Source organism: Tenrec ecaudatus, chromosome 6, assembly GCF_050624435.1.
Source record: "Tenrec ecaudatus isolate mTenEca1 chromosome 6, mTenEca1.hap1, whole genome shotgun sequence".
In the NCBI taxonomy this organism is placed as follows: domain Eukaryota; kingdom Metazoa; phylum Chordata; class Mammalia; order Afrosoricida; family Tenrecidae; genus Tenrec; species Tenrec ecaudatus.
Window position 1 is genome coordinate 102,254,345 of NC_134535.1, and position 144,179 is coordinate 102,398,523.

At 40.5% G+C, this 144,179-nt stretch overlaps 1 long non-coding RNA gene and 3 pseudogenes across 1 annotated transcript; 2 read left to right on the plus strand and 2 right to left on the minus strand.

The window, feature by feature from the left end:
- The first annotated feature begins 6,619 nt into the window (after positions 1-6,619).
- Positions 6,620-45,772, plus strand: LOC142451121 (uncharacterized). The gene is made up of 3 exons (XR_012784972.1): positions 6,620-6,737; positions 43,969-44,073; positions 44,460-45,772. It is a non-coding gene; the product is annotated as an uncharacterized LOC142451121 (long non-coding RNA).
- Positions 45,773-59,689: 13,917 nt separating this feature from the next.
- On the minus strand, positions 59,690-60,487 carry LOC142451120 (glyceraldehyde-3-phosphate dehydrogenase-like; annotated as a pseudogene).
- Positions 60,488-68,500: 8,013 nt separating this feature from the next.
- LOC142451570 (programmed cell death protein 5 pseudogene) lies at positions 68,501-71,686 on the minus strand (annotated as a pseudogene).
- A 57,349-nt stretch (positions 71,687-129,035) lies between these two features.
- Positions 129,036-129,455, plus strand: LOC142451571 (c-Myc-binding protein-like; annotated as a pseudogene).
- Positions 129,456-144,179: the final 14,724 nt, after the last annotated feature.

Here is a 144,179-nt window from a genome sequence, read left to right on the forward strand (position 1 = left end):
CAGAGGAGCGTCTTTCTCCTGTGGAGCAGCTGGTAGTTTCAAACTGCAGATCTCCCGCTTAGCAGCCCAATGCACAAGCCCCTCTGCCACAGGCTCTTAGGATCCTATTGACATCCTAAACCTTCAGACAGGCCAAACGCCATCTCGATTGCTTTACACACACACACACACACACACACACACACACACACACACACACACACACACACACACACACACACTTAACTGCCACGGTGACCAAGACAGATTCTGGGGAATCAGGTAGAGGCAGTGACTATGATCAGTCCAGCCACTCCAGGTGAAGGACAGCTCTTTCCCAAGGGCAAAGTTCAGAAGGAAGAATGGAAATAAGAAACCCCGGGAGGAAGTGGGATCAGGTACATTGAGGGGATTGCAAGGAATGAGATGAAACATATAAAACCTGTGATCTCTCCTGAAAAACTTTACCAATTCTCAATAAAAAGTCTTAGAAGTGTTATTCTTCCAAAAGAAAAGGAATAAAATTAACAACACTCCAAATTAAAATGGAGTCATTTGGAAACTATTTATTACTTCACTGGCCAGCTTCAGGAGGCACACCCCTGTGGTGATTAAAAAATAAAAGCCACAGGTTACATAATTCTGGCCCTGATAAAAGATACCATTTGCGCCTTCCCCTCCCTGGCTATGTCTCATTCCGGGCGGGCGGTAATAGAAGAGAGAAGTGTTCCCTGGTGATAAGCTAGTGAGCTAACCCTGCAACTCTGGGGCTGCAAACTGGAAACACAGCAGCGCCATGCTCACAGCCCCTCCATTCTCAGCCCGATCAGCACAGGGATTACTTCACGCGCCCCACCCACTGCGATCCTGTGGCCACACCCGTGCCATACCAGATGGCCCATTTCTATAAACTGTGAAAGAAAACAATAGCCTTCTGGAAGCCCAGACCTCTTCTTGTTCTCACAAAGTAAACACACATTTTATTGTTTTTCTTCATCTAACTGATCTCCGCATATTCTCTTTATCTTAGATCATTCCCTCTTGACAAATATTGCTTCAGAGGAAAATGGATTTCCTCATATAGAAAAATTTTAAAACCCCAGAATGTTTCTAACTCTGTAAATATTGCTGTTAGCTGTCCCAGGTAACTTGGTATTTTCAATTGCTTCATATGCTTGTGAAAATTTCACATTGAATAAGGAAAACTGAAGAAGAATCAATGCATTTGAATTATGCTGTCAAAGAATATTGAAAACACAAAGTACCAACAAATCTGTCTTGAAAGAAATACAGTTAGAATGCTCCTTAGAAGTAAAATGGCAAGACTTGGTCTCCCATATTTTGGACAAGTTTCCAGGAGAGATCAATCCATGGAGAAGGATGTCCTGCTTGGTAGAGGGACAGTGAAAATGAGAAACCACCCCCACCCCCCTGTCAAAATGGATTGATGTACTGGCTGCATCGATGAACTCAAACATCAAAACAATTGTGAGGCTGACACAGACCTAGCAGAGTTTTGCTTTGTTGTGCATCGGGTCACTATGAGTTTATTTGATGGCACCTAACAATGACAATATCTAGAGTAAACCAACTCAAAAGGCAGGGGCAGAAGGGAGAGCAGGAGGGTTAGCATCTGAGGCAGGAGTGCTGCGGAAGAAAGATGAGACTTTCTATTCATGTAAAGGGTTAGTCTTTGAAAACCACAAAAGCATTTCCACCCTGTCCGATAGAATCACTATGAGTTGGAATGGACTCTAAGGCAGTAAGTGATCCTTCAGGGAGACATTGTGGGACTTGTCCAGCAAAATCATCCTCCAGGAGCATCAGATTAAGGAGGATTTTATGGGTGATCGGATGGGGTTCTTAAATTGTTCTCTTTGGTTAGAAGGACTTATCCACATTCTCGCTGAAGGTATTCTTAGGGATTTCTGCCCTTCAAATGGAGGTGGGTTAATTTCTAACTTATAAAGGGAAACACTTAAAACACTTGCTGATGAGGGATCAAGGATTGCAGCCTTCCGTGTGGATCACTATTCAATGTAAATAAGACCCAGATCCTCCCCACTGGACAAACAGGTAGCAGCATGATAATTGGAGGAAAGGCCTGGGAAACAGAACTGGGAAGAAAGCATATGCGGACAAATTCTCTACGCTCCTACGCTTGTGTTTTAAGGAGTCTGGGAGGCCGAGACTCGTGGAGGGCCTTCATGGTTGTAGGTTGGAGATGCAACCCAGTCCTTTTCTCCTAAGTAAAAGTTGTTCCCCACAGTTCCCACCCATAATAATGCCAGTTTTTAGGGAGCTGCTCACAAGCACATGGTTGCTACTAGCTATGCTTGCGGACTAGCTGCCTGAAGGTTGTCTGCCATCAAGAGCAATCAGATCCCATTGTCAGTCCCACCCTAAGTAGGGCCACACCTTCTGATAAGAATCATAGACTGTTTTCTTGGAAAAGAGTTCAGGGACACCTAAGGTCAAACCAGCTCAGACAACCAAGGTTAGGCCATCATCTTAACTCTAGAACCCACCCATCTTGCACCTTCCCATCACATGTATGCCTCGAATACCTCCCCCTTCCTATTGTGCGTACACCCCTAGCTAGTCTCCCTTCCATTACGTGTATGCCTCTAATACAACCCTTTCCTGTTATATATGTGTATGACGTGGCTCCCAGGCCATTGATTATATAAACGTGTGAGAGAATACATTCAGCCCTCACTCTGGTTCTTGTTGCCATGGCAGAGACTAGCACTTGGATGCCTTGTCTGATATTGGTTGAACCCTTCAGTTACACAACTGCCCCCTTGGACCTATCTGGTTGCGGAGGCTGGTCCCCCCATAAGGTTGAAGTTGTCAAAGATTTTATTTTTCTTGGATAAACAATCAATGCTCATGGAAGTAGCAGTGAAAAGACCAAAGGACACATTGCATTGGGCAAAACTGCTGCATAAGACCTCTTTAAAGCATTGAAAAGCAAGGATGTTACTTTGAGGACTACGGATACACCTGATCCAATTCATGGTATTCTCAATTATCTCATATGCTTGTGAAAGTTGACCACTGAATAAAGACCAAAGAAAAATCGAGACATTTAACCTATGGTATTTACCAATAATATTGAAAGTACCATCAACTGCGAAAAGAATAAGCAAATCTTTCTTGGAGGAAGTACAGCCAGAAGGATTATTAAAGGCAAGGGCTGTGAGACTTATTTCAAGTACTTTTCATATGATATAAGGAGAGACAAGTCCCTGGAGAAGAATGCCGTACTTCTTACAGTAGAGAGTCAGTGGTAAAGAGGCAGGCCTTCCACACATGGATTGACACAGAGGCTTCAACAATGGGCTCAAACATAAGAACAATTGTGAGAATGGCGGAAGACTGGACAGCGTTTCCTTCACTTGCTATGAGTCAGAATCGACTTGACGGTGCCTAACAACACAACAGCCAAAGGAAACAGTAACTGTTGGTCGATTTATCATGAATTCTAACAGAATTATAAGGAAACAAAGGAGATCAAATTATGTGAAGCCTCAGGGGAGTATTTGGGTCTGGTGAAATTTTGCATGGATTTTTAATACCTTCAGATTTCAATGGAGCTTTCAAACCAAGACCACAAGCATAAAAGGTGCGCGGGTCTATTTATAGAAAGCACCCAGTGAGTGGTCACTCGGAAGGATGGCACAGATCGGGCAAGGTTTTAGTCACTTGGGAATGAGGTCATCATGACTTGATCTTTTCTATTCATCACAACCCATTGGCTCTCTTTTCATCAGATTTGGGTGGGTGGGAATGGCACTGATTTAGTATGTCTTGTATCCCTCTCTGCAGGTGAAAGATGAGACTTTCTACTCCAGCACAGAGTTAGTCTTGGAAACCCCCAGGGCAGTTCTACTCTGTCCTAGAAGGTCACCATGAGTCAGACTTGACTCAATGGCAGTGAGTTAGTTATACCCCTTTCAGGAAAATTTAAATTTATTTGATCTTTGTCAAGATTCTCTTTCATTTCTTAATTATGTCTTTTAATCTCTTTCCCATCTAAATTAAAAAATGCTTTCAAGTGATTCCAATTCACAGTGATCCCATGAGTTGTGAAAGAGTACTGTACATCATAAGGTTTTCAAATCTGGATCCACAGCTTCTTTGAATCACAAAACAATACTTCAACTTCCTTAGCAGTGATATGAATATATCGGCACTCTAATACTTGCTTCTATTTCCCCTCCTTGTTAAGCATAACCATTTATCATCTGCTAAATAATTATGTGATTTCTTTATAAGTTGATTCTTGACATTTAAAACTAATTAACATCCTTTGCATTATTGTGCTAATATGAAAATGATTCCTCTCTCAACATGAGGGATGATGTTTATATTTCTATTTTATACACCCTAAACATGTGCATACAAATATATATATTTATATATTTATCATAATACAATAGCATAAGCATAGGCCAGTCAAAGAAAGATGTTCCTGAAATCAAATTATAATGACTTATATTTATTTTTCTAACCTTTTGCCTCTAACAGAACCCCAAGATTTTCAACCCATAGCTAGAGAACTCTGTTATTCTGCTTCACACTGGAGTTTCTAGAGCAATGATTCTCAACCTGTGGGCTGAGACCCCTTTGGGGGTCAAATGACCCTTTCACAGGAGTCACCCGATTCATAACAGTAGCAACATTATAGTTATAAAGTAGTAACAAACATAATTTTGGGGTTGGGGTCACCACCACATGAGAGTCGCGGTATTAAAGGGTCGCAGTATTAGGCAGGTTGAGAACCACTGTTCTAGAGCTTTGTGAAGCGATGAGTCTGGGACAAGATGCTAGTGCTTTTCCTGTTTCTAATGCTGTGGTTTTGATAACTAACACCTTGCTTCTCTTGTTTAAGTCCCTCGTTGTTGTTTTTCTTCAAGCAGCTCCATATGCATGTTCAACAACTTCCTGAGGATCCCTAGAAAACAAGCACTGGGGGCCTGTGCTTATCTAAAGAAGAATTTAATGACTATTTCTCATTTGATCGACCATTTGGCTACATACAGAATTCTAAATTGTAAACAGTATCATATATAAGTATAAGGATTCTCTGTTGTTGCTGGTGAAATGGCTGATGCTCACTGAAGCGCAATCTCTTCCCCCCAGGGGCTGTTGACTCTTGTCCCACAGGATCATGATGAGTTGGAATTGATTTGATGGCAGTGAGTTTCGATTTTTACTGTTTCTGAAGGAGTGAATTATACAGTTGATACAGACAGCGAGGGGAGAGTGAAAAATATGAAAGACCCAAGCACTAGCATTGTCCAATAAAGCCAAACAGAGATATTATCCTGGTGTAGATAATATCTTTGTCAACTACAGTAGAAGAGTAGTTTTAAAAGGAAAGATTTGGTGGACTTAAAGTTGAAAATGAATTTGACTACCAATTTTGCTAAGAGCTAACTCTGAATTTCTGCATCAGAATGAACTCTGGGGAGATAAAAAATAATTCCCTCAGAAATATTTCTGACTTTAAAAAGTCAGAAAGCAAAATCCCTTTGCTCTCCAAAACACGGAATATGTGATAGTCCTAAGAGTTTTATTTCTTCTGCATAAATGAGTTAGCATGTCTAAACATAGTGTGAATGAAAACCTTGAGCCTTTAAAGCATGGTGAATTTACTAATTTATCAGCCATTTTATTGTAATTGGAACACCCCCACCTCTCTCTCTCTCTCTCTCTCTCTCTCTCTCTCTATATATATATATATATATATATATATATATATATATATATACACACACACACACACACACACTCATATAGCCTTTTTAGTCTACTCTATACCTTAGCTCATTCAAAATTTATCTTACTTTATGAGCCATGTAGAAGGAACAAACACCATACTGTAACGTGGCACGCTGTGACATGATAACGCCTACTACCATTACAATTTCAACAAACTTGAACTGGGATTCAAATGAGTAGTGGTGCCTCCAAGGGAAATGGTTCCATAATGGTGTCCAGTGTTCTCAATTAACACAGGAAAGATTAATGGCTTTCCTCCGCTTTGGTGGTCTCTGTTGCGGAGGAAAAACGTGAGCTCCCGTTTGATTTTCCAATCAATTGCTTCTACCCATTGGCAGACAGACCAACAAGGAAAGCTCCTCATTCCAGCAGCTAGGTTCACTCTGGGTGTGTCCCGCCGGGCCTGTTACCCCAGTCGATTCTCCAAGATCTGGATTGGCCACAGACAGTAACATTCACTAAGGAGAGACTAGACTGGGAGGAAATACCAGATGAAGATAATTATTAGTGATTCCTCTCCTTTCTTTTATTCATCTATCTCTCTAATTAACCATCTCTTCCTTCTCTGAAGATGAGCTCAACTCTTATGCCTTGGTACCCCATTTCCCAGCAAAGGAACAAAATTCAGATCAAGATGAATTTGAAACTTCTCAATAAGCATACAAATCAGCTGAGAGGTGGTTGAAATGAAAAGTTTAGGACTATCGCCCTGAAGAAGAGGGGAAAAAAGGCGATGACTGCTATAGGCTGGAAGAATTATGATCTGTCAGAATCCTCTGTTGCAAGGAACAGCTTAGCCATACAGCAGTGCCCTGTGGCTGCTACAGGCAGAGATCTGAATGCGGCCTGGAATTCTCTGAGGATGTTATTCATAAAGGCACAGTGAATCACACGCAGCCCTCTCTTTAAAATCGCACTGTAGAAGCCAAACTTACTGCCAGAAAGTGGAAGGTGCCAGACCAGAGAAGGTAAGCTAAAATCTGTGTGCCTGGCTTCAGAACTGTAAGGGTAAGGTCTCAACCCACTTTAATAAGTAAAAAAGAGTTTTGTGCTTTCTTTTTATTTTTTTTACATTTATCAAATAACTTTCTTTCTATCCATACAAACAGAGCTTTGTACTTACTCAAGCATTTCCACCAATAAAGCAGATATTTTTATTTTTATTCAATTTACCATAAAGGGAAAAAAATGTATTTTTCCCTTCACACCTTCCCTGACTTTTTAAAGAAATCTAGAAAGGATGGGCATGGGCCAAAAGCACTTTTGGCTAGTGTCCATGGTTACCAAGCTGAAAACCGAAGGCAGTTTTCTGGGTAAATGATCTTGTCTGAAATCCCAGATGCCTGCTAAAAGTATGGTAGCTTCTTAGAACCTTTCTGGGTTTCTCTTGCCACCACAAACAGAAATGGTGGGTCTTTCAACAGAGATGCTGATGTCTGCTCCACTCATTATGTCTTGGTGTCTGGGAAGAATGTGTTTCTTTATTCTTTGCACAAAGGAGTCTCTACCTTGAGGCTATCAGGTTCTTAACTAGGGAAAGTGAAAGAACTGGCCTGAGGAGATTCTTCTGCTCAGTAGCTACACTTTATCTGTAGTTCCACATGTTGACTTCACTGTGTATGTCTCCTTCATTCTCAAGGATAAACTTCCCTGAAGTCCTTGAAGGTGAGTGTGAGACAAAAACAAAAAATCACAAATGGGTTTGTTTGGGATTCTCTTCCCACAGTGAGAGTCTAAAGCCACACAGGTGGAGTTCCTGAGTTCGGACAGTGTGCCATGAACCTGGGTTTGAAGGTAGCTCTGTTCTTAGTCTCTGGGTCTTCATTTGTGCAAAGGAGATGAATGTTTCACCAGGTTGTGAAATGTTAGATTGCACATCACTTAAAAAGCACAATATTGTATGTGTTAAAAAGGACTTGAATCTTACTTTATGAGCCATGTAGAAGGAACAAACACCATACTGTAACGTGGCACGCTGTGACATGAAAACGCCTACTACCATTACAATTTCAACAAACTTGAACTGGGATTCAAGTGAGTAGCGGTGACTCCAAGGGAGTCACATCCATTAGTATGTCAAACTTTCATTTCCTCGATGGGATTGTAGGGGTCATTTTTTATCAAAAAGTCTCCCCTGAATCTTAACCTGACTACCAATTTATGAAATATGACCTTCAAAAACATGATCCTTTCAATTCGTCATTTGTTTCTCTCAGGAAATTTCACTGACAGGTAAATACCCTTAAACAAATAAACTAACATTATCATCAATAATTTCATGGTCAGCTAACAATGACGTAAACTTCAACCAGACTCTGTGGGATGATGATACTATCAGTTGTTTTATGAAAATGACAGAGATAAAGGTCCAAAGGGTTTTAGTATGACCCTGCTCAAGGACAGGAGGGCTGATAGTCATACTTGATTGAATGTCCTCAGAAAAGGTAATTATGGGACAGGAAAGAAGAAAGATAAACCAGTTCCAAAATTAGTAGAGTAGTGACTCTGAGATTTTCTTCATGGCAAATAGAATCAACCTCTGAGAAAGGACAAGGGACATCCAACTCTGCTCCTGTGAAATGTAGACAGTCAGATGTTCTTATGCCCTTGACACTAGGCACAGGTCAACAGGTCCAGATGGAGCTGCTCCAAAGTAGTGCCTACAGCATGGTTAAAAGAAAAGTAAGGGTTGAGAGAATGAACTCATCGTTACATAGGAGTGACAGAGAACAACAAGAAGAAGAAGAAAGATCAGTTCCATTTTGCATATGGTTGTGAACAATACAAAGTGATTCCGTTTTCTGACTAGTTGTATCTGGGGATAAAAGTTAAGGCAGCTGTGTGCCGTCTCCAGACTTCAAAGGTATGTAGGAGACCCTCAAATGATTCTCCTCTATGACAGAACATTAAAATCACGGTGGAAGTCTTATAAATACAACTGTGTTAGCTCCACACCTAGGAGACGTTGATGTTAGAGAGGCAGGTAAGTAGGCTGAAACCCCTTCCTTGTGACTTAACTCACCATCCTCAATAGGACAGGGGCTGTTCAGTCAACGACTACAGAACACAGACATGCAGGGAAACCTTGTGGGAAAGCCCTTTGGATATGCTCCACACTAAATGCTGGCAGTAATCTAGTAATTCTGGGCATCTATAGCTAGATAATAATGAGAAGTGAGGGGCAAGTTTTACATTCAGAGATGTTCATTGCAGCTTGACTAAGATTAACAAAACAACTAAAAGTGGCCTAAAATCCTTAACATATTGCACAGCATTTCAAAATCATTCTCCAAATAGCTGTATGACATAGAAAGAAACACATAATGTATAAATAATTTTAAAAACACCATGAAAACAAATCTGAACATATAGGATGACCTTTATCTAACATTCTTATTACTGTGATCTACATACATACTAGATACAGTACCCTAAGAAACAACTAATGTCGGCCATGTTGTTACCACTGAGTCTGTGAGCTTATTAAAAGTAAAGGATTATTTCAGCACCGACTATTATGTTAATGATTTACAATCTATTGGCCAGGATAAATTCATTTTTAATACTCAAGAAGACAAATATTTTCATTGACATTGCCCAAAATAATGGGGCCCTTATATTTAAATTTGATTATTTGTATTAGAGTGCAATCTCAGTACTGAATCTGCCTGAAAATACATTTAAGAAGAAACAACCGAGAAATAATTTACATATTTTAAGTCTCAAAAGGCTTATATGGTAGCATTTATCTCTAAAGTCTACATTATTTTATATGCACATAAAATCATGTGCACTTTCTCCAGCTCACAATCACAAAAGTGTTTTAATTCCTCTCAAAGTGGAAGTGTCCTTCTTGATAGGCCTCCCTTATAGGTGTTCATTCTAGTTGTGTTGTGGTGATTGAAGGGCAATGGTTAGCGAAGCTAGCACAGATGGGCACTCACAGAGAGGAGACAAACATCAACTTCCCCAATTGACTTTTATCTAAGAATATGTATTTTAAGTAGAAAAGCAATTCCTCCCTCTTAAACCAAAAAGAAAACCTATAAAACGTGGGTAACATAGTTGCTTGGTAAAGTAATAAAAAACAACAAAAAGAACACTGATTGGTGCTCCTAGACGATTTTCTTTCCAAGTGTATTTACTTCACTCTCATTGTTGCAGAGCCGAGAGAGAGCGCCTTTCCTTCGTAAATGTTTGGCCCCAAATTAGAGGAGGCACTGTGGGCTCCCTCATTTTAATCCTCCACTCAGATCCTGCAGCCAAAAGGCCAGATTATACATTTGCCTCAAGCCCACTTTGATAGTCCCAATCATAATTTATTCCTCTGTAATTATGCAATTAAATTCAAAGGTGGGTGGGGGGAGAAAACGCTTTGTACTTAGATCAGGACTTTATAGCAATCTCCGAACGTTAGAGAAAACTGGTCTTCTGATTCTTAGATGTGAGATCCATTTCCAGGTCTGAGCCTTTACGAAAACTAGAGGACAGATTGCTTTTGTAAAGGTCGAATTTCTCTTCCAGCTGGTCATATGAAACTAGGAACGCGTCCTGAAGCTGGGTCCAGAAGGCTTACACCCAAATCCAGGGCTTCAGACTTATTCCTGAGTGTGCCAGTTTCTGAACTGGTCTCCAAGAGAGACTGTCTCAGGAGTTAGGAAAGTCTACCCTGACACTGCACCCCGGCACTTCTTACCCAGCCCAGCAAGAGTTCCAGTCAAGAGTTCCCCTATTACTGCCCTCAAACTGTTTCTGTTTTCTCTCATGAAGCCCAGGCTTACACAAAAACTATAGGAGAGGATTGGGCACGTGGTCCCAGCACCCACAAGTGGGAATATAGGATCCCTCAGGCAGATGAAATGCTTCTTACTTCGATTTATGTCTTCAGCTCTTTGATGTCATCATTTCTTCCATTTGCTTTAGCCACGCTAGGAGTAAGAGCAAGCTTCAATGTCTCTCGGACATCCACTTTGATCTTTTTTTTCTTTCCTGTCTTATTAATGACCATTTTGCTTTCTTCATAAATAATGTTCCTGCTATCATTCTACAGCTCATCATGTCGTCTGTCATTAATGTTCAATGTGTCCAATGTGCTTTTTGAGATGTTCTCAAAATTCAGGTGGGATATATATGGAAGGCCATACTTTGACTCTTGTGGACTTGTTTTAAAATTGTTCAGCTTTAACCTGGATGTATAGATGAGTCATGGATCTCTCATCTACAGTTGGCCCCATTTTGGTTTTAGTTGCTGATATTGAGCTTTTCCATTGTCTTAGGCTTTAGGGTGTAACAAAAAGTTCCTCCATAGATTCATTCCATTGATAACCCCAATAACATAAACACCGTACCAACTGAGTAAACTGAGAGCTACAAAGGTTGTTTTTGTTGCACATGTGCTAATTTTCCAGACTTATTCAAATGCTTCATTGATAAGGCATTTTTATATCCAATGTCCTTTATAGTAAAAAACATAGTTTGTATACTTTAATTTCCCTTATGGCTGGTGTGAAATACCACTTGTGATTCCTATATATTCCTCCTGGAAATCTTTATTATATTCATGGAAACTGCTCCAGTAACTGTCATATACCCATATATGCCACATTCCCTTCTATCACCCAAATAATATATGACTTCTTTTATTGCTGTGTGACTCATAAGTAAGTGTGGTAGATATGCTGTCTTAATTTCCTAGCATTCAAAAAAAAAAACACAACAACACCTCACTGCCATCGAGTTGATGCCAACATAGATCAGGTACCTCAATTTAGCCTAATGTAGGCCCTCTGGCAGCCCATACTTCACTGACCCAACCACATAACTAATTAGATCCTCTCTTAACCTCTCTTGCTGAGACACTGAAGGAAGGATCTGTGCTTAGAGGCCCCATATCAGGAAACTCAGACTGCTCTAATGTCACATTCCTTGCACCAGTATCCCACGCCCTTAGTAATCATTGCCAGGGATATTCCTCAGGCTTCTGCTTGTACACAGTAGAAAACTTGAGCAGATCTTTATGAGGATAGCACACTTCTTCCTGAGTCATCATCTGAACCTCACCTTTAGGAACGTTCTGACAGTGCCAAGATCAAATGATGTATATACCAGAAGCATGGTGAAGCAGGTCTCAAAGGAACCTTAAGCTCTAGCGACACAATCTATAGGTTGGCAGTCCCACAGGTAGTGTAGCTCACAAGTTGAGGCACAGAACTAGCAGTCATATGCTGATCCAATCATCATAGAGCAAGAGAGAGAGAGAGACAGAGCTTGCCTAGCAATTTATCTCTTTGCCCTCCAATCAGACTGCGATCTTATTAATCCCACATGTTCCTATTGACCAGGCTGGCAAAATAAACCTGTCTATCACACATGGTGAGTGAGCATTAAAAGAATGATCTTACTAAGAGTTGATTTTAATAAGGATTCCTAATTAGTTCACTCCATAGTTCTCATTCAATTCAGCGCCTAAATCACAAGGATTGCTTCTGTTACTATGGCACTGACCTGCATGGGGTTACTGCTCATCCCCTTAACATACCAGCAATATCTGTCATTATCTGCCCTGCCCTGTGACAACCAGAGTTACTGCTCTCTTTCAAACATGAATGGATTATTCAATATCTATGCCATAACAAAACATACTGAAGTCTGAGATAGAATGGAAAAAAATTGAAAAGAACCAGCCACCATTGACTAAATTCTGATTCCTGGGTGACAGAGGACAGAGGACAGCTGTACGCCATAGGGTTTTCAACAACTGATTTTTCTGAAGTATATTATGTGGTCATTCTTCCAAGGCACCATTGGGTAGTTGATATTTCACCTGTTTGGTTAGCAGGTAAGAGTGTGTGTGTGTTAACTTTTTGTACCGCTGAGAGACTCCACTTACCAAACAAGGGATAAATCAAACATACTGCTGCAAAATCATAAACATTATTATTAAACACAAATACCAAATTATGAAGCCATTGTTTTTCAATATATCTTCCATTTAGGTGTATGCACTTCTTTTTCTTCTTGTTGTTTTTTATTTTAAATCATCTATCGATTTATTTTTTTAATACATCATTTTATTGGGGGCTCTTACAATTCATAACAATCCACATGTACATCCATTGTATCAAGCACATTTGTACATTTGCTGCCATCATACAAATGTTTCGGAACATTTGCTTTCTACTTGATCCCTTGGTATCAGCTCCTCCTTTTTCTTCCCCCCTTCCAACTCTCCCACCCACATGAACCCTTGATAAATGATAAATTATTATTATTTTCATATCTTCCACCAGGGGGTGTCAAACTCAATTACAACACTGGCCAGTTGGTGCAACAGGCAAGATTCACACGGGCCACATCACATTTACAAATTTTGTTAAATTTATATTTTGAAGTGAGGATTCAGGAATATGGATAGGATAGTTAAAACACTATATAATTGCTTTTATTTAAGCATTTATTTTATTTAAAATATTTATAAATTTAAAATTATTATTTTTCACCCGAAATTTGCCAGCACTTTCCTCCTACTAGTTTTCACTTACCTCTTATGTTGTGACCAGAAAATATAACAAAGTAACTAATAAAAGAACACGAAATGTTGGACAGCTGACAAACGTGATGCACAATCGTAATGGCTTCCCTCTAAAATGTCAACTAGCACTGCCGCTAGGTATGATTCATAACAGCACCACCCAGAGTGCTCTTTTTAACTTTTTTGCTACTAGGATATGTTTACATTAGGTGACACTGAGAGTGGCAGACAGATCACTTCCAAATGTCGCTGGAACAGAGTCAGCACATTTATACACATCCACAGGCCCCCAGGAAAGGCACTGGGCCACATGTAGACTCATCTTCAGTAGTTAAAGGATTAATGATGGAACTGTGTGTACAAAATTGCCTCGATCTTCCTAAGTGCTATTTTCTTCATATATATTTTTTTTTCTATTTTCATTTTATTTCTGAGTATCGAGGGCCACAGAAAATTACCTCAGGGGCCACATGTGTCCCATGGGCCACCAGTCTGACACCCCTGTCTTACACCGTCCCCTTTCTCCCTTTACCCATGTTTCTATTGTTTATTCCCCTTGGCGAGGGGGCGAGGGGGGGTGGGGGTAATAGGTTGATCATTGCCATGTTGAGAGTATTAATCTGTACCAGTGTACATGTTCTGATCAAGTTGGATTTGCAAGGTAAAACTGGGGTCATGAAAGTGGAAGGGGATTGGGGTGGGGGTAGTACAGGAAGCATTCAGGAAATAAAAGTATGATGTGTTTCATTGGTGCTGGCTCATCCCTTCCTTGTGACCCTTCTATGAGGAAATGTCCAATTGTCTACAGATGGACTTTGATTCTCCATTCTGGTTCCCCTCTTTTACATCAATATGAATTTTTTGTTTTAGATCTTCTGATGCCTGATACCTGATCCTGTCCACACCTTATGATCACACACACTGGTGTACTTTTTCCATGTGGGCTGTGTTGCTTCTCAGGTAGATGGCCACTTGTTTATCTTTAAGCTTTTAAGACCCCAGATGCTACATATTTTAATAGTTGGGCACCATCAGCTTTCTTCACCAGATTTGTTTATGTACCTATGTTGTCTTCAGTGATGTGTCAGGAAGGTGAGCATCATAGAATGCCAAGTTATTTGAACAAAGTTTTCTTGTCTTGAGGGAAGACTTAAGTAGAGGCCCAATGTCTGTCTGCTACCATAATACCTAACAAACATATAAATATATGTACAGACATATATCCCTAAAGTTATATTTTAACATATTTACATATGTGCATGCCAGTATTTATACCTCTATAAATGTATTTTGCCTCCTATTTCTGCTTTCTTTCCTCCTGTCCCATTATCATGTAAGATCCTTCATTCAGCTCTCACTAATTACTCTCAGTCACATTGTACTCAATCAGGCCCCACCAAGCATTGTACACCCTCATCACCATCTATTTTAGATCACTTCTTGTTCCCTTGTCCCTGGATTTGTTGGATCTCCCCTTCGTTTTCCCCACTTCCCCTTCTCCCATGTCCCCCCGGAAACATCGGTTCAAATATTTTCTCCTTGGAGATATTTATCCTGCCTATCTTATATAGATAGATGTATGCACTTCTGATAGTGAAGTTTCTATATTTCTAACCAATTTTAAAATTTATTTATAATGTCAAAGTAGCACTGTTGGATCAAGAGGCACAAATTATTTTTTTCCTAGATGCTCTTCTAGTTCAGGAAACACAAGGAAGTCTGAATGCAAGATCAGGCTGTGGGTGAATGGAGTAAGGTTTCCCAATGAAATTCTCTTGAGAAGCCCATGTGCTCCTCCAAGAATGAATGGATCCATTGTCAGGATGGGGAAAATCCCTCAGCACAACCTTTTCTCAGTAATGCTTTTTGAAATTTTCTGAAAAAATTCTTCCTAGCACATTGTAACTATTCTGTGTCAGTCGAGAAAATCTATCAGGATTACCCCCTTGGGACGTCACCAAAACAATTTTCATAACCTTCTGAGCTGAACACTCTTCTTCACATTTAACTGATCCAACAGATCCCTCTGGAAATCACTGTTTTAATTGTATCTTTTTTATTTTTTGAAAGTACCTGATCAATGCAAGTCAACTGTATTACTAAGAGAGCTTGAATACAATCATACTCTGATCACAGAGACATGTCTAAACAGGTTTTGTTTAGAATGTATCTGGGGGGTATCTGTGAACTGAAACCCTAGTAAAAATACTTTCTGACTTACTCTTATTCTATCCATATTGTGAACCAAGTGGAGAAGGTTAATAAAAGCTCTACACTCAAGAAAAGAATGCATATATAGCTTGCATTGTTTGATATATTCCAACATCATTGTGGACCTTTACAAACCCATCACTAAGGAAGGGAACAGTCATGGGGATCAGGAAATTTAGATCGATTCAAAACAACTCTCCCTACTGCACCATAACATAGGATTCACAAAATGAAGCAAAGAACATCCTTCATTTAAAATTTAATATCTTAAGTATGTATGTTTGTACTAATTTTGTTTTTAGAATATTATATCCTGATTACTCGGTGCTTTGTACCCAGTTGAATATGGTACCCAAAGTGAGTGCCTTTTCTTCCTCTCACACCATTCCTCCTCTGCTCCATTAGCACCTACTCAGCCTCAGTTACCCGAGCAACCATGGCTACTGCTTCCAGGGTCATCAGATACAGGATTGGATGTGTAGGTCATTTTTTCAAAGATATGAACTGAGCCACTTTGACTCTGTCTTACAAATACGAGTCGTGAGACAGAAAAAAGGGTAACAGAATTATCGGAACAAATTAAAGTAGGAGCGAGATTAAGTGTCAAAACAAAGAAAGTCAATGTAATTACCGGAGAATGAAAGAAATATAGGGGTACACCTGACAAGATGGCATCCAGGTAAACAGCTTGCATTGAGAGCTCCATGGCGATCAGTAAATTCACTGAATAGAAGACAGAGTGGGGGATCCAGGTAAGTGAATTAACTCCTGTAGCAATCCAGAGTACTCTTTAGGCCAGGGAGCTGACGTCCCCTCCTAGCTAGCCACACTCTGGAATGCCTAAGCTCTGCCCGAAGTTTACCCACAACACTCACCTCCACGAGCAGCCCCCTGATCCCCATGCCGCACCCTGCTGCCATACCTGGTACCCTCTCACCACCAACCCACAGTCCCAGCAACTGGGGCTAGACCCTGTCCACAGTCTTCCTGAAGCAAGCCCCTCAGCTAATGCCCCTGCCCCAAACCACCAGCCCATGGCCATACCAGCTACAGATGGAACCCACCCCCACCCGTCACCCACACATAGCTCAGGCTCCTGCACCCTGGTTTCAATTACTTACCATCCATGCAGAGCTCCAACAGTTGTGAACAGAATATGTCAATAACTGGATAGAGTCCATCTACTACCCTTTAGCCTGCGGCCAGATCCCTCTTCAGCTAGTAACCACGACTCTTAGAGCAGCAGTCAGAACCCAGCCACCGTCCTCTGTAGATCATCCCACAGGGTCAACTTGGCACTCTAGTGAGTCTATCTCAGACTCGTGGCTTCTCTGCCGCGCCACCTCCAGCCCCTAAGTTTTCCTACACAACGGCTGTGGCCCTGCAGTTTCTCTGCTGGTTTGCATCACCCCTATGGGCCTACACATGGGACTTCTCTGTCAGTCCACCCCCAGCACATGGGCTTTCCTGTGGCACTGCTGAAGCTCTGCAAACTCTCCAATGGGCAGCAACTGACCCTGGGGATTACCTACAATATCTTTGAAAAACAATGGTTTCTGTCACAGATTTGTAGCCCCTCCAGATTGCAACCCAGCCCATCATTGTCCCAGTCAGCCAACATAAGTCCTGAAGACGCACCAAAGGCAGGCCCTGGCATAGTCCAGAATTATACTCACAGTTACTGGCTAAAGGTCATGCACTGAGCACCCTTGCTGTTGCCAGCTATCAAACTGCTGTGGCACATTCCTTATGTAGTAACCAGATACCCAGATACAGTAGACCACAGGCAAACTCCACAATCACACATACCAGCAACACAGAGAGAAAGCTCAGGGGCCTCATGTATTTCAGGAAAATGGTGCCAAGTGCCAATAAAATGACAGGCAAACAGCAACCTACCTCAATACCCTCAACAAGAAAACAAGAGAAACAAAGTGCAATGTTAGAGATAGTCCTAAACATAACGACACTCATAGATGAAGCAGACATTGATCTGCCACAAAAAGAAATCCTCAGAATGATTCTTGGAGTCATACAGGATATGAGGGACAAATAAGCAATAAGGAAACTACTATTGTAAAGATGAAGTTCATGATCAATGAGTTGAAGTCCACTCGCCAAAGGGAAATATAAGAGTTAAGGGATTAAGTAACAGAAGCAAATACAAGATAACATGCCTCAATAACAGACTAGAAGAGGCAGAGAATCATACCAGTGATCTTGAGGACAATCAGGCAGATTTCCACAAATGGGAAAGACAGTGAAATAAAACAATCAAAGAGGTGGAAGGAAATAAGAACTCAATGACAGATGTTATGAAGAGGAAAAATATTCAAATTATAGGAATACCAAAACAAGGTACAACAAAGAAGTCAACAGCTAAAGTAGCAAGAGGATTCCTGAGGGAAAATTTACCCAATTTAATGAACGAGAATACAAGAGGCAAAGTAGACACCAATTAGAATAACCTCAGGGAGAAATCACCAAGGTACATAATAGTTAAATTATTCGACTTTGAAGAAAAGACAAAACTCATAATAGCAGCTTGAGAATAAAGGCAGTTACCTACAATGGTACTCAGGTACAAATATGCTCAGACCTATCAGCAGATATCATGAAGAGGAGAGAGCGGAGGAACAACTTCCTAAATTAGAAAGAAAACAATGCAAAACCAAGAATCCTCTATCCTACAAAATGGTCTATCTAGATCAGCAGTTCTCAACTTGTGGGTCACGACCTGTTTGGAGGTTGAACGACTTTTTCACAGGGGTCTCCCAATTCATAACAGTAGCAAAATTACAGTTATGAAGTAGCAATGAAAATAAATTTATAGTTTGGGGGGTCACCACAACATGAGGAACTATATTAAAGGGTTTTGGCTTCAGGAAGGTTGAAAACCACTGATCTAGATAGACAGAGAGATAAGAGTCTTCCTAGACAAGATAAAACACAAAGAATATGTTTCAAGGCACACAACCCTTTGAAAAATCCTTGCCAACTCACTGTGGTCAGAAGATCAACATTTGCCAAGTACAAATAGGATACCACCACATAGCACAAACCCACCTGGAAGTCGACTAGCCGAAAACAACCACCAAGATACCATTGCTTCAATGGTGAAAAGAAGGAGAGAATGAAGTCCACACGCACATACTCAGCACAGTGTTATGTGGGGAGATAGGAAAACAGCCAACATAAAAGGTACTGGATGACAAAAATTAATCCACAATTGGTGGTAATAACTCTGAATGTCAATGGTCTGAATTCACCATTAACAGACAAAGGCTCCCAGCCTGGCTCATAAAACGTAACTCAACAATCTGTTGCCGGCAAGAAACACCTTCAGCTCGCAGATAAAAATAGGCTAAGATTAAAAGACTGGCAAAAAATACACCAAGCAAATGGCAGCATAAAATAAGCAGGGGTTGCAATCCTAATCTTAGACAAAATCTCAAGGTGTAAATCATACCAAGATATAAGGATGGTCACTATATAATGCTAAAAGCATCAGTAGACAAAGAACAATAGAGCATAATAAATATATATACACGCCTAATGAGAAACCTGTTAAATTTGTCAAAGAAATTCTTCAAAAAATTAAAACGGAAATCACAGACCCAAAAATGAGAGTGGGTGACTTTAAGACACCACTATCAGAGAAAGATAGGTCAACAAGAATGAAACTCAACAAGGAAGTGACAGAGCTAAACACCACAATTAGATTACTCAACCTGCTAGACATTTATAGAGCTCTCCAATAAAATGCAGGGGGAAAAATCACCTTCTTTTCAAGTGTATATGGGTCTTAGTCAAATATAAACCAAATGCTGGGGCACAAGTTGAGCCTGAGTAAATTCAACCACACAGATCACTCAGATGTCCCTCTCGGACAACCATTTTATAAAGCTGGAAATAAACAAAATGACGATAAAAAATAAGTACAAACAATTTGACTATTAACAATGAATGAGTGGGTTCTGACCATAATAGAGAGGAAATTAGAACGTTTTTAGAAACTAATGATAATGAGAACACAACGTACCAAAACCTATGGGACACAGCAAAAGTAGTTATCAGAGCTTGTTTGAGAGTGATTAAAAGTAGTTATCAGAGCTTGTTTGAGAGTGATTAAGGTGCATATGAGAAAAGAAGAGACACTAGTGAGTGATACACTATCACAAAATCTTCAGCAACTTCAATAGAGTCAACAAAACTATCCCTCCAATAGCAAAAGAAATGAAATAATAAAAATCAGGTGTGTTAGTCTGGGTAAATTAGAGAAACAAATTCATACAGACTCATATGTGTATAAGAAAGAGGTTTATATACAAGAGCAGTTGAATATTGAGAAAACATCCCAACCCAGTCCAGATCAAGTCCATAAGTCCAATATTAGCCCATATGTCTGATACCAATCTATGAAGTCCTCTCAATGACACTGAATACAGGAAGATCACAGGCCAGTGGGTACAAAGTCAGTGGCGGTAGTAGCATCTCAGCACTACCACATGGAGTCAGGGGTCTTCATGTGGTTCCTACCGTTTCCAGGGCTGCATCAGGGTAGGTCCATGTGGCTTCTCAAGCTCCCAGGGTGTAGTGCCATGCGTCTTATCCGTAGTGGAGTGTCTCCAAGCAAGGAAAAAGAAGTCTTCTGTCTCCAAGGAGGAAAAAAACAGATTTCCCAGAATTCTCAGGAGAAAGCCATGCCCACACATAGGTCTAATTTGCTACCATCCAATTGACAGACTAGACTCCACCCCTTCACTCTTAGTCCTTTCAAGTCCCAAATTGACATTAGATTATGTAACTACCACATCAGGGCAGAGTAAAAGGAATGGGCAATGCAAAAAATCAATGTGGCAAAAAGCTGGTTCTTTGAAAAGATGAACACAATTGATAGACCACTGGTGAACCTACCCAAGGATAGGATGGAACAAATGTCAATAGCCAGGACGAATTATGGGAAATCATAATGGACCCTAATGAGATTAGAAGGATAATTACAAACTACTATTAAAATCTGTATGCCAATGAATTCAAAACCTGGAAGACATGGACAAATACTTGGAAAAACAATCCCTCCATAGAATAGCCCTTATAGAAGTCAAGAACTTCAATAGACCCATAGTAATAGAAGACATAGATATGGTTATCAAGAAGCTACTAACAACAAAAACTCCCAGGCCAGATGGTTTTACAGAATTCTACCAAGCATTCAGGGAAGAGCTGACATTGAGCCAACACAAACTTTTCCAGAGCATAGAAAAAGACAGTAAACTGCAAATCATTCTATGAAGCTAATATAACACTGATACCTAAACAGGGCAAGGATCCCAAATGAATAGAGAACTATAGACTGATATCTCTCATGAACATTGATGCAAAAAACCCTTAACAAAATATTGGCCAATACAAAAGTATATTAAACAAATCATCCATCATAACCTGGTGGGGTTCATTCCAGGGATGCAAGGATGGTTTAACATCCCCAAATCCATCAACATTATCTATCACATTGAGAAGAAAATGCATAAGAACCATATGATACTATCAATAGTTGCAGAAGAGGCATTTGATAACATCGAACACCCATTCATAATTAAGACACTCAAGAAGATAGGAATGAAAGGAGAATACCTCAAGTTAATACAAGATATCTATGAAAAACCATCAGCCAATATCATAGTCAATGGAGAAAAGACTAAAACAATCCCGAAAGGGACCAGACATGATGCACCTTGTCTCTACTTCTATTCAACATATGTTTTAGTCGGGGTAGACTAGAGAAACAAATTCATAGATACTCATATGTATATAAGAAAGAGCTTTATATACAAGAGCAATTGAATATTGAGAAAACCTCCCATCCCAGTCCAGATCAAGTTCATAAGTCTGATATCAGCCCGTGTGTCCAATACCAATCTATAAATTCCATATCAGACTCAAAACACATGCTATGATGCCAAATGCAGGATGATCACAGGCCAGTGGGTGGGAAGTCTTGTCAATATACTGGCATTATAAGCATCTCAGTGCTGGCAGGCCTCTTCTTGTGGCTCGTCTTGAGCTCCCAGGGCTCTGGTTTCATTAGCATAACTCCATCAGTTTTGTTGTCCATAATGTCTCGAGGAAGTGAGTCGGCATCCTGCCTCCAGAGAGATATTTATCTCCTTAGCATCTCCAGATGAAGTCATCCAGCTGTGACCTGATTGGGCTCAACTAACACCTTCACTTTTAATCCTCTCAAATTTACATGAGATTATTTAACTACCACAACATCAGACTGGATGTCTTAGCTAACAACATAAGGTAATGAAAAGACATTAGAGGCATTCATTTGGGGGAGGAAGAGGTGAAATGATCACTATTTGCAGCCGACATGATTCTATATATTGAAACCCCCAAAGCTCCACAACAAGAGTGCTAGCAGCAATAGAACAATACGGAAGAGTCTCTGGAAACAAGATCAACAAGCAGAAGTCCATTGGATTGCTATATACATCAGTAGAAGATTAAGAAGGCAGTGCCCTTCACAATAGCCAAGCCCAAATTGAAATACCTAGGGATATAACTAACCTAAAAAGCAAAATTATATGTCTGAGGAAAACTACAGAGCCCTACTCCAAGAAACCAAAAGTGATCTCCATAAATGGAAGAATATCCATTCAATATAGTAAAGTCCATCCTACCCAAGGCACTATCTAAGTTTAACGCTATACCTATATGAATACCAACAACCTTCCTCATAGAAATGGAAAAACTGACTACCAACTTCATATGGAGAGGGAACAATACCAGCATTAACAGAGAACCCCTCAAGAAAAAAAGACAAAGTTGGAGGGCTTGCTGTACCTGATTTTTAAACATATTACACAGTGGTCAAAACAGCATGGTACTGGCATAAATACAGATATTCAAACTGATGGGAAAGAACAGAAAAGTCAGACATAAAATCAACAGCATATAGACAACTGATCTTTGATAAGGGCCAGAAAACCCCCAAAAACATCAAATGGGAAGTGGATGTCCTATTCAACAAGTGGTGCTGGAAAAATGGATAGCTACATGCAGAAAAAATGAAGCAAGACCCTTACCTCACCCCATGCACAACAACAAACTCAAGGTGGATCATAGACCTCTAAGTAAACCCCCAGACTATTAAGGCCATCAATGAAGGAATCAGGACAAACCTGGGAACCTTGGCACCTGGAAATGCAGAGGCTAACTGAAATAGGGAAGGACACATACACACAGAAGAAGCTGAAATTGACAAATGGGATATACTAAAGATAAAACACCTGTGGGTATCTAAAGACTTCACCAAGAGAGCAAATAAGAGCCCCCACAGACTGGGACAAGATCTTTAGCAATGACACATCAGACAAAGGGCTTATTACTAAAATATACAATACCCTAATAGCCTGCAACAAGAAAAAAAAAGCAGATTATTTGCTGAGGAGATAGGCAAAGGACCTGAATAGAAGTTTCACCAGGGAAGAAACGCAAATGGCCATTACATTTGTGTTCATGATCATTAGCCATCATAGAAAGGCAAATTAAAACAAATATGAGATACCACCTAATACTCCTGAGGATAGCCCAGTTCAAAAAATCAGAAAGCCACACATGTTGGAGGGGATTGGAGAGGTAGGAATTCTCATCCACTGCTGGTAGTCATGCGGATATGTACAGCCACTGTAGAAAGTGATCTGGCAATATCTAAAGCAAATGGAAACTGAGATACCTTATGACCCAGCAACCCCCTTATTGGGCATATACCCAGGAGAAGTAAGAATAGACCACTACCAGTTATCTCCACTCTAATGTTTATTCACAATTCACAATCACAAGAATCTTGAAACAACTCAAATTACCATTGAGAGAAAACTGGCACATATACACAATGGAATACTACACATCCCTGAAAAACACTGATGAACACATGAAGAATATTGTCTCATGGAAAGAGTTGGAGGAAATTATGCTAAGTTAGACAAGCACAAAAGGAGAAGTACAACATGAGTCCACTGATGTAGGTCCAATCAACATAGTGGGAACAGAAGAAAATCTATTGAATACATAATTTATGGGGGTTGATGGGCAGGTACACAGGCAAGGGATGGACCAAGCCCAGTGATTCATACAGCATACCAACATAAAGAAAGTAAAAAGAGAGACAGAAAGGACAAGAAAGAAAAAGGTGGGGAGAGACGAAGGCATAGGGGCAATGGCATAGTAATCTACGGAGGGTACTGTTTGTGTTTCCACAGGAAAGGCAGAGAGGGACCAGATCTCAACCTGGTGCATCAAGCCTTGAGGGCAACATACCCATATAAAGCAGTGAGCAAACAGAGAGGTCTGTGGGGCTGGGTCCTACCTCAGCTACATCAACCCCCCTCCCCAGGACACTGTACTACAGAGGATAGCCCTGAAGATACAGCCTGGGGAGAGTGGCAGGTGTGCCCAGACCATAGGAGAGCAAACCAAAAGGGAAAAAGAGAGGGAGGGAGGGAGGGGGGAGGAAAGAGAGAGAGAGAGAGAGAGCAGCATTCCTGGCTCACCAATCTGTGAGGATGACATTCCCACTCAGAACAGCCAATGCACAGAGAGGACTGTAGGGTTGGCTTCCCCAAGAGACATGACACCTCCTTACTGATCCACAGCACTACAGTGGGCCACACCAGAGATCGAGTGTGGGAATAGTGCCCTGTCGGACCCCCTGTTAAGCCACACCAGGGCATAACATGAAGGGAGCGCAACAGAGCAGCACGGGGAGCATAGCAACAAGGTCCCAGAGGAATTCTGAAAGTAGATTTTGGATCAGGGGGCAGGGCTTGGCACTGGATCAGAACCAATTGGAAAATATTCATAAGGGTCAGCAGACAGACCTGGAATTATTCATAGGGTATTCATTTTTGCTTTCTTTTCCCGCCCCCATGTCTATCTATATAATATAGGCAGAATAAACAATCCCGAGGAGAAAACAATGGGATCAATGGTTCGGGGCAGGGGAGAGGAGAAAATTGGGGAAAGGGAGGTGGGGAGTCAACAAACTCAGGGTCAAGGGAACAACAAGAGATCTAAAATTGTTGGCGAGGAGGGTATAGAATGCCTGGTGGGGTTCAATCTAGAGCAATGTAGCTGAGAGGAAGTACAGAGAGCTGAATGAAGGTCAAACATGGGACAGGAGGAAAGTAGACAGAAATAGAGGAAAGGACAGAGAGGCAAAAGACATTTATAGAGGTATAAATACTGGCATGTACATATGTAAATATGTTAATATTAATGATAGGGATATGCCTATGTACATATATTTATAAGTTAAGTATTAAGATAGCAGACAAGACATTGGGCCTCTACCCAAGTCTTCCCTCAATGAAGGAACACTTTGTTCTAATAACCTGGCATTCTGTGATGCTCACCTTTTCAACACAATCACTGAAGACAAAATGCGAAGAAAGCTGATGGTGCCCAGATATCAAAAGATAAAGCATTTGGTGTCTTAAAGGCTCAAAGTCAAGCAAGTGGCCATCTAGCAGGGAAGCAACAAAGTCCACATGGAAGAAGCACACCAGCCTGTGTGATCACAAGCATCCAAGGGTTTAGGTATTAGGTAGGCATCAGAAGACCCAAAACAAGCAACCATTTTTATGTGAATGAGGGGGGTTGGAATGGAGACACAAAGCCCATATGTAGACAATTGGCCATCCCCTCACAGAAGGGTCACAAAGAAAGGGGAGCCAACCAGGGTGCAGTATAGCACTGGGGAAACACAACATTCCTCTCTGCTTCCTCTGCACCCCCCCACTATCATGACCCCAGTTCTAGCTTATCAATTTGGCTAGACTGGAACATGTACACGGGTACAGATAAGAACTCTTGACATTCAGATTCCAGGACAGATAAACCCCTCAGGACCAATATTGAGAGTAGAAATACCATGAGGACAGGAAAAAATTTGGGGAGAAAGGGAAAACCGATTGCAATGATTGAAGTACAACCACCCCCACTCCCAGGGGGACAACAGAAACATGGGTGAGGGGATACAGAGGGTAGCGTAAAATATGAAAATAAAAATAATTTACAAATTATCAAGAGTTCATAAGAGTGGGAGGGTGGAGGAGGGAGGGGAGGGGGAAAAGGAGGAGTTGATAAGAAGGGCTCAAATAGAAAGAAAATATTTTGGAAATGATGATGGCAACATATGTACACATGTGCTTGATACAATTGATGCATGGGTTGTCATAAGAGCTGTAAGAGCCCCCAATTAAATGATTTATTAAAAGAGAGAGAGAGAGAGAAATAATGCACGAGGTTGAAAGAGAGGAAAACTATGAAGTGTAGAGAGTGGATTTGATCTTTGAGGGCTTTCTGGTTCCTAGTGTCTGTCCTCGGCTAACTTCATGCCTCCTATCCTCACAGTGATGTAATAAAACCTTTTCTTCTTAAAATATACACACATTCACACCTACTCACATATATCCCCTTTCGTTCACATGCAGACATACAAAACTACCCCTTTTATTCGGTCCCAGTATAAAATATTCTCTCTTATTTGTATCCTAAAAGAGTCTTCTCAAGAAAAAGATTCCTTTCTTTGTGACCCGTCAGGGAATTTTATATTTAAAAAAGCCCTGAATTCTAAGAGACAAATCATTTAAGAGAAAAATAATAGAAGGGTCATGGAAGCCATCTAGCTTACAAAGGCCAGGTTTGTATGTTAGGTCCCCTAAATGTGCACCCTTATGATGTAGGCCTTAAAGAATGGGACAATTCTTGGATGCCTGTCTTCTTCATCTCAACCCTGAACTCACCTTCCTGTGGAGGCCTACATCTCCTTTTTCTACATCCTCGAGCAACCAAGGCTGGTGGGATTTTATGTCTTCTCCCACTAAGGTGCTGGTATTTCCATTACATTTCCATGTGTGAGAGAAAAGCTTTATGCCCAAATGATGGACACCTCTGTGTCTTATATTTGTTTGCTCTATTCTCCCATGAAGGGTACTGCTGTGGAAAAGATGTACAGCTCAGAAAGAGCTACAGCAATCATGTCAATGTAGATCCATGGGTGCCATCACCCTTTACTCTCTTCTCTGTCTGTCCTTTCTGTGTGGCCAACATGCCTCCTGCAGGAAGAAGGGATGAGGGATGGAGTGGGGAACAGCATTCACAGGCAGATTTGGAACAGACAGGCTTTGTGGATTTGATAAGCCAGCTGGAGAATCCGGTCAGAGAGTAAGAGGAAAGCCCAGGCCGTGGATTATTTTCTACAATGTTTACTTCTTTGTTCAGTTTTGGTCTACTTTTCCTTCCTAATTATGCTGTTGTTGATTCTTGATGCCATGGAGTTGATTGCAACTCCTAGTAGCCCGATGACAGAGGAGAAATCAACCCCTAGCGACCCAGTGTGGCAGAGGGGAGTACCACCAATGGTTTGTTGGCTTTCATCTCTGTGGAAGCAGATCAGTTCTTTGAAGCTACTGGTTGCACTTCCAGTCTTTCTGTAAGCGGCTGAGCACATACGATTGTGATCCCGGGGCTCAGTGACACTATGCTGTACATCTATAATGATATAGTCAGTGTCGTCTTCCAGGCCCTGACACATTTGACAGCCTTTATGTCACTGCAATACAACGATCTCTTCCCTGCACACTCAGGATGGTCCACCAGTAGACTCGCTTTCACCAGTATCTCACATATTTCAACCATGCTGGAGTGGTACCCGAACAAGCTCACCCCACTCAACAGGATTGTTTTCTGGGCTCCGTATCTAGAACCATAATATATCTGAAGCAAACTCGATTGCCTTCTGCATGGTGGCACATAATTACGCTGACCAAGTGCAAATTTCCACCAGGGACAAGGCTTTTATTTTAATGAATGTCAGTGCTGGCGTATATGACTCCATGAATTTAGGAACAGTCTCCCATGAACCGCTTCCACATCCCTCTAATGTTAACAGACTATCTTTGTCTCTCATTCTTCTCCCCTCTGGTGCCAGGAAGACCAGCTATATTCATTTCCTTCCTTCCGACCATAAATGCAGCTTATCTCCTGGGAACCAAGCCTTCCCTTGGGCTGGACCTGAAACTCCCATAACCATGAACACATAAAACCATCTCCTGTTGGGAGAGATATTTCCTCCTAATAAACTGGGTGGGAACTGAGTTAAGATTGTTTGCTTGGAACTTTCCGTTTATCACCATGTACTCCAGAAATTGATCCAACTTTTACCACAAATGTTTGATTTGTATGTTTGACCTCCTTAACTAAATTATCAGGTCCTTGCTGGAAAGATCCTATCTAAAGATGACGTAAGTGTGTCAGTATGGTGACCTCATGTGTATCAGAGGAGACCTGTGAACTATGGTTCCATGACTAATATTTTTAGAAATAGGTCACCAGACTTGCCTTTTGAGGCAATTTAGAGTGGATTCAAATCTTCCAACTTTAAGTTAGCATCTGAGCCTCGGGGACTACCAGTTGCCCTCGACTCAACTCTGACTTACAGATTTGGGGGGTTTTTTACCCCCTAACTTTATTGTGAATTAGGTTGGAGCTAACATATCAGATCATCCTTTTGCATTCAACAAAATAAATAATTGATCAAACCTCCATATCTCTTGACCTCTCCCCACATCTCCCCTACCCTAACCTTTCCCCCATGTCCTTCTTATAGAATATTGGCTTTCCCTTTACCCAAGTGAACTGCTTGCTGTCTACCCTCTAGCCCATTATTCTCCTTCTCTCCCATTCCTGAAAACCATCAGATGGTTGCTTTTGGAATGAAAACCTTTTCTTGAGTTTTTTCCCCATAACAGTGGATACATACAAGATTTGTCTTTTATGATTGAGGAAGTTCATGCAACTTAATGTCTTTAAGTCTATGTATACCATGAGGTATTTCACAGTTTCCACATTATTCTTTAATGGTGTGTAGTATTTTACTGTGTATATGTAGGTTGTTTCCATTTCCTTGCTATTGTGCACAGTGCTGTGACGAACATGCATGCACACACCTCTGGGGGCTGGAACTAATCAGGGGCTGCAAAAGCAGATGCCTACCCTTTACCCAGGATGAAGGGCTATAGTACAAAATGTTTATGTGCCAGGGTGCACTGAGTGATGTTTTTTCCTAAAAAAAGGTGGTAAGCCAGATACGTTTGGGAATGTATATATGCTAGTGGTTCAAAGCACAAAATAATTGTTTTCTCTTTTGAAGCCTAAAAGATTAAGCATATTTCTTGTTGTCAGAGAACTAATTGCCACTCTAATGCAGTTCTAGGGAGTAAATCGTCAATTTGTTAATTTAGCAGTACCAATAGAAGATGCATGCAGCAATGTTGCATATTTGATGACAGCATGCTCTCATTGGAAAGTTTTGTGCTTAGAAAGCATTGTTTTTACCAGAAAGTTGATAAAAAGAATTTCTCATGATGTGAGTACAGCTGTTAGTGGGGATAATAAGCTCAAGTGAACAACTCTTAAAATGCGTCGATTGAAACACCCTGATTCTTTGCAGCAACGAACAGTGAAAGGGGTAGATGTTTGTTTAATCTTCTGATAGTATCTTTCCAACAAGGATTCATACCCATCATCACAGTCCCCCCCCTTTGCCATCTGAAAAAGTGGCACATTTGCTGATTGGTTTGTTAGTTTGTTTTCCTGAGAGAGAAATATTGATATAAACCTGGAAATCCACCCCCTCGTCATTTAATTTTTTCCATATGTGAATAAGCCTCTAGAGTAGGTAGTATTAAGGTTGCAATGGGAAGACAAAAAGCCAGCCATGTGGGGAGAGATTTTTCAGACTGCCACAACCAGATGAAAACTAGCTGCCATTGACCTTCCCAACTCCCCGTGACCCAGAGTGTGGCAGAGTGGAATTGCGTCCAATGGGGTTTCAAGGCTGGAATCTGGAGGCGGATCACCAGGCCTTTAATCTGAGATGCTTCTCACGGGGCTTGGCATCCCCCACCAACCCCTCCAGTCCCCGAAGAGTTCTTAGCTGTTTGTACCACCTGGGGACGCCTTTCATGCAACCAACCACTTTGACACACATTCCCAACTATGGTCCCAGTGAGAAATGCCAGGCCCAAACTTTATTTCTTGAGACTAGAGGAGCCCAGTCCATTGGGAATTTCAGTGGCAATGAAAATGCCTTTCTTATAGACTGTCCAGTCTGTTCTCCGTTAGCAGACATGAGTCAGGAATGGAGGAACCCACATCCCAGCCCTGTTGGAGGCTTCCCAGTGTCCGTTTCAATCAATAACATCGATCACTATTGCACTATGGCTTCACTCTGAGAGGCAGTCTAGGAGACAGAGCAGAGCATTTGACTAGGGGTTGGCTGACCTGGAAGTTAGACTGGCTGTATCAGAACAGGCCCTCAACTTTCTGGACTTTAATTTCCTCAGCTATGAAGAAAAAAATATGATTCAGCTCAACAAGTGCTAGAAGCTTACCCAGCCATAATGTTTTACGCTCCAGCCCAATTGACAAGACATCACTAAAACACTTTCAAAAATCATTACTATTTATTCTCAGCACCACGAACCACCTGCCCATCTTAACCATGGCAACCCTTGAGCTCCAGAGGAGAATTGTGCTGATTTTTCAGCTGTAGATTGCCAGACCTTTCTTCCAAGGCACCTCTAGATCAGTAGTTTTCAACCTGTGGGTCGCAACCCCTTTGGGGGTTGAATGACCCTTTCACAGGAGACACCCAATGCATAACAGTAGCACAATGATAGTTATGAAGTAGCAATGAAAATAATTTTATGGCTGGGGGTCACCCCAACATGAGGAACTGTATGAATGGGTGGCAACATTAGGAAGGTTGAGAACCACTGCCCTAGATGAACTAGAACCTCCACCCTTTCAGTTAACCGTGGCATATGTGAATGGTTTAAGCCACTCAGGGACTTCTATTTCTTCACAGATATAAAAATAGAAATCTGCTGATCTAAGAAAAGGCTTCAAAGTCAGATATATGTAGGGCTCTTTGCAGGGCAGGTTTAGTAACAGATGAGAAAGACAGGAATGGCGAAAGTACACGCATTCTTAGGAGAACAGAAGTGGTCCATAAAGGTGATTTGCACGCTTCTGGTTAGGTCACTTATCCCCACAAATTCTGTTTGCTTCATACATGAAACAACCGTAACAGCTCTGCGAAATTGTCTCACCCGTGGACTGTGCACAAGAGAGGCAGTGTTTACACAAAGTGGTGAGCTCTGGTCTTAGGAGAGGCTTCTAAATCAAATTTGCACATACAAGCAAATGGTTTGCAAGGGCTAATCGGATAATTATACCCCAGGCAACCAATTTGCATGGCGAGTGGGGCTGAGTTTTATTTTATTTGCTTTACATTTCTGCCTTGGTAAAATGAGGTACCATGTAAAATCCCAGCCTGTGTATGTTTTGTTTGTAATTACTCGTGTTCACTAAAATAGCTCATGGGTGTAGAAGGATCATGTGGTGCTCCATGACTCTATGCGGTACAAAATGACCTCACACTCCAGCACCCAGAAGGGCCCGTGTGCCAGCTCGTGCTGTTTGTCTCCTGACCCCCTCCCCCAACATAAAAGAGTCTGTTTCTTTTCATTGTCGACAGGGATTTCCTGCATCTCTGACCTACGGGGTTTGTTATTCTATCATGTATGGTTCGTAACATAAAAAACACAATGTAAGCCAATCTACACCTAATATTTTAGTGGCAAAATGACCAGTTGAAACTTCAAATGTTTAACACTCTTTTCCCTGCTTTATAGCAAACTCTCTATATAGTTCTTATAGGCTCTTAAAACATGAGGTAACCACCAGAAATAGCTGCTTTATTTTAAAGGCTCACTGTTAAGGTGCATTTGCTAATCTGACATCAGGGAAAAATTGAGTTCAAATTTCATGCTATGCAAAGCAATAAAAGTCACCACCTGGAAATCCAGAGGCGTGGGCAAATTGATATTCCAGGCAGGTGTGTCAGCTCGTAGGAACAGGGCGGAAGTCAACCCATGGTTCTGGGAGGAGGCTAAGGGCCTAGCAGCAGCTTTCTGAGGGCATCTGGGATCAGACTGCTCCTTTGTCCTACACAGTTTGGGAAAGACACAAATCTATTACTGATGATGGCCTAGATGGAGAGAGGTGAGTTTGACTGATTCAGATCATCGTCTTCAGCAAAAGAACTAAAAATAACAAAGAACGTGTGCTGGACCCAATTCAAATGCTTGAGGCCATTTCAGAAAACTGTTTCCATTTTTAATTTCCAACTCCCCCATTCCTCCCACCGCCATACCCGGGCTGAGGCCTAGATCATCCATGAGAAACTGAAAGGCTGTCCACTGCCAGAAAGAATATTTTAGAGCCTCATCTCTGGTTTATGTCATATTGAAATGTATTTGGGACTTCAAATTATTTAACACCTACTCGTCACATATATTTATTCTTTTTAATTTATATACAGTGATTCTGTGTGTTCCTCTACCTTGTTTTGGTTTTTCCTGAATCTTTCAGTATTCTTCCCATAATCAAATAAACAGTAACATCAACAAAAACCCATTGCCATTAAGTTTATTCCAGTGCATTTCTTATAGGACAGGGTAGAACTGCCCCTTAAGGTTTCTGAAACTTTAAATATTTATAGGGATTGTGTTAGGCCAGGTTGACTAAAGAAACAAATCTAGTGACACTAATCTATATGTAAAAAAGAGCTTGATATCAAAAAATAATTATGAACAATAAAACATTCCAGCCCAGTCCAACTCAAGTTCGTAAGTTTGATTCTAGTCCATAAGTCCCTTTCAGACTCACACAGCCACAAGCAATGATGCAGAATGCACGAGGATCACAGGCCGGTGGGTGGAAAGTCTTGTGGATCCAATGGTGGTGGCCACATCACAGGGCTTACTGCAACCAGGGTCCGTCAGCAGGAAGGTGAGGCAGGTGGGGGTGATGGGGTGGGGGTAGGTTCCCAGAACCTTCCTTATGAGAATGCCATGCCCACAGGAGTCACAATTGGGCCATGACCTGATTGACAGGCTGAACTCCATGCCTACGCTTTTATATATCTTCAAGTTGACCTGAAATCACGTAACTACCACAGGGATGTCCTCATCTATAGAATCCTTCAATATTCCAATTTGAGGCTTGAATTTTTTTCTTTAATTCTTTCAGTTTGAGAGATGCTGGGTGTATTTTTTCTTTTCTGGTTTTCTAACTCTGGGCCTTGGAACATTTTATTATGATTCTCTATTTTGTCTTCTGAAGCTGTCCTTTGAATTTTTCTACTCCGTTCCTTGAGCTCATATTTCATCCATTTTCCTTAGCTATTCTGCTGAAAAAAATTGTGTAGAAGCTACATTTGACCCCTTTGGCTACGCAAAGAACCAGAAGGATCCAACTCCAACCCAGCCCTAGGCCTATTGCCACAGGCAGAAGTTAAGCATGCCTCCAACTTCCATTCGTCTTTAACCCCGTTCTGATACCCACAGTTCCTCCCAGGACCTGCTACTCTACCAGGTTCAATGATCTGTTGTAACGACCACACAGTACTCACAGACAATACCACGGATTATGGGGGCTGATTAGGAAGTTAACAGAGTACCACAAGCCAGGATCAGAAAATATTAAGGGTACAATTAACACCAGTGACTTTTCTCAGCCAACAGCTGTGATATGCAGATGATATATACTTGCTTGCTGAAAGTAAGGAGGACTTGAGGCACAGGTGGTGGTAAGCGAAGAGAGCAGTCTTCGTGGCAGTGTATAACTCAATGCAAAGAAAACAAGTCTTCACAACGGAACCAGTAGACAACATCGTGATAAACAGACAAGATCACAGTCAACAAGGAGTTTATTTCACGTGGATCCACAATACTACTGGAAACCAAATCCCCAACCAAACTCCCTGCCATTGTGTCGTTTCTGTGTCATGGTGACTCTGTAGGATATGATAGAACAGCCCCTTTGGGGTTCTGAGACTGAAACTCTTTTATGATGACTACCTCCGTGCCAGATGTGTTATTCCAATAGAATGGACACCACTCCCTGACTCTACAGAGAAAGGGACCCTCTTATTTCTTCCCTACAAGAAGGGAGTGGGTCTACTGAGGGCCATTCACCCAGACAAACCTCCCAATGCTTTAATTTTACTTTTTTGAAGGAATTGGGGGCCAGGAATCCCATTACCCCCTACCCCATTGGCCAAATAAGGTACAAAGAGGCCGTTCCTGCTGCCCTTTTGAAATCTTGAAATAAATATAACAAGAATGGCATAGTGTGGGAATGGCAAGAGATGGCACAGAGTGGACCCTTGAGCCCTGAAGGTGGGATGATGATGGTGCCAGGAGTGACAAAAGTGTGAGGATGTGTGGCTGTGGGGGTGTTAGCTGAGGCCCACTGGGTGCTGCCAGCTGCCGCTGGTAGATTTTGAACTACTGACCTTAGGTTGGGCAGCTCAATGTATAACCAATATGACTCCTAATCAGGTAAACAAGAGTCGAGATAGCAAACGGCATCTTGCACCGGGCAAATCTGCTGCACAAGACATCTTCAATGTGGTAAATATGTCTAAGGTGCACCTGTCACAGCCCTGGTATTTTCAATAACCACATTAATATGCAAAAAATGAACAACAAATAAGGAGGAAGATCACAGAGGAACTGATGCATTTGAATTATGCTGTTGACAAAGAATATTGAAAATATTGTGAACTGCCAGAACAAATAAGTCAATCTTGGAAGAAGGATAGGCAGAATGCTCCTTAGAAGCAAGCCTGGTGAGACCTCATGTCTTGCACTTGAGACTTGTTAACACGAGGGACCAGTACGTGCAGAAGAACACCAAGCTTCTTAAAGTAGAGGGGCAGCGGAAAAGAGGAAGGTCCTTAACAAAATGGATTGCCGCCATGGTGCAGTAACACACTCAAGCAGACATGAATGGTGAGGCTGGCACAGCCCCAGGCAGTGTTGCATTCTGCTGCACTTAAAGTCCCTGTGAATCAGAACCCACTTTATGGCACCTAACAACAACAACAGCAAACACTGATAATAGTCTGAGCACAAAAGCTAAACAATACACAAAACAAGAGAGCATTTACATAAGAATTAGTTAGGAACTCAGAAAGGGATGAAGACAGAAATAATTCACGGATACTCATTACAAAAGATTGCATTATTGTTCTGTTTCCTACACTCTCTGCACCCAAACTATCTTTGTGAAGTTTCTTCCACTAGAAGTAGTTTTTTCCAACCTTATTAGTGTTGAGCATATCATGTGACTTGCTTAATAATGGGCAGGAATAAGCTGTGGCTGGAAATGTGTTTGATGATCATATTGTGCTCCCGCCACTGTCATGGGAAAGTTTTCTTCTGAAGAGCTCCTGCCCTTGCAGCACAGGGACAAGAAGCTGACTCAAGGCCAACCTGCACCAAGAAGACAACCAGCCAGACTCAGCTTGAAGGAGAATCTTCCACTTGAACTCAGCCTCAACCTGCTGATCCACAGTCAACCATAGAGCCATGCTCCAAAGTGCAAATGCTGACGTTTGTGTGCAGCTGAGTTTGGTGTGGCTTGTTGCAGAGCATTCTTGCTGCAATTATTGACAAAGATACTGTGTTATTCACCAGGCATTGTGCTGGACTCTGGGGATGCCAAGAGGAACGGGGCCCAGCTTCTGCCTAGAGAAACCTAGATGCGGTCGGGGAGATGTGTGCCTGACCAGTGCAAACCAGTTACTGTTGTGAGAGGTATGGACAGGTGCTTTGGGGGAGGAACAAGTTCGAGAAAAAGATGGCTACTGAATAAAGATGTATGTCTAGGCAAGGATCTACTAGTTAGCCTACTTACGAGCCTGTGGAAAGGAGTCTAAGCAACATATTTAAAATTTTATATAAGCCTTTGAATTCGATAAACCTGGATGGTTTCATGCGATGCTGGAGCCACTTAGCACGCTAGCCTTTATTCTGAACTTCTAAGTCCTTGGAAGACATAAAAAATCAATCATGTTTTTCCCCCAAATAAGATTGAAAAATTCTTCTAAAAATGATGCTTCAAAGTCATTACAATTTGGATTTTAAGAACATGAATTCTGCAGTCAAGTAACCTAGGTTTACATGTGGCATGTACCACTTTCCACATGTGTAATTTGGAATCTCAGTGTTTTCCTACCTCAATTTCCTCATCTGTAAAATATGTACAGCAATATTATTTACTTCATGCCATAGTTGTGAAGAGGAAATAAGGAGATGAATATAAGTTGCCTAGACAGGTCTCTTGTGCAGAGAAAGTTCTGAAACTATTATTTCTTTAATCCCCATCTAGCAGACTTGATGTGTCCTGAGGCATTCCATCTCACCATCTTGCATTAGGACATGATAATCAGAAATGACTGAGCAGAAAAGAAAATGAAATGTTTTATTCACATTCTCCTCCAGCCATTATCTCACACAGCCATCCCAGTCATGTGTCACCCACAGTGACCTGTTAGGACATCTCAGTTTTCTGAGACTGAACATGGGAACAGCCACCGCCCCCACCCCTGCCACCCACTCACACACTTTGTACACTAGGAAACATGCTTCCAGAGATTAAGTGATTGACTACGAGTTGGTAGCAGTGTCAAGGCTAGAAATGGGGCATCTCAGCCCCCAATGCAGTCTATGTTCATTAAGGTAAACCTAGAAAAGGCACTTGATCAGTGTTGACAGGACCCACTCTGGGAGTTCACCGCGGGACATACCAAAGGTCAAGCTAACTAGCACCCAGTTACAGCTTGCTAATGTTATTTGCTCTTTTCTTACTCATAGAATAATACTGGAATGAAATGATTTAGGATTTCAGATATCTCTTTCTATCATGTAACTTATTTTTCCCAAAGGAAAATGTGTGTGAAACCCCACAGCAATTGCTTGTTTACAGAGAGGTTGTCAAGGGAGTTGATGTTCTGGTTCCTTTGAAAATAGTTAATACCTTAGGAGAGGCTAGATTGTACCACGGGTGAGGCTATAGTTCTGCAGTGGCCATGAATGAAGACTGCAACCCAGTCTTCTGTCTGAGCATGCTTTATTTTGAATAAGGAAGGATGAGAAAAATTCTGACACCCAGTGCTCTGGCTTTATATTCAAGGCAAGGCCTAGGCAGCTGGTGCCCAACTCTTCTGTATCCCTCTCCTACAGAAGCGAGTTCAAGAAAAACTCATTGCTGACAAGTGACTTGAAACAGATAACATATACTCGCCTTTCTAACCTCAGGACTGGCAGGGTCTTGTCCTGAGCCTCGATGCTCAGATGTGAGTGCTCTCTGGAGAGGCAAAGTGCTGACATGGGGCTCTGTATTTCTAAGTACTAACACACGCGCGCCTCTAACAATTACTCGCTCCTGGAGAGGTCTGAGGTGGCTGGTTTGAGTCTTTCGCTGCTGTTTCCTCAAACTGCCAAGAGCCAATGTGGACAGTGTCGTCAAGTATTGCCTAGAAACTTGCACTTCGACAACCCTCAAAGGCAATAAAGAAGGTAGGGAGGCGCAAGCACACTGAGAGACTCGCAGACTGAATGGCTCAATCCTTACAGCCACTAAGGTGCTTGCTTTACAGTAAGAGCTCCAAGAGGCATGTTTTGTCCCTTTCCATCTCTGTCCTCCAACTCTTTGTTCTCTGCCTGCTTTCAAACCCCACACAGAGGAGCGACACCCACCCCCCCAATATTCATATGACCTGAAGGAATGAACCCTGTCAACTGAGTTCCATTTCCCTAATGTGAGTTGTTGTAATAAGTTTAAGAGGCCACCAGAGGCCTCTGAGTTAGGAACAAATCACAAATCATCATAACGCTACACCTATTCCCATTTTATGACAGCAATACATCAAAAGCAGCCTCACAGTGCGGACACGAACGGCTGCGCTCACAAGTGCCAGGTTCTCGGAGATGCCAATGCTCAAACGTCTCTAGCTTTGCAGTGTAGGCTTTGGCTGCTGGAGGCTCAATTTTTCAATTAAGAAATTTTTTTTAAAATGAGAGAGAGAGAGAACTTCAGGTAAACCTGCCAAGCTACACAACGGAACGCTTGTTCTTTATGAATTTTATTTATTTATTTAACTAGACTTTTGTGTTCGTATGACTTTTCAAGAAAGTATTGGCTATGGAGCCCACTGAGAGTATTTAAACAAACTGTAATGTGACCTTCAGTATAAATGAAATGCAATTCTGAAGATGTTACATGGTTCGGTACCTTCGTGAGTGCTAAAATATGTTCAGCTTTCGCATACCAGTCACACGATCTTAGGTACTGGCTAACATTCCAGGTGACTTTGTGAAATATTTCCTGCATGCCCCTAGGCAGTGAGAGTGACTTAGGAAAAGGCTTGGTAATCCCCATCACGTTAACATTGCTGTTCACGGGCAGGCCATCAGATCTTTTAAAGTGCCGTTATCATTTGGTGTGTTATCATTTGGGTTTCAGAGAATATTTTATTTTTGCTTTACATTCACTCCCTAAAATAACTTAGCAGCTATTAATCATCAATAAAAAAGCAAGTGAGAATGACAGCTTTCCAACAATAAAACTCAATGATTATAGTTCAAAGTGTCTGGCTGGAAGTCTTTTATACGTGGATGCTGATAAACCTTTCAGGGGAAAACATATCCCTGGATTCTTTTCTTTTGCAAAACAAAATGTACTAAAATTACGTCACTTTTAATTCAAAAGCTGAACAATGAGGGGAAAAAAGACCCAAAACCAGTTTATACATTTGAATAATAGGTTAATGAAAATATTCCCTATACGATGGGTTACCGGAAGAATGGCCAAATCTGTCTGGGAGGGTGCGCAATGACAATGCTCTTTAGACTCAAGGATGGCGAGGCTCCATCTGTTTACTTTGGACACTTCATCTGGAAAGACCAAGCCTCCTGGAGGAGAACTAAAGTTTGGCAAAAATAAAAATAGAGGGGTTTTAAATGAGGGGTTTTAAAAAGAGGGTCTTTAAATGAGATATATTGGCACCGTGGCTGTAACACTGAACTCAAAGATACAAACAGTTGTAAGGATGGTTAGGGACATCTCATTCTGTTATACATGAGGTTGCTATGAGTCAGAGCCAAATCTAAGACATCTAGCAACAACAATGATCTAGGAATGAAGAAGGAGCCCTGGTGAAATAGTAGATTATCAGTTGGACTGCTCACTGTGAGGTCAGCAGTTCAAAACCACCAGCCACTCCATAGGAGAAGGACAAAGCTTTCTACTCTGGTGAAGATTTTCAGTCTTAGACACCCACAGGGGAAATTCTACTCTACCCTAGGGGGCCACTATGAGTTAAAATAGACTTCATGAAGTGAGTGAGAAATGAAAATAAAATTAAATAAATATCTAATTAATCAAGTAGTGACATCTGTTTCAACTGGACAATCTTGACTAGGGGTGGAATCACATCTGTTAATCAGGTCACAGCCTAATGCTGTGTCCTTGGGGGTATGACTTTCTTATAAGTGGGGATCCTGGGGCCCTCTGTCTCTCCCTTTCACCTTCCTGCTTGCTGGCTACCCTGAGAGCTGCCCAGGCCCTGCCATGTCCTACGTTCTACCGACCTTGGAGCCACCGGACTGCGCTCAGTGCCCTATGATGGTTTTGCATGCTGCCTTATTGCATGTGGCTGTGTGAGTCTGGAGAAGGACTTATGGAATTGAGTTGGTCTTGGCTGGGGTGCTTTCTTGATATATAAATTCTTCATTATACAAAGCTCTTTCTTTGAGAGTGTAACTGGATTCGTTTTTCGAGTCAAATCGGCTTTAACACAGATACCATCGGATTAAGTTCACTCTCGTGTCCGTAATCAAACTCTTGTGCTGGAAACTCCCCCTTCGTAATCCATGTCCATGGCTGTGGTCAGTGTTTCCTTCACCAAGTCTTAATACCCCGGCTTTACTCTACTCCCTAATTTAGCCTCTCATCCTCTCAGGCAGCTTATCACAATCTCCTCACTGACTACCTCTTGCTATTTCTAGGCCACCAATCTCTTGTGCAGAGCCCTATCAAATGAAACTTTCTAAAGCTCCGCTCTCCTCTCTTACTACTATAGCCAGTTAAGAATCCACAATGGTTACCTAACATTTTTTCCAATGAACCTTGACCATCAATGTGGCTGCAAGGTCAAATACACGTTCACAAGTACAGGAAGGCCTCAGAGAAGGCTCGCTCTTCCTGGGCTCATCGAGATCCCTGGACTGGTCTAGGACAGCCTGATTTTAGGTACGTTCTATTTCTTAAACTGCAAAGTAGGCTCTGGAAAATTGATTCATTCTAATAACACATGCAAAGATAATTATACCAGGGCACAGAATTATTAATTTCCAGTGGGTCAACCACCAGGGTTGGGAAGGACTGGTCAGATCTCAACCAGACACGCCCTTCCTGGTGAGTAGCTCCCCTCAAGAGACCAAACGGTTTCTCAGAGGGTGTGTGGGAGCAGAGAGTCGGAAAAAGGAAATTGATTGCTGCCTGAAGGAAATATGCGTCACTCCCACACCTAATGTGTTGACCTTCTCCACCCAAGGGACAACTCAGAGTCCAAAGAAGGAGAATAACCCTTATCAACTCAATCAAAGCATCCATTTCCTTGGAGATTGGTGAAGAAACCCTGCTTGTGTGTTTATTTGATTGTTTATGGCAGTTTCCTATGCTTAAAAACAAACAACACGCTAAAACCCATGGACTTTTTAGGTGCTGTCCAGTCAATGTTGGACCTTGGATCTCAAGGTCCGTTGTTCAAACCCACTAGTAATTTATGGGAGAAAATGGAGTCAATCTGCTCCCATGAAGATTTGTAGCACTGGAAATCCTACTTAGGGCTGCAAGGAGTCAGGGTCTGCTCAAGAGCAATGATTTGATGTGGCTCTTAATGAGGTAAGAGTTCATCAGCAAGGTAGCCTTAGACTGCAATCTGTTTACTCTTAAGCAACACAGGACCCTTGAACAGCATGGAACCACCTAAGTTTGCTTTTCTCATTCCTCTTACTAATGTGAGTTCAAGTATTATTGTGAATATGTACTTAAAGCCACAGAACCGTTAAATATTATTTAGGGTCAGGAAGATTTCACCAGAGAAAGTAGCTAGTGAGGGTTTTGTAGCCAGGGAATAAGATGCACAAATTGAATTTTCGTTCTGGGCTATGCACTATGTCAAGTGCTTTTCAGGGAAAAATAAAAAGATTTTAGGACAAGTTAGTAAACATATTTATGACTTAGGAGTAGGCAAAATTCAATAATAGACGCAAAATGCATAAACATGAACATTTTTAGAATTAGTCTATTAAATTTAAAAACTTCTATTTTTAAAAACATTGAAAAACAGAAACATACTAACAGAGTGGAAAATCTAGTTGCCGTGTGTGTGAGTATTCCAACAAAAGGCAAAATGCAGAAATATAATGGATTTATAACTTAATGTAAAACTACTGAGAATGCAAGAAGAAAATGTAAGAGCGTGAGCAGCAACTTGACCAAGAAGGATCTATATAAATTGTCAATTAACCTCTCATGAAGGTCCTCTGATTCATGCCTCTGCTAGATTGCTCACTAGGATGTCTTCAAAGATAAGGTCCAATCAAAAGAGTGGCTTTCTTTCAAGGTTAACTTCTGTGTCAGTTAAATTCAAAGGAGAGAGGGAAGCTCAGAAGCCACAGTTTTGAGGAGTTTACAAAAGGGTAACCGTGATAGATTTTTTAGAAGATATCAGATGATTAAGGTTTATTAGGAAGAAGTATTGAGAAAATTGAAAAATTGCACTGTTGAAAAAATAGGCCAGGAATTTTCTTAGATTCCGTCCCCCTCACAACCCTCCATCCCCCCCGCACCATCAGTACAACGAACCTGTTCATTGTTTGAGGCTGTCTGACCCTGGAGAACATCCTTGGAAAACCTTCTTCAGACTTCTCTTAGTTCCCATGACCTGAAGAACATTGAAAAGGAACATGATTTAAATCGCGCCAGTATAAGAAACTGCTGTTTGTGCTTAGTGTACATGACAGAGTGCAGATTTCTTCAGGGAAGGTTAGAATGAGGTGACTAGGCCTAGATGGAGGATATGGGGAGAAATAATAGATATTTTTATATTTTTGTTTATTAGGGGGTGCCTGGTTTTGGGGCCATACTTTTTGACTTCCTCTTTCATGTATGTACACCAAAGATCATATATTGAAAAATGTTTATGGTATCACTGTTTGTTGTAGTCAGAAAAAAAGTAAATCACTCAAATGCCCATTAAGAGTAAAATAGGTAATTAGTTTGATATATTAATACAATAAAATATTATCTAGCAGTGAGAATGAACTGTCATATCTCTAGTCTAAAACATGAATCAAGCTCATAAATATATTATTGAGCAAATAATTCCAGATATGAAAGAGTCCATATTGTGTGATGCTAGGTTTTTCAAGGACAGAGACAGACAATGCTATTAGAAGTCAGAATAGTAGTTATCCTTTGATGGGAGACAGCTATGACATAGACAGAGGACCTTCTGGGATTATGATAATATTCTTTTTCATTTTATTCCTGTGTTCAGTTTATGCAAATCCATTGGACTGTGCATCTAAGATAAATGCCCTTTTCTATATGTGAGTACACTTTAATAAAATGGCAAAGAAATAACCAATGTTGTTGTTAGATGTAATCAAGTTGGCTCCAGCCCAGAGGGCCCCTATGAAGAACAAAACCAACCCCGCACAGGCCAGTGTCATCCTTGCAATCGCTCTGGGTCTGAGCCCCTTGTTGCAGTCACTGTGTCCGTCCATCTCAGTGAGGGCCGTCCTCATCTTTGCTCCTCCTCCACTTTACCAAGCACGATGTCCTTCTCCAGGAACTGGTCTCTCTTGACAACACGTCCAAAGTACGTAAGACGAAGTCTTGTCATCCTTGCCTCAGGAGCACTTTGGCTGCAGTTCTTCCATGATTGACCCCTTGGTCCTTTTAGCAGTCCATGGTACTTTCAATATTTTTCTCCAGCAGCATAATTCAAATGCATTGATTCTTCTTCAGTCTTCCTTATACAATCTACAGCTTTTATATACATATAAGATGGTGGAAAATGCCATGACTTGGGTCAGTCATACGGTAGTCCTCCAAGTAACCTCCTTGCTCTTCAGTACTCCATGAGGTCTTTTGACCTGTTGATTGCTGTTTTGGTGAGCACTGATTGTGGAGTCATGCTTCATAAAAATCCTTGAACTTCAGTCTGTTCTCCATTTATCCTTATGTTACCTATTGGTCCAGTTGAGGCCTCTAGCCATCTTTGCATTGAATTGCAATCCCTACTGAAAGCCATAATCCTTGATCTTCATCAGTAACTGTTTCAAGTCCTCCTCACTTTCAATAGGCAAGGTTATGTCATCTGCATATTTCAGGTTGTTAGTAAGCCTTCCTCCAATCTTGATGCCACACTCTTCTTTGTACAAGCCAGCACCTCTGATGATTTTCTCAGCACAGATGGAACAAGTGTGGTGAGAGGATACAGCCCTCTTTTACACATTTCCTGATTTTAAACCATGTGATATTCCCTTGTTTTATTCGCACAAATACCTCTTGATCCATGTACAAGTTCCAAATGAGTGCAATGATGTGCTCTGAAATTCCCATTCTTCTCCAGCGTGTCCATAGTTTATTATGGTTCACACAGTTGAATGCCTTTGCATAGTCACAATAATCAATAGTTTAAGTTTACTCAAAAGGGTAATAATTTAAAATTAATATTAGATGGGAATACTTTTAGTTCAGTTGCAGTTGACAGAAAATTAAATATAGCAATAACCACAGTAGAAACTCATTTCTCTTTCATTTACATGAAATTCAGAGGTAAATCTTCAACAATGAGTGTAACTAGTTTCCTAATTACCATGCTTTTTCTCCCTTGCTATTTCACTCTTTCTCTCTGCCATGATCCCAGACGGTTGCTGAAACACTTGTCTTCATGGTTGCTAGGCAATCATGAGGAAGGAGAGAGGGATAAAGAAGGATTCACCCTGTCCTGCATGGATCCATGCAGGAAGATGCGCGTGATACTTCATTGCAGGGTCATCTCTATTTGCAAGAGGCATTAGGAAGTGTAGTTTGTATTCCAGGTGATACCATGCTCGACTGAAATCCAGGTCCTAATTTCCTACAAAAGAAAAGCTGAACGTACATTGGGGACAATGATAGAGTTCTGTAATTCTACAGAAATTTCATCTGGCCATCTCTTTCTTTAGTCGTATGCTTTCCTCTAGAACAGCTACCAACAAACTTTTAAAATTAAGGGTCAGAAGGTAAATATTGAGAATTTGATGATTAACAGCCTTTAAAATGACTAATCTCTGCCTTTTTAACCCCAAAGCAGGCATGAACAATGTGAAAATTAATGGTTATGGTTGTGTTTGGGTAAAACTTTATTTTCAAAACCAGGTTGTGAGCTAGATTTTCTACTCATGTTGCAGATGCTCCAGCAAGTCAACAAGCCGCAGGAAGACAGACAGAGTACCAGGCATTTCCACCACTATGCTTCGAGGCTCTAGCGTGTGATCCTCGATCAAAAATATTGAGTAAGATATTTTCAAGGTGTTATAATTATTTATATTAAAACTCATTCAAAGGAAAATAAAAGGGTCAAGTTAAATATTTCCAGGAGAAGAGCTAGGAGTCAAGTTTAATGAGAAACAAAGATGTGGGAAACAAAGATAAAATAAAAAAAGAATAATTAAGTAATTTGCTAACATTCTGGAGACTACTCTTAGATGCAATAGCATTTTACAAATGCAGAACCAGCAAAAATATCTCACTCTTTACTCCCTTCGTGGTGTCAGATTATGTTCAGTTAGAAGAAATGTTACTAGAAAATAATATCTAGAAAAGGTATTAGTTCTCCAGGTTAAAGATAGTAAATAAATGTGTTCTAAATTTGAGTGAAGCATAATTTCATTTGTTTCAGGGTCAGCTCCCTCGGCAGATTCAGCCCTCCCTCTCTGAAAGCGATCCAAGGAAACTCTGTCTGCCCCCTCTCTCGACGGTCTACAAATAGCACCGAGCAAGATGCTAACGAAAAGAGAAAATTGTTTCCATTTATTTTGCTTTCAGAAATGCACTTAGAATGGTCTGTGCCAGAGTTGAACTATATAAAATAAAAACAAAAAACATAACCCCCGAAATAACTCTTCAAATGATAACCAACTGCATTTTGTATTTTCATAAAATTACTGTATTTCTGTAAAAAAACAGAATTTCCATTTTTCCAATCAAGGAGCTGAGTTTCTAAAGCTTCCTGTGGTCTATTTACGTTTCCTACGGTAACCTGCTTAAGCAAGAGACCAAGGAAAATATGAAACTTATTATTTTTAAAATTTCATTTCCCTTTTTAAAGGAGCCTCTGTATTTTCCTTACCTCATTAAACCCCAGAGCCAACAATTCCCAAATATAAATGAACAACGATGATTATTATAAACATTATTGTTAATTTTCATCTGTCATCTATGGCAAGGTATTATGCATTGAATACTATCATTATTCCCCCTTTCCCCGCTTAAGAGAAATTAACTGGGAAAGTAGGAGAGCGAGATCAATGTAAACGTTTATGAACTGAAGCTGAAGGGTCCTTTAAGAGACTGGCAAGTACCAAGAGAAGCATAGCTACAGAGGTCCTAAGGCAAAGAGGGCAGGGAATCAAGACCTTGGAGAGCTGCATTCACTCACTCACTTTTGCTGTTAGGTCCCATCCAATTGACTCTAGTCGTCATCACCCAATTAGACAACAGACCAAAACATTACTTGGGCCTGTGTTACCCTCGAAATGGGTCTTCTATTTGAGCCCATGGCTGTTGCGTGAGTGCATCTTGCTGAGGGTCGTCCTCTTGCACACTGATCTCCTATTTTACCAAATATGACATCCTTCCATGGGAGATGAGGGCAACCCTTGCCATCTTTACTTTTAAAGAATATTCTGGTTGCTTTTCCTCCCAGATCTGTTTGCCCTTTGGAGAGGCTGTTGCATAGTCCATAGTTTTCACCAACACTATACGTTAAAGGCCCCAATGCTCTGCTCTTCCTTATTCATTGCCTGGGGTTCACATAAATGGCAGGTTAAAACACCGTGGTTTGAGTCAGGTTCACATTAGTCTTTGAAGCGACAACTTTGCCACTTCACACTTTAAAGAGATTGTTTGCAACAGTTTTGTCCAATGCAATTAGCCCAAAGAATTTTTCCCACTGTTTCTATGAGCATTGATTGTGAATCCAAGTAAAATAAAATCGTTGACAGCCTCACATTTTTCTTCATTTATTGTGATATGGTCATACATCTCCGTTGTGAGGATTTTTATTTTCTTTATGTTGAAGTGTAATCCATATTGAGTGCCAAAATCTTTTATTTTTATCAGTAAGTGCATCACATCCTCTTCACTTTCAGTAAATATGGTTATGCCCTCTGCATATGGCAGATTATTAATGAATCATCCACCTACCCTTATGCCACATTCTTCTTCAATTTATCACATTATACATTTAACATACAGGTTGAATAAGTATGGTGAAAGGCCACAATTCTAACACACACCATTCCTCATTTTAATAAATGAAGTATCTCTTTCTGTGTATTGATGGCTTCTACTTGACTTTGCTGGTAGAGGGGGAAAGGCAAGATTGTTAGTTATAAAGTTACAGCCCCAGGAGAGTTACTCTTAAGACTTTGGATTGTTGTCGAAGAAACGGTGAAAGATAGGAACTGGAACATCATGAAATAAATTATTTTGAGAGTGTTCAAGATGTCCCCACATCCTCTGGGAAGTAACAGAGTGGGGACACTTCTGAAACAGAAACTTTAACATAGTTCTGCAGAGTCTTTCAGCTTTCCCCATCTGTTATGATACCCTCAGTTGTCACATTCACCTGAAAATGACGCTTCCAAATGAGGACTTCTTGTACTGGGTAAATCTGCTGTAGAAGGCCTCTTTAAAATGTTGAAAAGCAAAGATGTTACTTTGAAGACTAAGGAGCTCTTGGAACAAGGCATGATATTTGTAGTTGTCTCATATGCAGGTGAAAGTTGGACATGGAATAAGGAAGACCAAAGAAGAGTCAGTGTATTTGAATTATGATTCTGGGGAAGAATAAGGAAAATATCATGGATTGCCAAAAGAACGAACAAATCGGTCTTGGAAGAAGTACAGCCAGAATGCTCCATAGAGGCAAAGATGGTAATGCGGCAAACCAGCTACAGTAATCCCATTTTGTTGACTGCTAGGTGACCTTTACCCCCTCACCCCCTCTTCCTCTCCCTTCTTGGGAAGCCCCGTGGGTGATTGTTCCTGAAATGTACCTTGCTCACTGGAACCAGGATGTGGTTCATAAGTCAAGATTAAGTGTGCTATTCTTGCTTTTGCACTGCCTGCCTGCTTCATAGGAAGGTCCCTATGGGGCTTTTGCCTTGGTAGGGTGCTTGTAACTTCTTTGGGGACTGCGGAGTGCATTCTCTCTCTGCAGCCAGCTAGCCTCCTTAAAGACTCCTCAATTTTTGCTGGACATTAGAGTGGTCATCACTGATTTGAACCCACAATAGGGACACTTCGGCTCACTTACTTTGGACATGCCGTCAGGAGAGATCTGCCCCTGGACGAGAACATCATGCTTGGCAAATCAGAGGGCAATGAAAAAGAAGACAGCCCTTAACAAGATGAATTGACACCGTGGACACAATAATGGGCTGAAACGTAAGAATAATCGTGAGGATGGTGCAGGACCAAGCAGTCCTTCGCTGGGTTGTCGACAGAGCCACTATGAATGTCATCTGACTCCACAGGTGGAACAACAAAAACACAGTGACTGAGTTGTAGGACTGCAGTAGAATTCACATGGCCCTCGATCTTAAAAGTGATACGAGCCATTTACAAAAACACTGCTCAAACTTACAATCTTGCATTGAAGTATCTCATTCCCTCTGTTTTGTTTCTCAAAGAGATCATTAAGAGATCTTTGGCCTTGGAAATACAGTGACTTTTTTTGTGACCAAAGCTAAACACATTCAGAAATTAAGTGGCGTTTCTCTTTATAGCCCCTTTCACTCCCTCTTTTTGCCATACATGAATCTCACTTATGAATCTTGACGATCTATACCAAAGTTTTGCCATCAGAAAAGTAGAAGACTTTATTATAGAAAATATAGCAAAAATGAGGATGTCCACCATGCGTAAATTTGTACGATAATAAACTGAAATCCTCTTTTAACAAGGACAAATATTCTGTGCATAAGAGGCCTTCATTTTGAAAATTATTTCAATACAGAAACAGTCTAGACATCGTGAGCATCAAGTAAAGAAATTTCAGAAAGATACACACACACACACACACACACTTTAGCAGCAGGCAGAAAAAGTTTTGTTTTTTTCTCTCTCTAGAATGGCAGGGTTTCTATCAACCTCAAACCGAGCTCACTACCAGTGAGTCAATCCCCACTCACGGCAGCACTACAGCATGGAGTAGAAGTGTTCCTGTGGGCTTCCAAGGTACCTGTGCATCTTATGTGAGCAGAGAGCCTCATACGTCAACCTTGAAATAGCTGGTGGGTTCAAACCACTGACTTGGTCCTTGGCAATCCTCTTTGTAACTCATTGTGTTACCAGGACTCCTAGGGAAACTATAGCTAATAGAAACTTTGATTTTTGCTTTTTAAATAATGCTTTTAAAAAGCTTAAATGAGGGTTACTGATGGCAGCATCAGGAACAGAACTGAGATTCAGAGAATAATATTTAAAAAGTAGAAGTAACCTTAAGGCGAATGAGGACATCCAGAAGCCCTACCCTAAGTGGGAGTTCAAGCAGGTAATGCTGGAGCAGGAGCTAGAGATACAACAAAGGCAGAGTGCTTTCAAACGCATGGGTGTCAAAAGGACCCCACCACCCTACTAAGCCAAATAAAGCTCCAAAATGTGCATCTGGCCAAATCTAGGCGCACTAATAGACATCATTAGGCTTGGTGTCACCCAATGAGCTCACTCATGGAACCACCCACTCATGTGAAATCCTGTACAAAAACATACAGAAGCCTTAGAAAGGTGTATTATTTTAAATCAGAAAAATATGTAATTAGTAGTTGTAAAATATTTAAATGCAATATTTCTGAGATTTTATGAATACAGCAACACAATTGCTTCATGTAATACTCTTTTGACTTTCTAAATACTGCAAAAAATTGTTTTACAAATTAATGTCCGATCATTCTATATGAAATTATAGTGTTAATTATAGTATTAGTTATTGAGTGAAAGCCTTTTGTTTTTTCTATTTATTTAATTACAGTTTCATTTGCAAAAAATTAAAAATTCTTGATGTAGGCTCATGAGGACTACTTACAATAATATTGTAGTTAAAACACCAGAAAATTTGACAAAATCCGTGACTATAAAAACAGGTACAGCAATGATGAAAAAAATAGCACATGCAGGAAAAAAACCCCACATTATTCAAAGCATCACTGTAATTAAACAAAGTTCAGATTGGAATGCATTAGAAGGTTCAAAAATGAATTAGAATTTTAGCCTTTCATGTATATGTACATAAACTAGGCTTACAAAAATGTTTTTGCTATTAAAACTAATCACAGAGGGGCTTTCCCCCCCATAAAATAATAGATTTCTACTGAAATAGAGGACAAAAATATGTAAAGACAGTCATTTTGGTGTCACTCCCTCTGACAGGTGACTTCCTCTTTGTTCCCTGCACACACCTTCCCCATCCCCCCGTCCAGTGATGCCACTGCTATTAAAGATAATGTGGCCATGACGTTGACTGTGTTCCAGTGAAGAGGTACTATTGGTGGACATCCAGGTTCCACAGTACTCATCGGAGTGATCCTTGTCTGACCCAGCTCAGCAGCCCCGTCCAATCATTCCATTTGTACAATTCCAATCCAAAGATCCCGATACTAATAGATGTCCATACATAGAGAACAAGATGACCCCTGCCCCTGATCAGTGTAGGAGGTATGAAATAGCTCAAGATTGTCAAGGTCGTCCACAGAGCTTTGGCAATAAAGATGTTGAATTTTAAATACTCCATTTCCTTACTCTGACACATGGCATCACAGACTTCAGTTTTAAAATATGCATCTATGGGAACATTTTTGCCTTTTCTAGCACTTGCTTTCCTATGAGAAATATCTACTCATAGGATTTTTGTCAGGGTTGAGTACATAGCTATGTGTGAAAATGCTTAGCATCATCTTGGGTGGTAAAGATTCAGTAAGTGAGATGTTTCCATGTTTTTTGTAAAAAACAAAAGGATATAGAAAAACACTGATAGATTAAAAACTCCAATTCAGTACAAAATGAGGCAAAAATGCCAGTGTCCTTTCCCAAGCCCATAAACACTTATTAAAATCTAAAAAAGGCAAGCATTTACAAGTTACCAAGTAAGAGACATGAGGTGGAATACAACTTTTCCAATGTTCCTGTTAAATTAAAATATCCATGAACTTAAAAATACGAACGTGGTGACAGTCGTGTAAATTTAAAAAGTAATAAAAGACAATAGGGCAAAGTGCAGGGGGAATTTCCACTGAATGATTCACCAGGAGAATGGAATGAAATGCATGTTCTTGGATAACATCACATGTGCTCCACCCTCTGAATCAGAACTGGTGAGAAGGCCTCCAGGAAGGTAAGATCAACTGCCTCAGTTCGGAGGAAGCCCCTGCTTAGAAGCGGCCATTGCTCTAGAAAGCATTTCCATTCTTCCCCATTGCATGTCCACGAGCTCTCATTTCAGTCAGCCAGCACGCAACGGCAACTTTCTCTCATGATCTCCATCACACAGGTCACATTCCTGGGTATTATTGCAAGTTGAAGGCAGTACCCAGGAACGCTGGTAGCCTCTAGAAATGTTAATGACCTTCACAAAGGATTACAAAAGAAGCACAAAGAGAAAACATACTCAGCAATTCAGGTGCTAAGTACTGAGTCCTTTGGACATTCTATTATCCAAAGGGCCATGGTCAAGTGCATTGGAATCTAGCTCTTACTTGTAGGGCAAGGCAATCTGAGCAAGGAAAGCACCTGCAGATTCCCAGGAGATGGATGTCTATTGGGCATCACCCTTTGGAAGGTGAGGAAAACCACCTGCTATGAGGACAAATCCTAGGCCTGAAAGAACCTCTTCCCAATAAAGAATCAACAACTCACTGCCATCGAGTTGATGGCAACTCACAGCAACTTTATAGGACAGGATAGAACTGCCCCGGTCGGTTTCTAAGACTGGAACGCTATATGGGAGTAGAAAGCCCTTTCTTTTGTCTGAGGAGCTCCTGGTTGTATCAAACTGTTGACCTTGAGGTTAGCAGCCAAACACATAACCCACCATACTACTAGAGCTTCTCCAATCAAGAATTGTGTTGTTAGATGCCACCAACCCATAGTGACCCTGGGCACACCTGAGCACAACACTATACCTCCCTGTGCCATCCTCGCCATCCTCGCTGTGCTGGAGCCCATTGAGGCAGCCACTGTGTCATTCCATTTCGTCAATCCACCACTTGTCTGTCAACTTGTCAGACTGAATCTTGCTAAATCTATCATGAAGTACAATGTCGTCTGTGATTGGATTATATCTATCTACCTCCCAGGAATTTCAATCAATACAATGATTATTTAAATTTATGCACCAAGCACAAAAGCTAGTGATGAACAAACTGAACAGTTTTACCAGTGACGTCAGTTAGAAATTGATCAAACATGCAATCAAGATGCATTGAAAGCTATCGGTGATTGGAATGCCAACGCTGGAAACCAAGAGGAATGAACAGTAGTTGGAAAGTATGAACTTGGGGATAGGTATGAAGCTGGATATCATATGGCAGAATTTTGCAAAAACAAAAAAAGAAGAGATAAACAAAATTGAGGAAGCACTCACAATTTTTCGTAATGGTTGTGCCTTTCACATCACCATCATCAGTGGACAAGGATGTAAATCTTTCCCAAACCTTGATAGCATATGTTGTTTCCTGTTTTATTTGATCACCGTCATTTTTGGAGGGGTGATATGATATCACAATATAGTTTGGATTTGCATTTCTCTGATGGATAATGATCCAGAGCAAATTTTCATGTTTTTGTTGGAGAAACAATATAATTACAAAAATCTTTTTATTATGTGAATTTCAAAGTGCATGTGAGGATAGCATGTTAATATCTATTGTTATGTAATAACACACCCTCAATTTTAGCTGCTTACACCAAAATAGTCTTATTTTCTCATCATTTTATGGGTCAGAACCCACAGCTTGGGTGGGTCCTCTGCTAAGGCTCTCACAAGGCTACTACAATCAAGGGTCAGTGGGATCTGTAATCGCATCTGCCCTTCAGCTGAGCATTTTAAAACTCAGCCAAATTATCAACAAGACTTAGCTGGTTGTGGATGTAGGACTGAGAGCTTGTGTTTACTGTTGGCTCTTGGTCAGAAGCTACTCTCAAGAAAGACAGGCACCACAATCTAAGAGGTATAGTCACATAATCATGTCTATATGATTCTATATAACTATCATCATTGCCAGGTTCTATTGGCAAGAAGCAAGTGATACGTCCCACTCATACTCAAACAGAGGAATCACACAAATGCATGGCTTTCAGCTGGTGGGCGAATGAGGCTGCCTCTCCAGAGTTTGTCTACTGGAGTCTGGCTCAGGCTCCCAGTGACTGGTGTCCTTGTCATACGCCGAACACGGTCAACCCCGGGCAGCTCAAAATCTAAAGCATTAAGCAGCCACTACAGAATTGGTTTAAATCAGGTCCAGATGTGGATGAGAGTTCTGGTATATAGCTTCTCTTGATTCGGTGGATCTGGAAAATGAAAGAGACAAAATATCTGCAGAGATGAGCTTTTGCATTCCATTGCTTTCGTTTTAGTGGAAATGGAGATGAGTTGGTTGAAAGGGACCATAGAATGTAAAAGAAGGAAAAAAGTTAACTCCAGAGAACTGAGTGGAAACTTGGCCTCAAAAAAATGATCTGGTTTTAGTCAAGACAATGAAAAGCTGAAAAAATTTAGGGAAATCTAGAATTTATAGGTGTTATGGTAGCTCTCAAGGAGCTTGAGTGGTGTGGTAGATGACACATTGAGTTGCCGACCATAAGACCAGTAGTTGCCAGCCACCTGCTGCTCTGCGGGCGAAAGACGAAGCTGCCTACTTGTGTAAATACCTCACCGCTCAGAATCTGGAAGCGGAAGTTCTCTACCCTAGAGGGTTGCTGTCACTTAGGACCAGCTTAATGGCAGTGAGTTGAGTCTTGTTTTTATTGTGGTTCTCTCATACAACTGATGGAAGGTACATACACAATACAGAAAGGATATGTTATTTCAGAATCATAAGGATTCCAGTACAGATAGGTACAAAATGGTATAACTAAGAACACAGCAAATAAAAAAGTCATTGTTTTTATAAATATATCTGCATTTACAGATCAAAAGCACTCCTAAGTCTCAGATAAGATTACGATTACGGAATGTGAAATGCAGAGGCATGCGGAGACTTGGAACCCATGCTCACGCATTGCATAAATACATTCTCAAATTTCAAGGAACCTTTTAGAAAATTGTCCTAAGCTTATCTAGACAGAAAAAAGTTCATACCAGTTTTTACATAATCAACTTACTAATGTGACTAACAATAGAAAGACCTTCTCATATATTCAAGGAATTAAAAATATCCACTCCAGAGAAAATTATTTGGATACCATTCCTGATTCAATGAGATAATTCCTGAGAATCAAGAACAGAAATACCATCATGTGGTACATTGTAGGACAGAGTGATAACGACAGCTATAAGAAGCAATGAGTTATTTAAAGGTAAAATTATAAACGTAATTTATCTTGAAAATTGGGGTTTAAGTTATTTTGTATGGAATTTCATTAAAATTTGTTATAGAGCCATTAGAGTTTCGTAACCACAAAATCTAAGCATTTGTTTAGAAATTCTAGCAATCGAGTACAGCTAACCTTGCTCACGTGACAGCTTTCTTTTCCTGTCACAAGCACTAGCACATCACATTGTTTTATATGCATTTATCACCATTGTCAAAATCTAGCGTGATAAATAATAACCATTAAAATAAGCAGAAGGATTGCAAAGCAAGAGTGCTTTATTTTGTCTTGTTTTCATGAGTACTTGATGCTAGAGCTCTATGGACTGGCTTTATGACTACAAATGCTTTGTGGAGTCAAAATTTGTTCCTCAGATTTAATCACATAATAAAGACCCCCATGTAGAAGAACACTCTCTGTATAAAGAGTAGAGGTGATCTACAAACCCAACAAAGCACTGAAATAAGAATAAACATAACTAACTGCCATGGATCGATGGTGACTTGGAGCAATGCTAAAGGACAGGGTAGAATTACACTTGTGAGTTTCCAAGGCTGTAATTATTTATGGGAATAGAAAGCCTCATCTTTGTCCCACAGAGCAGCTACTGGTTTTGAACTGTGGACCTTGCAAGAATAAATCTTATTTGATAATATGATTAATTAATGACTACACTTTGAAACTACTTACTATGTGCCAGGAACTGTTCTTGAAACTGCTGTAAGCTCTCACATGATCTAATTCATCCACACGACAACTTTATGAGGTAGGTACCATTACTATATTCATTTTATAGCTATGGAAGTGAATAAAGTCATGCTAGCACATGTTGGAAACCAAATTCAAGCACAAGGAGTCTGACACCAGAGCCCATCTTCCTGCTCATCAGGCATACATACTCTTTCCAAACATAATGGGATTCCTTGATAATGAGAAATGAAGGGTTAAATAGATAATCTTTAGACTCAAATACAACCCCCGACACAACTGAAAATAGCCTGAGCCCGTGTGACAGTGACAGTGTTCCAGAGGGTTGCCGAGGCCGCATGTCTTTGCAGAATTGCACTGTCACGTTTCGCTCCCGTGGTGGATCTAGTGGTTTGAAAAATGGAGCTTTCAGTTGGCAGACACACATTTTAGCCACAGTGCCACCACACACTAAACTTCCCTCGAAAGGTAAAGCAAAAGTGATGTTGTGCACAATCAGTTTTTCTTTTCCTTATCTTCCAACTTCAAGTCACCTCTTTACTGAGACAGCACTTCAGGAGGAAGATTATGATTAGGAGCCAAAGGCAGGGAAGGAAGATGTCCACGTTGTACTGTTAGTGGTTAAAAATCAATTCTCTAGGAATTGACAGAGTACTCATTGAAATGGTCCACTAAATGAACAGAGTGTCGGAGGTACACATTGGTCAAAGCAAAAAATAAAATAAAAAGGAAGGACAGGCAACTGACTGAAAGAGATTCAAATCTGTGCCCTTTCCAAAGAAAGTGACGCAATAGAAAGTGGAATGTATGAAACAATATCATTAGTACTTCACGTAAGTAAAATTTTTCTACAGGTAATTAAAAAAAAGGACTGTGACAGTATACTGACGAGAGCTACCAGGAATTCTAGCTGGATTCCAAAGAAAGGATGAAATGAGGAACAGCACTGTTAACATTAGAGGAATCTTGGCTGAGGGCAGAAAACATTGAAAGATATTTCTATGCATTTTTTGGGTACTCAAAGCACTCAGTTGTACAGATCACAATACATTGTGGATACCATTGTCGGAATGGAAATTCCAGAACACGTGTCTGTGCTTATGAGGAACCTGTAAATAGACCATGAGGTGAAAGGTCATTCCAACAGTTATTGGAAAAAGACCCATCCATACTGCATGAGTTAAAATCAAGAAAGGGGCATGTCATGGTTATATCCTTTCTCTCTATGTATTCCTGAACAAATAATTGGAGAAATAGGACTATATGAAGAAGAATGTGACATTAAGTTGGAAGGAAGACTCCTTAACAGACTGATATGCAGATGACACCATTTTGCTCACTGAAAGCAAAGAGGACAAGAAGCACTTCTTATTCAATATGGATTACACCTGAAATAAAATGCAACAAAAATGGTCGCAACTGGACCAATAAGCAACATTATAATAAATGAGGACAACCCTGAAGTTGACAAGGCTTTTATTTTATTTATAGCCACAATCAATGGCCATGGGAGCCCTCGTCTGGAAGTCAAGACAGATTACACTGGGCAAATATGTTACAAAGAAAACTCTCTTTAAGGATGGGGCAAAAAGAAAGAAAGGAAACACTCTTCACAGGCTATTAGGACAAGGATGTTATTTTGGAGTCTATGATGCATCTAACCCAAGTCACCGTATTTTCAATCATCTCCTAGGCACGTGAAAGCTTGACAGTGAATGAACAGGAAATGGAAGAATTGATGGATTTGAACCCTGATATTGGCAAAGAATATTGGATATAACATAGGCTGACAGAAGAATGGACACATTTCTCTTGGAGAAAGTACCGCCAGAATGTTCTTTAGTATGAAGGATGAATGGCTAGACTGTCTCACATGCTTTATCCTTGCAATCAAGAGAGATCAGTCCCTGGAAAAGGGCACCATAAAGCAGAAGTCCAAGGAAAAAGGAAAATCCTCAACAAGGCGGATCAACCGTGTCTGAAGGAACGCGTTCAAACAAGGGTATGCTTGTAAAGACGGTGCAGGAATGCAGTGTTTAGTTCTCTGGTACACAGAGTTCCATGAGCTGGAGCTCACTCAGCAGCACTTAACAACAACACTGGGACAGCAATGAGCATCAACCAAAGTCAAAGGTGCTGAGTATATGCCTTGTGAGGTTATGCCAGCCCAGTCTCTCCAGAAGCATGGAACTTTGTTCCCTTCAGGGATTGGTGGGGGCCAGAAACTAATGGTGAGGAATATTCAAGCGAGATACAGGGCTCACTAAGGTCAAGGAAGACCTGCTACATCACCTAGATACCCGGGGAGCTGCTTCTATCCCTAAAATGCAAAGCTGTGACCTTCAAATCATAGGAATACTGGGGCACCTGGGTTTTCTCTCGGTACCTCTGCTAATGTCCGATAGTTTACCTGTGGGCACATTAACAATTCACAGGAAGACAAAGTGTTGTTTCTCCCTCCACATGTACATTTGCTACTGTGTATTAACTCTGAATGTTTGTCCTGAGTCCTAAGGGCAAACTAAGTCATAAACAAATAAAGGCAAATAACAACACACAGAAAAGCCAAAAATTAAAAGCAAGAATATCGAGTAGAGTACCCAGACTAAGAAACCCGTAATGAGGCACAATCGCTGAAATGGATGACATTAACCAAAATAATAACAATAGCTATAGGAGCACATAATTAGATCTTATTAGAGAATAAAATCCATATTTTAATGTATGAACTGCCAAAGAAGAAATTAAAATTTGGATGGTCTTGTAGCAAATATGCAAGTGAAAGGATGTGAAGAAATCAATTCTGTCAATGGTACAATCTCTTAAAAATGAAGAGACAAATTGCCCTCGTTCGGAGGACCTTCAATCAGCATACTGAAATCTTTCTTGGAAATCAGGTTATTGGTAAAACAAAATGAAACTCACTGTCGTCAGTGAGTTCATTCTGACTCATTGCCCCATAGAACATATTAGAACAGGCACGGTGGGTCTCTGCTGCTGTAACTTGTTTCCATTCGTGGAAAAACCTCATCTTTCTCCCATATACTTTTAAATACACAGTTCTGCAATAATGAGAATCTATAATAGATATATAGATTAACAGCAGGCTGAACAGGTTTGAGAGGGAGAATGGGAGTACACCTATGTATTTATATAGGTTTTACAGAGAATATTTGCGCATTGGTATTTACCTTTGCCCTATGATGATATTCAAATAATTAAACAACTGGTTTGCTCCCCTAATGAACATTTCAATATAAAAAATATATACCCAAAGGTAGGTTATTGTTTCATACAGTTAATACTTAAACAGGTACCCAAACATATAGAGATACACAACTATATTATTATATACTGTATATACTCGAGTATAAGCCAACTCAAATATCAGACGAGGCACCTAATTTTACCACAAAACAGCATTAAAAATGTGCTGAAATGCTCGGCTTATACACAAGTATATACAGTAAGAAGGAGTCTTAAAATATTAATGAAAAATGTTAAACACCACCTGACCAAACCCCCCAAACAACCTGTAATTTAAGGTGTTTCCATATTGCTTCCTGCTTGGCATCCTCACTTGCAATAGGCTTCACGTTTATCCTGCGCCATCAGCGGGGAGATTCATCCTTCATCTTTTCACTGCAGGAGGAGTATCTTCTTCCTTTGGAGGAGGCCGGTTAAAGGCAGTCGCTGTGTTTGCTATAGGAGCAACAGGCAAGCTTCTCTTCTCTGAACATGTTATGTTTATCTTTGAAAAACCCACTCTAATTGTTCACTTACGCCAACTGTTCTGACAACATGTTTAGCTCTTTGAACGCTTTCAGGAATCGCATAATTCACTCACAATATCTGAGGCATAACACACAGCTCAAAGAATGACAGTGTGTCACCCTCTGGCTCTTTGACACTCGTTCTCTTTACATTATATGTTTGTTTACTGAAGTAACAAATGCAAGGGAATCAATACACAGTATCTCATTGAAAGTATAATGAGTTTTAGAAAATGAATAATTAAATATCAAAAGCATAGTAATGTATAATTTTTATACATTTGAACTGAATGACCATTACTCTGGGTGCTTAGAATGCTCTGTTGTGCAGATGAACTTTTTAAAGAGAGTAAGGAATGTACATTTGTGATTTCCACATCGGGTGGCTGGGCAAAGAATCTGAGAAATAACCCTGATCACAAGTACCATGTTAACAACCAGTTCACCGAACTTAACAAAAAATTAGATATTGGTTCTGCCACACCGGTTCTAACCAGTTGAATTCTACCATTACTTTTGCTGCAAATAAATCCATGAAAATGTGGTGAGACATACAAAGGAAAATATTATGAAAACTTCTTAGACATAACCAACCATCTTGTGAGAATGAGTTGTTGGGGTTAGGGGTTTAGGAGCACATCTTCGAGGGATATCAATGTCAATTGGCCTAATAGTCCACACAGACATTATTCTACGTCCTTACTTTGGTGAGTAGAGATTGCAGTGTTAAACGTTTTAGTGTGACCATCTAATATGCAACTTTCCAGAGGAAAAAATAATGATGAAAACTGAAGACCCGTGAAAACAAGTAAGCCTGTGGATTAATGGACCACATGAGAACCGGCCTCCATTGTTCTTGAGACCACAAGAGCCAGATGGTGCCTAGCTACCACTATCAAGTATTCTGAAAGGGATCATATTAGAAGGCCCTGATATAGGAGAAAAATATGGAATAAAACTCAAAATAATCAAAAAGGCCAGTCCTACTGGTTGAATAAAGACTGCTGGAAACCATGACTCTTAGTCACCCTTGAGATCTGGAAATGTATTCACTCCCATTTCTCAATTTCTCAGTGTTCCTTTAGGGGGAACACTGCTGGGAAATGTGATAGTTATATGATTTTATATCAACTTTAAGATGTACAGAAGTATAGGGGTGGAATCCAACCTGTCAATCAGCTCACAACCTAGTGGGGTTTCTTTGGGGGGGGTGACCTTCTCATAAGGGGGACCCTTGGACTCTTCTTCTCTCTTCCCCTCTGCCTTCCTGCCTGCTGGTTACCCTAAGAGCTGCCAGAGCCCTGCCAGATTTCCACTGACTTTGCATCCACACAACTCTGACCCCACCAGCCTGTGATCTTCCTGTATTCAGCATCATAGAATGTGGGAGTCTGAAGAGGGACTTATGGGCTAGTATCAGACTTATGTACTTGAGTTGGATTGGCCTGGGACACTTTCTTGATATATAATTACTTCATGATATAAAGCTTTCTTTTCTTGTTTGGCTGAGTACAGTATACTTTATTGATAGTACATGATAAGGTCGGGCTCTCAAAGCCCCTCCCCTTCTTTCAGGGGGTCTGGGTGGAAACTCAAGACGATGGCACTTTCTCAGTGTATTTGGAAATTGAATTGGGACAAAGACCCTCTTCCTCTCTTCCTCTAGTGCTGTTGCTGGTGGTCCAGGAGAACTCTTAGTCCCTGGAGGCCATGGGGACCATACTATGGTCTTACCACTCCAGGAAATGAGCTTAACAAACTGGTCATTGAGGGCAATGCCAGCCCCAGCATCAAAGGTGGAAGAGTGGGTGTCACTGTTGAAGTCACAGGAGACAACTTAGTCCTCCGTGTAGCCCATGATGCTCTTTAAGGGACCATCTGATGCCTGCTTCACCAGATTCTTGATTTTATCATATTTTGATGCTTTCTTCAGAAAGTAGGTGAGATCCACAACCGACACATTGGGGATGGGAACATGGAAGGCCATGCCAGTGAGTTTCCCATTCAGCTCTGGGATAACCTCGCCCATAGCCTTGGCAGTAACAGTATGTGTGGGCATGATGTTCTAAGCAGCTCCATGGTTGTTTCCCCAGATTTCCCAGAGGAGCCATCCACAATCTTCTAGGGGGCAGTGATGACATGGACTATGGGCATGATTCTCTCCACGATGCCAAAGTTGTCCTGGATGACCTTGGCCAGGGGGGCTAAGCAGTTGGTGGTGCAGGGGCATTGCTGACAATCATGAGGGAGTTGTGATACTTCTCGTGGTTCACGCCCATCACAAACATGAGGGCATTGGTAGAAGGGGCAGAGATGATCACCCTTTCGGTACCGCCCTTCAAGTGAGCCCCAGCCTTCTCTAGGGTGGTGACGACACCAGTGGACTGTACAGCATACTCAGCACCAGCCTCACCCCACCGGATGTTGGCCGGATCTCCCTCCTGGGAGATGGAGATGAACTTCCTGTTATGATAGGCTTCACATTCTCAGCCTTGATAGTGCCATTGAACTTGCTGTGGGTGGAATCATACTGGACTATGTAGACCATGTAGTCCAGGTCAATGAAGGGGTCGTTGATGGCAAAAATGTCCACTTTGCCAGAATGGAAAGTAGCCCTGGAGACCAGGAGCCCCATGCAGCCAATTCTGCTTGCTCCGACCTTCACTATGGATGCGGCTGGGACTGCACGGGGATGGAAAGAGGCAGCTGCATGCTGCATAAGGAGGCGCAAAGAGCCCAAGCTCTTTCTTATACATATGTGAGTGTCACTGGGTTAATTTCTCTAGTCAACCTGGCCTAATACAGGAAGTATGCTCACCTTAAAATACTAAGTCATTGGAGATAAAATAGGTAAAGTTCAGAAGGGTCAGGATAGAAGGAGAAATAGAAACAGGAAGCATGAAGAGTAAGAAAAATGTTTTGTGGCAGTGGCAGTCAGTGAGTTGAGATGTGTGTGCATTGTTGAAAGGAAAATTGAGCTCTGTAAACCTTAACTCAATTCACAATAAAAAGAGGGAAAAACACCAGGATATTATAATCTGATATTTATATAATACTGAATAATTAGGTGAATATTTAAAAATTTTCAGGACTAACAAGGTAAACATTAATTGAATTTAGAAGGACAATATAAATTCTAAATTCAAAATAAAAAAAACTCGCTGCCATTGAGTATTAATAATTTAAAAAAACCTCCCTGCCATGGAGTCTATGCTGACTCCTAGAGACCCCCTGTGGCTTTTGGAGACTAACTGTTGATGGGAGGAGAAAGCCCAGTCTCTCCCATGAAGCCCCTATTCAGATCGCCGCTGAATGAGTAACCACAATGCCACCAGTGCCCTAAGTTCTAAATTAATAATAGGAAAATAGAAATTAATAAAAGCTCTAATTGCAGAAAAATAAAGAGAAAGGGGAGGAAATCTAAGCTATAAACAAATAAAAATAAAGTGAAATAATAATGTGGTAGAAAATTGAGAATAAATAAATATTCCAATGATCTGAATTCCCCTATTTAAAGTCTGAGATAGTCATACTGTAACAAACAAATAAATATATATACATATATATGTATATATATTTAAAGCACTCTTAAATCTCAATGATGAAAAATTGCCAAGTAAGAAAATAAGGAAAGGTGGTGGCTATTCTTGAAGAGCATCAGCCTGGAATCAAACTGTGGTCTCCCGCACAAAAGGCAGGAATTCTACTATTGAACCCATGCTCCGCTCTCCACACAGGGAGGGGCTCTTACCAAGTCCCTGAGGCCCAGCACTCCAATGAAGACCAGTACAATGTTAGGAAGCCTGAACTCACCTGAGTTTTCCTAAAAAGAATTTCTCCTACTAGTAAAAGGATTCCCCTGATTCGCTTGGGAAATACTTCACAACTTCCTGGGACGATTCAAACAACAGGAGATGAATCCTTGCGAGGCCTCTCCAAATGTCCCCCTTCTCTCTAGGCTCTTTGTAGCAACTAACCAACCCTTTCACGGTCCCCTGGGGCACAGTGGGGAATGCAGGATCTCAGCGGTTCACATTTCAGATTTCCCAACTCTATTATTTCACTGGAAACACTTGTTGGATCATGGGTCACACCTTGGGCTTCTAACTGCAAGATCAGTTGTTCAAATCCACCAGCTGATCTTCACGGCTTCTGCGCACATAAAGATTTACAGCCTGATAAACCTGAGGAAGCAGATACATTCTCCTAGAGGGTCACTAGGATTTGGATCCAACTCAATGGCAGTTGTTTGGGGGGATAATTTAATGTCATTCAAAGTTTTTAGAAAGTAAACAGGACACAAAAGAGAAATACGGTTTTGAAAAATAGACAAAAATCATTATTTGCATTCGATATGATTGTGTATTCTGAAGTCCCGGAGACATTGACTGGAAAGATATATATATTTTAAAAGATAAGGTTTAGATGACCATGGATAGAGCCTGGGAGTAGGAGGATGAAGAAAAAAGCAGACGGAAGGCCAGAGAAATGAATTGAGAGGAGAACGAAGACAGTTACGTACATCTCCTGGAAGCCAAGTGTGAGAATGCTGTGTAAAGAAGTTATAAACAATGCTAGAGATGGTAGAAGATTCTGAGAATGAAAACTGTTAATGATGTCATCTTTCTGACCACAGTTCACATAAGGCCCCTGCATCGGAAAGACCAGAGACCCTTTGAGGCTTGGGCTTCCACTGTACTGGAAGGCTGACATGACACACAGATATACTCTCTCAGAATTAAGTATTCAGTATTTTATATTGATAGCAATCACTGAAACGTCCCCTCACATTGCAGGTCACATGTACCAACGGTGGATAAGACTTGTGCCAATGTCCACAGGCTCTGGCACTGAAGATTTCAGCCAAGGAGAAATAATTTGACCCCCTCTGAAACAGCATACTCAACAACTGCATACTAGTTCCATAATCAGGGCCACCCAGGCACATTTTAAACCATCTCTGTCAGCACTTCCACCCTGAGTCCACCCATCCGAGAAGTTTGTTCCTCCTCTCTGACACAGGCTTCCAGCTACTCTCTGTGGTATCACTGCTAAGCTGTTCATTTATTTTTCCACACCTACCTCCACAGAAGAAAGGATCCCCTTTTATCTGCTTGTCTGAATTTCCCGAGACTCTTTCTGGGCTTCAACAGACTTTAGAAGATGCTCTTGTAACACAGTCTCAAACCCTACCTGACCATCCGGAGGGGAAGCAGCACCTTGAAATGAGCCTTGAACATTCATTTAGTTGAATGGTTTTTCTAGTTTATATTTGTAAAAGAAGAGCTTATTAATTTGAGTTAAAAGAAGTACCTCCAATATAAAACTTGACTTATATGTTAAATAAAGAGTTAGATACCATTGTGTGGAGACTCGCAAAAACATTACCCCAGATGTGACACTTGCACAAGAGAGTTTTTGCATACACCTCTTCAAGTACATGATTTCATGTTCTCTTTCAGAGTAGCTTACAGGAATGTCAAAATGTTCAATCAGCTTTAAACAACTCTATATAGAAACCAATAAATACTATCCATGGAAATAGCACTTGAAGATATCCTGAGCATGGAACTAAATTGGTGAAGGAGCACTGCTGGCTTAGTGGGCTCTATGTGGGGCTGTGACCCGGAGTGTCAGCAGTTGGAGTCAATCAATCAGTTGCTCCACAGGAGAATGATGAGGTTTCAGCTCCCCTAAACATTGACCATCTGCACAACCCAAAGGGGCTCTTCTACTGTCTTATAGTCTTGCTATGGATCCGAATTGATTTCATTGCAGAGCTTGCTTGCTTTAACTGAATCAACGTATGATGGTAGTGATTGATCTCTTTCCCGTGCGCACGCGCGCGCGCGCACACACACACACACACACACACACACACACCCAATAAACCAGTGTGGACCCTTTCATTACACCACAGTAAGTTTGACACAGGAAATTAAAATGACAGGATTATTTTTTCAAATTACACTGAAAAGGCACTGTTTTGACAATACTCAGAATGACGTAAGAAAGTAAATTATGGTAATCAGAAATTATTTCTTAAAATATATTTTTCTAATGTACATTCCAATCTTTAGACCTCTATATTTATATAAGACTGTGGAAAACAGATCTATGTGCCTATATTTATAGGTTCAGTATTAAGGCAGCAGATGAACATTGGGCCTCCACTCAAGCACTTACTCAATGCAAGAACACATTGTTCTATTAAATTGGCATCCCAACACAATTGCTGAAGAAAAATGTGTGCATAAGCAAATGTGGTGAAGATAGCTGATGGTGCCCGGCTATCAAATGATATAGCGTCAGGGGTCTTAAACGCTTGAAGATAAACAAGCAGCCATCTAGCTGAGAAGCATCAAAGCTCACATGGAAGAAGCACACCAGCCTGTCTGACCACAAGACGTAGAAGGGACCAGTTATCAGACATCAAAGAACTAAAAATTGTATCAGTGGGTGCCCACCTTCCAGATACAATCACTGAAGACAAACGTGTGCATAAGCAAATGTGGTGAAGAAAACTGATGGTGCCCAGCTATCAAAAGATAGCTGAGGTCTTAAAAGCTTGAAGATAAACAAGTGGCCATCTAGTTCAGAAGCAATAAAGCCCACATGGATGAAGCACATCAGCCTGTGTGACCAAGAGCTGTCGAAGGGGTCAGGTATCAAGCATCAAAGAACAAATAATCATATCATTGTAAATGTGGGTGAGTGCAGAGTGGAGACTAAAAGTCTATTGGTAGGCAACTGGACCCCCCTCCCCCCATACCCCCGCTTACTGAAGGGTTGTGGGGAGGAGATTAGCCAGTCAGGGTGCAGGGTAGCAACGACGAAACATATAACTTTCCTCTACTTCTTAAATACTTCCTCCCCCTCACTATCATGATCCCAATTCTGTCTTACAAATCTGGCTAGACCAGAAGATGTACAGTGGTACAGATAGCAACTGGAAATCCAGGGAATCCAGGACAGATCATTCCTCCAGGACCAGTGGTGAGAGTGGTGATGCCTGGAGGGTGAAGGGAATGTGGGGTAGAAAGGGGGAACTGATTACAAGAATCTATGTATAGCCTCCTCCGTGGGGGAGGGACAGCAGAGAAGAGTGTGGGAGGAGACATCAGACAGTGTAACATGTGACAAAATAATAATTTATGAATGATGAAGGGTCATGAGTTGGGGGGAGTGGGAAGGGAGGGAGAAAATGAGCAGCCGATATCAAGGGCTCAAGTAGAAGGCAAATGTTTTGAGAATGATGATGGCAACAAATGCACATATGTGTTTGACACAATGGATGTATGTATGGATTGTGATAAGAATTGTACGAGCCCCCAATACAATGATTTTTTTAAAAAACCCTTCAAATAAATAATTAAATTAAAAACATTTCTTTTCAAACTCACTGCCATCAAGTCAATTTCAACTCATAATGACATGATGGGACAGAGTAAAATGGCATCTGTGAGCTTCTGAGACTGTAACTCTTTAGAGGAGTAGAAGGCCTCATATCTCTCCCACAGAGCAGCTAGTAGCTTCAAACTAATGACTCTATCTATGGGAACCAGCCCAACATGTAGTCATTATGCCACCAGGGCTGCTACCAATCAATGGATTGATTTTAAAATGTATAACATACTCAAATGTGTAAGGCTTTGAAAGGTAAAATTTCATATTAATAAAAAGTGGATTGTGAAAACCCATTCTTTATCTGACATTATGTTCTCATCTTATAGCTGCTATTTTCCTTAATTTATGGTTTCTCAGTCATATATCCTTTTGTAAAAAATCAGCAATATATGTATGCATATATGTACACATACATGCTTTTCTTTCTTACTTATATGGTATCATACTATATCAATTTTCCCCTTTATTTTTCCCCTTAGTATACTCTGAGAATTATTTTACATTAGTTCTTAGAAATCTATATTCTGTTCTCTGTGTGACAGCCCGATACTGTTTTGTAGATGTGCCATAGTGTATCAACCAATTTCCTACACGTGGGCACTTAGGTTGTTTCCAATATTTAGCTTTGTGTGCGTGCATACATGCATATGTGTTCATGCGTGCGTGCATGAGTGTTTGGAGGTCTTTCTTGAGGGCCAAGTTCTAAAAGCAGATTACTAGATCAAAAAGTAAATGTAAATGTAGCTTAGTAGATGTAATAAAATTAAACTCTATCTAGAAAAGATACTTATAAAGCAAATGAACAAACAGATAAGGGAAAATCAATATCAATCAGTCTCTAGATATAAATTCTAGTTTTCAGGAAATATAAAAAGCAGAGAGACATATAAAGAATATTCCAGGGATACAATTAGGATAATCAAAAATACAGAAAGCTCTTCCAAATAAATATTCTAATTTCTCTAGAAAATTAAAGCCAATTAAAAAGGTAGGTCCTTCCTTGGATGAGCCATATTAAAAGAGACCTGGGAAACAACTAAAATTAAGAAGAACCCGTTTAGATCTTGAGTCAAGCAAAATGACTCAAACCACTCACAGTGATGCACACATAGCAATAGCATCTATGCCAATCCACACCGACATCTCTCTGTTGTGTTTTTTTTTTTGGGTGCATCTCTTAGTAATAGCTACCATATATAATATTGAAGCATGTAGTTTGCTGATGTTATAATTTTCAGCTGCTCAGTGCTGTGATTTATAAAGACAGTAATGGTAAAAACCAAAGCCAAGGCAACTCCATAGTCACTGAGTTGATTTAGACTCAAAGTGACCCTGTACAGAATTACCCAAGCTGTACATTTTGAAAGGAGCAGATAACCTCTCAACTTTCTCAATCAGAGCAGCCGATGGATTTGACCATTAAACTTATGGTTAGTTGCCCAATACTTCCCCGACAATACCACCATGATACTGATAATAAAAGGCAATGATAATTAAAATGGAGAGAAATAAATTATTTGACTTATGTTAAAATCAATTTAGAATGTAGTCATTGGAAGAGCTTAAATCTCTAAGTTGGGGACTACACACATATATAATTAAAACTACTATAACAATAGGAAAAGATGATATATAATAACTATACCATTAATTAAGATACTAAATATGTTAGCTATAGATATATAGTTTGGGGAAATTTGAATGAATTAAATATGTGATGATATTCAGAAATTATAATTAATTTTTAAAATGTGATACTGTTACTTTACTTGTATTGTTTAAAGCATCCTTATTTTTAGCACTACATACTGAAACATGCATATTTATGGATAAAATGATATAATTTCAAAGGTTGCTTTCAAAGAAATGACAGGGTATTGTGAGCAGTAGTTATATAATTACCAGAAGGCTGTCCAGACCAACATTCCTTAGCCTCACCTTACACTTGCCTCTGTTTCTGGAATTCTTTGCTCTATGCAGTTCCCTTCTCTCCCTGCTTTGCAAACTCCTACTTCCCTTGAAGATCAGCTCAAAGACTATTTCCTCTGCAGTGGTCTCCTATTCTGCAAAGCACAGGCTAGCGGACACCTTGATGACATCTCCTTGGACCCCTCGGAATCCTTTCTACCTCTCTCTTTTGTAGGGTCACACTACTGCTTCTGCACCTGAGACACTCTTTGGGGGACTGCTTGAACCCAGAGAGTGCGAGGCAGCCCATTGTCAGTAACTAGTTGGTGCAGAGTAGGAAAGGTGTGTTTCCTTTTCTGTAGCCAGGATATTCTCAATGGCATTCTTTCTTTATACCCAAGAGCTTCTTTAGATCCCTGTGTGGTGTAACCGCTATGCTCAACGATCAACCCAAATGTTGATGACTTTATAGCCATCGGTAGTGCCATGGAAGGCCAGGAAACCTGTTTCCATGAAAGATCACAGCCAAGAACACTTGCTAGATCAATTCTGTGTCTTACATGGGGAGGCCGTGAGTCCGAATGAATTGGATAGCAATGGATCTGTCTGTGTGGGGCTTTTTAAAGAGCTGCTCTCTGCTTTCAGGGGAAAGCTGGAACTCTGCCTGAAATTATACCTTTTCTTGGCTTCTACTTCTTCCTCTTCCTATGCTGTCCCCTTTTTTTGTCAACTTCTCCTGGGAGCACTTTCGAAATGAATCGCTGGCATACAAATTCACCCTGCTTCATGGGTACGGTTTCCTTGTGATAGCAGGATGAAGGTAGAAGTGGTGTTTGTACAACTTTGCTAATGTAGCCAATGTCGTGGAATTGCTCACTTTAAAAATAATTACCTTTATGCTATATGAATTTCATTTCAATAAGAAAATGTCTGGGGAGGAAAAAAGAATAAAAAGGTAGGCAGCATAATGTTTGTCTTTATTTTTCCCCAGGAGCAATCTCCTGCACTTTCGATGGATTATTAAGTCTGATTTGAGTGCAAGAAAAGTGAAAGCAACCCAAAATTGGACAGCTGGTACCAGAACTGATGCGGACAGAGGATTTAAACTGATAAAGGCTTGAGCTACTCCATAAAATGAAAGTGAAACAGAGGGTCCCATGCCTCTTGGCGGATTTTCCAAAACAATCCTTCATTTTTTTTTTTTTAGATAACAAGTTTATTTTTTTAAAGGCATAAGACTTTAAACAAAGTAAACATGTAATCAGATCAGAACTTCTGCCAAGTGCCATCCGTCCTCGGAGTGTTCCGTTCCGCTCAGGCTGGCCACTCCAGTTCAGTCATCGTCATCCTCATCAGCGTCCACTACCTTTCTTCTGTTGAATGTAACTGTTGTTTTCTTTTCTGTTTGTTGGCTGACTTTTTCAAGAATTTCTATTAAGCCTTGTTCTGGTACCTTCCCACTGAGCTGGCCATATCTCGCCATCTGTATAAGGTAATTCTCTACCGTTTTACTCTTCTCAGGCTTTACAAGGGCCAAATTACTTAATCTGGCCCGGGCTGACTGATCCAGAACTTGGGCTAAGACACTGTTTCTCATCTCTGCTTCCCTGTGTTTTGCTTCATGTTGTGCTGCATCGCCAGGCTCCCCGTGCTTCGCCTGCGCCTGCAGTTCGGCCAGCCTCTGCTTCCTGAGGGCCTCCAGCCCTTCGGTCCGCCAGGGTACCTCTGCCCCCAAGTCTCAGCGCCTCGGCATGCCCCGCCACTCGGCGCTCCCCCGACCTCCGGCCGACAATCCTTCTTACCAGTTACAGCATGCCACCAAGTCTTCTCTTTCGATCTTGCCAAAGACAGGAAATCTTTACAACATTTCCTTGTGCATACACACTCAACTGTTTATTGTCAAAGTTTTGGGAAAATATATAAAATTATTTCATTGATATGTTTTTCTATCCGTGAATGTTGTTTGTGTGTTTTGGGTTGAGAATTCTATTTTTCTGTTAAGATAAATTGAAATAATTTCTTCATTTAATTGTTTTAGATGTAATGACAGGGCTCTTAGGGATGAATTAGTCATAACATGTGGCATAGGCATACCAGTTTATCTCTCCCACTAGACTATAAATTCCAGGCTGACTCATAGTTAGCACCTAGTAAGATTTATTTAATAAAATAAAGTAAAATATAAAAATAAGTAAAATTAAATACAATATTAACTAAAACTCCACAGCACAACCTAAGTACCATAGTGTTGCAAATGATTAGAGGCTCTAAGCCTAAAGGAGAAAGGTACATCGTATTGTTCTGTAGTTCATGATGCTGCTTCTCATGGGAACTTAAAAAAAAAAAACTATTCCAGAAACCACCACACCTGTATATTGGAATTAAACCATTAAATAAACATGTGGTTGAGATGTGACAGCTGAGTGTCAACAATAGTTCCACCTGTGCTTGCTCACTTCCGTACATCTGCAGGAGGAAATATTACTGAGACAGTTGATCAATCCAAACATGACAGGAAATATATATTACATGCAAACTGTCATTTGAAAAGGGTTCAGTAAGGGGATTGCCCACAAAGTAAGGTGGGAGCTGAGAAAATGAATAAGGGAAAGAGACACCCCAGAGTCTAGCTGTAGGGGAGGCCCCCACAGGAATCGTGAGTGTGGTAGAGGAACGCAGCCCTGTCGGTAAGCATGCAGCCGGAGATTATACTCTAGACTCTCTTACTATCCAGCCTGTTCCTAATGGTGCTCATTGGCTCAACCCAAGGGCGAGCCAGAAAGGAATGATGTCTGCAAGACATTGCAGGCAGGCCAGTCTCCGGGCCTGGAGAATAGTGGAGCAGGGTTGAGCAGGGAGGGGTCTGCTAGTGGGACAGATGGAGAAATCAAGCCCAGTGAGTAATTGAATACAAAAATTAAGCTAGAATACCAAAGACAACTTTGGTTTACTTTCCTTATCTGCTGGATGAAGCAAAACTGTAGCCAGGCATGTCTTTGCATTTAGTAGTTATAATTTAACAGGAATGGTGCTGAAATAGTTAACTATATAATTGTGTGAGATGGAGTATTAAATGAACCTTCTATTTACCCCCAAGTTTCCACTGACAAGCTCTGAATGCCAATTTTAATTTTCATCCCATGAGGCTTTAATAAAAAGACAAATACCTTCCATAACCTTGACAAACAGCACAGTCTAAGCTTATATGCAAAGGTTTAAAGCCTATTTTAACTTTTCATGTGACCTACAGGGTTGGCTAAACTTCAGTTTCTTTTTACCCCTTTCTTTGTGCCCAGGGGTGGTGTGCAATGAGGGGTGAGGTAGGGGTTAACTCTTTGAACTGATCTCTTTGGGTAATAATTGGAGGCCTTGATCAGGTTTCTAATATATCCCAATTGTCCCACACGTCTAAGCGTGATCTCAAAAGAGTGGAAGTTGACTTTTACTGAGCATGTAAACTGAACCTCCACTTGCTTTTAACCAGAGCTGTTTTAATCTTACTCACTGGACCTTTAAGCATTAAACGCTAATGAGAATTTGAATTTCAAAAGTAGAATTTGTTTTGTCTATAGTATGCTTGACTTTAGGGTCTCCTATTACAGTAAATAGCCTAACTCTTCTGAAAACTAAGAAAATATATCTATTAATTGTGTAAATCACTCTCCATCTCTTGTCACTTGGAGTATTTTGTTGCCTATTAAAGTTCTACCTTCCAATAGTTGTGTTTACATGTTTTCTTATATTTGCTCATCAGTCTAATTAAAAGAGCAATAGTCATGTACAATAAGCAGATGAGTAGATCATAATATTATCAAGGAATATTTTCCCCCAAAGTATAATTTCACTGCCATATGTTCTTACACACAAGAAAGTAAATATACTTGCTATCCAAATGTTCACTGCCTCTTCATCTATCTATCTATCTATCTATCTATCTATCTATCTATCTATCTATCTATCTATATATATATAAGGGGCTAATACAACTCTTATCACAATCCATACATACACCAATTATGTAAAGCACATCTGCACATTCATTGCTCTCATCATTTCCAAAACATTTGCTCTCCACGTAAGCCCCTGGCATCAGGTCCTCCTTTTTCCCTCCTCTCTCCCTTCTCCCTGCTCCCTCATGAGCCCTTGATAATTTATAAATTATTATTTTGTCCTATCTTGCCCTGTCCGACGTCTCCCTTCACCCACTTTTCTGCCGTCCTTCCCCCAGGGAGGAGGTCGCATGTAGATCCTTGTCTTGACTGTCAGCTTAAATAGTATGAATCAAATCACTTTACTTGTATAAAAGCATATGGGAGCAACTATCAGACTTTATCAACCAGCTCAGATATTTGAAGAAGATAGTAGAATTCATGAGTTGATTCAAACATTTGTGGAAAAGTAAATTATTTGAAAATATTTACAGGTGATAACATAATTTCACAAGAAAAATCCCAGAGAACCAAAGAATATAAATATTAAAGCTAATATCATAATTGTCTTCAGTACCTAGCATAGCCATTGTAGAAAAACACAGAAATCATGTATTTAAAAAATAGAAACCTATTTTCTCACAGTTCAGAGGCTTAAGTTTCACATTTGGATCACGGCCATGGTATTCTTCTAAGAGCCTCGCTCTTAGTTTCTTTCTGGTGTCTGCTGGCAGATGGCTTTTCAATTGTCATCTACCCTTGTCCACGTACACCTCTGTGTCTATTCTGGTCTCTATAGAATTCAGAAGTTATTGGAACCCATTCTACATAACAAACAAACAAAAGTCCGCTATTTCTAATATGGTCATATTTATAAGGTGAAAATCCAACATACATTTTGGAGGATACAATTTAATCTATAATAATAACATACTATATAAATATGTGCTGGCCCTCCTTCTCTCACTTTATTTAAAAGATGTAAAATAATATCAAGTAATAATTATGATAATTTAATATTGGATTTGTAACATATAGATATGACTGGTATAATATTGGCACCTTAAAAATTAGTAAATGGGGGAAATTGATTTGGTGATATCTAAAACAGATTTAAATGAGCTACCATATGACCCAGCAATCACGCTGCTGGGCATATACCCAGAAGAGGCAAGAAACAAACCACAGCCAGACATCTGTACTCCAATGTTCATCGTGGTACAGTTCACAACCGCAAGGAGTTGGAAACAACCTAAACTTCCATCAATAGACGAACGGATTAAAAAACTGTGGTACATACATACAATAGAGTACTACGCATCACTAAAAAGCAGTGATGAACGCATGAAACGCATCACCACATGGGAAGAACTGGAGGAAATCATACTAAGCGAAGTAAGAAAGCACCAAAGGACAAGTACAGCATGAGTCTGCTGAGGTAAGTTTAAAAAAATGCAAAAGGGGCACAGGGAAAAAGCTACTGCATGCAAACATTCCTGGGGGGAGGTCCAGGGAGTATGGCAAGGGCCAGACCCAATCCAGGGATACATATGGTAGCCAAGTATAAAGCGGGGGGGGGGAAATGGGTAGCGGGGAACAGGGCACTAATCCACCCAAGAGGAGGGTTTTATTTATAGCTCCACAGGGAGAGAAGGGCCAGACTTCAACCCTGTGCTCCAAGATATGAATGCAACATACTGGCATGAAGTAGGGAATCTGTGGAGAGGTCTGAGGGGCTGGCCTCAATCCCAGCTACATGGACAGCCTCCCCTCCCCCCAGAAATTACTTCAGAGGACAGCACTGAAACTGCAGCTCAGGGAGAGGAACATGTCCGATCAGAGTACATGGGAGCAAATGAAGGGGGAGGAAGAGAGAGTGGAGCATATCGTGGCCCACCAAGCCTGGAGGATGATATCCTCGCTCAGAGCAACCAATGCACAGAGAGGACCGTATGCCCAGCCCCACTATGACACACGGAATTCCTCATTGACCTATAGCCCTACAGCAGACAACATTGGAGACACAGTGTGGGAATTGAACCCAATCTGACCCCACCACACCGAGGCAAAGCACTAAGGATGTGCAACAGAACAAAAAGGGGAGCAGAGCAAGGACGTACCAAAGGAGTACCAAAAATACTTTGGGGCCAGGGCGTGGCACCTATCAGACTTGACCAGAAACACTCCTAAATGTCAACAAGCAGACCTTGAACTATTTACAGGCTTTATTTTTGTCATTGCTTTTGTTTTTTCATTGTTGCTTTGTTTTACACTCTTGCTTTTGTGCATATTATTATCTCTATAGGTCTCATTATTATCTCTACAGATCTTTCTAGGTAAGATAGGCTAGATAAACAATCTAGAGAAGAAAACAACAGGACCGATGTTTCCAGGGGACATGGGAGAGGGAGAGGTGGGGGAAAGGAAGTAGTGTTAACAAGCCCAGGACAAGGGAACAAGTGATCCAAAATCAATGGCGAGGAGGGTGTAAGAGGCCTTACAGTGCTTGATCAAAGGCAATGTAACTGAGAGGAATTACTGAAACCCGAATGAAAGCTGAGCATGATAGTGGGACAAGAGGAAAGTAAAAGGAAATAGAGGAAAGTACTAGGACATGAAGGGCATTTGTGGAGGTCTAGATGCAGGTATGTACATATGTAAATACACTTATTTATGATGATAGAGAAATAGATCTATGTGCATATATACATAGGTTTACTATTAAGGTAGCAGATGGACATTGGGCCTCCTCTCAAGTACTCCCTCAATGCAAGAACACTTTGTTCTATTAAACTGACATTCCATGATGCTCACCTTCTTGACATGATTGCTGAAGACAAATGGGTGCATAAGTAAATGTGGTAAAGAAAGATTATAGTGCCCGTATATCAAAAGATATAGCATCTGGGGTCTTAAAGGCTTGAAGGTAAACAAGCGGCCATCTAGCTCAGAAGCAACAAAGACCACATGGAAGAAGCATACCAGCCTGTGTAATCACGAGGTATTGATGTAATCGGGTATCAGGCATCAAAGAACAACAAAATCATATCATTGTGAATGAGGGGTAGTGTGGAGTGAGGACTCAAAGCCCATCTGTAGGCAACTGGACATCCCCTTACAGAAAAGTCCAGGGAGGAGATGAGGCAATCAGGGTGCAGTGTAGCAACGATGAAGCATACAGTTTTCCTCTAGTTCTTAAATGCTTCCTCCTCCCCCAAAATATCATGATCCCAATTCTACCATATAAACCTGGTTAGATCAGAGGATGTGCAGTGTTGCAGATAGGAACTGGAAACACAGGGAATCCAGGAGAGATGATCCCTTCAGGACCAGTGGTGAGAGTGGGGATACCGGGAGGGTAGAGGGAAGGTGGGGTAGACAGGGGAACCAATTACAAGGATCTACATATAAGCCCCACTCTGGGGGACGGGCAACAGAAAAGTGAGTGAAGGGAGATGTTAGACAGTGTAAGACATGACAACATAATAATAATTTATAAATTATCAAGCATTCATGAAGGAGGGGGTTGGGGGGAAGGGGAAAATGAGGAGCTGATACCAAGGGCTCAAGTAGAAAGGAAATGTTTTGAGAATGATGATGGCAACAAATATACAAATGTGCTTGACACAATAGATGGATGTATGAATTGTGATAGAGTTGTATGAGCCCTCAAAAAATGATTTTTTAAATGAGTAAATTGAATAGAGTTCTATACATGTCCAGTAGCAATTCTATATCTTACTGGAATTAAGTTAGCATAAATTTTAATTCGATTATGGTAAATTGAGATGTATACTGTAAGCCTTAGGGCAAAAACTAAGAAAAAAAGCCTAAAACTATATCATGAAAAAAATTAAGGACTGAAATGTCACACTAGAAAATATTCACTTAATGCAAAGAGAGACGCACAGAAGGAACAGAGAAACCAAAGGTTTTAGACACAGAGAACACAAGAAAAATAGCAGTATTATGTTAAATGTTCATGAATTAGGAAATCTAATGAACAGGTAGATATAAACCTGGATTAAACTAAAAAGAGTCAGCTATAAGCTGTCTACCAGAAAATATTCTAGATACAAAAATACAGATAGATTGAAAGGGAAAGGATAATAAAAGATACTGTATTTAAACAGGAACCATAAAAGAACTAGAGTGGTTATACGAAAATCAGAGAAAATAGACTGTAAGCCCCAAATTACTAGAAGCAAACTGCTCTATAGCAGTAAGTTGTTCAATCAACCAGCAAGATACAGCAATTATAAACACGGACACATCAAACATCAGCTCTCCAAATTACATGAAGCAAAAATGCACTGAATTGAATGAGGAACTAGATAATTCACCAACAATGGCTAATGAACTCAATGCCTCAGTTAAAAAAAAAAAAGGTACAGCAAATAGGCAGAAGATCCATCAGGACTTAAAAGACGAGCAACACTATAAACCAGCTCCTGCTGATTTCTATGCCACACTCCACCAACCGCAGAAAATACATTTCCTCAAGTGCGTGTGGAACACTCATATACATATGCTCAGTAATAAAACCACCCTCAGAACATTTAAAAGTATTTAACTACACAATGTTTCTTTTCAGTCACAAATGGAATGCATTAAAAATAAATAATAGAAAGAACTCTGAGGAATTCCATGATATGTGAAAATTAAAAACACACTCTAACCAATGGGTCAAAAAATAACAATGAGAAAACAAAACGATGCTTGTTAATGAATGTAAATGAAAGAACAAATTGGAAAATTTTATTGAATAGAGTAATTGAAGTACTTAATGGGAGATGAAAAATGAATTCCTTAACTTTCAGATAATTATAGATTCACATGCAGTTGTTATAACTATCAAAGTCCTCTTTTGTTTTCTTTTTAACACTATTTCAAAATTATAGTACCATATCACAACCAGGATATTGACATTAATTTGGTCAGAACAGAACATTTTCATTACTTCAAGGATTCCTCGCATTGCACTTCTTATAGCCAAACTCATTTGCTTCCCATCGCTGTCCTCTCCAACTTCAATCTAGCTTTACCAGCGCTGAGCTAAATGTTATATTTTAATTCCTAACAAGTTATTGTAAGTATTTCTTAATGAGTCCATACTCTCAGGAGAAAAAGATACAGATAACTAGGGTCTCTTAATATATCTAATAGATGGTTTTATTTATTAAATAGTAAATGTAAGGTAGCATGGATAATATTATTAAATATAAAGTAGTGTAAATAAGATATATTATTTCAAAACTACTGGAGGAAAAATAATATGGGAAGTGGGGAGAGTCGGGGGAATTGAAGAACAGTTAATGAATGCAGAAGGGGCAGGGAGCATTAAAACTGATTGTGATGATTTATATACAACTCTTTTAAAAGTGATTGAACTATAGAAGTATATATCACTTTGAGTATTATATCAAGAAAACTAGTAAAAATTAAAAATTTGGCCATTGGTTACCATGGATGAAGGAGGCAGAGATTTTTCTCAGGGGGCATTGAGTTTATTTTGATGGTGGTAGAATAAGTTGGAGGGGGATATCAATAATGGTTATAGAAATGAAAAGTATAATAAGTGGCACTGAATTATACATGTAGAAATTGTTGAATTGGAGAATATATTGTTGTGTCTATTTTGGCCTTATTGAAAAAAATTACAAATAACAATGAGTACAAGGAAGAAAAAATGTTCTGAAATTGATTGTGATAAAGATTGTACAACACTTCTTTTTATGATTGAACTATAGAATTGTACGATATGTAGATGAAGAACAAATAAAAATTTTTAAAAAGGAAAAATAATACAGAAGAAAAATAATAAAACTTCAACAAAGGTGGAAAAATAGAGAAGAAACAATAAAAATGGAATAGAAAATAAGAGGCAATTGATTAAACTATTATTTATATATACTTATATGTATGCATATATATATTATATATACAATCCAAATTTATAGACAACTCCAACTTTCTCTTTAACATCATGTAAATTTGCCCTCCCTGTGAAATAATTAGGAGCTCTGGTGATGCAGTGATTATGTGTTGGACTACTAACCACAAGGCCAGCAGTTGGAAACCACCAACTGCTCTAAGGGAGAAAAAGCAATTATTACATCCTCAAGAGTTACAGTCTTGGAAACTGACAGGAGCAGTTCGTTCTAGCTAGTGCTTTAGGATTGTTATGAATCAGAATTGACTCAATGGCAGGGAGTTTGGCTTTTAAGGTCAAAATAATTGAACTAATCTGTACTCCTTTGTGCATATGCAGTTTTTAAGGAACTAAAAAGGCACCAAGATTTTTATTGCCCTAAACTAATATGAAATAGGAATTGTATAAACGGCTCTTGTCTGTAACTTGGGGATTTCTTGTTTCTGTGTACATTTTCAGAGAAACCTACATAATTGTCAGTTATGCATTTTTATAACACTCAGATTAAGTAAATGTATGGTGTATGATGATATGCACAGTACTATCCCATATGTATATGTGTGGTTTATTTGTGTTTCAATGAGATAAGAAGTTGTAGTTGAAATCATATCAAAGTATGAGAAAAATTCACTCTTTCATCACTGCCCTTGAATCAATTTTGACTCATTGAGAACTTATAAAACAGAGTAGAATCCCTCCTTTGTGTTTCTAAGACTAACTACTCATAGGAGCCGAGAGCCTGACCTTTCTCTCATGAAATGGCTGGTGGAATGGAACTGCAGATCTGGGGTTAACAGCCCAATTTGTACCCCACTATGCCACGAGGGTTCCATGAGAAAAAAATAGAATTATCTTAATTACTGTACTGACTTAATTATTGTATACCTGTGGTAGTTACATAACTTGGTGTCAATTTGGGACTTCAGAGGAATAATAGGTGAAGGAGTGGAGTCTAGTCTGTCAATTGGGTCACAGCCAATGAGGCCTCTGTGGGCATGACCTTCTCTTGTGAATTCTGGGAACTTCAGTATTTTTTACTCCTTGGAGGTGGGAGACATGTCTCTCTCTCTCTCTCTGTTCACTCCCTGGGAGAAATTGCAGCTGACAAGACACATGGAACTACACTAGTGACCTGAGCTGAAGAAGCCACATGGACCTACCCTGATGCAACCAGACAATGAAGTTGGAAAAGCCACATAGAGACCCCTGCCAGCACTGAGATGATTACAATGCCACTGGATTCACAAGACTTCTCACCCACTGGCCTGTGACCGTCCTGCATATGGCATCATTGCCTGTATTTCTTGAGTCTGAAGAGGACTTTACAGATCAGTATCAGGCATATGGGCTAATATCAGACTTATGGGCTTGAATTGGACTGGGTTAGGATGTTTTCTTAAGGTGCATAAGCAAATGTGGTAAAGAAAGCTGATGGTGCCCGGCTATCAAAAGATATAGTATCTGGGGTCTTAAAGGCATGAAGGTAAACAAGCAGCCATCTAGCTCAGAAGCAACAAAGCCTACATGGAAGTAGCACACCAGTCTGTGTGATCACAAGGTGTCAAAGGGATGAGATATCAGGCATCAAGGAACAAAAATCATATCATTGTTAATGAGGGGGATGCAGGGTGGGGACCAAAAGCCCATCTGTAGGCAACTAGACATCCCCTTATGGAAGGGTTGTGGGGAGGAAACAAGTCAGTTATAGTGCAGTGTAGCACTCTCCTCTAGTTCCTAAATGCTTCCCCGCCCACTATCATGATCCGAATTCTACCTTGCCAATCTGGCTAGACCAGAGGTTGTACAGTGGTACAGATAAGAACTGGAAGCACAGTGTGTTAGACTAAACCAGATTGCTAATAATTATATCGAGATATAGATATAGATAGATAACACAAGAAATAAACAGTTAAATTATAAAACAGTACAAATGGCTGAGTGCAACTCACTTCTGTGAGATAGTTGTGAGACACTGGCAGTCCTTCAAGTCTTGAGGGCCACCAGATAGTCCTCTGTACAGGAATTCACGCTATCCAGGCACAGGCAGCAAACAACAAGACAGGTCACCAACAATCAGCCAGGTCACCAACAGTCAGTCAGGTCACCAACAGTCAGTCCCTAGCTCAAGAGATGTAAATTCCAATTGTTGGGCAAAGCAGGTCTTTGAGAAACCTCAAATTACAGCGACACAGTCCACAGGTTAGGTGTCCCACAGGTAGTGTAGCTTGCAATTTGAAGCACAGAACAAACAAGGCAGCCACACACTGGTCCGATGATCAAAAAGTGAGACAAGAAAGGCAAGGCTCGCCGAGCCATTTATTCCCCCGCCCTTCAATTAATCCCACATGTATTTATCGGCCAGACTGGTACAATAAACTATCTCAATCCACCCCTTGCTAACCTGGCACCTGTACACAATTCTTTAGCCATATATGCTTATATAATTTCTGGACATTGATGAAATCACACTTATACTTATCATCTATCATCTACCATTGATATAAATGAAAACACAGAGTCCAATTGTATCTGATATATCATACCTGAACAAAGGAAAGATATGCAATAAGCACATAAAAAGAAAATACACTGACAATTACAAACCTCGCTTTTGCAATTGATCACGTGGTTGTAACTGATAGAACTACCTTCTTCTACTACTCATTCTGTCTTACCTTTGCCCTTGGCAAGCACCTCAGCTGGCTGTGGTTTTTAGCCTGGTGGGGTGATCCAGACCTTCATTCCTGACGGATCTGGGTCATTATAAATCCTGGCAGGATTGGGTTGCTGTAATTTACCATTTACTTTAATCACAGGGCATGGTAGCACTAAGAGTCAGCCTATGGGATCTCCTGGATTCCAGACATATTCTTCTTTCCCTCCATTATGTAACATCAGTCCAATTTCTCCTTGGTAATTAGGATCAATCACACCACTTACTACAGTGACACCCTTCCTGATCTGTTGATCCAAAGGCATGAGAAGCCCAAAGTGGCCAGGGGGCATTCTAAGCTGCCAGTTCAGTGGAATCCATGCTGTGTTTCCAGGTGGGAGAATTCCTTCCTTCGGGACCAGGACCTCCAGGCCTGAGGAACACAGGGTTGCTGGGACAGGAAGCAAAAATGCTTCAAGGGGATCACTAGGAGTAATAGTGAGTGGTGCCACTCCAGCTTCCACCCCTTGGTTCCTGGACCCATGAATTCTGGCTATTGGAGACACAACACCATATATTGGCTGCTGGTTTAGAGCGTATACAGCTTCCTGGAGAACATTGCCCCAGCCCCGCAAGTTGTTGCCACCTAGTTGGTGCCGTAATTGTGTCTTTAGGAGCCCATTCCATCATTCCATCAAGCCAGAAGATTCAGAATGATGAGGAACATGATGCGACCAGTGGATTCCATGGGCATGGGCCCATTGCCGCACTGCATTTTCTGTGAAGTGAGTTCCTTGATCTGAAGCAATGCTATGTGGGATGCCATGCCGGTGGATGAGGCATTCTGTAAGTCCACGAACAGTAGTTCTGGCAGAAGCATCGCGTGCAGGGAAGGCAAATCCATATCCAAAGCAGGTGTCTATTCCACTAAGAACAAAATGCTGTCCCCTCTATGATGGAAGTGGTCCTATGTAATCAAGCTGCCACCAAGTTGCTGATTGATCTTCCCGAGGAATGGTCCCATATCTTGGACTTAACGTTGTTTTCTGCTGTTGGCAAATGGGACACTCAGCAGTGGCAGTGGCCAAGTCAGCCTTGGTGAGTGGAAGTCCATGTTGCTATGCCCATACATAACCTCCATCCCTGCCACCATGTCCACTTTGTCCATGTGGGCAATAACAGGAGTGGCAGAGTCTCCACAGTGCGTGTCATGTTAATTATTAAAGTCCTCCTCTTCAGAAGTAATCCTTTGGTAAGCATTCATGTGAGATAAATTACTTTTTCATTCTTGTCTCATTTAGAGAGGTCTATCCACATACCTCTTGCCCACACCTCCTTGTCACCAATTTTCCAAACATGGTCCTTCCAATTCCCTGACCATCCAGCCAAGCCATTAGCCACAGTCCATGAATCAGTATACAGTCTCACATCTGGCCATTTTTCCTTATATGCAAACTGAACGGCCAGGTGCACTGCTCGAAGTTCTACCCATGGGGAAGATTTCCCTTCACCACTGTCCTTTAGGGAGATCCCAGAAAGGGGCTGTAGTGCTGCTGCTGTCCACTTACAAGTGGCACCTGCATATCGTGCAGAGCCATCTGTAAACCAAGCATAACTTTTTTGGTCTTCAGTTAAAGTATGCTAAGGAACTCCCCAGGAGGCCATAGGTGCAGGCAGGGAGAAAGAAGGTAATGTGATAGGAATGGAGACTGTGGGCATTTGGGCCACTTCTTCATGCAGCTTACTTGTCCCTTCAGGTCCTGCTTTGGCCCAATCTTGTATATACCACTTCCATTTAATAATGGAGTGTTGCTGCGCATGTCCAACTTTATGATTCTGTGGGTCAGGCAGTACCTAGTTCATTATGGGTAGTTCAGGTCTCATGGTGACTTGGTGGCCCATGGCGAGGCATTCAGTGTCCACCAAGGCCCAGTAATAGGCCATCAGCTGTTTTTCAAAGGGGGAGTAGTTGTCTGCAGAGGATGGCAGGACTTTACTCCAAAATCCCTACGGTCTATGCTGTGATTCACCAATAGGGGTCTGCCAAAGACTCCACACTGTATCTTTATCTACAGCTGACACCTCTAGCACCGTTGGGTCAGCTGGATCATATGGCCCCAGTGGCAAAGCAGCTTGCATGGCAGCCTGAACCTGTTGAAGAGCCTTTTCTTGTTCTGGGCCCCACTCAAAATTGGGGGCTGTTCGTGTCACTTGATAAATAGGTTGAAGTAGAACCCCAAGTGAGGGATGTGTTGCCTCCAAAATCCGAAGAGGCCCACTAGATGTTGTGCCTCTTTTTTTGTCCTTGGGAGCACCAAAAGCAATAGTTTATCCTTCACTTTAGTAGGAATATCTCGACATACCCCACACCACTGGACCCCTAGAAATTTTACTGAGGTGGAGGTTGCCTGAATCTTCTTTGGGTTAATTTCCCAACCTCTTGTATGCAGATATTGTGCCAATGAATCCAGAGTCTTTGATACATCCTCCTTAGTGGTCCCAATCAGCATAAATGGCATATAATGGAGCAGTGTGACATTTTGTGGAATACACAGGTGATCAAGTTCCCTTCAGACTAAATTATGGCACAGGACAAAAGAATTGATGTACCCCTGGAGGAGAGTTGTGAAAGCATATGGTTGTCCCTGCCAGGTGAGGCAAACTGCTTCTGGTGGTCCTTTGAGACTGGTATTGAGAAGAAGGCATTAGCCAGATCAATAGCTGCATACCAAGTACCAGGAGAAGTATTAATTTGCTCAAGCAATTAAATCACACGTGGAACAGCAGCTGCAATTGGAGTCACCACTTGGTTAAGTTATGATAATCCACTTTCATTCTCCAGGATCCATCTGTCTTCTTTACAGGCCAAATAGGTGGGTTAAATGGGGATGTGGTAGGAATCACCACCCCTGCATTTTTCAAGTCTTTGATGGTGGCACTGATCTCTGCAATCTCTCCAGGAATGCAGTACTGCTTTTGGTTTACTATTTTCCTAGGCAATGACAGTTCTAATGGTGTCCACTTGGCCTTTCCTACCATGATAGCCCTTACTCCACATTTCAGGGATCCAATATGGGGGTTCTGCCAGTTACTAAGTATGTCTATTCCAATGATGCATTCTGGAACTGGGGAAATAACCACCGGATGGGTCCGGGGGCCCACTGGACCCACAGTGAGGCGTGCCTGAGCTAAAACTCCATTGATAACTTGACCTCCATAAGCTCCCACTCTGACTGGTGGGCCTTCAAAAACACTTTGGGTCTCCTGGGACTAGTGTCAGTTCTGAGCCAGTGTCCAGTAATCCCCCAAAAGTTTGATTATTTCCTTTCCCCCAGTGAACAGTCAGTCTTGTGAAAGGCCGCAGGTCCCTTTGGGGAAGGCTAGAAGAAAGACTAACAGTATAAACCTTCAGTGATGTAGCAGGGTCTGTAAACTGGCTCAGGTCTGGGAATTGATTGAGTGATCGTGACTGTCTACTCTGCTGTTCACCTGATCTATCCTTCTTCTGTCTGTATAGATCACGTAAATATAGGATAGGTTTCCCATTATTTCATTTCTTGGGACACCATGGCTAAGTAACCCATGCCATAATTCCACACGAAACATGTTGCTTTAATTACTACAGAAACCTAATTGCCTATTTTAACCACGCCCACCCTGTCTCTGTTGATTCAGTGCTGACACCTGCCCTTTACCATAACAGGATCAATCAGCCCCATTGTGGGGAGTTCGCTTAGGGCAGTGCCCAATGTTAATCCTGGTGCACATAAAATAGCAATTACAGGGGTCTTAAGAGATGCTGGGGCCCACTTCACAAACTTGTTCCTCATGGCTGTGGTAAAGGGTATGTCCTCAGGACACCCCCTTTTTGGATCTATGGGAATATCCTGATAGATCCATTCCAACATACTAATTTCTCTAAGCTTTTGGATGCCTTCCTCTACAGTGTACCAAGGTAGGTCAGGTACTTCAAGTTGGTCTAATCTGGGCCATCTGGAAGTCTATGCTTCATTGAACCAACCAAATAATTACATCCTCTCTTAGCCTCTCTCACAGAGACATTGAAAGAAGAGTTTGTGCTTAGGGGACCCATATCCAGGAACTCAGACCGGTCTAATATTACATTTGATGTACCAGTATCCCACACTCTTAGTAAACATTCCCATGGATATTCCCCAGGCTTGTACGTATTTGAAAACTCGAGCAGATCTTTATGAGTATAGTGCTCTTCTTCTTGGGTAATCATCTCAACCTCACCTTTAGGAGCTTTCTGAGACTTAATTTTCGTGACAGGTCTAGTGAAAATAATGAGTGGTAAGGGTGTTTCCTGGGTGCTCTCAGCAATATCTTGCGAGGCATCTCCTTCAGGCAATGCTACTGATGCAGCCCCACCTGGCATATCAACTTGAATCGTTTGGCTAATCTGCTCAGGTGTAGATTGTGAATTAATACTTTCAGCTGGGAGGGTGGATCTGTTGACTGGGGTGGGTCCATTGTTTCTAAGGGCTCAATATCCTCCTCTTCTGGATCATCAGCCCATATGTTCCCATCCCGTGTTTCAGGGTCCCAACTTTTCCCAGTCAGTGCCCTCTCTTTGGTATCAGACACTGCTCTGGATTTGCAATTCAGCTGCCATTGTAATTCAGCCACTCGCATAATGAGACTCCACCTGGTTCTCAGCAATGCCAGCTCTTTAACTAGAGGAAAAAGGGCTCTCCTTTGTAGCACAGATGGAAACTTTCAAATCTGTTAGTCTGCACCTGAGGCACGCTTCTGAGGCTCTGAGACCATCCTTCTCCTTAATCACACTTTCCATTGTAAGAAGGACCAGCCACCCAGCTTCCCTATACTTGTCATCCTGACAAAACTCCTGAAAAATATCAAACATTCATTTACGCAGAGCCTCTCCTTTAACCAGCACCTCATCTATCAGTGGTGCTACTTTAGGTACTATCTTTGCTATTTCACACCATGGATTAGTAGGAGTAGCAGACTTATCCATGCTTTGGGGTGTTGAAGTAGCATTACTAGTGTTAAGACTAGTCAGGCTGGAGAGCCAATTTAAGAAGCCCATATTTATGATTTTATTTCTCTAAAAGCACTCCTGGTTCCAAAATGCGTCAGACAGGGTTCTCTAGAGAGACTAAACCAGATTGCTAATAATTATATATCTATATATGTATATTTATAGAGAGATAGATAACACAAGAAATAAACAGTTAAATTATAAAGCAGTACAAATGACTCAGTGCAACTCACTTCGGTGAGACAGTTGTGAGACAGTGGCAGTCTTTCAAGTCTTGAGGGCCGCCAGGTAGTCCTCTGGAGAGAGACTCATGCTATCCGGGCACAGGCAGCAAACCAACAGTCAGCCAGGTCACCACTAGTCAGTCCCCAGCTCAAGACATGTAAATTCCAATTGTGGGGCAAAGCAGGTCTTTGAGGAACCTCAAATTACAGCGACACAGTCCATAGGTTAGGTGTCCCACAGGTAGTGTAGCTTTCAAATTGAGGCACAGAACAAGCAAGGCAGCCACACACTGCTCCGATGATCAGAGAGTGAGATACAAGAAAGGTGAAGCTTGCCGAGCCATTTCTCTCTCCGCCCTTCAATTAATCCCACATGTGTTTATCGGCCAGGCTGGCACAATAAACTAACTACCTCACACAAGGAATCCAGGACAAATTATCCCTTCAGGACCAGTGGTGATACTGGGAGGGATGGTGGGGTAGAGAGGGGGATCCAATTACAAGGATCTACATACAACCTCCTCCCTGGGGGACAGACAACAGGAAAATGGGTGAAGGGAGACGCTGGACAGTGTAAGATATGACAAAATAATAATTTATAAAGTATCAAGGGTTCATGAGGGGAGGGGGAATGGGGAGGGAGGGGGGAAATGAAGAGCTGATGCCACAGGCTTACATGGAGGGCAAATGTTTTGAGAATGATGAGGGTAACACATGTACAAATGTGCTTTATACAATTGATGTATGTATGGATTGTGATAAGAGTTGTATGATCCCCCAATATAATGATTAGAAATATATAAATTACCTTTTATATAAAACTCTCTCTTATACACATATGAGTTTCTATGGATTTATTTCTCTAGTATACCCGGACTAATGCAATACCTGTGTCCCTCTAGTCAACATTCATGCAAGCAGCTGACAAGAAACCACGTGAAGCATTACACGGGGAAAATCGGCTGCACAAGACCTATTCAAAATATTAAAGAGTACAGATGTCCCCTAGTGGACTAAGTTGAACCCGACCCAAGCCATGGTATTTTCAGTCACCTCACATGCATGTGAAAGTTGGGCATTGCATAAGCAAGAATGCAAAAGAATTATTGTCCTTGAATTATGGTGTTTGCAAATAATACTGAAAGTACGGAAGAACAATCGGTCCCTGGAGAAGGATACCATGCTTGGTAAAGTAAAGGGTCTGTAAAAAAGAGAAAGGCCATTAACAAGATAGATTGACCCAGGGCTGCAACAAGGGATTCAAGAACAAAAACAATTGTGAGAATCATGCAGGAGTGGGCAGTGTTTCACTGCGTTAGATCCACAGAGTTGCTTTGTGTCGGAGTCTACTCCAGGGCTACTAACAACAACAACAGATATATTTTCAAATTATAAGTCAACAAAAGCCTGCATTTAATTCTCTAATGAGAAAGTGGGACGCATTTATGATGGTGCAATGCTAAGGAGCTGGTCTGCTAGCTGCCCTGTAGAGGAAAACACGGGCTGACCCATTCCGGTAAAGGTTACAGTGCAGGAGACCCCGGGCAGCAGTTCTCCTCTGTCATGGAGAGTTGCTATGAGTCAGACTGACAGCACACACAAACAAAAACATGAAAAAAGCAGTGGGACATCCTGGGCTCGTCTTAGGAAGATATAACAGGTTTATTGTGTTTAACAAGGCAACTCTGGAAACAAAAATAATAACACTTGGGAATGTTGCTACCACAGTTTCCTAAGCTCATCAAAATTGTGCTGGTAAATATCAGCCAGGAAATTAGTCGGAGGAATTGGCATGACCCTCCAGTTCAAAGGAATGAATCATGGCTACAATAAGTTGTCCTCAGAACTTTCATCAAATTCCGTGATAAGGGAACTTGATATGTAATATTCTTTTAAACATCAGGTCTAGGATTACATTTTGCCCTTTCAAAGGACACGGCATAATGGAAACCTCATGGATTTTAGAAACTGAGTCCTGTCATGTGTGTTACACTGTTTCTAGAAAAACAAAACCAGTGACACTCAGATAGGTGTAAAAGAAATTCACATTAAGGAATATTTTTTAAGAAATAATTTTATATCAAAAAGGTGGCCCAGTTCAGTCCAACTCAAGTCCATGGGGCCAATGCAGCCTCCCGTGGATGAAGCAGGAAGGCAAAGTGTGAAACAAGATCGCAGAATGGTGGGTGCAGAGCCAGATGGATCCAAGGTCTTCAGGGACGTGGCAGCGCACTACAGTGTCCAGGTTTGCCAGGGCGCATGTGCTGTCCACCCAGAGCCAGATACGCAACCCAGGCATGTGGGAGGTGACAGGGCCAAGAGAGAAAATTCCTTAGTATCTTACAAAAAGACCACACCCGCAAGGAAGTTACCATCAGGCTGTCACCTGATTAGTAGGTTGAACTTTGACTCAGGTGAAAACAGGCAATATGGTATGAGAAAAATAATACTGAGATCTATTCTATGGAAAGAGTAATTTCCTCCTCTAACCCTTTCATCCTCTCCCGTCAGCTACGAAACACTCTGCTTGGAACACCACAGAACCAAGGGAGGTCACTGTAGATTACAGGCCCTGCCCAGTGCAGAACTCAGGGCAGTACGCTCGAGTCGTCTTGGCACAGGCTGGCCCTAATAGCATTTGTCTAAGGCTCAGCCTCAAACGCCAGCTGTAGATGAGAACTTCAATGGAGGGTGGTGAGTGGCACTTGTGGAAAATCCAAAACTGCACTTGCTGGCAAACCGACAGCAACGAGAGAGTTTCTTTACTTACAGGTTTGCCTCAGGAAGAATGAATGAGTCCTTTCATAATAGAAAGTTCATTAAAAGAAAACTCCAAGAATAACAATTTATAAAGAAAGTCAATCTATATGGTATACAAGCCATTTATAAAAATACCAGTCTTTTGTGACACTTTCTTAGCCACAAACTCATGAAGAATTGAAATGTTCTTCCTTAAACGAAGTGCCCATCTGCTGTGAAAAAAAAAAAAGCCAAGGTTTACTCTTCTTATATAAATGAGGAGAGAAATTCTTGGCAAAACCCTTGAAAATTCATGCAATGAATTCAGACAGATTTAAATTTCAGACCTGCCCTGGTGGCCAACACATGAGCCATCTGTATTCAGGGTGAAGGCTTGTTTTCGTTATTTTTTTTGGCAAACATACTGACTGTTGGATTATTCGCCTTGCATATTTTTAATATCTGAACCAGTTATATAGAATATCTTTAAACAGATATTGCACGGAACTTCAAAGAATGAATTACTCACTTGATTGGAGAGTCGATTGGAGGATAGCGTCATCCTCAGCCCCTCCTAGCTGTGAGGAAAAGTGTGAAGATATTCTTTACCCTACTTGCCCTTCACTCATTGAACGAGGACAAGCCTGCAGACATCTCCCCAAGCAGAGCCTCTCAATCTGAGTGTTCTATACAGACTCCAAACTAAAAAATATCATGTTACCACTAAGAATACCTTACATATTATACAGATATGTGTGGGGGGGGCAGTGGGAGTTGGCTGGAAACAACATAAGCTTTGGATTCACGTAGGTGCAGGCTTGCATCTAATATCTAAAGCCACTATTTACCTTGGGTAAATTCCGTAATCTGTCTGAGCCTGTTTTTTTCCCTTATAAAATGAAGTGGCTGCTGTTGGATTTGAGGAGAACAACAACTGAGAACCCCCCAGATGAAGATCGTTTTTTCCTAAGAAGAGTAGTAAAGAGGAGCACGCTGCTGCTTGGAGGGAAATTTTGCCCTGACGTTGTATGGGCTGGCCTCGTTGCACGAAATGACCACTGACTGAGCATCACCATGTGCAAGAGAGGAGGGGAAGATGGCAGGTGCTCTCATTTGGTTCGCATCATCCCGAGAGGGAATATTGTCACTAGGTAGAAGCTGAGTGCATGAAATAAATTCTGCAGAGCTCTGGAGTACAAAGGATGTCGTGACAGGAAGTGTAATGGAGTCCATCTGACTTCCAAACCAATGATCTTCCATGACATTAAACTACATGAATTAATATCTACCGTAATAACCAACATTTTGTGCTCCAGAGTTCAGAGCAGTGGTTCTCAACCTGTGGGTCATGACCCCTTTGGGGCTCGAATGACCCTTTCACAGGGGCCACCCAAGTCATAACAGTAGCAAAATTACAGTTATGAAGTAGCAATGAAAATAATGTTATGGTTGGGAGTCACCACACCAGGAGGAACTGTATGAAAGGGCTGCGGCATGAGGAGGGTTGAGAACCACTGGTCCAGAAGGAGCTGATCCTTGGTGCCTGAAATTCTCTTCCTTAGCTTTCTCAGTCCATCTTTCTAAGTGCAGACACTGACCCTCACACCAGTCTCTTTTCGTCTGTCTGTCTGTCTCCCTCCCTAGGGCCCGTTGTCAACTGTTGCCAACCTTCTCCATCTTCTCAGCTTGGCCCTTTCCCTACCCAATCTTGTGTCCAGAGTTTGGTCTCTGATATGTCTTGACAGTTCAATCATTTGCCAAGTATGACCTTCCATGATTCTCACCAAATTCCTATTCTGGCAAAATGAGAGGAAGGGAAAAGACACCAGGTTCTTCATCTGGCTTATTCCTGTGCCTCCTTGAGATCTCGGATCCTTCAGGAATCCGAGATGCACACTCAGACTAGACGAGGGTCTCCTCTGTAAATTCTCCAAGCTGTCACTGTCCGTTGATGCAAATAAAGGGTTGAGAGCTTGGTTGTGTGAGTCCATCCAGAAGGGCTTCAGATGGTAAAAAGGGCTGGTGTTCGACTTCCAAAAAGTCAGCCCTTGAAAACTCCAAGGGGAACAGTTCTATTTTCACAGACATGGGGTCACCAGAAGTCGGAAGCTAGTCAACAACAACTGTATCCTTATTCTAATTCTTAGAAAACTGTTAGATTTGGTCCATCAAGTGCCTGTCTCTGCTCCCAGAGCATGAATACTTCAGGGGAAAGTCGGTACCTCACTCATTATTAGTTCCTCAACACTTTATACGGTGCACTTTATACACATAGCAGTTACTCGATAAGGACTTGCTGAGTAAATGAGTAGATATCTCAAAGTCCTGAATGATCCAGTGGGAAGTTACACAAAACTATATTTGTTGGGTGCTGTTGATTCAATTCCACCTCATATCAATCCGATAGGACAGAGTAGAACTGCCCCACCTAATTGCCAAGGCTGTAAACTTTATGGGGCCAGATTGCCAGGTCTTTTCTCCTAGAGAGCCGCTGGTGGGTTCAAACCACCAACCTCACTGCTTAACTTTGACGAGTTAAACCCACGGGCTACTATAATTAGGAATGTAGTGATTGCAAACTTTTCCTGCAGATGCCTCAGATGCTAACAGAGAAAATGATCGAGCGATGACTTTAGGTCATTAGGATTTAAATAGTTTAACCAAAGCTAAAGGCGACCACAAGTCTGTCCATGGAAACACCGAAGTGAAAATGCGGAGTTCATCCTGGCTCTTTATTTACTTATTTTGCAAAGATACATACAGTACACTGGTTTGGTGATGATGATAGTGTCTTCATTTAATATTTAGAAATGTCTGATTTTTTATCATCTTCCTTCCTTCCCTTTCCTATCACCTTACAGCTTTTTACCACTGCCTATCTTAGTCTCCCAAACTGGAGGAAAATTATCCAAAGTTTATTCAAACTTATCTGAACCTTTTGGGGCTAGAAATTAGGTGGGAACTGTTTTCTTCATGGGATTTCTGGTGCTTTTTGGCTTTGAAAGGCTGGAAATGCAACAAGAATAGCTTTTCTTGCGGTATTTTGGTTTCTACTCCCAACCAAAACCAGGAAGTGCAGAGATGCACAAACATTGAAATAAAGGGGAAAAAGTTAACTCAACTTTTTGAACCTCAAACAGCATTCAGGTTCAATTTCAGTTTAAGGCAAAAGTTCAACTAAGATCTTATTTTATCCAAACCGCTTGGCCTTTCCATTGAAACAACTGGAGGTTCACAAACTGAGTTATTTTCTAATGAAGGAGGAAGGGAATGGCTGGTTTGGGGAACCATTGTGTCAACAGAATGTTCTATGATCCTGTCATTGAGATAATAGAGTTCTAGACTACAGTGAGAGCAGACAGCCTTAGAAAGTTCAGTGTTTACTTCTCAGAAATCCTTTACATGTGTGCTTTTATGCACAGAATCTGATCCAGTAAGAAGAGCTAAGTTCAGGTCAGTTGCCATCCCTTTTTGGAAACATGGAGATAAAACTCCTATACAGAACGAAAAGCTCGCTGTCACATTGAACTGATTGGTCAATAGGAAGACCCTGAGACTGCTTGCCTAGACAGCAAGGGAAGGTGAATGAGATTTTTTAAACCACCAATCAAGCATTTAGGATAATGAATGTTCCAATCCTTGAAATTGTATTTTATTTTTTGAGACTCTGTGGTTTCAGGGAGCACCAAATTGTATCCATATACAGCCAAGAACATTAGGGATTTATGAATGGTAGAAAAACCGAGTTTGCTATAAACTATGAGTGGATAAAAACTAGGCTCAAGCAGGCAGGGATAATTGGGAGCCTGAGAAGGGTCTTCAGGTTGAATTTATTAGCTGTTCTATTACTGGAGAACAACTTGAGTACAGGAAACTATTTGCTTGATAAGTGCCAAAGGAAATAAGTGGGGCTATTTTTCTCTTAGTCTGTGTCTACATGAACAAGAAGTTTGCCAAACAACAATCCGAGTCAGTCCATTCACTTAAGGGACGTCCATCAAGCAAGCTGCCTGGCACTGAAATACTCTTTTTAACTGGTTGCGCTGCTATCACTGAGCCACCAACACAGCCGAGTGTCTACACATAATGGAGCTTTAATAAGAAGCAAAGGACTTGAAATTTGAGCCTTTGCTGTTTTAATACCCTTGCAATAGCATTCTAACAAGAATGATCCCCCTACTTATCCAGCATTCAGTCACTGTATACAAAGACCTTCTGAATTTATCTTATGGTTTTAATCTTTTCATATTTTATCCTGCTGATAGTCCTGAAATATTTAAGTGCAGGGTGCTTAGAGTATGTCTTGGTATAAATATCTTATTTTTATGGCTGTGAATAATGGATATTACATACATTATTTTGTATAAGATGGTAACAAATAAATTGGGATATTGTTTTCAGGCTAACATAATAAAATTATTGATTGAATAGCTATTCAAACCCAAATCTACTTGTTTGGAGCCAATTCCAACTATAGTGACTCTATAGACAGAGGAGGACAGTTCATAAGGTTTCCAGGGCTGTAAATCGTAATGGAATCACTGCCACATCGTTCTCTCGTGGAATGCTGGTGGTTTTGAACTTGTGACCTTTCAGTTTGCAGCCAGGCACGTAACCACTGTGACAACATGGTTCTCCAAATAACTATAGACACAGGGTATCAAACTTATTTGGCCTACTGCACTTTTTTCAATAAAGAACTTAGCAGCAACCCTGAGTGAGGGACAATTAAAAATGTTTGTACTATAACCTGTAATCTAGAATAAAGCATAGGTGGCTGCTTTTTGGGTCCCACTGAATTGTAGCCCCCACCTCAAGGAATGTTATCACCCACTTTGTGAAACACTGCTATTGAGGATGCTTTATTAAATATCACCAACATTTCCAGGGTAGTTGGTGATGAACATTTTTCCCGATCATCTGAGCTAGTTGCTATGTTTTAATCTGGGAGAATTTTATTTTAATTTGAAGTGCTATGAAGATGTAAGATGCGTTATCAATATGCATCCTTTCCTATATACTACAATAATCTACCTACCATATATACTTGTGCAAAAGCCAAGTTTTTCAACACATTTTTAATGCAGTTTTTTTGTGGTAAAACTAGGTGCGTCGACGGATATGCGGGTTGGCTTATACTCGAGCATGTACGGTAATGAAGCTTGTAGAATCCTCTTTATCAGTGGCATGTTTAACAATAAATGGCATAGTTTTCCATGGGGACAATATGTTGTTCCAGAAGGTATTACAGTCCTTGCTATGTGTCGTCAAGTCAGTTCTGACTCAGTGATCTTCTGTACAACAGAAGACAATGTTGTCCAGCTCTGGCCATCCTCACCATTGTTCCTGCACTTGAGCTCATTGAAGGGCATGGGTAAGTGTTATGGACCCTTCAAAATATGTATTAAAGTCCCAAACCCAATTTGGATGTTTAGCCTCTGAACTGTGAGAAAATCAATTTCTGTTCTTGAAAGCCAACCACTTGTAGTACCTCTGTTACAGCAGCACTAGGAAACTAAGACAGAGGCAAAAAGAATTTGCCAGTTGCCTGTGTTATCAAAGATAGACTTTATGCTATGTGATGGACTAGTTTCAAATACTTGTGATATTTTTTGTACGAGATCAAATGTAGAGGGTGTGATAGGTAAAAGGAAGTTTCTCGGGTCATCTGAGTCTCTGAGAAGTTGGGTACATACTTTCTATTTCTATTCAGCCACCGACCTCACTTCTAGGTCCTCTGTACCTGTGTGGAAATGGGAAGTAGACCTTTTGCAGAACTGCCTGAAGTGCCAGGTTAAGAAGATGCCAGACTTTTCGAGGAAAGTGGATTTCCCTTGTGTGTTCTGGCTTACAAAGCCTGTCTCTTTCATTTTAGGAATAAAATTGTCGCGCCTTTGAAAGAGCAGGATGAGCCAAACTCAACAATCAATCCTTCTTTCTCTGCAAATGACTTTAACTAGTCCCTTGAGGAAGAGGGTAGGGTGGGGAATACCAAGGTGTTAATAAGAGGGGGAAACTGTTGGCTCTTCTTATTTCCTCAAGCTTTTGTAGTAGAAAAAGAAAATGATAGAAAGTGTTGGCTGGGGTGACAGAACTTCAAACAAAAAATTCACTGCCGTCAAGTCCATTCCAACTAAAAGTGATCCTGTACGACAAGGTAGAACTGACCTTCTGGGTTTCTGAGACTGGAACTCAATAGAAATAGAGATCCTCGTCTTTTCGTTCTAGAGCAACTGGTGGATTCACACTACTGACTTTGCAGTTAGAAGCCCGATGAGTAGCCCACTACATTTTATTCAGATAGAAACAGGTAAGAAACACCCATGACTTCTCAACTTTATTTCAAGAGAGAAAGAAAGGACCTCCTACTTATATAAACAGTCTCAGAAATGTCCAGGGGCAGTTCTGTCAGCCGGATGGCAGTGAATGGTGTGTGTGTGTGGGGGGGGGGGCGGTTGGGGGGGGGAAGGGGGGGAGTTCATTTTAAAACTAAGCAGAAATGAACCCCGAAAGGTGACGGATATCCAAGTCTCCAAAGAGATTATTTTTGTACGAATGTCTACAATTTTGCCAGTTATATTCATGAGTGCAATATTGGCACTTGCCAACTTAGAATAAGTCAAATCTAATATCACCAACAAATCCACAAAAAGTCATTGTGTTAGTCTGGGTAGACTAGAAAAACAAATTCATAAACACACATATGTCTGAAGGCCATGCCCACCCAGAAGTCTAATTGGCTATCTCCAGATTGACAGCCTAGACTCCACCTCTACACTCTTCAACCTTAAATGGACACCAGATGAGGTGACTCCCACAGTTGTCAACGAATTAAAGTATCGATTTTTGATTCTCCATATTCTAAGTGTCCTAATTCAACTTGTCATTTATTCTCATTCATGTGTATGGGTGCACAGAATTTAACACCATTGATCCATGTTGCTTTTAGGTGTCAATGAGTCAGTTCTGACTCATGGTGACATTATGTACAATGAAGGAAACACCTGCGCCATCTCTAATTGTTGCTGTATTTGAGCCCTTTTGTTGCAGCCACGACTTCGAGCCGTTCCTTTGACTTGCATTTCTCTTATCACTAAGCTTCCACTTTACCAAGCACGGTGCCTTTCTCCAGGGACCGATTTTCCCTAATAACAAGTCCAAAGTATGAGAGATGAAGTCTTCCCACCCTCACGTCCAAGGAGAGCCTACTTGTACTTCCAAAGCAGATTTGTCCATTCCTCTGGAAGCCCGTGATATAGTCAGTATTCTTGATCAGTGCCTAATTCAAATGCATCGGTTCTTCTGTCTCCCTTATTTATTGTTTCGTTTTTGTGTGCATAGCAGTCTCCAAATAATTACTTGCCTCTACCAAGAAAATGTCAAAATGCCAAAAAAAGAGGTTAATAAAGACAGAAATCTGAAAATCATGCAGACACAAATCATCACAACTTCAAGCAAAGTGTCTTACAATGTTTAGTTTATCTCTTGCTATGTGAAATTAATATGCCTTCTTTTATTTGAAAATAAATAAACTCATGGCTGTTTTGTGTTATTGATGTTAATAACTATGTCCCACTGACCCCACAACTATTCAGTGATATTAGAAGATTACAGGGAAGGAAATGTTTTCTCAGAGGACCCTGTTGAAAGGGTGCAAGTTTAATATAGATTTGGAAGCTCAATTCTGCTTAATTTTGTCTGGAGCGTGTACATGCATAAGATCAGATTACTGAGAAAGAAACAAAAACACACAGGCCTTTTCATTGCTGAGACAAAGAATAATTACAGTTGAAGCATGGGGTGGAGGACGAGGGAGGGGAGTGAGCACGGTGGGTGGAGTCAGGAGAGAGAATTTAAGATTCTGGGATAAAGATATAGCAAATGTTGGATTTGCAGAGGTGGCCTCTGTCTCCTTTGGGTAGAATCACTGCCAGGGAGTTTTGCCGGCCCAGACCACACTGAGGATGCTCCCCGATCCGCCCCCGAATTCAGCCCCTTTGTACAAGTCACTTTCAGGAGTTTCCCCACTGTGTTACCTCCGTTGGAACTGGCTCACCCCCAGCACCACGAACTAGACATTGGTATTCTCTGCATTGTGTTAGACTGTGCATTAATCCATGGAATTGTGGGGGGAAATTAAGAAAAGTATGATGTTTTTAGGAGTTTCTGGTTGCATAGTGGCTACACGTTGGTTGCTCACCTACAAGGTCAGAAGTTCAAAACTACCAGTCACTCCAAAAGAGTTAGATGAGGCTTTCTACTCCCATAGTTACCGAATTAGGAACCCAGGGGAAGTTCTACTGAGGTTAATAGGGTAACTAAGAGTCAGCATTGATTCCCTGGCAGCGAGGTTTTTGTCTTTAGTTTGGGTGGCACAACCAATTAAGCACACAGCTATTTCTAGAAAGGCTGGAGGTTCGAACCCACCAAGAGCTGCCTCTAGAGAAAGCCTGGCAATCTGCCTTTGAGAGACTGGAACCTTTAAAACCCTACAGAGCAGTTCGGTTTTGCATCTCCTGGGGAACCATGAGCCAGAATGGACACGGCAACCCCTAGGTTGGGCTTTTCTGTTTGCTTGGCTTGATTCATTCCCAGTAATGAGACCTTAAGTCAGTGCACACCTCAAAAGAGCCATTTCTAAAGTGGGAATCTCCTTGAAAACAAAGTCATGCAATATATTTCTCTACAAGGACCACTATCTTTACAGAACGCATCTTCAAGACTTATTTTAGGACTAGAATTTAATTCATTTTAAATATCTAATTTTGCTATAAACAGCTGAAGAAATCCAGATGATGCCGTGGGTTAGATGTTGGGTAAGATGGAAGGTTCAAAGCCACTAACTGGCAATGGGAGAAAAATGAGACTGGCTTCTCCCATAAAGATTCACTGTTTCAGAACTCTAAAGAAGGAGTCCAAACCGATCCAATGGCAGGTGGTTTGATGTCCAGGGTTTACAGAGCAGCTCTGCTCAGTGTGTGGTCCCAGGAATCCTCGGAGCATCCACAGATTTCCTCAGTTTAAAACGATTTCCATGATAATGCTAAGACATGAACTGTCTTCCACTGGATTGATATTTGCATTTATGTTGCAAAAACAAAGGCAGGTCCAACTGGCCAGAGCCTGCACCTGAATCAAGGCAATGCCACCACGCTGCACTACATGTCCTTTCACAGACTGCCGCGAGGGGCAGCCGGTTTCGCTGGAGAATGGCATTGATGTGCTGGTAAACCGTTAACATTTTATTAACTCCCAGATTCTTCAGACTTTGTGATGTTTGGTAAAATGAAGGTATTTGTTTTCAAAAGAGTCTGTCTCCCGAAGTTAGGCTGTCTTAAGGGCAAGCACTGCTCACATGGGTTTGAAACTGTGACTGAACTCGCAGCTGCTTTTCACAGAACACGACTTTTATTTGCAAGACTAAATGATGGGCAGGGTATGGTTATCCATATTTAGGTATTTGGTAGATTGTTTCTCCAAAATGAAAAAGAAAAAAAAAAGAGCCTTTCACCACAAGGAAAGCAATGGACAGTTTTATTGTCAGTGAATTTGTGTTTACCACCAATAGCTTCAGTGTTACAATAAAACCATATTAAACCCATAATAGGAATTGATTGAAGTTTATTTTGCGTATGATTTTCAAACGAAGGTAACATTCTAAGTAAAACAAACAAAAAAGAAAAAAGAGCTCTCTGCTGTGTAATCAATTCTGACTCCTAGTGATCCTATGTAGCATTTCCGAGACTATAAATTATTACAAGTGCAGACAGCCTCAGCTTTCACCCAAAGGTCAGCTGCATTTGAACCACCAAACTGGCCGGGAGTCACCCAGCATTTAATCTACAGCACCACAAGGCTCCTTCACATGAGATGAGAGAAGCACTGAAGATTCTTACACCGCAGTTGATTGGCACCACCAGGGAAAAAAGGACCGGAACAGAACTGATAAGGTGTAGTCTCAAAGGATCTCGTGTAACCTTTTATAAATTATCAAGGGTTCATGAGGGAGGGGGGAGCGAGGAGGGAGGGGGAAAATGAGGAGCTGATACTAAGGGCTCAAGTAGAAAGCAAATGTTTTGAGAATGATGATGGCAACAAATGTACAAATGTGCTTGACATAATGGATGGATGTATGGATTGTGATGCGAGCTATCTGAGCCCCCAGTAAAATGATTTTTTAATGTTAAATACATTAAAAAAAAAACAGTTAAAATACTGATTTACCCGAAACATAGCTCTGCTCTGAGCTCTGAAATCTGCTTCCTTCAACTGATGGACTTCTTTAAAATAACACAATGTCCAAGGAAAACTTTCTTACTACAGTCTATCTATATTACTTACAGTCTATATTACAGACCCTTATTAGACTCAACGTGGTTTTTAGAAACCGGTTTCTTCAAGCATCAAACGTCAAAAAGAATATTTCAAAATAATGGGATGATCAGTCATCTGACTTGATGCTCCCAAGAAATCAGAATTCCAGGAGAATTAAAACTATTTCTCATCAACTTCCAAATAATTGAAGACTTTTAGGGTAAAATGTTATTAAAAAATCAGAGGTTATTTTTGTTTGTGTTTATATTATATAATAAAATGTGTCAACATTTGGAAGATTTACATAACTCAATAGATCAACCTCTTTTAAATAATCAATTGATAATTATACAAATTATGAATGTAAATAGTAAAAGGTTGAACAACTGATTTTAAAATAGTAGGCTATGAAAGAATTCATTGCTATGGTCTTCGATTTCACACTGTAAACTGTAAGAAACTACCATATGTCAAGGGTTGGCATTGTATCAAAGAATAGTTACAATTATCTGAAAAGCTTAGAAAGAAATAATAAATTCAACCAAAACAACATGTCGCAACAGACTGAATGCAGACGCAGCTATGAAAATCCAGCTGTCTTCTGTTAAGGCAGATTTTGTAGACATTTGCCACACTAGAAAACAATGCCTATATTCTATTTTCTAAATTTTCTAAAATATATAATTATTGTTATTTTAAGTGAACTAACAAATATTTTAAGTTTCTAATGTTTTTTAAATAGTGATAAATATAATTCAATGGACAAAAAATTATTCCGGGGTCCTCAATATTTTTAACCATATTAGGGGAATCTGAAATAAAAACTATTGAGAACTGCTGCTGAAAAGAAATAAGGGACATTTTAAACATGAAGGAACCAACAAATTGAGAATTAGCAACTTCTTGTTGATAGTTGCCATTTAATCCATTTCATTACTTATTTTGCATATCACAGCTACATGGTTTTACAATGGAGTTTGTACCACAGAGCTTTGTACAGCAGAGCTGAGGGCCCAGGCTCACATGCGTATTGTGTTTGAGCTGATGGGTGCAGTGCTGTGTCTATTGCTTCTCCAAGGGCTTCCTCATTTTCAGTGCTCCTCTACTTTACCAAGCACGATTTCCTTCTCCAGCGACTGGCTTCTTCTAAGGACATAGCCAAAGGACATGACATGAAGTCTTGCTATTCCTCCCTATAAAGAGCATGCCGGTACGAAGACCATTGTCTTGGTTCTTTAGGCAGTTCGTGGTAGTTTCACTGGTTTTTGTCAGCATCAAAATTCAAATGTGTCCATTCTTCTTTGCTTTTCCTTATGCAATGTCCACTTTCACAGGCATTTGAAACAATTGAAAACGCCATGGCTTGGGCCAGGCACAGGAGCCCTGGTGATGTAATGGTTACACATTAGGGTGCTAACCTCAAAGCTAGCTGTTTGAAACCACAAGCTGCTCTGTGGGAGACAATGAGGCTTTTTACGCCTATAAAGAGTTTTTCTTGGAAACCCACAAAGGCAGTTCTACCCTGTCTGGTAAGGTCTCTGTGATTCAGAACTGTCTTCATGGCATTCAGTATTGGGTCCGGCCCAGTTTATTCCTCTGAGTAACTTCCTTGCTTTTCAACACTTTAAAGAGGTTTTGTGCAGCACATTTACCCAGAACAATGAACGATTTGAGTGCTTGACTGATGCTCCTAGGCTTGTGGACCCAAGCAAGACAGAACCTTTGACAACTTCAATCTTTTCTTTGTTTACCTGATGTTATTATGTACTGGCTAGTGATGAGGATTTTGATCTGACTTTGAATTGTAATCCATACTGAAAATTGCAATCCCTGATTTTCATCTGCAAGTGCTGAAAATCCTCATCATTTTCAGCAAGCAAGGTTGTATCAACTGCATATTAGAGTTTGTTAATAAGACTTCTTCCAACCCTGCTGCTGCATAATCTGATGATTTGTTCAGCATAGAAATTAAATAAATATAGTGAGGACATACAGGCCAGACATACAATTTCCTGACTTCAAACCAGGCAGTAGTCCTTTGTTCTGTTAATACAAGGGGGTGAGCTCCCCCCACACAAAACAAACAAATAAACAACAACAACAAAAATGGGGGGAAAAAAAGCTCTGCTGGGTGGAGCTTTCACAGGACTCACTTCTCCTGCTAGGCAAGCATCAAGCAAGTTTCTCTGACTTAGTGCACCCAGTGGCATCGCCTGGGAAGGGTCTCTCTGACCACAGTGAATTATTTCATAAAAGCAGTTTCACTTAAACCTTGTTTTTCGTGATGGTCAATTTAAGAAAATAGCAGTGCGGCTGTGAATTTTTGTTTCCTCCCCGGGGAAACTGCTGCAGAAAGCTGACAAGGACAGAACTATGGGAAAAACTCAAGTGTACAGTGGTTTTCTCATTTCAAAAAAAGGTGAAATGTTGATTGATGACAAACCCTGTTCTGGATGTGCATTAACTTCCCAAATGAATGAAAACGTCAACAAAATCCATGCACTTATATAACTGAGAAACAAGAAAGCCCACATGGAAGAAGCACGCCAGCCTGTAAGATCACAAGGCATGGAAGGGATCAGGCATCAAAGACCAAAAAAAAAAAAAATTAGCATTGTGAATGAGGGGAGAGGGCGGAGAGGGGAACCAGGGCCCATCTGTGTGAAATTGGACATCCCCTTGCAGAAAGGCTGTGGGGAGGAGACGAACCAGTCAGGGTGCAGTGTAGCAATGATGAAATATATAATTTTCCTCTAGTTCTTGAATGCTTCCTCCCCACCCCCACTATCATGATCCCAATTCTACCTTACAAATCCGGCTGGACCAGAGGATGTACACTGGCACAGAGGAACTGGAAATATAGGGAATCCAGGACAGATGAACCTCTCAGGACCAGTGGTGAGAGTGGAGATACTGGGAGGGTGGAGGCAAGGTGAGGGAGGAAGGGGTAACAGATTACAAGGTCTACATATAACCTCCTCCCAGGGGGATGGCCAGCGGAGAAGTGGGTGAGTGGAGACATTGGATGGTGTTAAGATATGACAAAATAATAATTATTTATAAATTATCAAGGGTTCATGGGTGAGGGGAGAGTGGGGAGGGAGGGGGAAAACAAGGAACTGATACCAAGGGCTCAAGTAGAAAGCAAATGTCTTGAGAATGATGACGGCAACATATGTACAAATGTGCTTGACATACAATGGATGGATGTATTGATTGTGATAATAGTTGTATGTATGAGCCCCTAATCAAGTGATTTAAAAAAAAATTCATGCACTTGTGCTCAAAGCCCAACCATGGGCCATTGAAGAGATGTGGAGATTATGTGGACTCTCTTGGTGCTCAGTTCAACAAATTTTAATCAAAGTTTTAGGAATGAGAAGGGTTGCTGTAAAATTTGTGTCTCAGATTCTTACTGATCAGAAAAAAAAAGAGTTGACTGTAAATGTGCCGTACTTTGAAACAATAACTCAGAAGTGATCCAGACTTTTTCCCAAGGTCATTACTGGTGACCAGACATGGGGCTATTCTTACATGGAAGACGCCTTCACCGCTGCGCCCATAAAAAGCTAGTGAAATCAAAGATCAAGACAAGGTTCACTCTCCCCGCCTTTTTCATGTTAGGGGAATAATATATTTGGAATTTACTCCACCAGGTCAGACTGCTAACCAAGCTTTCTATTTAGAGGTTCTGAAAGATTGTATAACTGTCCAACAAAAAAATGCCTGATTTGTGGCAGATGGGGGACTGATTTTGCTACCACGACAATGCACTTGCTCATGAAGCCATCTCAGTGTGCCAATTTGGGGCCAAAAACAGCATGCCTCTCTTTCCCCACACATATAACTTGCTCTGTGTGACTTCCTTTTGCTTCCTCAAATGAACAAGGACACGAAAGGACAGCAATTTGATGTAGAGGCGATAAAGAAAAAATGAGGGAGGTGCTGTAACATAGCCACCCAAACAGATAAGTTTGAAAAATGTTTCCAAGAATGGAATCACAGATTTGACAAATATATTCAGTGTAATGGAGAGTACTTTGAAGGTGGTAGGTTGTTCTGTTAAAAAAAAGTTAAATACATAGCTTTGAAAAATAATCTGTTTTTTGGGGGAGTGCCCCTCGTACAATGGCTTCTTGATCCATGTACACATGCGTCTTGAGCACAATAAAGTGATCTGCACTTCCCATTGCTGTCAATGTTATCCATGGCTTTTTATGGTCCACATAATCAATAAAACACACATAAACATCTTCTCTCTTAGATCTGACCTGAAGCTCTGCAGGTCGTACTACTGCGACATACTGCTGCAACTGTTGTCGGGTGATTTTCAGCAAAATTTTACATGTATATGACATCCATGTTTAAAAATTCACTGCCATCAAGTCAGTGTCAATTCATAGTGACCCTATAGGACAGGATAGAACTGCCTCTGTGGATTTCTGAGACTGTAGCTATTTCCAGAAGCATACATCCCTATAATTCTCTTGAAATATTAATGATACTGTTCAAAAATGTGAGCTTTCTGTTGGGTCACCTTCATTGGAATGGGTACAACTATGGATCCCTCCCCGTCACTTGGCCAGGTAGCTATCTTCCAAATATACTGGCATAGACAAAAGCACATCCAGTGCTTCCTCAGGTGGCTGAAACATTATAGTTGGTATTTGTGGTAGTTATATAACTGTTAGTCAATTTGAGGATTAGAATGTAGGGGTGGCGTCTAGCCTGTCAACAGGATCATAGCCATTGAAGCCTCTGTGTGGACATGACTTTCTCTTGAGAATTCCGGGAAATCTGGTTTTTCCTCCTTGGAGGGGGGAGACAGTCTCACACACAGCTCACTCCCTGAGATGATGCTCTACAGACAAGACACATGGCGATATGCCCTGGGAGCTGGAGAAGCCACATGGACCTACCCTGATGCAATCAGACCTCTGGATCCAGAGAAATCACGTAGAGACCCTTGCCAGCGCTGAGATGCTTACAATGCCACTGGATCCAAAGACTTTCTACCTACTGGTCTGTGATCATCCTGCATTCAGCATCATTGTATGTGTTTCATGAGTCTAATGAGGACTTTAAAGATTGGTATTGGGTTTATGGGCTAATATCGGACTAATGGACTTGATCTTAACTGGACTGAGATGTTTTCTCAATGTTTAACTGCTCTTGTATATAAACCTCTTTCTTATTCCCATATGAGTCTCTATGAATTAGTTTATCTAGTCTACCCAGACAAATAAAGTATTCCATCAATGCCTGTTGTTGTTAGGTTTCATCAAATTGGCTTCGACCCATATAAACTCTATGTACAATAGAGCTAAACAATGCCTGGTCCGGTGCCATCCTCACAATTGTTCCTATTTCTGAGCCCATTGGTGCAAACATTCCATCAATCCACCTCTTCAAGGACCTCCCTCTTTTTTGTTGCTCTTCAACTTCACCAAACATGATGTCCTTTCCAACGATTGGTCTTTCCTGACACTATGTCCAAAGTATATAAGGTGAAGTCTTGCCATCTTGCCTCTAAAACACAGTCTGGTTTTACTTTTTCCAACATAGATCAGTTTGTCTTTTTAATAGTGCATGGTACTTTCACTATTCTTCTCCAGCACCACGATTCTAATGCATCAATTCTTCTAGAGTCTTCTTTATTCAATTTCCAACTTTCACATGCATGTGATGCAATGAAAAACACCATGGCTTGAGTCAGGTGCACTTTAGTGCTCAAAGTAGCATCCTTGTTCTTCAAAACTCTAAAGAAGTCTCATGCAATAGATTTACCTAATTCAGTAAATCTTTTGATCTCTTGATTGCTGCTTCCATGAGCATTGGTTGTGGATCCAAGCAAGATAAAATCCTTGGTAACTTCATCCTTTTCGCCACTGATCATGACATTGGTCCAGTTGTGAGGATTTGGGTCTTCCTTGTGTTGAGTTGTAATCCATACTGAAGACTTCAATTCTTGAACTTCATCAGCAAGCTCAAGTCCTCTTCACTTTCAGCAAGCAAGGTTGTGTCATCTGCATATCACATTAGTTAACAAGCTTTCCTCCAATCCGATGATGTACTCTTCTCTATATAGTCCAGCTTCTCTGGTTACTAGCTCAGCATATACATTGAACAAGTATGGTGAGAGCATACAACCCTAATGCACACTTTTTCAGATTTTAAACTATGCAGGATTCCCTTGTTCTGTTTGCACAACTGCCCCTTGATCCATGTGCAAGTTCTGAATGAGCACAATGAAGTGTTCCAGAATTCCCATTCTTGTTAAGTTTACCCACAGTGTATTATGGTCCACACGGTCAAATATCTTTGCATAATCGGTGAAACACCTGTAAAATTCTCTTTGGTATTTTCTGCTTTGAGTCAAGAGCCATCTGCCGTCAGCAGTGATATCCCTTATTCCACGCCCTCTTCTCAATCTGGCCTGAACTTTTAGCATTTCCCTGTCAATGTGCTGTTGCAACCACAGTTGGATGATCTTAAGTAAAATTTAACTTTTATGTGATATCAATGATATCGTTCTGTGGGGTCACCTTTCTTTAAAATGGGCACCTATATGGATTTCTTCCTGTCAGTTCACCAGGTAATTGTCTTCCAAATTTCCTGGCATAGACGAGTGAATGCTTCCAGTACTTCTTCAGCTTTCTGAAATATTTCACAGGGCAATCTGTCAATTCCTGGAACCTTAGTTTTGGCAAATGCATTCAATGCAGCCTGAATTTCCTTCAGCACCATTGGTTCTTGCCCAGATGCAAGAACAAGATCTTTCTGGTACAGTGACTCTCTGTATTTTTTCCATCAATCACGAAAGCCTAGTTTTGGTTAATGCTTTTCATAAAGTTTGAACGTCTTCATTCAATACCATTGGTTCCTTCTTATATGCTACCTCTTAAAATGATTGAATGTGGACTAGTTCTTTTTGGTATAGTTATTTTGTGTATTTTTCTCCTTTTTTAATACTTCCTGTGTCATTTAATATTTTTCCCATAGAATCTTTCAATACTGCAACTTGAGATTGAATTTTTTTAAGTTCTTTAAGTTTAAGATGTACTCTGTGTGTTCTTTTTTGTTTGTTTTCTAATGTCATTCCTTTGAACATTTTATTATAATATTTTACCTTGTCTTCTTGAGCTGCTCTCAGAAATTTTCCATTCTGCTCGTTGACACCATCATTTCTTCCATTTGCTTTACCTACTCTACCATTAAGGACTAGTTTAAGAGTCTCTTCGGACATGCACTAAGATTTTTTTTCTTTCCTCTACTTTTAATTACCATGTGCTTTCTTCATGAATGATGCCCTCCCACAGTGCCTCAGGTTTTCTGTCATCAGTGTTCAATGCATCAAATCTGTCATTGAAATTCAGATGGGACAGACTCAAGGTCTTAGTTTGACTCTTGTGAACTTGTCTTAATTTTTTTTACCTGAACTTACTTAGGGACAACTATAGTCCATTCCATAGTCAGTCCCTAGGCTGGTTTTGAGTGTGGATATTGAGCTCCTTCATCATCTCTTCCCACAGATGTAATCAATTTGATTCTGTGGATCCCATCTGGGGAAGTCTATGCATTTTTTCTTTTGAAAGGTATGAGCTATGCACCACTTGTTAGTCTTGAAAAATTCTATCATGTAACCTCCAGCATCATTTCTATTACCAATTCCATATTTTCCAACTACTGCTCTTTCCTATTAGTTGCCAACTTTTGTATTCCAATTGCCAATAATTATCAATGTATCTTGATTGCACATTTGATCAATTTCTGACTGAAAATTTTGGTAGAAGTATTCAATTTCTTCCTCATTAGCTTTTATAGTAAACAGAGTAAATTATAAGATTTTCTGATTCCAAATGACCCCTACCAGTACATTTCAGCTCCATAATGCCGAGGCTATCAATATGTATGTGTTCCATTTAATTTTTGTCAACTTCCAATTTTCCTAGATGCATACTTTCTACATTGCAAGTTCAAATCATTACTAGGTTTTTGCGGTGGTTACTTCTTCCCCGGAGCTGTTTCCCATCAGCAAAGAAGAATCTGAAGGCTCCACTCCCATTCGTGTCACCATGGCCAACTCCACTCAGAGAAAGCAACTCCTCCACAGTCACTTTTAGAGTGCCCTTGAACCAGAGGCCCACTCTCCAGCGCTATCGCTACCGCTATTCACTAGTCCCTCAATATCTGACAGTGGTTCCAGTCTACGTATAAGGTTCTCAGGCATCCTTCCTCTGAAATGGGGAGCCAAATCCTCTTCCCCATCTGTTCTTAGTTGAAAAGCTCCGCTGAAAGCTGCTCCCTTTGGGTGACCATGGTGGTATTGGAAACACCAGTGAAATCACGTCTAGCTTCACAGCAACACACAAGCTACCACAGTACTAGCTTCGCAGCAACACACAAGCTACCAAAGTACAACACACTGACCGTTATCTACTAGATTAAACAAACAAAAAGACTCACTGCCATAGAACTGATTCTGAATCATTGTGACCCTGCAGGACAGGGTAGAATTGCTCCTGTGGGTTCTGAGATTACACAACTCTTTCTAGGAGTAGAAAGCCTCCAAATATGAATATTTCCCTGCATGTTCTCATTTGTTTTCTTTACTTTTGTTCATTTAATAAGTACTTCTGGGGCAACATGCAAAAAGTTAGTCGAGTCAGAAGTCACCGAATCATAAGAACTGCGTCACGAAGGGCAGACACTACACACATAGGAGAGGACAAGGTGGTCTTTACATTTGAAAAGTAGTGGTTTTACTAGAAATGATTCAGTATTATATTTATCTTTCCAAAATAATCATTCTACACTTGAAAACGTCAATGTGACTGAGAACCTCCGGAGGCGCAACTTCATAAAGGGGTCTAAGGTTCCAAGTCACTGACATGTTGATACAATTCTCTCTCCTTTACTTATATTTATGCACCTTTCATCCATATCGAAGGCAATTACCTATTGTGACTGTGAAGAAGATATATAGAGATCCTGATTTTATATTCAAAATATTAACTTATTTTAAGCCAGCATTATTGGTTTTAGTTACAGCAACTCATAAACTTCCTTCTTGGCAATACACATACCTGTGTTGAGAATGCTGCCTCACAGCTAACGTGCTGCAAAAGTCAGAGTGCACTTCAGTCACACTCTGTTTCATATGGCACCAATAATGTACATGCTGTTGGAAAACATTCTCCAAGATCCTAGGTTTTCTGAAGAATTCCAAGTCTAGTTACCAAACACGCTGGAAGGTCTAGCAACATTTATGGATATTCACTTACAACACCATGATTGCCAAAAAAATATGGACTAATTACATAGTCATGTTTTATATTTGAAAAATACTATAACTCTTTTAATTTTAAGAAACTATCAGTGTGCAAATCACTGTACATATCAATAAGTGGCAGTATGTGTGCATAGTGTAGGAGATCAGAAAGAATTCAGGGCTCATCAGGGCATCAATATGACTATAAGATGCCGTGTTAGGCAGGGTTCTCTAGAGAAATAAAACCAGGACACGTATGATTATATGTATATATCAGAGGATAGGTTTCTACAGAAAGGAGGAATATAACAGCTAATCATTCCACACAGCAGTACAGAGGGCTCAGTTCAACTCACATTCATGGAACAGTTAATTTACTGGAAGTCCTTTAACTTACATGGTCTGCTGGGTCCAAGGTCAAGGAAGCAGACAGCAAAGTCTTCCCTTCGGCAAGGCAGGCAGTCTGCCCACAGGCAGCAGACAGCTGCGCAGGTCAGCAACACTCCGTAGCTTAGCAAAGCAGACCCTGAAGGGATTTAAAACTCAAGCACAGCTACAGGATCCGCCAGCCTCAAGCTCTAGCCATGTATGCACCAGCAGCCTGTTGAAGCAGGTCTCAGAAGAGCCTCAAGCTCTAGCAAGATGATCTATGGGTTGACTTGGCCCACAGGTAGTGTAGCACACAGGTTGAAGCAGGAAACGAGCTAAAGCAGCAGCACGCTGTTCCTATCACCCAAGAGCTAGTGAGATGGGGGCAAACCTTCCAGAGCCATTTATCTCTTTGCCCTCTAGTCAAACTTCAACCTAATTAATCTCTATCCACATGTTGCTATTGGCCAGGTTGGCACAAAAAAACCTAACTATCACGGATGCACAATAGGTTATTGATTAGGACTAATACATGGACAGTTGCATTCAAAGATGACTCCACCAAACTCCAGGTCTTCCAGTGGCTGGCCGTGTGGGAATAATTAGATGGGGAGGCCATAAACAAACCTCTTGGAGACAGGAGGAAAACAGCAAGGGCTTACATATGTACAGGTAATATCCTCAGGCAACTTTGTGGGAGTCTCTGAGTCACAGAGTTCTATGAAAAGCAGCAGCAGGTTGGTATTTTTAAAGCTACAATGCTGACTTTACCAAGGGCTAGTTGGTGTTAAGTGCAATTTTTCAGGGCAAAAGAAACCAGACAGAAAAATCTGCTTATGTGGATAATTTCAAAATAATTGGATATGTAAAAATTTGAACTTGATACCAGTGGATTTTTAGCCATCTTCATTTACTGTGTAGAAATTGATAACATGGGGCTCAGGAGAGACCAGTCCTTGGAAAAAGACATCATGCTTAGTAAAGTAGAGGGGCAGGGAAAAAGTGGAAAACTTTCAAGGAGATGGATTGACACAGTGGCTGCAACAATTGGCTCAAATGTAACAAAAATGTGAGGATGGTGCAGGGCCAGGAAGTATTTTTGTTCTGTTGTACATAGGGTTGCTATGAGTCGGAACTGACTCAGCAGGACCTAACAACAAAAACAATGTTTGCTCATTTATAGAACAAGCAGAGAATCGATCCCTTGGCATTTCTATTATGGTAGCTTTTTCTTTTAAGAGACAGCTCATGGCTCTAGAAGCATCTTTGCTAATTACAGCAAGCTCCTATGTAAAATGTACTTGATGCCTCTTTCCTATCTGCTACTTCCCCCTGGTGTTCTAGCCCATACAATCCACAGAGAGGGTACTTGCCTTATGGAGTAGACCGGTTTCAGAAATTCTCCCCACTCTTGCCACTAACGAACGCTGGTTTTGCCTTCACCCAGAAGCAGCAGGTGTATCACAGAACACGTTACGAAGAAAGGCAAGAGTCAACCTTCTGTAAACTTCAGGCCGCTCTGACTCCTAATAATCACCATTCTGAGTCAATTTTGAATAGAGAGAGGCTCGTTGGATTCTTGTTGGAATCTCAGCTGAAACATTATGAAGTCAGTATCATATGTGTTCCTTATCAGAAACTTACATGTGTAAAAGCATTTTTGGAAAAGTCAATTGGAACGGAAGCTTAGCCCTGCCATGGGTGATGCGTGTCAGATGTTCCTTTTTTGGAGAACGCTGTGTTGTGGTGGAAGAGGCTTTAAAATTGGGATTCAGACAGAGATGAGGTCAGACTCTAGCCACATACATTTGGAAAATGTACCGAATTTCTCTGAAAATAAATGTCCAGATCTGTAAAATGAGACTAATTTGTAAATTATTTACCTTAAAGAGGTTCTATAGGATCAAAACAATTGATGGAAAGTAATCCCGTTAGATAAGTTCCTCCTCTTCCTTTCCAGGTATTATCTCTCAGCTCATCAAAACATGCTGAAAGTACAGAATATTACCTGACACCTTTTCTCTGCCACACTCAAGAGGTTGGTTTGTCATTGTAATAACACAGCATGATTTTAATATGCTTTTATGTCACATATTTTTCTGTATTTTAAATATAAGGAATCATCTTCTTCCAGTGCAATTTAATCCAAGAGTTATGCAAGACCCCCCGGCCCCATGCATAAAGTATTGAGCTAAAGCCAGATGAGGAAAAGTTTCCCCTTTAGAAACAAACATAGGATAAAAGAGACTCTCACATGTACACAAACAGTAGTGCTTATGTACTTGGGCGGTTTATGAAGGTATAAGGCAATTCCTTAGGAGACGAACATAGTCTGTTGGAGAAGTTCATGGCAAAAGAGATGCCCTGTAAGGCATGTTCATGAAAATGTCTAACCAGGATGCCTGTGAAGAGTTTCCATTGGTTGTGAGCACACATCTCCAGGGAAGACACTGGGCGACGCCATGAGCCCCTGGGTGGAGAGTGGTTCCCACAGGTGGGCATGTGTTCAAATCTCCAAGAGGTTCCAATCAGGTGGTTAGCACTCAGACGATGTACAACAGGCCTGTGTCAGGGTTTCCATGTGTTTCCACACAACACCATGGACGTTTATCCTCTTCTGGAGTCAGAATAGTATGTCTTCTATTGAATTTAGAAAAGAAGTTTTTAAAAAGAGAGAAAGAAATGGTAAGTCTATATTGCTCCATAAACAGTAAGGCACAAAGTCGGTTGCAATTCTGTGCAATTTTCTGTAATCAAGCACACTTAAGCTAAATTTACATGATCATTATGAGCTGTACTATGGAAACGATTCTTTTAGCCTACAGTGGCTAGAGCCACCGTGGTGCCAGGACCACGCTGTCAGCACCAGGGGAAGCAATTTCACCGGGTTTCTTCTTACACAGACGCACGGCTCCTATTAGCCCTCATGCCTCCTATTTTGTTTGTGTTTCCCCGATCCATGCAGTTTGCCTCTTTGGGTGGAAATGAAAACAATTTCAAGAATGAAAAGTTTCAGCTTGTTGCTAAAAATATCCCCAATCATCAGCAGGGGAGGCAGCTCCTCAGCCACTGGCAACAAAGATGACCTCTTTGCCAGGCTTGGCCGACAGCGGGAGGTGTCTGCTCAGGAGCTCCTTTTACACGGGCTCAAAAATAAACAGCCAATTCCTCTGGCTGGCCTCCCTCTTTGAATGGAGGAAGGGAACATTCTGTACAAGGGAACCTTCTCCATCAAGCGACGGGTCAATCCTGACCAAGCCAGGGGAAGCATCTGATGTATGTTCAACGGGAATGGCTTTTGATTACAGGTGCCCAAGTGGTACAATCTTGAGATTTTTTTCAACTCTGAGAACTCAGCACATTGAGGGTATTCAAGGATGCGCAACACATCATGCTATTTATTTTTGTTTAATCAAAGACTTTTTCCATAAGTCTCTTCCTTGAGTACACATCTCTCCCAAGGTTATGAGACTACATTACCATATTATAAGGCACCAAGTAAGCAGAAACACGACAAATTAATGCAAAGTACAGGAAAGGCCATACTTAAAATTCACTCCTATCTTTAAGGCTGACAGTGAAAGTGACACGGCAGAACCAGCACACTGAAAAATTGAAACCACATGCAGTCTTTACCCCAGGTATTATTGGTGTATGGGAAGGAGACATGCCAGATTTGCTTTTAAAAATAGAGAAATTGAGGCAAAACGCCATAAGAAAATAATAGAAAAGTTACAATTATGACCCAAGGACCTCAAATCCTCATCTCTCCAATCTGGTTGCTAAATTGCCTTCCTGTAGGGAAGGTAAGTCCCCTACTGGCACAATGATTAAGCGCTCAGAAGCATATTTAAAATTGGGCCCTTCAAACTAATCCAGCAGCTTTGAGGAAAAAGATACCTTGTTCCTGGAACCAATGTGGCTCTAATAGCCGTAGTCTAAAAGCCAATCCAGCTGCTTTGGTAATTATTATAGCTTTGGAAACCTGATGGGGCAGTTCTACTGTCGTCCAGGGTCCCCGTGAGTTGGAAACTGCTGATCAACACATAATAATAACCGCAGCATAGGCAAGAAGTAGAAATGTTAAGGTTTGTACTCAAATAAATAAAATGCAACTGTATTTTTGTATGCAGGAATATGATATATATCGTTCTTCCCCCATTATTCCTGATGCTAAAAAATATAATGTCAACCAAGTTCAGGTAAATCCCATCGCATTAGATTTATAAATGGAAAATTTTCTTATGGATCCTTCTCCCCAGGAAGGCATCTGAGCTCAAATTGTACGGGGTATGGCAAGTTGTGTTGACGGCAGGAGGGCAGAGCAGGGAGAGGCTGCTTCCACCTGTCGACATGTAGCGCTACTGCATCCAGCTATCTGCTTTGGCTATTCCTGCATCCACTGAAATGTCAGAATTCTCATGTGCTTAGGGTATACTATGATGCAGTCCATGAGGTCCCCCAGGTCTTTCAGATCTTAGTTTCACACCAGACTATTTGCTACAGTAAAATATTTGGTTGAATCCATACCTGGGCAGGAATCTCAGGAGACTAAGAGAAAACCTAGACTCCCTCTCCCTTTGGCACACCATGCAGCTGTCTCAACGACTCTCTCCATGCCACAGTGGAGTGGAGCAGAGACCCGGGCACTTGCCTTCCCTTACCTCAGAAGGTGACTTTAGAAGGGGGAGGCAGAGAGCAGGTTGAAAGTCTGGCTCAAAGACTTGCATAAGGACTTTATTCTTTGTTGCTTTCAGACTCTTCTCACCTTACTCAAACTGAAAGTATCATGATCTAACCTGAGCTGTTGATAAAACAGGTCCTTCTCAAACAATATATTCTCATACTTCTATATTAATATTTCACAATACAAACCTACCCAGAAAAATAGTTTTGAGATAATTAAATAAGAACCAAATAATTTGTACTTCCTATCTCCCCTCAAAAAACTAAGGTCCTAAAACCCTGCAGAGAAGGAAACAAAATAAAAGAGTGTTGAATTGGGAATTATGAATGTAATGTAATTTTGATTGGAAAGACATCCTCTATGCTGTCTGAGATAGTTAATGTTTATTGTGCCAACCTGGCCGATAAACACATATGGGGTTAATTGAAGGGCGGAGAGATAAATGGCTTGGTGAGCCTCCCCTTTCTAGTTCTCAGGTCTCTTGCTTTGTGATGATCGGACCAGGGTGCAGCTGTCTTAGCCAGTTCCCTGCTTCAGCTGGCAAGGCTCACTTCCTGCAAGACATCCCTGAGGAGAAGTCACAAGGACCTACCCTGATGCAGCCCTGGATGCTGGAGCAGCCGTGTGGAGACCCTTCCAGCTCTGATATGCTTACACGTTCACTGACTCAGCTGTCCTCCTCCAGTAAGCCTCATTGCATGTATTTTGTGAGATTGAGGAGGACTTTGTGGATTCATGTCAGACATATGGGTTAATGTTGGACTTGTGGGCTTGGGCAGCAGCACTGGTTTGGGATGTTTTCTTGATATGCTCTTAACCTTTATATAAAACTCTCTCTCTTATAAATGAGTTTCTGTGGATTTGTTTCTCTAAAGTACCCAGACTAACACACTGTCCTAGAGTTTTTTCTTTCACGTTTGTCCCTCTTTCCTCGTTTGGGGATTTATTTCAACAAATAGTGTTACAAAGAGTTATTAGATTGATACAGTAACTGATCTAGATATTTTTCCCTTTTCTCATAAGGTTATATGAGCACTTCCTTGCGGCTCCATAGCACGAGTGCTCTCCTTCTTCCCCTCAGCTATGACTGTCTGCATGTGCTTTACTGTGCACTCATTCCCCTCTGTCTATTTTAGAATTTCACACTCAATTCACTTCATAAAAAATGCTATTTGTTTGGAAATGATGGTTAATTAGATGATTACAGGTCCTCATTGACCATCTTGAGCATGAGAGTATCAATATCTTGGACATATCTGTAATCTTTTCATCAAACACTGTTGGACCTTCCCACACAAGTTAGGAAAACTGATCTAACTCATTCCTATAAAAATTTTGCTAGTATCTCATGCCCTCTGTGAAGCACTGATTAATTATACTATCCTACCATTACGCTCTCCTTTTTGAAATCTCTTAACAAGTAAGTCAGGTAACCTATTTCATGCCCATTTACTGCTTTGTCCTATGTTTCTTGTATTATTCTCTACTTGTTTCAAATGTTTTTCTCTTTTAATACACCTTTGTAAATACTTGAAAAAAGTGAAAAAAATACTTGAGAATAAATGTCATGTCTTCCAGAACTAGATATGCCAACTTGCATTCAACACATTCAAATTCAATTCCAGAAATATGGTACTTGTTCAAAAACTATGTAGACAGAAATTCTAAGGATTCCAAGAAAAACAGTAACACATAATGGAAGGAACAGGGATAACCATATAGATCAAAACTGAACTTCCTCTTCCACCACTTAGGATAACTATGGGAAAGGGAAATGGGTCATAGACATTGTAAAAATCAAGTAAAGTGACAGCAGAAAGGGCCTAATACAGTTGTCATTTAGTGGAGACTCAAGGCCCATTGGTGGGCAACTGGACACCCTCTTACTGAAGGGTTGTGGGGAGGAGATGAGCCAGTCAGGGTGCAGGGTAGCAACGATGAAACATATAACTTTCCTCTTGTTCTTAAATGCTTCCTCCCCCGACAATCATGATCCCAATTCTGCCTTATAAATCTGCCTAAACCAGAGGATGTACATTGGTACAGATAGCAACTGGAAACACAGGGAATCCAGGACAGATAACCCCTTCAGGACCAGTGGTGAGAGTGGCGATGCCCGGAGGGTGGAGGGAATGTGGGGTAGAAAGGGGGATCCGATTACAAGAATCTACATATAACCTCCTCCCTAGGGGATGGACAACAGAGAAGTGGGCGAGGGGAGACATCGGACAGTGTAACGTATGACAAAATAATAATTTATGACTATGAAGGGTTTATGAGGGTGGGGAGTGGGGATGGAGGGGGGGAAAGGAGGAGCTGGTATTAAGGGTTCAAGTAGAAGGCAAATATTTTGAGAATGATGATGGCAGCAAATGTACATATATGCTTGACACAATGGATGTATGGATTGTGATAAGAACTGTATGGGCCTCCAATAAAATGATTTAAAAATAAATAAATAAAATGCATTGAATGAATGAAATGAATGGATTTCCAAAATATAATGTGAAAGATGATAAAGAGCCAGATGAGGACGGAAGGCAGAATATAAAAGCAAAGGAATCAGCTGAGTCTACAGTGGCCCAAAATAGAGCAGAGCATGGTATGTAGCAGAAATGGCAGCTGCTTCTGTGTAATTCAATGTTAAGAGTCAAAACGTGAGAGAGGGAACTTTTTCCAGCCACACCAGACTAACAAAGAAAAACAAATGAATTAATATATTAAAGTTTTCCAAACATGGTCTGATGTCTAGATAGACAATGATTACTTGGTCTCAGTAAGCACCAAGGTCAATTGGCTTACTATAGTCCACAAAAACATTGTCCTACATTATACTTTAGTAAGGAGGGACTGAGGTCATAAAAGCTCATAAGTTACCATTTAAGGTGCCACTATTGGACTCTCCCAGTACTGAGGAAAGAGTTATAATGAAAATGGAAAGACCTGTGCAGTAACAATTTCCTTCACAATAATTAACGCAACACTTGCCCCAAGAAGGTGGAGGTTAAACAGATCTTACATGCCTCCCCTTGCCACGCTGCTGTACCCCTCCATCACTCTGACATCAGCCACCACCGTCTCCCCTTAGTACGCCCCCTGGCATCCCAGGCTGTGTCACTTGCTGCAATGATCACTCCGAACTCACAACATTCAGGAAAATGGCTTCTATCTTGTGGGTGCTGGTAAGCCCCAGATTAAAATTCAGACTTTTGCCTGGAGAATCCTTCTTATCCCGAAGGTGGTCGAACCGGGTGCAGTCAGATCCAAGAAGCAGATGTGGGATCCAAATAATGTGCTTTACTTGGGCTCTCACTGGTAGTGAGATCTCCCCTCAGTCTCATTCGACTCACTTAAATGCAACAGGATGAAAATCACAATGTATCATCTTAGCAATTACTCACAGGGGAATCTATTCAGCATCTTTCCCCACTGTTTCCCCTAGCTGCACTCACAGAAAGGTCATTTGGTGGGAGTTACAGAGACTTTGGCTAAAAGAGTCACATTAAACAATTCACGGACCCTGCAATATATAAAAACAGACAGTCCACAGACTAATAGACCATGCGAACATCAGTTTCCACAACTTGGGGACCAGAAATACTAAACCATGACAGACTACTGCTACCAACATCTCTGGAAAGCATCACATTAGAAGGTCCTGGATGGAGTCAGAGAAAGGTGTGTACCAGAACTTGATTGTCGAAGAAATGAAATTTAATGGTCAGAGAGAGACTGCTGGGAGACTCCCAAGACCCTTTCATCACCTTTCAGGTCTGAAATTCACCCACATTAGAACACTCACCCATTTAAGATAACAAAGCAATATTCATCCAAGAACAAAGTTCAGGAGTAAGGAAAGCAGAAAGCCTGGAACCAAGGGCCAGAGAGAAGTGGCCTAATGGAGAGGGCATGACTAGGGATGAGTTGAAACAAAATGTGCATGAGTTATTGAATGTAAAACTGCTGAGCTACTCTATAAACCGTCACTTAATTCACAACACAATAATAAAAACAGATGGATAGATGATAGATAGACAGATAGATAGTTGAGAGAGAGAAAATCTCTTGAATAAGGCGGGGCGGGGGTGGTGGTGGCGTGTAAATTCTAATCTACAGGTTTTTAAAATTTTTCTTTTGCTCCAGATGAACAGAGAGTGACAATTGTATCATAGATAGTCACTCATAAGCTTTGTAAGACTCCAGGCACTATCCATCAAACTAGAAGGTAGAACGTCAACTTTAAGAACTGCATCATGCCAATAGACGGAATTGCTGTATTACATCAATATATTTTGGTTGCTGCTATTGATAAATTTGTATAGCACTGCATTTGTCAGTTCATCATTTTCACTGTGTACAACTTAGTGGTGTCAATTGCGTTGAGTTGTGCTATCTCCATTCGGATCCAGTGTTACCTTTCCCATCATCAAAAACAGAAACTGAAATGATCTTATTTTTAACCGAGAGAAATTATCTCCTCTCCTCTCCAGTGACCACCAATAAACAGTCACCACTTTATATGAGTATATACATATTCTTGTCATTTCATAAAAGTAAAATCATACCATATTTGTCCTTTTGCGATTGATTCACATCCATGTTGCAAGATGATTTGGGAATTTATTTTTCTTTATGGCTGAGTAGTATTAACTGTATGTATGCATGATTTTGTTGTTCCATTTACCTATTGATGGACATTCGGGTAGCTTCCATCTTGTTTGCTACTGATATAGTTCTGCAGTAAGTATAGGTGTGCATACACCTTCAGTGCTTCCTGCCTGCAAAAATCATTATTGTGGTGTTCAACAAATGTTGATTTACTCTGATCATTGTCCCTTCCATATTTATTATTGAAATGTGACTTTAAGGAAAAATTATCCTTTCCTGGTTTATTTATATATTCAATTACTGGTTTTATCAGTATGAACTCGTGCATTTTTTATCCTTTAGGTTTTAATCTATCTCTTATTACTTATTTCACTATTCAAATTGGTTTAATTCCTGATTCTGTTCACATCCCTGATTCCTTTCACATGCCACGTGGCAGTTTTGGGTTTTTTATTAAGATAATGACAGTTGGTCCAGTTGGTACACAAAGGAGCTTTGATAGCGTCACTGGTTCAAACACACCAGACACTTTGCAACAGAGACGTAAAGCTGTCTACTCTTACAAAGTTTTACAGGCCTGGAGACCAGTCGACGGCAGTGAATTTGTTTTTTGTTTGTTTGTTTCTGAGTTGGTGTACAATGGTATCTGGCTTTTGAACATTTTATGGTTCCATGGGTAGCTATGACTGAGATCCATTTCTGTTGCTTAGTAACCTCAATTTACAGATGTGGGTCCCTCAGCAAGGTAACATGACTTACTTAGAGTTACTTACCATGGCTGATTTTCTGGGTCTTGTAGCACTAGGGTCCTAGTGCTAGCTTCTGATTTCTAGGCCAAGGTCTTCCTGACCTCAGCCTTCCAAACCACACAGCAGAGTAGACACACATTCGACACAGAGGGTGCTCCCTGCTGATCTCCCAAACCCTTACAAGGGGTCTACGTGGTTCAAACTATTGTCATTATGGTTGTCAGGTACTATTCATCATGGCTGCAACAATGGGATAAGGCCCGGGGACAATTGTGAAGATGGTGCAGGACTGAGCAATGTATCATTCTGTTGTCTGTAAGATCACTGTGGAGCGGAACCCACTCAATGACACTTAATGACAACATTTGCCTATAGGGGACATGGAGTTTATGTTCACGGAGTGGAATGATTTGGAAAAGGAGGGCAGGACTAGTGACACAACTTGAAGAATATATGTAATCAATGGCAGTGAATTGCACATGCAAACGTTTTTCTATTCAATTAATCCGGCCCTTTTAGCCATAATGCCAATTGTGATATTCTGAACTCTGGCCACAATCCTGTTTTGGAGGGCTCTCTCTATTATACTATTCAATAGGATTAGGGTGGGATTAAGGCCCGTTTCTTTTCCCTGAAGGCATTCTTGGACTCTACCTTAGGAGAAGGCATGAGCCACACCACATCCTTTGTTTCCTTAGGGGCATCCTTTCGACGTTACCAGAGAGTATGACTAAGACATCATCCTTTAGCTTCTTGGATGGGGTATAGATACTGATACCAACTTTACCTACTCCTTGTAAGTAGTCTTCTAAAGGAAATTATTACCACAAAACATATTTATAAAGAAAGACAGTGCTTCTAAAATTAGGGATAACAAAAGTTTTTCCCTGATTTAATGCCTTTAGTGAGATTAATGCCTCAGAGCTTGGAAAGAAAACTCTGTTGGATCCCAGAAAATCCCAGAGCTGAATAGCATTGGGCATAATAATATTATTTGAATTAAATGGCTATAAAGGAGTACATCGTAACTTCCAGGCAAATATTCTTTTTCTTTAAGAGGTATGAATAATAACCCTTTATGGAGATAAAATTAAATACTGTACATACTCGAGCATAAACCAACATGAATATCAGTCAAGGCATCTAATTTTACCACAAAAACTGCATTTAAAAATGTGCTGAAGAAGCACACCAGTCTGTGTGACCACAAGCTATTGAAGGGATCGGGTATCAAGCATCAAAGAACAAAAAAATCATAACATTGTAAATGTGGTTGAGTGCAGAGTAGAGACTCAAAGCCCAGTAGTAGGTAACTGGACACCCCCTTACTGAAGGGTTGTGGGGAGGAGATGAGCCAGTCAGGGTGCAGGGTAGCAACGATAAAACGTAGAACTTTCCTCTAGTTCTTAAATGCTTCCCCCCCACCCCCACTATCATGATCCCAAGTCTACCTTACAAATCTGCCTAAACCAGAGGATGTACATTGGTACAGATAGCAACTGGAGACACAGGAAATCCAGGACAGATGACTCCCTTCAGGACCAGTGATGAGAGTGGCGATGCCTGGAGGGTGGAGGGAATGTGGGGTGGAAAGGGTGAATCTATGTACAACCTCCTCGCTGGGGGATGGACAGAAGAGAAGAGGGCCGGGGGAGACGTCAGACAGTGTAACATATGACAATATAATAATAATTTTTGAACTATGAAGGGTTCCTGAGGGAGGAGGCAGTGGAGATGGAGGGGGGGAAAGGAGGAGTTGATATTAAGGGCTCAAGTAGAAGGCAAATGTTTTGAGAATGATGATGGCAACAAATGTACATATGTGTTTGACACAATGGATGTATGTATGGATTGTGAGAAGAACTGTATGAGCCCCCAATAAAATGATTTAAAAACAAAAACAAACGTGCTGAAAAACTCAGTTTATACATGAGTGTATATTGATAATTGATTAATTCAAGAGCAGGCAGAAAAATCCGAGTGAAGGATCACCAGAAACCCATAAGCAAGATGGTGGATTTGAACCCAGCAGTAACAATAAAGGCTGAAATGCAAATGTTCTGAGCCTTGTGCACACATGTATACATACATACTTGTATATATCTTCTAATCCATAGGAGCAATGGCAAGGCTTGCAGCTTCAGATGAAATCGCTGAAGTAGCAAGAAATCGTTTAAGACAAGTTCAGGTCAAGAGAGAATTTTTAAAAGGGGATTACGGATTTCAAAATACACCTGTATAAGATTCTGCTTTTATATAAGCCTAGCCAGGCGAAGGCCTGTGAAGAAGAGCTTTGATGCAACCTGACCACTCTTTCACCAGGGTCGCTGGTGTATTGCCCAAGTGTGGGGTAAGCAGCAGGGAGAGTGGACCGAGACCAGAGCTCAACTAGTAGGCAGTTCTTTGTCCCCAGTTAAATCTCTGATTCACTGTATTATTCTAGTAATTCACTCAAGCACACTTTAAGTTTTGTAATTATGTTAAATAATAGTTAACCCTCTAGCTCAGTGATTCTCAACCTTCCTAATGCAGCGACCCTTTAATACAGTTCTTCATGTTATGGTGACCCCCAACTATAAAATTATTTTCATTGCTACATTGTAACTGCAATTTTTCTACTGTTATGAATCGGGCAACTCCTGTGAAAGGGTCATTTGACCCTCAAAGAGGTCATGGCTCATAGGTTGAGAACCACTGCCCTAACTAATCACTGGGGGAAAAAAATAAGAAGAAAGAGAGTGGGTTCTCTAAGGAGCTGTGAAGTCCTCAGTTTGGAAGAATTTCTTTAATATTACTTTTCTAAATTAAAAAAAATCACCATCTAGTTCCTATTTTTTAAGCCAAGAGTTTATATTAAATTGTATCCTTCACAAGCTCTTTTCTTTTTCCAAACTATTTTCCCTAGAAATTGTGAGATTGAAAACTGTGACATTGAGTTTGACCTTGGAAAAGTACAGAGTTGAGGTGGAAGCCAAATGTCAGGTATCACTACATTCTGTACATAAATTGATATTTTGAAAAGGGGACTGGTTTCAAAGGGAATTTAAAAGAGTACCAGTACTACTTGACTTAGAGAAACATTGACAATTTATCTCCCCATCTGTGCAGTCTGGAAAAGAAAGAGATGCCTTATTTTTGTCTCGCATCCACTATGACCACACAGCACCCAATGATTGCATGTCGACACCGTTGATGTCTGCTCACTCACTCGCCATTTCCTCTTGCTTGCTAATGGGAGCCTTGTTTTGTGTGCGATCAGCAGTCAGCACAGTTCACATGCCATTAACTCAGGGCTATTTTAAGCATCTTTTTTTTTTTAAAGGAATTCTGCAGGCAGTAGAGAGGAATGGAAGATAAGTATCAGTTGAATTTTTTCAAGTTTTATTGACAGATAATTCACATACTATACAATTCAATGGTTTGACTATATAAAAAAATGTTGGGTTATCAACACCACAATCAATTATAGCATATTTTCCTCATTGTCTTCACCAAAGAATGGTGGCCTGAGCCTTGCCTTATTCTAAATTGCAACATGTTGCTTCTATAATAAAGCTCTGTAAGTTTTGTGCTATTGATATTTATCTTGAGTCTCTTCTCTCTTGTGAAATGGAAGGAAGCCAAATGCCACCCTTGCCATTTTTACACTTGTTTACTAGTTTCAATTCTTTTAAAACAGATTTTCTTAGAATTTCTAAGTTGGTCAGAGAGATAATTTTATGAATTCATCAAAATATTTTTTTTCCTTGGGCTTACCTGGAAACTACTTACCCAGCTTCTCTTGCAGCTATGTGACGTATTTCCAAATGTAGATAAGAGTTACGTGTAACACCTGGTCATAAAATCCCCCCAATATCCTTCAAACTCTATTTGCCTTCTGGATAACAGGATGCCCACTACTCTGAGCCCCCTCAATGACAATGGTAGAATCTCTGCCAGTCTCTTTTCCTAAAGCAATTAAGGGAAGTGGAATACTACCCAGCTCTCTGATACTCTATGGAAACTAAGTGAGAAATAAGTATTATATTATATGGAGATTATTTGTTATAGCTATTATATTATATGGAGATTATTTGTTATAGCTATTATCACAATCAACTTTCACTGATACATGCATTAACATAAAACTTAGAAGCGATGTATTGAGATAAAAGTAATAAAACTTTTCTAAAATGCACATGAAAACTGCAATGCTTATTGGTTAAATAATACTCGATTTTAAAGAACAAAGATTCAATTTAAGATTAATCTATAAACCAATGCAGTATTGGTAAAAATTCTCAAATAATTTGTTATGGAGATTATGAAATTAAATTGGAAAATCACATGGAAATAGAATAGAAAGACAACTTTGTTGATGAAGAAGTGGGGATATTTTCCCTACCATCCATAAAAGTATTTGAAAGTGATACAAATCAACACAGGCCTGTTGCAGGACTAGTTAGTGGAATAAAATGGAAATCAAGAAGATTCATGTATATGTAAAAGTCTAATTCATGATAAAGGAGCAATACAAGTCAGAATGGACGATTCAAGATATGATATACTAAGCCCAAAGCCTAATTGTTCAGAATGTATAAATAAAATTATATCACCTTGTAGCATTAAAAAAATCAACTTGAATTAAGTCAAAATGTTAATGCAAAGCTACAAAAATAGTATGAGAAAAATATACATATATTTCTATGATTTTGGGGTAGATTAAATGGGGGGGGTCGAGGGAGGTTGACTGACTTGACTCTTATCTAGGTGACCCTGTGTCTTAGACAAGAACTGTACTACCCAGGGATTTCTATGGGTGATGATTTTGAAGTCAATGGCCAGGAGAACTCAAACTTCCAATTGTCAGTCAGCAGGCTCCTACAACTCACACTTCTTGGTATAATTAAGGCTTGTCTAAATGAGTCATAGAAGAGTTAAGGCATAAACAATTAGCACCCAAATTATTTTAGGGCAAATTAGATCAAAGTAGGACAAGAAAAACAGCTATAACTTGATCAGTTAAAACTTTGTCCATCAATTCCTCCCTCTGATGCACGTTGAACCTGATCTGGTTTTCAACATTTTTCTGTTTTTTTGTCTTTTTTGTGCTTGTTCATATTAATTAGGGTGTATCTCAGAGGTGTTGTGTCATTGGAAGTCACACTCTTGAAGTTCTGTTATATGCTGTTCTGTTTTCTGGTATATACAACTCAGGACTGATGAACCTATAGTGACAGCAACTAAAATAGTGTTTCAGGAGAAGGAGAAACTGTGGTTTGGGGGAGGAGGGTTCAAAGGGAGATAATGTCAAGTGGTCCAGATAGATAAAGAATGTTTGGAAATGCATTGTGGTAGCAATTATAAAATACTGCTTGATGTGATTGAACTATGGAATGATATATGCATTAACTCCCAATTAATAATAAATTTAAAAAATAAAAATAAGAAAAAAACAAACTTTAAAAGATGAAAGGATAGGAATTAGGAAATTCACAGATGAAATATAATTCAAATAAATAAAAAATTATCCATTCTGCTTATAATCAGAAATAGGCAAGTTAAAGCAATAAATTGCAACTTTTTATCTACAAAACATCACAAAATTTTAAGCTTGATAATATCCAATATTATCAAGAATTTATAGAAATGAGTTTTGTTAAATACATTGATAGAAGTATAGATTGGTATAGCTACTTAAAAGGACAGCTTAACAATTCATTACTGAAAATATATACTAAAATTCAAGGATTGCATGCCCTATTATTGAGAATTTCAGAATGCTCACCACTTGGTTTATATGTTGAATAAAAACTCTCAACATGTGCCTAAGAAATCCTATATTAAGATGTTTATTTCAAAATTGTTCGTATTCCCAACAAACAACTGTGACCAAGTCATGCTAATCATATATAGAGTTTTTATGGGGTTTTCCAGGCTGTAAATCTTTATTGGAGCAGATCACCTCATGGTTCTCCCCCAGGGTGGCTGGTGGGTTTGAACCAGCAACCTTGTGGTTAGCAGTTTGATGTTTATCCTACACTACCATAAGGGCTTTCTGTTTATATTAGTAAATAAACAAAAAACAATCTTGGTGTTTACCCTTATAAATCTACCCACTGCCATCGATTCCAATCTAACCCATTGCAACCTTAGAATTTCAGAGTCTGTACATCTCTATGGGAGCAGATAGCCTCGCCTTTCTCCAACAGGGAGACTGGTGAGTTTGGCCTGCCAACCTTGTGATCAGCAGCCCAACACCGAGCCAACAGCAGCAACTGAACTCCTTACAAGAGTAGTCAAATCAACTCTGGTCTATAAAGAAGAGATAGTCCCAGAGGTAGCAAGATAGCTAGAGGCCCAAGAGATAGTCTTCAAGTTTAGAAAGCAGAAGTGAGGTAGAGGCCATTCTTTCTTCCTGCAAACACAGTCGCAGAGGTGTTTTAGTTTTTGTGTCACTTCCCAGGCAACCGGTTTCATGATTATTGAAATACAAAACAGGGAATTCAACATGTTTGCACAGATCAGAGCTGAAGCAGTGAAGTCCTGAATCGACAGCCGATTGGGCAGCTTATTAACTAAAGAGCTTGAGAAGCCAATGCTGCCCTGTTCCTGTGAAAATCCTAAGAAGCCCAGCCTAGAGCCAACATTTCCTGTTCATTCAATTATTTTGAAAAAAATCTAATTCCTTTTCCCCTCCCCCACTTTTAAACTAGTCTTAGTGTTTTTTGTTAACCTGCAACTGAACCCTTAGCTGTTATAGTTTGCATTTAGTATCCCAAATAGTTGTAGGCAACAGGTTTCCACAGGTAAGAATTTGGAATCTCTTACATCTGCCCTGGCTGCATTTGAGTAGTGACTACCTGGGTAGTAATAAAGAATAGGAAGTTGGCAATCTGAGGAAATTAAACTTAAATATTGATAATCTAAAGAATCTATGTGCATCAACACTGAAATGTTGATTGAACATTTGTCACATCAAGTGTTGACTCACTCATTGCCATTGAGTCAATTGTGACTCCTAGTGACCCCTTGTGGGTGTCTGAGGTTGCAACTGTTCCCAGGAGTAGAAAGCCCAGTCTTTGTCATGTAGCTGTCAGTGGCTTTGAACTGCCCGTGCAGATTGCAGCTCACTGTGTAACCACCATCAAGTATTGATTGCTTTGTACAATACAAGTGGAATTGAATGCTTGCTTCCAACAACTAGTTGAATATTTTTCTAAAAAAATTGAATTCTACATCCTAATTATGATCAGAAAACTAGGAGGCCTAGATGGCTATGATGATATAGTTAAAAATCGGAGGGTGAATATACTTTCAAATACCTAAGTTACAACTAAGGTTTAATTCTCAATAGATTGAAAGAAAAAAATATTTGAAGCTTATTGAGAGTTAGGGCATTGACTGGGAACAAGGGAAGTCCTAAGAAATTGAATGACGAAATGAAGATAGAGAAATTATGTCAGAAAAGCGAGGCTCATTCCCAATGAGCCTGTCTAGCTCTAATAAAATAAGCTTTCACCAGCTAGAAGACACATATAGATCTCACTGTAGGTAGTTACGAGCAAGTGGATACTGCTCTACTGTAGCCTGATCCTAAGGATCTAATCTTATCTCCAGATCTAAACATAAGTTCAGACCCCAACATTCCTTATATGGCAAATAGAAAGTCAAATTTGAGAGGAACAGCTTAGTACTTAAGGGATTTCAAAGATTTCCTTACACACATAAGCCAAAAGCTAAAGAATATAGGTAAGAATTAATTAGAAGGGATTTAGACTCAGGGCAGAAAAAATGCAATTTACTTCAGATTGAGTATATAAACATAGGTAGAGATTAGAGAGATTCTGAATTCATTGTTCTACTTCAAGAAGTCAGGAGTGACTCTGCTTGCACAAAGGACTAATTCATAAAACCCGACCTTCACTGCAAATATTTGCTTTACACGTGCTAACTCATTTACTCTTCACAACGACTCGATGAGGTAACTGCTAACATTATCCCATAGATCTATGCAGTTTGGGTAGCAAACAGTAGCGTTAAGACATAGTTATTATCCAGAAAGAACATATAAATTCAACGAAGGTGGCTTTTTCTTTTCCCCACTCCCCCATCTCCACATGCTGTGCTATAGAACTAGTCTACAAAGACACAGTTTACAAGCCTCAGTAAAAGCAACCATTGTTGTACCACCTTCCTTCCAATAAAATAAAGTAAATAAAAGTAACAACAATGAAAAGAAAAATGAGAATGGCATCAAAATTAGAATAAAAATATAACCCAGGGGAAATAAAGATAAGAAAGAGGAGCTAAAATCATAAACAAGCAGATAAGATAAAAATAATGTGATGAATTAAATATATTCTTAAATGCATTTTTCATTAAAAATATAACTGTATAAATTAAAGCTCAGCATCAGGCAGAAAAAATGGTAAAGAGTGCCATCTCCTCCCCACGCCCTTTCCCTTTTGAAAGGAAATTAGAGTTCAATACCTACTTGAAGCATAAAATCAGAGACTATTGAAGCTGGAGAAGATGTCACAGTTCATCTATACTGACTGATGTCCCAATGTGTTAAATAAGGGCTTTCAAATTAATGCTTAATGTATCTGCTTTGGGGAGCTTTCTGATAATACATGAAAGGTTCAGAGAATTCTCAAAGATGGTAAACAAATCAGCACAATAACCACTGAATGATTGTGTCAGAGAGAAAACAATGGATGATTTTTTCTTCAGAGTAAGAATTTTGATAAGATCAAAATACTGTTCAGACAAAGAGATGAGCTTCCCTTGATGCTGGAGGAAAACAAGAGCCTAGAGATTTTCTTTCAAGATAACAGGAAGAGTAATACAAGGACACTTCACCAAGTCGTGGGAAATTTCCAGTATCTTGCAATTTCACGTTTCCATGAACATTTTGAAGCCCCCTCATCTATAATAACTAAGAAAAAATAGACAACGCATTATGATGATGATGCTTGAGTCATAGGCATTTAAGAGATCAGAGAAAGGTAAATATTCCCATTCAAATGAATCATATTGGTTCACAGTGGATTTTCATTCAAATGAAATCCAGAGTAGATTTTGACATGTTTGTGTCCTGGTAATAGAACATTAATTGAGAAGTTACCTTTTTTTGAAGATTGCTCATTTTGTTTACATTCCAGTTGACACGCAGCATTGCCTTACGCCCCCCGTCTCTCACTTGGCAGATCTTGTCTCATTTCTGTGAGGCTTATGGTTCAATTAATTAAAACTATTAGACGGTCTGGAAATGATCTTATAAAATGTAGTCAAGTATTTTCCTGGCTATAGTGTCTAATTTTGACAAGGATCTAATATTCAGTTGAAGGAATTCTGTATTTACATTCAAATGCAAGATTATTATAAAATTTGGTTATTTAAAAAAAATTAAAGCAGCAAATTGCACCCAGTCTTATAGAAATGTTACTCAGAAGATTAAATGAAACATATAACTCTTTGTCTTTTCCCATCCAGAGCAAAAAATGATGAAAATCAAAGATTTTAGGAAACAATTCATCCTAAGACTATTGCTTTGATGGGCACGGATAGCGTATCCAGGTAAAATGAAAGCCTTGACAACGTTGACCTTTTCTGTTTATCATGATATTGCTTATTGGTCCAGTTGTGTGGAGCTATGTTTCCTATATGTTGATGAGCAATCCATACTTAGGGCTGTCGTGGTGCTGGTCGGTGCCCTCAAGTGGGTTCCAACTACTTGTGACCCTGTATACACGAGAACGATCCACTGCCCATCCTCACAATTGTTCTTATGCTTCAGCCCATTGCTGCAACCACTGTGTCAAGCCATCGGGTTGAGGACGCTCCTCTTTTTTGATACCCTCTACTTCACCACTGCCACTTGCCTGTCAGTTTGTTGTACTGTGGGGGCTGTGCGTTGCTGAGATGCTAGAAGCTATGTCAGTGATATTTCAAATGCCAACAGGGTCACAAAGTGAACAGGTTTTCAGCACTTTCCAGCCTACCAACAGACAAGGAAGAAGGATTCTGCTCCCCACTTCGGAGGAAGAAGCTGTTGAAAAGCTTATACATAGCTTGAAAGCATCATCCAATACTGAAAGCCCAAATAAAGGAAGCAGAACATTGTCAGAGATACTGCCCACCCACATATGGGCCCCTCAGCTCCAAAGGCACTCAATAGGTGACTTTCAGAGGAGATGATATCTTGGAGGGGAATTAACCAGTGATGTGACGACATAAAGCCTGCGAGAGGGGAGCATTTGGGATCTTAATTTGCTGACAGGGCACGATTCAAAGTAAAGAGAAAGAGCTGCAAAAAAAAATCCCAATGATCAGAACTTGAAATGTGCCAAGAATGAATTTAGGAAAATGAGAAGTGATAAGAAATTAAATGGAATTCTTAAAGATCAGTATCCTAGACATCAGTGAGTTTAAATGGACTGGTAATGGCCATTTTGAATAAAAACATCATATGATTTACTAAGCTTTGCATAATGCAATCCAAAGGAATGGTGGACACTCATTGTCAGAAAATGTCTTTCTAAATCCATCATGAAGTACAATGCTGTTTGTGATAGGCGTATATCCATCTGTCATCAAGGAAATCCAATCACTATAGCTATCATTCAAATAGTTATGCACTACTACAAAACTTAGTGAATAAGAACTGAAGAATTCCACCAATGACTTCAGTTGGAAATTGGTCAAACTTGCAATCAAGATGCGGTGTAATTGGTGATGGGAATGTAACAAAGAAGAAGGGACAGGAGTTGGAAAATATGGACTTGATAGAAATTTATCTGGGTATCACGATAGAATTTTGAAAAACCAGTGACTTGTTCATAGCAAATACCTATTTTCAACAACACAAAAGTCAACTCTACACATGGACTTCCCCAGATGGAAGACACAGAAATCAAACGGTGGGAGGACACGATGGAGAAGCTCAATATCAGCAGCTCAAATCTGACCAGAGATCAACTGTGGAACAGATCATCACTTGCTTACAATTGCTCATCCGTAAGTTCAGGATAAAGCTGAGAAAACGAAAGTAAGTCCATAGGAGCCAGGACTGGAACTTGAGTGGATCCCACCTGAATTCCCAGAACATCTCAAGAACAGATTTGACGCAGAAAACCTGAGCTGTGAGAGGACAGCAAGGCTTGCATGAAGGGGGAAAGAAGGTCATTTAAAAGACATGAAGGAAAGAAAAGGTCACAGTGGACATCAGAAGAGACTTGCCCTTAATCATAGAGTAGCTAAAGCCAATGGAAGAAAGGATGAAGTCAAGTTCCTAATCAGAAAATGTCAAAGGGGAGTATAGCCCAGAGCCTGCCAGCTGCTGGCTGGGCACCAGCTATGCTGCTGCTGCTGCTGCCACTATGATATTTCCAAGCTGCCAACCCACAGCGGGAGCAGTTCTGCAGGTACTTGGAGAAGTCAGGGTGGGGGCGGGGGAGAGGTACAGGGGACAGGGATGGGCATGCTGACCAGGGTGCTGGCAGCCTTATATGAAGAATCAGAAACCTAACAGTGCTTTGGATCTTTTTTTTTGCATTTAAATTTTTAAAAACATTTTATTAGGGACTCATACAACTCTTATCACAATCCATACATACATCAATTGGATTTTTAAAGCATCACTTAGTAGTTGCAACCCAAGAAACAGAGCTGCATCACCTATAATTGGCAGAAATGAAAGCGAGATATGAAGCTACTGAAGAAAATAAAAAATTGAAAGCAAAGCTTGCTCAGTATTTACCACCTCCGGAGGAGAAGTATGCTGACAGGATTTTTCTTATTTGAAAAGACACTGACAAATGTTTTTTATGATTTGAATAGTTTGTATAGTAGATAATCTCTTCTGAAGAGATGCTATGAAACTTAATATGTCACATTCATTTATCACACTTTGTTATAAACACATACTTAGATTCATCAATAAATAATCAAGTTTCCCCTGGGAGGATCCAAAGTAAGTCCTGAAAAAATGTTCTGAAAACAGCCATCTAAATAGTTTTCATTACCTATCTGTCAGTCTGACTAGGAATGTTGGACCTGCTTACATGTTAGCCAAGTAAGCTTAGCATGAAGCTGGTTCTTGGTTTAGTCTAGGCCATGAGTACTGGTACTGTTATTCTTCAAAGTGAAGATGGCAACGTTGGATATATTCCCTGTAGGCAGCTCGAGAGAGCTCTGTGTGGTGGTGTGATGCAATAAGATGCTTTTGCACAGGTTCCCACGAACCCTCTGCTCTTGCTTATTTTTTTTAATTAACCATTTTATTGGGGGCTCTTACATATATCTTAACACTCCATACATCCATTGTATCAAGTGGACATGTGCAATTGTTGCCGCAACAATTTCTAAACATTGGGAGAGTTCAAGTTCCACTGGCCTCTCGGAGCCCACAGCCCTCTCTTCTCCCCCTGACCTGCTCCTCCGTCGGCAGCATGGCTTAAAAAAACAAAACAAAAAACAATTTCTAAACATTATTTATCTTCTTGAGCCCTTTGATAGCAGATCCTCTTTTCCCCCCTCCCTCCCCAACCCTGCCAACCCCTTGAACCCTTCATCTATTATGTATTATATATATATATATATATCTTACACTGCCCATTCTATCCCTTCACCTACTAGTCTGGTATTTGTCCCCCCAAGGGGGGTTATTCTGTCATCATTGTTATTCATTCCCTTTCCCCCATCTTCCCCCCACTTCCCTTCCCTTACCCTCTGGAGTCATTACTACCATTACTGATTCTGAGGGGGTTTGTCTTTGGTGAATTACATATTTTACAAGCTCTCCGCTGTGCTGCAGTATGTACACCAGTCTAGTGGGATTTGTGGGGTAGGACTGAGATCATAGTCGTGAGGGGGAGTGGGGGAAGGATGAAAGAACCAGAGGAGTGTTGTGTGTTTCATAGGCGCTAAACTGAACCCTTACTCTTACATTTTCTCCTCTGCGCAGCCCCTCTATGCAGGAATGCCCAATTTATGGAAGGCAGAATGAGTAACTGTGCCCACACTGCCATAGATAACTGTGTGAGCCAGTCTCAACTCTGCCACCACCTTCCCTTTCTAAAAAATCATTGATAATGTTACCTTGCCTTACTCTGTGTTTCAATGGTCCTACTTGCACACTGGCCTTTCTGTATTAATTAATTTTCAATGATTCTAACAGCAGTCTCCCCGATAGCAATTAGCTAACTTTAAGCAGGATCACACGGATCCCTTACTCCTTGGGAAATTGTTTAATAAGCACAGAACAGAGGCAATTAAAAAGTCTAGGTGCATGCCTAAGTTGGAATAAGAAGAGGAAGGAGGCATGTATCATGGGAGATTAGCTTATGCATATAATTATTTAGTGCTTTTTTTCCCTCAAAGTGTTTTTCCAGGCATGAATTCTTTTTATCTTTACTCTCCCTGTGAAGCGGGCAAGGCAAGTATGAGGGGCACAGATGCTGGGGGCTGAAATTTTAGGCCAAAGATGGATATTAAGACAAACTATTGACTAATTGCAGGAAGTTGGTCATGTTAGTTAAAGCCTCTGAAGGTCACCTTCCTCATCTGTTAAATGGGAAGAACATCTGTGCTGCCTACCTTACAGGACTGTTGTGAGGGCCAATTGAGAATGGGGGTGAAATAGTCGTCAATGGCAAAGCACGATGTACCTGATTGTTAGTTCTCTCTCCTTGGGAGGACCTACAAGCAGAAGTGGTTTTATGGATCACTTGCTTTTCTCCCTGAGACATAATTAAGAGAACCTGGAATAATGTTTGATCAAGCCACAATAATAGGAAACAAATCTAATGGAAGATGGTTCAGCAACAACAACAAAATTCAGAGGACAGTTCAAGAAGACCAGCCAAATATTATAACAACATGTTCAAGGATCTAGGATCCAGAACTCCAAAACCTAAAGGGAAGAATATGCTCAGTACAGGCGATACTGAAAGACCTCGGGGGAAACAGCCAGGCCTCGAGTTGTATCATTGAATGATTCCATAAGCAAAATATGAAACGAAGCAGGAGGCATCAAAGATGGAAAGAAGACACAGAAACAGTGTTCCAAAAAGAACTAGTCCACAGTCCACCAGCTCAGTAGTAGTAGCATATGAGCAAGTACCCATGGGGCTGAAGGAAGAAGTTCAAACTTCATTGGATGCATTATCTAACAACAGGCTCCGGGAGTTGATGGAATGTCCACTGAAGTGTTTCAGCAAGCTGATGAGGCTTTGGAAGCACTCACTCCTCTATGCCATGGAATTTGGAACACAGCTACTTGGCTAACGTACTAAAGAAAGGTAACCTAGCAGAATGTTCAAACTCTAGAACAATATAATTGATATAGTGCACAAAGAATAATTTGTTTGAGGTCATCCAACCCAGTTGCAGTGGTACAGGGACAGGGAACCGCCAGAAGTTCAGGCTGTATTCAGAAGAAAATGTAGAACAGAGATATCATTGAGGAAGTAAGATGGCTCTCGGCCCAAAGCAGAGGATATCAGAAAGAGGTTTATTGTAGTTCATTGACTATGGGAAGGCATTCAACTATGTGGACCATAATAAACTGTGGATAACCTTGAGAAGAATAAGGCGTCTAGTACTCTTCATTGTGCTTATTCAGAACTTGTACATGAATCAAGAGGCAATTGTGGGAAGAGAACAATGGCATACTTACTGCATGGTTTCATGTCAGAAAGGTGTGCGTCAGAGTTGTATCTTCATACCATACTTGTTCAATCTGTATGCTCAGCAAATCATCAGAGAAGCTGGATTATATGAAGAAGAGTGCAGCATCAGGATTGGAGGGAGGCTCATGAACAACCTGAGCTATGCAGATGACACAGCCTTGCTTGCTGAACGTGAGGAGAACATGAAGCACCTGCTGATGAGGATCAAGGATTGCAGACCAACATGTAACATATGTTAACAGACCAATATGTAACAGCACGGTAAATGGAGAAAATGTTGTGGTTCTCAAGGATCTTGTCTCACTTGGATCCAAACCAATGCTCGTGGAAGCAGCAGTCAAGCGATCAAAAGACAGATTACATGATGTAAATGTGCATAAGACCTCTTTAGAGTATTGAAAAGCAAGAATGTTACCTTGAGGACTGAGTATGGCTGATCCAATCCATGGTATTCCTTATTGCACCAAATACATGTGAAAGTTGGGCATTGAATAAGGAACACTGTAGGGGAATCGATGCATTTGAATTGAGGTGCCAGAGAAGAGTATTGAAAGTAGCATGGACTGCTAACAGGATAAACCAACCTGTGTTGAAAGAAGTAAAGGCAGAGAGCTCCTTAGAGGTAAGGATGGCAAGACTTTGTCTTACACACTTTGGACAGGTTGTCAGGAGAGACCAGTCACTGGAGAAGGCATCATGTGGGAGGAAGTGGAAGGATGGTGAACAAGAGGAGAGGAAAAGAGGAAGGCCCTCAACGAAATGGACTGACACAGCGGCTGCATCAATGAGCTCAGACATAGGTACCATTGTGAGGATGGCACAGGACCGTGCAGTGTTTCGTTTTATTGCATATAGGGTCACTGTGTGTTGGCCCAATTTGATGGCACTTAGCAATAACAACTATTACTTTACCAAACATGATGCCCTTCTCCAGGGACTTGTCGCCCCTGAAAACATAAATCAAGTATGTGAGATGAAGCCTCACCATCTTTGCTTCTCAGGAGCATTCTGGCTGTACTTCTTCCAAACTCTGGTCCAGAGCTGCAGTCCCATATAGCCCTCAGTGAATGCTTCAAGTCCTCTACTTTCAGTAAGCAAAGCCATCTGACAGATTAGCAATGGTTGTTTTTTTTTTTCAACTCTCATACACATGCTCCTTCATATTGATTCCAGCTTCTCAGGTTACTTCCTCAGCATACGATTTGGATAGCAGCAGTAAAAATATACAATTCTGACATATTGTTCCTGACATTAAACCGTGTACTATCTCTTTGTTCTGTTTGAACACCTGTCTCCTGATTTATGCAGTTACCACATGATCACATATATGCTCCCTGGAATTCTCATTCTTCACAATGTTATCCATAATTTGGCATGAGTCACAGTCAAATGGGGTAACAGAGTCAGTAAAGCACAGGTAAATATCTTTCTACTATGCTCTGCTTTCTGCCAAGTTCTATCTGACAACAGCAATGATACCCCCATCTTTCTACATCCCCTTCTAAATCTAGCTTGAATATCTGGCAATTTCCTGTTCATTTAGTGCTAAAACTAATTTTGAATTATCTTCAGCTAAATTATACTGTCATGTGATAATGATATTATTTGATAATTTTGGCATTCTATTAGGTCACCTGTTTTTGCTTTTTGAATGGGCATAACTATAGATTTCACCCAGTTGATTAGTCAGGTAGTTAGTTGTCTTCCAAATTTTCTGACATAGGTGACCGAGTGCTTTCACTGTTGATCCAGAGTTGAAATATCTCAATTGACATTTTACCAATTCTTTAAGTCTTCTTTTTCACCAATATCTTCAGTGTAGGTTTGATCTCTTACTTTTACACTGTTAGTTATTGCTCATATGCTACCTCCTAAAATCGTTGAATGTCAAGCATTTCTCGTTGATACCGTGACTCTGTGTATACGTTCATCTTCTCTTGATGCTTCCTGCATCATTCAATATGCGGCCCGTAAAACTCAAAACTCACTGCCATAGAGTCGGTGCCAATCTCCTTTAGCGACTCGATAGGACAGACAGTGTAGAACTCTTCCTGTGAGTTTTGGAAATTATAACTCTTTACAGGCGTAGAAAGCTCCATCTGTCTTCCAATGAGCAGCTGGTGGTTTCAAACTGCTGGGCTTGCGGATAACAGCCAAACGTGTGACCACTACACTACCAGGGTTCCTTATGTGGTCCAAAGAATCCGTTAATAATAAAACATGGGGTTTGAGATTTTGTAAGATTCTTTCCGTTTGAGGAATGTCAAGCATGCTCTTCTCCTTTGCTTAACTCACTCCAGGTCTCGACCACGACACTGCGACTGCTCACCCCGCTCATCAAACAAGAGTGATCGTGTGAGCATTTTCATGGGATATCGTTAGGCATCACCTTACCTTCCTGATTTGGCTCTTTCTGTCTTCTTTTTGTTTCTCCGTCTTCACAAATCTTTATAGAGAGAGCATCCATTTTTATTCTGTTCATAATATAAAAAGGACTACATTTACGTGATAAAATTTTCAGGAGCTTCCATTTATTAGGGATAGTTTTACTGGTATCATCTCTCACAAAATCTCTTGCACTTAATGGAGTTTATGATGAGACACAAAGATTATATTATAATTTTCATCCTTTTATTTAATTTTCAACCAACTTTGGGAGTACCCTGTATATACGTTTATACAAAAAGAAGTATTGGTTCTATTTGTTTATGGGACAATTCTCTAGAATAAATCTAATGAAAATATGAACACTATTTTAAAGAAAAGTAGTAATAAAAGCACTGAAGAAGTTAAAAACAGTATTGGCCTGAATAAATGGAGATGAATGCTCTAGTTTTACATGATACATAAGGTTCTATTAGAATTGACTCCATGACAACTGGTAACAGAATTGAAGATGACCCAATAATACCTATGTAGATAAACACTCCTGAGATATTCCATCATGGGTACACTGGGAAAGGCATACAAGAATATTCATAGAATCATTGTTTGAAATAGAAAAAAATGTTTCATCAGTTGGAGAATTTAAAAGGTCAATTGTGATCTATACACTCAGTGAAATAGTCTGAGCCAGACAAGTTGGATACAAATTCTTACATTGGCACTTCCTAGAATAGATAAGAGAACTTAGACAAATCATTTAACATCTTGTATGCATTCGATTTGGGCCTCAGAAAGTTCTGATGGAGTTCTAATCCCTGAGTCTATAATTATGACTGATAAAAATGAGGGTATTCTCCTGACATTAATAAGATCATACTAAGGTATCATCACAGAAAACACTCAGACACAGAGGAAGATAGGTGTTGCCTTGTTGTTGTTGATGTTGTTAGATGCCATGAAGTTGATTCTGACTCATGGTTGCCCTCTGTACAAAAAAAACCCCCAAAACATGCTGATCCTGCGCCAGCCTCATAATTGTTCTGAAATTTAAGCCCATTGTTGCAGCTTCTGTGTCAATCTTGTCAAGGGTTTTCCTCTGTTTTGATCCCCTTATGCCTTATTAAGCATGGTGCCCCCTTTCAGAGACCATTCCCTGCTAATAACACGCCCAAAGTATTTAAGAACTGGTCTTGCCATCCTGGCTTCTGAGGAGCATTCTGGCTATACTTCCAAGACAGACTTCATTTCCTAGCAGTCCATGGTCATTTTAATAGTCGTAGCCAGCTCAATAACGCAAATGCATCCACTCTTCTTTATTCACATCCACCTTTCACGTGCATATGAGGTGATTGAAAATACCAACGCTTGAATTAGATACTTTAGTCCTCAAAGTGGCATCCTTACTCTTCAACACAGAGATACTGTGCAGCAGATTTGCCCAATGCAGTGAAGTTTGATTTTTTCCACTGCTTCTTCCATGAGCTTTGATTATGGATCTAAAAAAGAGGATCCTTGAAAAATGCAATCTTCTCATACTCTCCATTTATCATGTGAGGACTTTTGTTGCCTTCACATTGAGTTGCAATCCAAACGGAAGGTGGCAGTCCTTGAACGTCAATAGCACGTATTTCAAGTCATCCTCATATTCAGCGATCAAAGTTGTGTCATCTGCATACGGTAGGTTATTCATAAGCCTTTCTACAATCTTGATACCGCATTCTTCTTCATATAACCCAGTTTCTCTAATGATTTTCTCAACATACAAAATGAAAATGATGGTGAGAGGCTACAATCCTGGCTCACACATTTTCTGACTTTAAAAACTTGTTCTTTTAGAAGGATTGCCTCTTGATCACGTACAAATTCATTTATCATAACAAAGGGTTGTGGAATTCCCCTTGTTCTCAAACCTATCCATAGTTTATTTGATTCACACAGTCAAATGCCTTAGCACAGTCAATGAAACACAAGTAACTATATCTCTGTAGCCCTAGTGGTATAATGGTTATGTGTTGGCCTGTTAACAGCAAGGTCAACAGTTTGAAGCCGCCAACCACTCTGCAGGAGAATGAGGAGGCTTACCACAGTTACATAGTTCAACAGCTACAGTCTCAGACATGCACAGGGGCAGTTCTACCCTGTCCTAGAGGGTCACTGTAAGTTGGCATCACCTTGATGGCAATGAGTTTGGTTGTTTGTTATTTTTTGAAATATTTTTCTGGTATGTTCTGCTTTCAGCAAAGATCCATAAGATGTCAGCAATGATAACCTTCTTCTGAAACAGGCTTGGATTTCGGTCAACTCTTCGTTGATGGGCTGCTGCAGCCTTTCTTGAATGATCTTCAGAAAATATTACTTTATTTGGAATGGGTCCAGAGATGGATCTTTTCCAGACTGTTGGCCCTTGTAGGTGTCTTCCAAATTTCTTGGTATAGACTAATGCTTCCTGTGTTTATCAGCTTGTTGAAACATTTCAATTGTCTTCCATCAATCCCTGGTGCCTTGTTTTTTCGCTAATGTCTTTAGTGCAGCCTGGACTTCCTCCGTCATTACCATCAGTTCTTGATCATATGCTACCTCTTGAAATGGCTGAATTATGACCAGTACTTTATGTTCCAAAGATTCTGTGTGTTTCCTCAATCTTCTTTTGATGCTGCCTGCTCATAGAATCTCTCAATATTGCTGTCAAAGATGAATTTTTTTTCTTCAAGTATTTAAGCTTGACGTATGCTGATTGTGTTTTTCCTTTTTAGTTTTCTAACTCTAGTTCTTTGCACATTGCACTGTAATAGTTTACTTTGTTTGCTTGGCCTGCTTATTGGAATTTTCTATTCAGTTTTTCTCTTCATAGTTTTCTACCATTGGCCTCAGTTACCTACAATAAGGAGCAAGCTTCAAGCTCTTCTGACATCCACTTTGATCTTTTCATTCCTCACAATCTTTAACATGACCATTTGCTTATTGTGTTTATGATGTTCTTGATGCCATCCCAAATCTCATCAGTACTTTTGCCATTAGTGTTCTACATATCAACCCTAACATTGAAATTCATATGGGATATATTCAAGGTCCTATTTTAGCTCTTGGACTTTGTTTAATTTTCTTTAGATAAGCAATTAATGATCTTTTCCAAAGTTAGCATCTGGCCTTGTTTTGGTTGCTAATATTGAGCTTCTCCATCATACTTTATCACATATGTACTAAATTTCATTATTGTATATTCTATCTGGAAAAGTCCATGTGTACAATTGTCTTTTATGTTGTTAATCAAAAGATATTTTCAATAAAGAAGTCATTGGTCTTAAAAATTATATCAAGGGATCTCCAGCTACATTTAATCATTATATCAATAACAATAGGCAGAAGAAAACAGTATAAACAAAGTAGAATCAGATCCTAAATTCACTTCTTAAAACAGTCAAGTTCAACTTGTATTTAGCTTATCTTAATCCTTATCTAAACCATTCTATTGACACAAAACATGAGAATTGGGGCTCTGACAGCATCGAGCCAGAGCCAGGCTTTCTGTCCACCATTTTGACCTTCGGTCAGCCATTTTTACTAAGCGACTCAGAGAAATTCAAGGGGGCGATTATGTCCCCTGAGCTGAAAATATACATTAATCACATTCATTTTCACCATTTCAAATAGTCATAACCCAAAACAACAACCAAACAAAATAATCAAAACTTTTACTTCCTGTGTTCTTTGAAGAAAACAACCCAGTATAATGCATGGACACATCTGACCTCTCACTAGCCAAAGTATTGAAATTGCCATGAGACAGAGGTAGAACGAGCATCCATTCTCCATCTTTATGATTTGTTTCTCCAGCACCACATTCTCAAGGTACAAAGACACTCACATGTATAAAAAAAGAAAGAGTTTGATACAAGAGCAATCGAATACTGAGAAAACACTCCAGCCCAGTCCAGATCAAGTCCACAAGTCTGATATTAGCCCATATGTCTGATACTAATCTAGAAATTCCTCTTCAGACTCACACAACTCATGAAATGACACCGAGTGCAGGAAGATCACAGGCCAGTGGGTGGAAAGTCTTGTGGAACCAGTGGCAGTGGAAGTATATCAGTGCTGGTGTGGATCTCCATGTGGCCCCTCCAGCTCAAGGGCTCTGGCTAGTATCAGCATGGCTCTATGTGGCTTGTCATCAGGAATGTCTCACAGGGAGACAAGCAGAGATTCTGTGTCTATCTGGCCTCCCGTGAGCTATTTACCTCCTTGGCACCTCCAAATGAGGTCATCAAGCTGCGACCTGATTGACAGTCTAGACTCCAACCCTTCACAAGTTGATACCAGATTATGTAACTACCAGTTTCCAAATGTGGCACCTCCATTGCCTAAAATTTTCAATCGATGTTTGACCTATTTCAGAGTGTAGAAGTCGGTAGAATTCTTCAGTTTCTTCATCCTAGCTTTAACGATTAATATATAAATTTAAATAAAAGTTGTATTGGCTGGATGTCTTTGTATTCGTATAGATATTATCCTATCAAAGACAGCATGGAACCTCCAGAAAGATCTTGAAATGTTCTTTTGTCGATTAGTATGACAGCGTTCCTCTTGAATTTGTCTTTCCTGTCATAGTGAAACAAACGGCTGCCTGGCTCAAAATAGTCAATACCAGTCCATATCAGTTAATGTCTAAGATATTGATCTATATGTATCCATTTCATTTTCAATGACTTTCAATTTTCCTACATTCATATTCATACTTTCCAAGTTCTGATTATTAATTTGTGTTTGCAACTTTTCCTTCTCATTTTAAGAGGGAAACATCAGCATGTTGCTGACACTGCTACCAGCCACATGCAAGCTATATGCTGAGTGTGGTCTTCCTGATTTTGGTTTTCTAACTCTAGAAAACCAAATAAAAAAATCACAGTGTCACAGACTAACAGCAAGTGATGTGTTGTTGTTAGGTGCTATCAAGTCAGTTTCAGGCCATAGAAACTCGATATAAAACAGCTGCACCATCCTTACTATTGTGTCTACACTTGAGCTCATGTTTGGAGCCACTGTGCTAACCCATCTCATCTCCTTGAGGGCTGTCCTCCTCTTCTCTTCCACTCGACTTTAACAAACAGGATGTCCTTCTCCAAGGACCTGTCTCTCCTGACAACATGTCCAAAGTATGTAAGACAAAATATCACCATCCTTACCTCTAATGAGCACTCTGACTGTCTTCTTCAAAAACAGATTTCTTTGTTCTTTTGACCAGTCATAGTATTTTCAATACACTTTCTAGCATTACAATTCAAACACAACAATTATTCTTCAGTTTGCCTTAGTCAATGTCCAACTTTCACATGCTTATAAAGCAACTGAAAATGCTTGAGTCAGGTGCACCTTATCCCTCAAAGTAACATCCTTGTTTTTGAACAATTAAAAAAAAATGATCTGGTGCAACATATTTTCCCAATGCAATGCATCACTTGACCTCTTGACTGCTGCTTCCATAAGCATTGATTGTGGATTTTAGGAAAATCAAGTTCTTGACAATTTCAGTCTTTTCTCCATTTATTATAATGTTACCTATTGGTCCAGTTGTGAGAATCTTGGTCTGTTATATTGAATTGTAATCCAATCGCAGCCCTTGATCTTCATCAGCAAGTGCTTCAAGTCCTTCTCACTTTAAGCAGGCAAGGCTGTGCCATCTGCACATCTCAGGTTGTTCATAAGCCTTCTTCCAATCCTGATGCCACATTCTTCTTCATGTAATCAAGGTTTCTCTGATTATTTACTCAGCATAGAAATTGAATAAGCATGTGAGAGATAACAACCCTTACCCACACTTTTCCTGATTAAAAACTAAGCAGTATCCCTTTGGCATTAGAACAACTTAGTTACCTCTTGATCCATGAACAAATTACACGTGAGCACAATCAAGTGTTCAGGAATTCCGGTTCTTTTCGAGATTATCCATAGCTTGTTGTGATCCCCATAGTCGAATGCCTTGGCAGAGTCAACACAACTCAAGTAGGCCTTTTCTGGTCTTCTCTGCTTTCAGCCATGTGACATAACCTCTTCTGAATCTAACCTGAATCTCTGGCAGCTCCCTGTCAATGTACTGCTGCAATCATTGTTGGATTATCTTCAGCAAAATTGTACTTATATGTGATATTAATAACATTGTTCAATAACTTGAACATTCTGTTGAGTCACCTTTCTGTGAAATAGGTAAAAATATACATCTCTTCTAGACAGTTGACCAAGTAACATAGATGAATAAATATTTTCTATATTTTCTGAGCTTGTTGAAACATTTCTTATAATATTCCATCACTTTCTAGAGCCTTGTTTTTGGTCAATTCCTTTAGTGGATTTTGAATTTCTTCCTTCAGCACCATTGAGTTTTGCTCATATGCTATCTCCTGAAATGGTGGAATGTCGACTAGTTCTTTTTGGTACAAGGACTCTGTATTCTTTCCATCTTCTTTTGTTGCTTTCTGAATCTTTCAATATTTTGCCCATAGAATCTTTCAATAGTGCAACTCAAAGTTTGATTTTTTTAATTGAGTCCTTTCAATTTAAAATATACTGTGCTATTTCTTTTTTTGTTTCTAACTCTAGGTATTTGTACATTTCATTATAATATTTTACTTTGCCTTCTCAAGCTTCCCTTTGAAAATGCTCAGTTCAGGTCTTTGGTTTGATATTTCTTCCATACACCTTAGCTACTCTATGATTCAGAGCAACTTGCAGAGCCTCTTCCAACACCCATGCTGCTCTTTTCAAATCAGTTCTTGAAATTCAGGTGGGATAGAATCAACGTTGTATTTTGGCTCTTTTTGATTCATAATTCATGTATTCCAAGTTCCAGTTATTATTAGATTTTAACAGCTCTTTCTTCACATTTTGAGTCATGCCCATCAGCAAATGAAGGTTCCAAACGCTTTCTCACACCGGCTTTACTCCATCCTTGTCATTATGGCCGACTCTACTTTGAGGAGGCAGCTCTTCTTCAATTATATTTTGAATGCCTTCGGACCTGAGGGGCTCATCTTCTGGCACGGCCTCTGACAAGGTTCTGCTTCCATTAATTAGTTCTTCAGTATTTGACAATGTTTCAATGCTTTCCATTGGTTTTCAGTGGCTAATACCTCAGAAATAGATAGCCAATTGCTTCTTCATTGTCTGTTCTTAGTCTGGAAACTCTACTGAAATTGGTTCACTTTGCGTGATCCTGCTGGTATTTGAAATGCCAGTGATATAGCTTCCAACAGCAGCACAATACACAAACCACCACAGTATGACAAACTCATGCACAAGTGGTCAAAGCCCTGCGTTCACTCACTGCCATAGAATTGATTCCAGCTCACAGAGACCCTATAGGGCAGGGTAGAACCGTCCCTGTGAGTTTCCAAAACCGTAACTCTTTATGGGAATAGAAAGCCCTGTGTGTTAGTCTGGGTAGACTAGAGAAACGAATCCATGAATACACATATGTGTATAAGAAAGAGATTTATATACAAGAGCAATTGAACATGGAGAAAACAGCCCAGTCCAGATCATGTCCATAAGTCCGATATGAGCCCATAGGTCCAATATCAATCTATGAAGTCCTCTTCAGACCCATGAAACACATGCAATGAAGCCAAATGTAAGACAATCACAAGCCAGTGGGTAGGAAGTCTTTGGGTCCAGTGGCGTTGTAAGCATCTCAGTGCTGGAAGGAGTCTCTCTGTGGCTTCTCCAGCTTCTGAGGTTTGGTTGCATCCATGGGTCTTGTCTTCTGCAATGTCTCCCAGGAAGTAGCAGAGAGAGAGAGAGGTGTCTTCTGCCTCAAAGAAGGAAGTCCCAGATTTCCTAGAATTCTCAGGAGAAGGCCATGCCAACAGAAGTCTCATTGGCTATCTCCAGATTGATAGCCTAGACTCCACCCCTACACTCTTAATCCTTAAATTGACGCCAAATTTGGTGACTACCACCCCGTCTTTCTCCCTCAGAGCAGTTGATGGTTTAGAACTGCTGTTCATTCTGTTTAGCAGCCCAACATGTAACTGCTGTGAGGAGATGAACACATCTACAATCCCAGGAATTTCATGGATATCCCAAAGCTAATGAGAGTTTGAAAGAGACAAACCAGGAGCTACCCAAGATCTAACAAACAAACAAATCCATTGCATTGGAATGATTCCAAATGATTTACTAAATTGCTTCCAATTTAGTGATACTAAAGGACAGAGTAGAATGCTTCCTACGGTTTCCAAGGTGATAACCATTCTAGAAGCAGACTGCCACATCTTTCTTCTATACAAGCAATGGTGAGTTCAAACTTCTCACCTTTTGGTTCACAACTGAGTGCTCAATCACTGTGATACCAAGGCTCCTGTCCCGCAGAACTTTCCTATCCCCCACAAATCCCACAGTCATTGAGTTTGGTCCCAGGCATGGGGACCCTACAAAGGTTTTCCAAGGCTATCAATCTTTATGACAGCAGTTAGAGATAGCCTTGTCTTTCTCCCATGGAGGGGCTGCTTGAAAGGAGAGTTCTGCCAGGGCTCAGCCGTCCTGATACCAGACTTCCATCAGCTCAGCTCAGACGATTCACTTCTGTTTGTGAAAGCCACCCACTGTGTGGCATCCTGTTAAGAGTGTCCAAGGAAACTGAGCATGCTTTCTCTTTTACATCATGATAGTGTCTATGGCATAGCTCTGTGCAAGGATTAAATGAGTCAGTTTAAACCAAGTGCTTAGATGTTCTATTGCTCAGTTATTTTATCAATTATTATTACTCTTGTGTTAACATCACAATAGTTTACTGCACAAACTTTAGCTAACTGTATAAATACAGATACTTCTCAAAAGTAATTGGGAATGAAAAAAAGACAAATTACAGAATAATCTGCACAATATAATGCCAACTGTATAATATTTGAAATCATGCATGTTTTATGGGTACTCAAATAGGTAATAGTACTATATAAAAACACACAGCAAATATTTATAGTTCATACATATCTCATTGAGAATAAAGGTTATCTCTAGCAGGGAGAGGACTTGTATCTGGGAGGTCGACAGAGAAAGAATCAGATGAGTCTGGAATATTTTATCTATTTTAAAGTGTCTGAAGCATATATGCCAAAATGTTAAGTTTGATATATAAGTGAAAAGTTTATAGGCTTCGTTTATTATTCTCTAAACTTTGTGTTTAATATTTCATAATAATAAACAGAAAGGTCATTTTCACTGCACTTTCAATCATCCATATAAAGGAAGCATACTATTAAGGAACAGGGTATCATATCAACACTCACAGGAAAAATGAAACAAATTCCCCCTTTTTAAAAAATCAATGGTTTCTGGTTTACCACTGGTTTCCTTAATGATCAAAGCAGATTGTTATATAATCTTTACAATTGCTTCATATACAAGCAGAAACAAATTGGAAATAATGGGTTTTGATATATATGCCAGTTATTCTCCT